A 121202-nucleotide genomic window follows, 5' to 3' on the forward strand; every position below is an offset into this window, starting at 1 on the left:
GAGATTAACTCTATAACAACTGGATCTTCAGATTCATTTTGACACTGTATTCTGGAAATGCTTACTGTACACCAACTACTGAAACTAGCTTCGTCTAGTATGTGTATATATATAAATGTATTTTTTGTTTTCATTTTGTTTTTTCTTTCTGCATATAACATAATAAAGATTTTATACTGGATAAAAAAAATGCCATTTACCATTACAACAAAAAAAAAAGTACAGTATTTCTGTATTTACAATTAGTGCACAAGACTGTAGTACAAGATATTCACTTTAATAGTCACAAAAACAGCACAAGAACATTCAAAACCAACAGTCTCTTGTAAATACACAACCTGACAAGGTTTTTTTTTCAACATTAAAACAACTTTTTCATTATAACATTTCCATATAGATATATTTCTATTGGTCAACATTGCATTCACACTGTTATTGTTTTATCACAAGAAGTCATTGATAGATTTGTATATATTCTATATGTTGCATTGATGAAAAATGTTTTCTTTTTTTCCGGACCTGTTAAATTCGGAATGCTTGAATGGTTTGTTACAGATCAGACAACAGTGAATAGGATCCGATTGACCCGTCTACTCACATACAACTATATTTATTTAAAAAAAAATCTCTTTATTAATACAGAAATCCATCTTACACTTGTAAACAGAACTTACAGAGAGAGGATTCTGCATGCAGACTTTGAGAGGATATCTACATGCAGTTTAGATCCCTCAAACGCTTTTGGTAGAAAATAAAAAAAAAGCTTACAAAAAATACCCTAAATGAACATATGCATGATCATACATTTTATATACAGTTCCACAGTTTCTCTGTACATATATTTTGGATGTTTCTCAGTGTTTTAACACAGCATATGGTGCTCGAATGCCTGTCGCATCAGAGTTTGGGGCAATTCTACTTTAATGAAGTCATTTTAAGACACGAAACAAAGAAAGTTATGAGGTATGTATCAGGCATCTGATGGATATGACCACCAAACCAAACTATAGCGTCTATATATATATATCTCTACTGTAGCTATTTATATTTAGTAGCAGAAAATGGAAAAACAATGGCAGTGGGGCAGTGGTTTGCAAACCTTTGGGGATCCATTAAATATGAATGAGAATATTGATCTTAACAGTCGATAGCAGTTTATTATTCACCGCCAACTGGTTTTTTGTCATAAGTTGCTAATACGTCCCAGTGACACAAAGTGCTTCACACGTACAGTGTAATGTGCTGTCAAATGTTAACAAAATATATGCTTTGAGATGAAATCTGCTCTCACACTCCAGATCCACTGGGGACAACTGATTGGATTCACATAAAAGATCCCAGGCTTCATTCTTCATTTCTACAAGTCACACAGTATGAATTTGGATAAGGCATGTACCTCATGCTATCTAATCTTAGTATAAAAATACAAAAGCTAATCTCATATAAAATATCTAGCTTATACTTGATAAATATTTACCGATTATCTGTCAGTAGCTTTTACTATTTAACTCTGAAGGTAATTATTTAGTTGTGCTGCAGATATTTTCTAGTTGAATTAAGTCTGCTAAGATTATTTTTAATTTTCTATTTTTCTATTTAAACCTGACCCAAACTACCGTATTTTTCGGACTATAGGTCGCACCTGAGTATAAGTCGTATCAGTCCAAAAATACGTCATGATGAGGAAAAAACATATAAGTCGCACTGGACTATAAATCGCATTTATTTAGAACCAAGAACCAAGAGAAAACATTACCGTCTCCAGCCGCGAGAGGGCGCTCTATGTCTTCAGTGTAGACTACAGGAGCACTGAGCAACATTAGAGCGCCCTCTGGCGGTTGTAGATGGTAATGTTTTCTCTTGGTTCATTTCTCTTGGTTCATGTCAAATTAATTTTGATAAAAAAGTCGCACCTGACTATAAGTCACAGGACCAGTCAAACTATGAAAAAAGTGTGATTTATAGTCCGGAAAATACGGTATATATATCAGCTACAAGGGCGAATCTCATAAAACCTGCCTGAAAAAAAAATTCCCAGTCATATGTCACCTCAAAATAAAAATAAAAACAAAGAATTTATAAATTATGTTTAGCTTACAAAGTCTATGCCAATTAAGCACAATTTCCACTCAATTCTCATCACTTCAATGCAATATAATTATAAAAATTGCTAATTGAATTAATAATAATAAACAAATATATTAGTGCTGTCAAACGATCAATAGCGATTAATCGCATCCAAAATAAAATATTTTGTTTACATAATACGTATATTGTGTATATTAACATGCTTAAATATATTTCTATATTCATATTATTATATTTTATATTATATATAAATATGTTCAATATATAAACATAAAATATTTTTCTTAAATATATGCATGCATATGTTTGTATACATAATAAAGATACACAGTATACACACATATATTAAGTAAACAAAAACTTTTATTTTGGATGTGATTAATCATTTGACAGCACTAATCTATACACACACACACACACACACACAAACATATATATTATATATTACATTTTGAAATGATATGTGATCTGTGCATGTTTTAATGAGATTCACCCTAGAATATTTTCAAATATATTGCCACAAGTTTGTTTACATAGGAGACTATAACCACTTATATATATATATATATATATATATATATATATATATATATATATATATATATATATATATATATATATATATATATATATATAAAAGCATATATAATTTAAATTGTTTATTCAGTGCACATAATCTGGAAGCTATTTGTATCCATCGGCCAGCTTTACTATGAAATTACAATTAGACTCGTACCTTCGTCAGAGCTCTTCAGTACTGAGGTGTTGTGCTTTAGCTGGGAGATGATTTAGGTTCAGAGGTCACCTGTTCCCCCTGGTTTCTAGGGTCATCGTCGCCATGAAGCGTTCACCTTAGACAGGATCAGATCTCAGGGTAAAGGGGGGCATGTAGGACCACTCAGGGCAGTACTTGGAGGCTGATAGTCAACATGCCGGTACAAAAAATGATTGAAGACAATCTGAGGCCATGAGGCAGAAAAGGAAATGTGAGTAAAAATATCTTTCCTTCATTCATAAATTCAGTGCAGGACCGTGGGACTGCAGGAATAGATAGGGCTAGACTTAACAATATATGTGTCAAAAATACAGGCGCTGGGCTCTTATAACCTCAGCATAATAAGACGAGGTCAGGAAAGGATGGACTTGGGATAAAATACAAGCAAGTTAGGACAGGTGAGTGGATAAGAGAAGAGAAAAGAAAGAATAATCAATGCATTGTCATTTCTAATGTGTCCTCTAAACATTTAGGAGAGAAACTAGTGCCTTTGCCTTTCTCCTTTTGTTAAACACATAATGTCCACCAGGAGACAGTCTTTCCTCAGTTACTGTGATAGTTAAAACAGCCATGGCTTTGAGATATTATCAATTCAAGGCTGCTAAATATCTCTTTAGCCAAAGAAAAGGACTAAAATCGAACATATTGGACTTTCAACTTTAAATATGCACAAAAACTAAATTCTAATTTAAATTCTTAAACTAGCTGCAAATGCAAAAGCACGCAAGCTATTCCTGTGACACTGTGCTGGATTGTATTTTACTCTGATAAAATAATTATTTGTCAGAAAAGTTTGGAATAAAGATGTCACAAGTTTTTAAAGTCTCTCATTTGATGAAAAATATCAACAAAACAAAAAAAAAAGTCAAATTCTGAAACATTATAATTTATAATAATTTAAAATAACTGTATTCTATTTGAATATTTTTTAAAATGTAATTTATTTCTGTGAAGTAAAGCTGAATTATACCTTCAGAATCCTTCAGAAATCCTTTAAATATACTGATTTGCTGCTCATGAAAAATGTATTATCAATAATGAATAACTGTTGGGGTAAATTAATCATTAAAATCATCAAAATTGACAGTGGCCATACAAAAATATCTGTTTGAAATAAATGTTCTTCTCTTGAACTTTCCATTCCAAGAAAAATGTGTCACTATATATATATATATATATATATATATATATATACACACACACAGTTTGGAAACATTACTATTTTTAATGTTTTTGAAATAAGTTTCTTCTGCTCATCAAGCCTGCATTTATTTGATCAAAAATACAGAAAAAAAATTTATATTGTGATATATTATTACAATTTAAAATAATTGTTTTTACATTTATTATACTTTAAATTATCATTTATTTCTGTGATGCAAAGCTGAATTTTTAGGATCATTATCACATGATCCTTTAGAAATCATTCTAATGATGATTCATTATCAAAGTTGGAAACAGTTCTGCTGCTTAATATTTTTTCAGAACATGTGATACTTTTTTAGGATACTTTGATGAATAAAGTAAAAAAAAAAGAAGAAGAAGCTATGTTTTTAAAATATAAATATTTTGTAATAATATACACTACTGGTCAGTAATTTGGGGTCAGGGTCAGGGTTAGGGGTTTTTTTTCTTTCTTTTTTTAAATAAAATCAATACTTTTATTCAGCAAGGATGTGTTAAATTGATAAAAAGTGATAGTAAAGAAAATATATTATTAAAATATATATTATTAGACTTTTTTTTTCTTTATAAATGCAGTTCTTTTTAACCTTTTATTCATCAAATATATTAGACAGCAGAACTGTTTCCAACACTCATAATAAATCAGAATATTAGAATGATTTCTAAATGATCATGTGATCGACTGATGTTACATGTGACACTGAAGACTGGAGGAATGATGCTGAAAATTCTGTTTTGCATCACAGGAATAAATTGTTTTTAAAAGTATATTCAAATAGAAAACTATTATTTTAAGCTGTAATAATATTTCACAATATTACTGTTTTTTCTGTATTTTTGATCAAATAAATGCAGGCTTGATGAGCAGAAGAAACTTCTTTCAAAAACATTAAAAATAGTAATGTTTCCAAACTTTTGGTCTGTACTGTATATATATGAATTTTCAGCATATATATATATATATATATATATAATAAGAACTTCAACATCAAATTCGAATGATTTCTCAAGGATTATGTGACACTGAAGACTGGAGTTATGATGCTGAAAATTCAGCTTTGATCACAGGAATACATATCCTACTGAAAATTGGATAATGATAATAATATTCCACAATAATACTATTTTAACAGTATTTTTATCAACAAAATGCAGCTTCGGTAAGCTTAGACTTCTTTCAAAAACACTTTTGAGTATGTAGATAAAGTATTGACTAAAAAATGAGCAAGCTAAGCTCAAAAGTGCACAACAGCAGCCGACTCCACTCAGAAAATCAGGCTGAATCATTTCCACACCTCACTGCTTCCCACAGCGCTCAGTTTGTTTGAGGACACTGAGAAAACACAGCGCTGCGAGCGTCTCCGCAAGCACGATTTCATTCACCTTATTAAACATCTACAGCAAAGTCCTCCAACACCCCTGGGACGCAAACAGAGGCCCAGAAAACGACACACTAACAGTTCCAACGTCTCTCACTCACGGCCAGCAAACAATTTGACCTCAGAATAAACAATCCCTTCAAACACTGCATCTTCACAGCCTTCTGTGTTTGCCCTCGCCGAGCCAAAACGGTCAGCAGAGCGGTCTGTTGTCCGATTCATGGCACAGACCTCCCATTAAGCCCGAGCGAAGACGCTCTTTCCAGGAGATGACGGCCTGCCGCACTCGGCGCTGTGCCAAATTAGCCAGATCTGTGCCTGGGAACAAAGCCGGAGCTGTTGGGCATTGACTGATGACTGGGAACTGTGTCCTGTTGTTGCTGAGAGCGCAGTGAAGCACACAGACGAGACTGATCTGCTGCCTGAGCGCGCACACAGTCGAGGGAAGATTAGAGGCCCTTCCAGAAGGGTATTAGAAGAAAACCAATGTGTACGTGCCTTTAGAGAACAGACTCTGGCTTTTACAGTACTGCTGTCTTTAGCTGCATCTTTAATCACTCACTAGCTGCAAACAAAACTCATTTTAATTAGTATATCTGGTTTAAAGCAAATACTAGCTAGTGCACACTTCCAGCTCACTTACAGATGAGATTTTACTGTAGCATTCAGTAGGATACACCTGCAAATGGCAATACTGTTCTATAGCAAACACTATTAAAATAATAAATGAAATAATAAATTTAAGTATTAAAATGGTTCAAACTAAAAATTGAGCCATTAAAGGCTGAAATAAAAAAATAGAAAAATAAACTAAAGTATTAAAGTGACTAAAACAAAATATAAAAATATAATTAAACCCATTAAAGGCTGAAATCAAATTTAAAAAGTTTAATAATAAATTGGAGTACTAAAATAAAAAATCAATTGTCCTTTTCAGGTGATCTGTTCCTTTAACTTGCTTGTCTGTAAAACATCTTATCTTGCAGTCATGTCACTGCCAATTAAAAGATTCAAGATTTTCATTTTGGAGACATTAATTTGCCCCTGGAGTGCATCAGACCGTCTGCAGCGGTCTGGGCTAACTCTGAGCTTATGCTGAGCTAATAGTCTGTCGATTAACCCTGCAGGACTGAGAGAGAGAGAGAGAGAGAGAGAGAGAGAGACCAAACCTCGCCATCTCATCTCTTCCTTTTCTCTGTCTTTCCACCCAGTTTTTCACTTCCCTCCCTCAGGGTTTGCACGCAATCTCTCTCCTCTCGTTCTTTCGGGTTGGAATCTGGGGAGCGCTGACTTTGCGAGTTGTTCTGATAGAGACTGTGCAACACTACAGGAACACCGCAGGCTTCCCTCTCCTCTTCACTCTTCTATACCTCTCCACCTGTCTTCTTACAGTCTTATAAGTGATTGAGAAGCAGTTTATAAGCTTAAAGTGAAATCAAAACTGACCTGATTTACTTTGAAAAACACATTTCTAGTCATTTTATCAATGATTTACTCATTTTGATTCAGCGGTTTCCTCATGGTTTGTGTGAAATATGCAAAAGTAAAATCAAAATTCACCCTATTTACTCTCCTAATACACATTCCTATTCATTTAATAGAAAAATTCAGCTGTTTTGTGTAAAATAAGCATAACATTTAATTAAAAATGACCTTTCATAATACTCATTCCTGGTTCTTTTGTCTGTGATTTAGTATGCATTACTCAAAAAAAATTTTATTTTACCCTTTTTCTGCTATAGAGCACCCACTTTTTACAATCCAATCAATTCCTATGCACAGAATCTCAACTGTCTTTCCCCATAACACTTGTCAGATTAAGAAAGTAAAATGAAAAAAAGAGTAATTTCATGTTCACTTCAACATGTCCTACAATAAGTCTCTTTTTCCAGGTTGGTAGCTGGCCAAACCTGACCGTGATCAAAGCACACGTCTCATCTCCAATTCCTTCTCTTTTCCAACCGATCTTTCAAAAGCTTCGACACTTTAAAGCAGTGACAATGTCAGAAAGTATCTGGGTCACGTATGCCATCTCACCTTGACCCGTCCTGTCATAAGCACAGCACAAAAGCTTCTTTCGGCTGGGATCTGACAGCTTGAGTACTCATCAAAATGTACTGCTTCAGAACAGTATAGTTACTTCGAAATTATAGACAAAGAATGAAAGAGACTTAAAGGAAAACTCAAAGATGGCACAAGGACCGATACATCAGTTTGCCGATTAGCTGGCTTCATTAGCTGACATTAGTCTTAATTAGTCTCTTAAATATTCAAGAACATTAAGGCCTGAAATATAATATACACTGAAGTTTAAACATTTTGGGGTCTCTTTTTTGAATGAAATTAATACTTTTATTCATCAAGGATGCATTAAATTGATCAAAAGTGACTGTAAAGACACTTATTATTTCATTAACGATTTCTAAGTCAAATAAATGCAGTTCTATTGAACTTTATATTCATAAAATCATCCTGAAAACAGAAACATATTACAGTTTCCACAAACATGCGAAGCAGCAAATTGTTTTCAACATTGATAATAATCAGAATTGCTTCTTGATCAGAAAATCAGCATATCAGAATGATTTCTGAAGATCATGTGACACTGAAGACTGGAGGAATGATGCTGAAAATTCAGCTTTGCATCACAGGAATAAATTACATTTTAGATCACATTCAAACAGAAAACAGCTAATTTAATTTCAAATAATATTTCACAATATAGAAAAATTTGGTGGTATATTTGATCAAAGAAATGCAGCCTTGGTGAGCCAAAGAGACTTTTCAAGCTAACCAACCCCAAAACTTTGAATGATGATAGTGTACTCTCTGTGAACACTGGCTTCTCATCTGTGGACGTATGCGTAAAAAAAATATTTCAGGCCTAAACGTCAACTTTTTCCTCCTAGAGTAGAAACAAGCTCCAAATCGAGAAAGAAATTAGGTGGCATTTTAATACACTATATTGTGCTGTTTTGGAAGAATAGTTCATGTGGCATGAAAGAGAAAAATACATAATCTGTGAGCATACAGGGAAATCTTGTGCATACTGAACCCCATCGCACAGTGGAAACCATAACATCTGTGCAGCAGCTGGGAGACGTGGCAGCTCACATGGCTGCAAGTGTTACAGTCACTGGAGTCGACGGATGAGTTTGCACTGAACGAGTGCCTCTTAGCGCAGAGCAGAGGTAAAGTCAGCGAGAGCGAGCGTCAGTCGGCCGATAGCAGGGCGCAGCTATTGTTAGAAGTGGAATACCTGCTGCTGACCCTGCTGGAGCTTTGGGAGTTCCTCCTGCTGTTTCCTGCTCCTGCGCTCCAGGCTGCTCTGCTGCAGGTGCCGCAGACGGGACGCCGCAGACGGCTGCACCAGTTTGGAGCCCGGAGGAGTGCCTACAGGCTGAGAACCAGAGAACAGACATGAATCAACAACAGCAGGCTGGGCTGCAACCTGACCGTGTTTGTTTAAGTCGTGGGACTGAGTCTGAATAATTCACGTTTGCTGGAAAGAGAGCGTCAAAATGAAAGCTCTGCTCCAAAACCCAGTGAGCTGAGCAGCATCTCTGTTCCTGATGAACATGAAGGCTTTTGCACACAATTTTCTGCAGAATTTGCGAGAGTTGCATTATGTTTTTGATTGCTTTAAGAAAACATGTCACTTTTAGATATCATAAACCTCCAATGTCTTGTCCCAACTTGTGAGCTGTTAGTGGAATGGAAGTCCATATTATATAAGATTATATAATAAAGCAATTAAGTAAATAATAAAATACAATTTCTATATATATTTTATATTAATAAATACACATTTATTAATAGTCATGATTAATAATAATAATAATGTCTTAATAATAATAATAATAATTATTATTATTATTATTATTATTATTATTATTAATTATTAACATTATATGTTAATAATGTGTTAATAATAATAATAATTATTATTATTATTATTATATTACTATTATTATTAAATTATTAACACATTATTATTATTATTATTATTATTATTATCAATAATCATGACTATTAATAAATGGTTGTTATTATTATATAACATTTTATTTGATTATTTACTTAATTGCTTTATTATGTAATCTTATATAATAAGAAATATTAAAATATAAAGTTACAATGTGAGAAAAATAACAATAACACAAATATTATTAACTGATAGCAAGAATTCATTTATTATTATTAATATTGACTGTTATAATTAGAATTATTTTCTTATTACTTGATTGCTTTATATATATATATATATATATATATTAATAAATTCAGTTACAATGTGAGGAATAACACTAATAATATAGCAGTAATAATTTATTAGTGATAATTTATATATTTTTATTAATAAAATTGATTGTTGTTGTTGTTATTAGTAGTAGTAGCCAGTATATTAATACTTAGTAATACTGTTTATTACTAAGTTGCTTTAATATTATGTTCTATACATTTAATAAGAAATATAAGAAGATTTAGTTACAATGTGTAATTCATTTATTATTATCAATATTGACTATTATTAGTATTATTATTAATTGCTTAATACTCAATTTCTTTTTTCAATATTATATTATATAATAAATAATAAAAATTTAGTTATCATGTGAGAAATAAACAGAATAATAATAAAGATAACTGGTAGTAATCATTTATTAATGTATTATTATTATTATTATTATTATTACATTATAATATTATTATAATAATTGAAACTTCATAATACTGCTTAATTGTTAGTTGCTTTATTATTATATAATATTATTTAACAAGAAACATAAAAACTATTATTTACAATGTGATAATAATATTTTATGTGTGCTAAATGTAATTATTATTATTATCATTAATAGTTTAAATATTTGTAACATTAGTAGTCATTTATTAATAGTATTTATTATTATTATTATTATTATAAAATTAATTATAATTATTATTATATAATACTTAATAGATAAATACGTAATTGATTTATGTAATATTATATGATACTATTAAATAAAGCAATTAAGAAAGCTTTAAAAAACACATAAACATTATGTTATTGTAAGCCAATGGGATATTTTCCCCAATTTTAATGGCAGCTGGGTTACAGTAATACAAAATCAAATACACATTTATTCAGCACTGGAAATCGAATGAAAATCAATCTGTCTAATTGAAATGACACCGTTTCATGTATATTTGTCTGTACTACACTGCATTATGCCGTTAGCTTAGCGTCATGATCCATTACAGTGCGGTCCAGTTGCTGCATATGTAGACAGAGACGCAGTTCACTAGTTTTTGGATCAGAGCCAAGAAACAGAAATAGAAACACTAATTGAATGAAAGAAAGAGACCGAGGGAATCTCTACAGATCAGCATGCAGCAGTAGTGTTGACTGACACCCTGCATGTGTGTGAGAAAAGCTGATATTAGCACTCTTTCACACTTCTTTCTCTGTGAGACATTAGTAGTACTTATCACAATACATCTCTGCAGGCTGACAAGATACACACACACACACACACACACACACATATATACAGACACAGGCTGTCCAGATATCTCAGATGATAACCACCAGTTTTCTGCTTCAGAAATTGAAATTCCTGAATTCACTGGTCAGTTTCGCTATAGTTTCCTGTAACGAATAGCATGTCGATACAGTAAACAGAACGAGTGAAAATGAGCCAAGTACATAGTTAAGAAGCACGTTGAGTATGGAAAAGCTGTCGAGACTGATGAGTGGGTAAAGTGAAGTCAGGAGTTCATTTAGACCGCAGTAGCTGACACGCTTTTTGCTTCGTCTGTTTGTTATTGGCTCTTGGAGGTTTTGCTTTAAAGACTTTAAGCTTGTTAAAATTGATTTGTTACCACAGTGTCACAACATTACTGTCACTGTGCAGAAGAGGCACAGACTGACATAACAAAAGATAGAGAAAGAGAGATGACCTTGACTGATATTACACGGTTTATTCCAACAACTTCGCTTCAAAAGAAAGCAAGTGAAAACTGAACGTGAAAAAATCTGATATAAAAAGACAGATATAATAATAAACTGAATGTACATTTTGCTGTTACATTAATGCCATTTTTTTTTAAAACATACTTAGCATTTTTGTGTTTTTGTCTTTGCTTGCTTTTAGGAAATGTGTGACTTTGCATACAAAATTATGAGCGATATCTCAAACTCTCAGTGTCTTGACCCTACCGGTTTTAAGTATGGAAGGTCATTTTCACCTAAGAGTGAAAAATATAAAACTAATCGTTAGAAAGTTCAAACTAAGACATTGTGAAACATAAAATTAAAAATAATAATACATAATAGAAAATAGAACATTTTATTGCTTAATATTCTATAACATTATTAATTAAAGCAATTAAGCGATAACTTTGCAATATTGAGAAAATGTTTTATTTAATAATATTTAATCATTTCATAATAGTGTTTATTTATAATATTCATATTTTTTATAATTACATTTTAAAATGATTATCTATATATCACAAATAAATTATAATTAATAATACTGTAAATATGATCATCATTATACAGTATTTAATGGCTCAATACTTAATAGTTTTAATAATATAATATAATACTAAACTAAATTAAATTACTAATATTCAATTTTATGTTTATTTAATAATAACAATATTAAGTAATATATATTGCATAATATTTAATTGCTTAATTCTTAATTGCTTCATTAACTATTATTTCAAATATAATATATTATTAAATTATATTATATAATACAAATCTTTTTTTTTAGAATCTAGAATATCTCTGAGGATCTCTAGAAAATCACAGAAATCAAGTCAAGAAACACTTAGAAAATGTTGGAAAGACATGTTTAGTTCCCAATGTGTTTTCATAGCCGGGTTTCAATACTAGACCTCAGTCAAGCCGTCTATAACATGCAGCAGCAGAGCTGGTTAAAGACTTGAAGACATGACAGATTAATAGGTTTTGTGTCAGAGTGTATTAGTAAGGTTCAGGAAAATCCTCAATGGCAGAGGTTATAAGGAGGCCTGAGAGGAAGGACTGGCAGTTAACACGTTACCTCTCTCCACAGAGAGTTGCTGATCCACTGGCCTGCCCTGTCAACACTGTTAGGAGTGACCTCAGCTGGGCTTTGGGCCTCAGCAGTGACCCTCAGTCTCGCTTGGGCTCTCTCAAACACCTGTCGTGTTGGTGTGTGTGCATAAATGCATTGACATGTTTAGGTTTGGAGGAAGATGAACAACACATTATTTCCAAATCTGCTGTATAAAAATTTTGACCAAGCTAAAACAAATGTTCTCTTGTCCATTTACTGAATAACAGACCAATCAGGAATGAGTTAATGTCCTTCAATGTCATCCTATATGTAGATACATGGTGATAAGAATAATATTTTTCATGCATCCGACCAGCTTTTTACCTCCAGCTCTGCCATTATCTTCTCATCTTCATCCCCATCTTCCTTCATCCCAGAAGCAGCGATGACCGGAGGTGTGGATGACGGTCGGGGCCCATCGGAGGTCGACGGACGTCTCAGTTTGACAGGAGGTGTCTGGGATTGAGTCGGTACTTCAGCCTCTTCTCTGTTCTCCACCTTCTCCAATTTCTACAAAAATAATATGTGTATGAAAGAGCAACCTAATAAACATCAGCAGGCACTGCAAGATATGAAGCACAAAAAATATTGAACAGCTGCAGCAATGGAAATATTGCTTTATTTTACAGTTAACAGCCAGTCAAATACAAAGTACATATTCATTATTATGTAACTGCTTATAACAAAAACATTTGAATTTGTCACTAAGCTACTACTCCTTGAAATGTAGTTCAATTATCACCAAACTGGTTCAGATGATAAGTTTCCCAAACAGAAATGACGGAACAGAGTTTTGATTTCCCTTTATGTTAACAACCTACGATTATGTAAATCTAATCATTTTGACAGAAAATTAGAATATATAGAAAAAATACATGATGTATCTTGGCCAAACTTCAATCTATCGAAATTAAAGTTGGCACACTTCATCAGCACTATTATCTGAGGGTGCATGCCAAATTTAGGAACAACACCAACTATAGAGCAGGAGATTAATGTTAAAAAGTTATGATGATGTGAGTCTAGTGATTTTTGACCCAAAATTAAAATGTATAGCTTTAACAGATGCTATATCTTGGCAAAACTTAAATCTATGATGAAGCGAGTCTAACAATTTTGAACCCAAAATTAAAATGTATAGTTGTAAAAGATGGTATATCTTGGCAAAACTTAAATCTATTGAAACAAAACTTGGTACACCTTATCAGCACCATGATCTGAGGGTACATGCCAAATTTGGGAATAGCACCAACTACAGGTCATGAGATTAGTGTTGAAAAGTTTTGATGATGTGAGTCTAATGATTTTGACCCAAAATTACAATATACAGAAGAGAATACAGTAGATGCTATATCGTGACAAATTTTTATCTATTGAAACCAAACTTGGCACACTTTATTAGCACTATGATCTGAGAGTACAAGCTAAATTTGGGAAAAGCGCCACCTACATGTCATGAGTCCTAAAATTAGCTAGTTTGGTTATAACTTTTGAAATGTCAGAAAATCTAATTTTTGTATCCCTTGGGTCATGCTGAATCCATTGATACTAATTTTGGTCCAGGATTGGACGAATGTTGACTGTGATCCATTTTGAAATTTATTGCAAACTATTCTTTTTGTTAAATACTTTAATGTATCCGCACAAGATTTGGTAAAGATAATCAACAGCATGCCCTTAACATGCCTTAAAAATGTAAAGACAGCATCACCTAACATTCAACAGATACATAAAAATGCTTAACTTTTGAAAACTGTGGTTACCTTCACACTCTTGTTTATGGCGATTACTTCTCCACTGCTGTTGGTTGTGAGCCCAAGGCCTGATGGGAAACTTCGTCGCGGAGGAGGAGGGGGTGGGGACTTGGACAGCTTCTCTGTACGATACCGTGGCACTGTCAACTCTCCTGAACAGTCAATAAAATCAATCAATAAACTTATTAATTTGTCTAATGATCAGTCAAGTCATAAAACAATATAGCTAACATCACAAGGCAGTTTCTGTAGTTCTTGGCGCAATGATAACGAAACCTCACCCGATCCCCTGCGTGGGATGCCGTCTTTGCTGGGTGGTTTCGGTGGGGTTTTGCTGGGCTGATGTTCAGGTGTTAAGCTAGGAGTGGAGGATGTTGAGCCGGGTGCTGGGAGCGAGGACAGCTGGGGTTTTGGCGGTACAGCCGGTTTGGTGATCTGCTTGGCGGCGAAGTCCAGATCTGGAATGGCCTTCATCAGCTCAGCTTGAGTTTCCTCCAGTAGACGATTGATGTCTTGAGCGCTGAACTGAGTCAAGCTGGCTCTCTTCTCCTCCCAGTCTCGCTCTGCAGCCTAAAGACACACACACACACACACACACACACACGTTATCACACAGAGGTTTCCAAACTTTAAATAAATCTAAACCAGGGATGTGATGCATGTTCTTAGAGTACCAGGTTTTGGAAAGAGGAAAAGGCTAAAGTTAGCCAAATAATTGAAACCTTATAAAACTGTAATAGCCTTCTGTAAAAATTCACATCTTTTCTGACATCCGTGAAAACACAAATATAAAAATGAAGTGTGTTCATTACCAGTCGGACCTCCACGGACACTCCTTTGTCAGATTCTCTGCGTGCGGGCAGATCTTCCAAGCCGGTCTTTATTGGACCTGTGGAGGTGCCGTCCAGTTCAGGCATGATGGGATCTGTCGCCCCGGCTCCTGCCAGCCAGTTACCCAGCGTGGTGCTGCCAGGAATACCACAGATGCTCATACTGGCACCAACAGTGGAGCCGAGCACGTTAGATAGACTAGTGGTGCCTCCTAAAATCAATAAATCAATGAATAAGTTATCCAGCATGCACAATAAATGTTCCCCAAAGCTTGTTGTAGTTACAGAAATAGTTCACCATTAAAATGTGCTGTAAATTTAGACCAGATTTGGAGAAATATAGCATTACATCACTTGCTCACCAGTGCAGTGAATGGGTGCCGTCAGAATGAGAGTCCAAACAGCTGTTAAAAACACAAACGTGCAGATTTTCTGTTCATAAGATGTTAACTGACGGACTGGAGTGGATTATTGTGATGTTTTTATCAGCTGTTTGGACTCTTATTTTGACGGCACCCATTCACTGCAGAGGATCCATTGGTGAGGAAGTGATGTAATGCAAAATTTCTCCAAATTTGTTCTGATGAAGAAACAAAGTCATCTATATCTTTGATGAACTGAGAGTGAGTTAATTTTCATTTTTAAGGTGAACTACCTTAAATAAATCAACACTGGTGTTTACCTATACTAGAAGCACTCGTCAGGCCAGGATTTGTGGTATTAGTGCCCAGGGAGGCAGAAAGAGTGGCAGTGGCTGATAAGGTGCCCCCGAGGTCGGGCAGATTTAGAGAAGGACTGTTGAGAATATCCAGATCAGAGCTCCTGCTGAAGTCGGCGTCACTCGCGCTGGAAACTGAACTACTGAAGTCATCGGGTGTCCTCCACACACCTTCTGATACCTGCCTGTACACAAACACACACTGAGGAATACTTCAGGCATGGCACTAGAGAACGCATCCGAACAGGAGAGAATGGTTACGTGTTTGTGTGCGTTACCTTCGTAGTAGAGCGAGCGTATTGGTGATGTTTCTGCAGCGCTTCAACAGAGCCTCCAGTCGGAGCGGTTCCTCTTTCAGAAACTTGACGGCTTCCACCTCCACCCTCAACACCACACGCATCTTACTTTGTAAAGTTGGGAACTGATCTAAACACATAAATTATAGAACATAATTCATAGAATTAGCTTACAGTTAAATTATAGAGATTTCCACATTTGCAGAACACTGCACAAAACAGCTTTACGCTATTTATGCACTGACCAAAGGTGCAACATCGCTAATGTGCAGTAATTACAGAGCAAGACCAATGCAGTCCAATTAAGAGCGAATGAGGCCTTTTTTAATTGAATTAAATTTATCTCACCTAACCAAAGCATGAGATGATTCTTTTTAGTGAATCAAAACATATAACACAACCAGTGTAATCCAACTCCTAGAAGAATGCTACTTATAAGCTGGCTCTTTTTAGTGAATCAAAAGCATACAGTGCAACTTGTATATATTTTAACTCCTGAATAACGTCTAAGGTTACGTATGTAACCCTGGTTCCTCGATGGAACGAGACGCTGCGTGTTTAACGCCAAAGCATTCTCGACTCAGCTCGAGTTCCTGAAGAGGAAATATAATTTATAAGATCTGGATCTTTTAGTAAATCAAAACCATTCAGCTCAACCAGTGTATTTCGACTGCTAAACGAATGACTCTTATGAGACAATTGTGTTATAAAAATATGTAGCACAATTTTGAGTCTTTAAACAAGATGGCTCTTATGAGTCTGTTCTTTTTAGTGAATTAAAAAACATACAGCACAAAATGTTTAGTCTGATTTATAAATGAATGACTTTTATGAGCCGGTTAAATTTAGTGAATCCAAAAAAACAAACAAAAAGACTTCCAGCACGATCAGTGAAGTCTGATTCCTGAACTAATGACTCTCGTAAGTTGCTTCTTTTTATTGAATCAAAAACACAAAGCACAAGTGTAGCCCGATGCCTGAAAGAATGAATCTTATGAGTCAGTTCTTTTTAACGAATCATAAACATGCAGCACAAGTTTAGTCATATTCTGGAATTAATGACGTTTATGAGATAGTTAATTTTAATGAATAAAAAAACACAGCACAATCAGTGAAGTGTGATTCCTGAACAAATGACTCTCGTAAATTGGTTCTTTTTAGTGAAGCAAAAACATATGGTTCGACTCATGAACAAATGACTCTTAGGAGTCGGCTCTTTTTAATGAATCAAAAACACACAGCACACACAAGTTTAGTCCTATTCCTGAATTAATGACTTTTAGAAGCCAGTTGATTTTAGTGAATCTTAAAACACACTGCACGTTCAGTGAGGTCTGATTCCTGTCGTTTTGTGAATCAAGAACATAAATCACACAACCAGTATAGTTCGACTCATGAAAAATTACTCTTAGGATTCAGCGCTGAAGAAACAACTCTTTTGAGTCAGTCCTTTTTAATGAATTAAAAACAGAGTACGGCCCAACCAGTGAAATCTGACTCTTTTGAACGAATGAGTTGTATGAGCCAGCCATTTATAGAGAATCACAAACAAACAAACAAACTTTTATCTGATGATGGCTTATTATTGTTTATTAATTTATAGCTATCCCTTAAAGTGTTAAAATAATCATTAATATTCAGAAGCATGAACAGATGTGTGCAGATTCTTTTTTTATCTATCACTCACTCTTGAGGTCAGTGACGGTCTCTCCAAGTCTCCTGAGCTCCAGACTCTTCTGTTCTATTTCCTGTTCGGTCACCAGGTGGTGGTTAAGCCCCGCCCCCATCCTCATCTCCTCCACCGAGCGCTCGAGATCGCTGGAAGCACAAGGAAACACATCACCTCCAACACAAACCATATGCAGCACTATTGTTCAGCATGTGTTCTCATTGAGAGGCGTAAGTGCTTTAGCTCACTGTAGTTGTTGTATAATAAGCTCTTCTTCATTAAGATAGCGTAGCCTCTCCTCCTCAACAAGAAGACGCTGCCGCTGTAATGGATCTTCTTGTGTGCGAGACGCCTCGATTAGACACATGCCCAAATCGGACTCCGTCTGCCTCAGTAACACCTGAACGGAGTCCTGATTCTGCAGCTGTGAGACACACAGAAATACAAACCTGGATATTTGAATACAATGCTGTTACTGAAAGAATAGATACATTAAAATGTGATTATGTTTTTCGTACAGCACACATTTCCCATGCAATTCGCTGTCATGCTCCAAAAACATAAAAATGTATTATGTATGTGTTATTTCCCTAGTCATCTGAAGCCATTTCATAGCTTTGTGTGAATAAACTGACTTATTTCTTTAAGGCATTATTTATAATCATTTTACCCCAATGAATATGTCAAAGTTAAAAGTTTTGCTATTCATCAAGCAATATTTTTTCATTCCCACATGTGCACAAGATTAAATACACAGCAAAAAAAAAATAAAAGTAATATAATTTATTTGTTATCTAAACCTTCCAGCTGAAATATAAAGTATCACCAGTTAACTGTTCCCAAAATGATACACACTGGTGCACATTAAGTTATAATAAATAAACAATATATCATATATATACAATTTAATATTATTTTAATAGAATCAAGAAGAATAAGAAGAAATATAACTTCATATTTATTATCTATAAATGATATATTTAATATACTATGTACGTTTTATATAATATACATTTTATATATTTTATAAATTAATATTCATATAAGTAATGTAACATTATTATAACGTCATATTATGAATTATATAATATATACATTTTATATATTTTATAAATTAATATTCATATAAGTAATGTAACATTATTATAATGTCATATTATGAATTAAAATACATAAATATTAAATATATATATATATATATATATATATATATATATATATATATATATATATATACACATTAAATAACAAATATCAAGTCAAGAATATTTTCATATAGAATAATTTATTAAACATATATATATATATATATATATATATACATAATTATTTATTTGAAATTTATAATAAATTAAACTATATGAAAATATATTCTCATATACATAATATGTCAGTGTAAATAAAATATATAATATATAATAATACCAATAATTATAAAATTAATGACATATTATCATTCTAATACTTCACTTATTAATATATATATATATATATATATATATATATATATATAAACAATATATATTTTATATTAATTTATTATAAATTTGAAATCAAACTTAATTTAGTAATATCTAAATAATTAAAATGAATAAGTACACAATCTAATGTCAGAGTTGATATACATCATAATATCTATCTCTGTTTTTATACAGTCTATGATCTATCTGCATAAATACACAGCAGTTTTTAGAACTTGCATGAGGCTTACACACACACACACACACACGCACAAACACAAACACACACACACACACACACACACACACACACCTGTAACTGGCGCAGTTGTGTGAGCTGTTTGCGCAGCTCAGCTGTGTGCTGCTGCAGGTCAGTCAGATGCAGATGCATTTGGAAACGGGACATTGCTATTGGCTGAGAGGCAGCAGTGGGCGGAGGCGGCATCAGGGCCAGAGGAGCAGAGGGTGATGACACTACCAATCCACAGGAGCAAACGTCATACATAAAACATTCAACTCATATAAAAACAGATGCAATTTCATTCAAATAGTCGAATCTGATTATCCATAAGTCTGTTAGTCATTCTGCTAATCTATTCAAATCTTTCTGAAAATGTCTCATTTCCATTTTAACCTCCAAAGAACAACAAAAGGCTTCTGATTCTGTCTTGATTTGTACATTGTGAGTCACACCCAAAAACAAGCCCAACACAACTCAGTACATCAACAGAACGTTGTATATTCATGCAACATACATTCAAAGTCAGATCCTTATGTTTTCATATACATTCACACCATTAGAGTCTCAGAAACAGACTCTGATGTACTTATTAGGTTCTGTTAGGAACTGGAAAAGGAAGACAAACAGTCTAGTACACTGACATTCAAGTGTTAGTGGGAATTTCCATACAACAAAAACATTCGGGAAGAATCTATAGGACAGACATATATATATATGTATCCAGTGTATATAAAAGCAAACTCCTCATTGGACTTATCGTGCACCATTTAACTCAGGATTTTGGCATTTATCAAAGCAAAGTGCTCTGTAATCTTCAATAATACATATCAAATTAATTAAATGTAAAAGTCAAAGGAGGTGAACACTTTTTATAGACACTGTATATACATAAACAGATGGTTTCCAAACTCCAGGATCTGCGATCCCTCAATACAAACATTCTGTACACACTCCTGACGCAAAATTGCAATGCACAAAATCTCAGTGCAACACAATCTGTAATGCAACACATGTAGGGGAAACCGAGAAAGTGACAGACAGCCAGACATAAAGTATTATACCTTTTTGTTTTCTAAACCTTCCAGCTGAAATATAAAATATCACCAGTTAACTGTCCCCAAAATAACACATACTAGTGCACAAGAAATTATAATAAATAAATAAATGAAAACACATATTATAAAATAATAATAATAATAATGTAAAATGTATTACTATAAATTAAATCAAATATAAATATATATTATTGAAAATAATAATATTATTATAAATTTTAATGCATGAATAATAAAAATAAATATTAAATTATAAATAAATAAAATAAATTATATATATATATATATATATATCCTTATTATAAATGATAATATGTTAGCAAAACAAAGCTAAAAATAATATACAATTTAAAAAATAACATCAAAATAATATGAATAATATATTAATCTATACAATAATATAAATACAATTAATAAGTAATATATTTAAAACAATAATTAAATATTATCATAATAAATGCATTAATAATATAAATCCTAAATAATGACTTTAAAAATAATATTATAACATGCGATTAATAAATTACAAATAACTATAAATTAAATTAATCAAAATAAAATATAATAATATAATAAATATCAAATAATAATAAATAATATATATAATGTATCGGTATCATAAATTATAACAAAATATCTAAAAACATTAAATATAATATAATATAATATAATATAATATAATATAATATAATATAATATAATATAATATAATATAATATAATAGTTTATTATTAACATGCACATCTTACATGAATTAGTGCATTAGCAAGAATTCTGTTCATGTTCATGTTACATTACTGACTCTCAAATCATGAAGTCAGTCATGGACTACAGCCGTAGAACACAAACACACATTAGCTAATGTAAACCAAACCAAATGAGCTTCACTTTAAGATCCTACTGCGGTAGGTCCTCGAGGACTTAGCCTGCCTGCTTCTATCATTTAGACAAACATCCTTCAGTGCGGCACACAGTCGTGTTATTATCACCATGCATCATTCACTCATTTAATGACCTGTTAATTGATACGCCTACTCTGCATCACTTAATTGTTCTTGTGAACATAATTAGTTTAGTAACAGCTATTCTAAAGCACAAACAGTTCAGGTTTGTTGGAACATCACCATCACCTCTGATTATTTTATTAACCTCTTGTATTAATATGTTCAAGAATTAATTTCATGGGCCTGTGATTAACTGTTTTCATTTTGATTGTGTTTGTTAGTATGGCAGTTTCTAAATAATGCGGACAAAACACAATTTGTCATAAATGTTTATTATGTATCTGTCAGAAAGGCTGGATTTAAAGCTAGACTAGGTTTTTAAATGTGACGATCTGTAGTGCATGTAATAAAATGTCTTAATATTTCCCAGAAATGCATAAGCTCCATTTAAACACACTTCAACCATATGGTACTCACTCTCTGGTGCAGAGCAGTCGCTCGCTGTTTCTGCTTTATCACTGCAAGACAAACACAAGAAACATGAAGGACAAACTCCATTTACATGCTAATATATGTTGCATGGATGTGCGTTATTAAAAATAACATTAAAATGAATGCTGAGAGATTTCAGGTTAAACAGTGATATTCAAGAGTATTGGAGTGAAGTTGAGATTTCTTACGGGCTGTCCGGTCCTCGGGTCAAAACACTCTGAACCAGTCCGGTTAGACTGGCTATCTGCTTCTCCATTGCCTCCATTCGCTCTCTAAAAACACAAGATACCATTAAACACATACAAACAGCACGCTCTCGCAAAACTTTAGTGTTCATCCCAAAAATGCAGAGAATGTGTACATTCTCTCATAATACTAAATAAAATATTATACATAATAAAAATTAGGACTGTCAAACAATAACCAAAATAAACATTTTTGTTTACATAATGAATGTGTGTGCATATATATATATATTATAAATATAAATTTTTATATATAAATAAGTATACAAAGTTTCTTAATATATTAATGTATATTTATTTATATATACATAATAAATATACACAGTACACACACATACGTTATGTAAACAAACTTTTGTTTTGGATGAGATTTTATTTTGGATTTGATTGTGATTAATCGCTTGACAGCCCTAAAATACACATTATTATAAATAATAATAAATAAACCATGTCAGATTTATTCACGATAAATTATTTTCAAATATATTCCATTAATACAGGATTAAAATAATAACGCTGTATTTCTTATAGATTATAATACTTATTTTATTTGATATTTGTTATTTAATATTAATATGTAAAAATAACATTTATAACAATATGTCTAAATTATAATTAACATTTAAAATATATAAATATTAAAATAATAATTATTATTACATATAATCTGAAATTTATTTGTGCATAAAAAGACTGTAAAAAAAAAAAAAGGTTTGGCTAAAAAACTTTGCATTCATTCACAAAATGTGTAAGTTTTCTCGTTAAAAATACTTTTAGTTTGGCGTTTTGCTCACAAATCTTTTACGATGGAAACAATATGCAATAGGAAGAAAAACTATATTTCAATGCTTTTGAGTTCTCTTGCAAAACTTTTGAGGTCCCCTGAAAAAACTGCATTTGTTCTCGTAACACTTTTGAAAAAAACACTATTTAACAGTAGCTATTGGCTTCCATAGTATGAAAAAAAATGGCTACCGTAATTTTTGGTTACCAACATTCTTTAAAATATTGTCTTTTGTGCTCCACAGAAGAAAGAAACAGGTTTGGAACAACGTGAGGGTGAGTAAATGATGACAGAATTTTCATTTTTGGATGAACTATCTCTTTAAGTAAAGAAAACCTGGACTCACCTGGTCTCTTCGTTACCAGGTAATGTTGAGCCGTACACTGGCATCGGCCCTCCATCTCCTCCGGGGCCCCCAAGCATGCATATCTGCTCCATAGGTGGTCCTCCTGGACGATTCTTGGGACTCTCTATGTACACAGTACCATCTTTCCGAAACCCATGTCTCCCAGGGGACCCTCGTCCCGGGTGGCTCCCATACGGATCCCTGCCATCAGACAGTTTTTGAGGCGAGGCTGGAGGTAAGCTGCGGAATCCCATCGTAGCATATGGATCTGCGTATATAGGACCGCCAGGTCTGTAGAGGGCACCCTCGAGCTCACATTGCAACGCTGCGGCGGGGTATCCACCAAGAGAGCGCACAGATCCCCGGCGGTACGCCAGAGCCTGCTGCGAAGCCACGCTGAACCGAGGATCCTGGACTAGCGAATAAGGGTCTGCGTATATCGCTTCGTTTTTTAGCAACACCATGCTCTTCGAGGATGATGCAATTTCCTCATCTGGTTTCACATCACGCCGTTCTAGAATGGCACTTGGGGAGGGGCAAAATGCCGGGTGGGTGTGACCAGACTGCTGGGGGGCGTGGCCTCCGGGATGGGCGTGGTGTTGTTGATAGGGGTGGTGCTGAGCCGATGGATGGGGTCCGGCGTAAGAGGAAGGACGCCCACCTGTGTAAGAAAGACGCGATTGAGAGCGTGACGGGGATCCAGAGGGAGAAGAGGAAGATGGGAGTGTGTTTAAACGCTGCGTGGGAGATGATTCCCTCGAGGTGTACACCAGCTCTCTCTAAAGGAGTTAAAGAGAAAGGGAAGAAGTTAAATGCACATGACATATGACAAGCAAGATTCATAGTATAATAACAGAACCACGCTATTTCATGTTTTCGGTCATTTACACAAACAATATAGATTTGAGGAAGGGATAGGATGTGTTCTTCATTAGTATTATCTAGTAGGTGAAACTATGCTGTCAAATGACAGAAAAACAAGGTAAAATTTCTTAAAGCCTGGAAATGGTTTAACTGTACACAACAATTTGTGTTGGTAAAAATTTTATGTTTTAGAAAAGACTCTTTTGCTCACCAAAGCTGCCTTTATTTACTGTATAAAAAATACAGTAAAAACTTAAATATTGTGAAAGATTATTACATTTTAACATGTTAACTGTTTTCTATATGAATATATTTAAAATGTAATTTATTCCTGTGACGCAAAAGCCATAGCTGTCAACCCTCCCGTTTTTTCCGGGTTTCTCACGTATTTTAGGTCTTTTCCCGCTGTCTTCCCGTTTTAGTATTTTCCCGTAAAATATCCCGTAATTTTACACTATGTGTTAACTCAGAACACGCATCTATCTGGGTCTGTGAAGTGGCTTGCACTTGGGTTGCTTGACCTCCAGTACAGCAGGTGGCAGTAGCTTAGGCTACCATCGAAGAATAAGACAGTTACAGCGGCGCCAGCGGGCGGGAGGAAGAGGGAAAAAGTAGCGGGAAGTGAACTTCGAGAGAGTAGATGAGTGTGATGTGCGATGATGGATTAGGACGCCGAATGCCAAAATCACTGAATTAATCACCAACCAAAATTATGCCGATATTTGAGTAAATGGGAGTCCACCTTCCACTACCTGACAAGCAGGCATGTAGGTCCAAATTATGCCTACTGCTAAATTTGTCGTTGTCAGGAAAAACGACGTTTCTCAGCACAAAATTATTATTAATATTAAATTATTATTAATATTACCTTGTTCATAAATAAATCACTTTTAACATATCAGTTGGTCTGTCATTCTTTAATATATATTGTGTAGTTATAAACTCTTTAGACTGTTAATGATTAGTGCTTTTTTTTTAAGTTTGTGGATAAGAATCGTGTAAAAAAAAAAAATCCCTTATTTTGGGGATGGATTCCGGGAAATGTCCCTTATTTTCAATGTTCAATGTTGACAGCTATGGCAAAAGCTGTATTTTCAGCATCATTACTCCAGTCTTCAGTGCGACATGAATATTCAGAAATCATTCAAATATGATGATTTTCTGCTCAAGAAACATTTACAAATGTTATTGTAAAGTAAAAAGCATGTTTTATCTTTGCATAAATTATAATTTATAGAGAAAAAGTATGAAACACTTTACAATTTATAGTGAATTCATGAACTACTGTGCAATTTAAAGTGATAAACCAGAGAGCATAATCCATTTGATTATTGTATTATTGTTATTATAAAATGTAAATAATTTATGAGTATTTATTTAAAATTGGAATAGTATTTTTTGTTATTAGTTACTGACAATGAGATGTTGTATTTGACATAAAATAGATGCTTGAATGTGTTACACACACAGCTATGTGTTGACTCACCCGCAGGTCTCCGTTGGCGATGTGTGTGTGGTGTACAGGGTGGGCCATGTGTTGAGCATTGTAGTGTGTGTCTCGTAGCGGAGCCTCTCTGCAGTAAATCTTGATGAGACACCGGTCGTGGATGTCACGAGGGTCCTCCAGCTCGTAGAAGATGTTGCGTGCCTCGTCTTTGATGAGCAGAGCCGTGCCGGGAGAACGCAGCGCGCCCATGGTCAGTTTCTGAGGGAACATGTGCACGATGAGGGCATGAAGCGTCTCCATGCTGGTCAGCTCATGAGTGATGTGCACCCGCCGCGTCTCGTCACCGAACTGCAAGAACAACACAGCTAGAAAGACATAAAAAAAATTATTCAGTTGATATTTGATATGCAATAAAACAGTAAAATGGTATGGAGTGATACAAACAGGGAAACATTCTCTTGCAGCTAAACAAAATATTGAACGCTGCTTGTCCAATCAAATCAGTGAACCAGAACTAACTGAATATAATTGATTTAGTCAGACTCAGTCTGAATGGTTGCGTAAGTGCTAAGAGTGTAAAAACATCCAGAACCCCAGCACATTTATTGAAATTAAGCTGCATAATTGAGTCATGCAGGGAAATAAATCTATATTTATGTATATGCTTCACTTACACTGCATTCAAAGTAGCTATTTTTATCAGTTCATGCACTCTCTGGGAATCAAGCCCATGACAATGACATTGCTGGCTCAGTAATGTAAGGTTTGAGCTACACAAATGTACAAAATGTAGATGCATTTCAATATGACACATTTCTATAAATATGTTTTCAGCAAAGATGCATTAAACTGATCAAAGGTGACAGTATGAATATTTATCATTCTAAAAAAAGAATTTTCTTTTTCAAATAAATGCCATTCTTCTGAAATATTGTATTCATCAAAGAATCCAGAAAAGCAAAGTTTCTACAAAATATTAATCAGAAATCAGTTTTCAACATTGATCATTATAATCAGGATATTAGAATGATTTCTGAAGGATCAAGTGACATTGAAGACTACAGTAATGATGCTTAAAATTTAGCTTTACATCAAAATTCCATTTTACAAAATATTCGGATAGAAAACTGTTATTTGAAATTAGAATATATTTCATAATATTTCAGTTTTTCTGGATTTTTGATTAAATAAATGCAGTCAAGGACAGCGTTCATGACTTCTTACAACCCTAAACTTTTGACTGGTACAACTTAACAAACAATAAAAAGGTATTTACTTAAGTATCAAGTATACTTACTAACAGTAAGTATACTAACAGTAAGTATTTAATTAATAGCTAATAGTAAGTATTTAAAAGTAAAGTACGCATTTACAAATTTTTTTTAACCCATTCAGTTTGGTAAATGGCAGAAATCAATGAACTGGCGCACGGAAGCTTGACTAACACTTAAAGCAGAATGAAAATGCCACAGAAGTGTTGATGTGTCTCACCTGGCGCTCTCAGTTTAGCCTGGCTGGGTGATCGTGCCAGTGGAAGACTCTGTCTGAGGATGTTAGAGCGACTGAAGCCCAGCGGGAGCTCAGCATCGGCCATGCTTTCCAAACTCTCCGCAGACGCATAACACACCCGCCCTCCAACCTGCTCGCCCAGTGACTGCTGCTGGAGCCCGGCAGCGCCGCGTGGAGTCCGCGCCTGCAGGAGACACACGGAGACAGACGGATCAGCGTGTGTGTGTGTGTGTGTGTGTGTGTGTGTGTGTGTGTGTGTGTGTGAGGGATCGAGGGAGGGAACGCTCTCTAATTACCCGTATTGCAGAAGTAGCCGTTTTGCAAGGGTAATGAAACCTCTGTGATGGGAAGGCAAAATAGCGCCTAGGGAAAATTAGGATGTGTGTGTGTGGGTCTCCAAAGTGGTGAAAGGAAACCCATGCAGACTAAAACATTCTCAAATCATGCTGATAACATGATCGTGTCAGCTCGACTGCTGCTTGTCGTTGAAGACAAATGAAGACAAACGACATCCTAACATTCATGTCGATCTTTCAATTTAGCTTTTAATTTACAGTGTTACAATATTGTTAACCAATTTAATGTCAGTATGGTTTTTGAATCATTTGAATCATTTTAGAATCGCAAATCATTTGAATCAGTTCGGGAGTTCGGAGCTGCTTCGCAGATCATTTGAATCAATTCGAGAGTTCGGATCGGGTTCGCGAATCATTGAGTCTGTTTGGGGATCGCAAATCATTTGGATCAATTCGGGAGGTCGGAGCGGCTTCGCGGATCATTTGAATCAATTCGAGAGTTCGTATAGGGTTCGCGAATCATTTGAATCAGTTCGGGAGTTAGTAGCGGGTTTGCGAATCATTTGAGTCAGTTCGGGAGTTCAAAGTGGGTTCGCGAATCATTTGAGTCAGTTCGGGAGTTCAAAGCGGGTTCGCGAATCAGTTGAGTCAGTTTGGGGATCGCGAATCATTTGAATCATTTCGGGGGTTCGTAGCGGGTTCGCGAATCATTTGAGTCAGTTCGGGAGTTCAAAGCGGATTCGCGAATCATTTGATTCAGTTTGGGGAATGCGAATCATTTGAATCAGATCGGGAGTTAGCAGCTGCTTCGCGAATCATTTGAGTCAGTTTAAAAAAAAAACATTTTCTTTTTTTACTATAATAGAGTATGGACACCTCTTTTGGGCCACTTAAAACACTGGACTTGACAACAACAAGGGAGTGTGCAAAGTGTGTATTTTTTGTGTAAATTTATTGTTACTGAGTTATATAAATACATTTATGTTTTAACTTTAGTTAATTTTTATATATTATGTATTCATTTTAATTTACAAATTTTAGTGATTGTTGTGTGGTTCTGTAATTTCTATCAGTTTTTCTTTTTTTAAGTTTTTATTCACCATATTTCAATAAAAAATTTGTAGCTAGCTGAAAAGCACTTTATGTTTTTATGTGTTTTTTATAATTATAAAAACCATTTAGTTTTTGATCTATATAATTTTTTATTCATTTGTATTTCAGTTCTAGCTATTTTATTACAATGAAAAATGTTGTAGCTGAGATCACATACTTCAATACTTTTTAATATTTTATTTTATTTTGGTTAAAATCAATTTTTTTATGTTTTTTTAGTTAATGATAATTCAGTTTTTTATTGGCCTAAAGTTGTTTTATTTGTTTGTTTTATAGATTTTTTATGAATTTGTATTGCAGTTTTAGTTATTTTACTACGTCACATTAATATTGAAAAATGTTTTTTTATTTTATTTAAGATGTGGTTTAACTTTTAGTTAACTATAATAACCCTAACACAAAAAAACAGTTTTTTTTTTTGTAATTTTTAATTTATATGAAATTTTAATAAAACTCGTAAGTTTTAGTTTCAGTTGTGTTCGTGCATCAAGTTAAACTTAACTATTTAACTATAATAACCCTGACACACACACACAGCTCTGTCAAGACAATAAAATGTTCATCTCATTAAATGGACAAGAAATGTCAATGTCGTTGAAAGTATTTGAGAGCATGCGCTCCTGACAAAAAACGAGATGGCTCTCCAGGTGCACAGTCATCTAGCATCTCTTAACCCATCATGACAGCCTGCATCTTCCATGAGTCTCCTCTGACTGGAGCGGTTTGTCGTGTGCGTCTCCAGCGACAGCTCCGTGTAGAGAGAACACCTCACACAGACAGCTACAGCTCTGGTGCGTCATACTGATCTGAGAGCTCCACTCTTCCTGGAAACACAGGTTCACAGATACAGTAGTGCCACTGGGAAGTTTAGGGAACTCAGTCCTTGTAATATTGATCCAGCTGTCATACAGATGCAGAATTCTTCGCCTCGGTCAAAGGCTGCTGATCGATTGATCATAGGAGGAAAATGTTAATCCAAGACTGACATCTTGGGCAATGTTACACAGCACTATTGAGACTTGATTTAAAGGAATAGTTCACCCCAAAATAAAATGTAATATTTATCTGCTTACTCCCAGGGCATCCACACACAAATAAATAAATAAAAAACCCTGAAGTAGTATAATGGTTTCCCCAAAAATACTAAGCAACGCATTGGTACTGTTTTCAACACTGAGCAGCAAGTCATCATGTTAGAATGATTTTTAAGGATCATGTGACACTGAAGCAATGATGCTGAAAATTCAGATTTGCATCACAGGAATAAATGTAAATTTAAGATATTTTAACTTGTAATAATATCCCATATTTTTACAGTGTTTTTGATTAAATAAATGCAGCCTTAGTGACCATAAGAGACTTTTTAGAGCATAAGAGAGATAAAAAAACAACAATCTTTAAACAGTTGTATATCTTACCAGTTAAAGCAACCCCGACTAACACTGGTTCCTTTGGAAAATATGTTATGGGATTTTTAGCTTTAACAGGATTGGACACTTGAGGACAGGAAACCATTTAGAGAAGAGGGATTCAGAGATCAACAGTGCAATCTGTCGAGCCTCGGCAACTGGCTCCTTGAGCGAGACACTTAACTCCAGGATGCTTCAGGGCAGAACTGTCCCAGCTATAAATGCATTTTTAATCGCCCAGTATGAAGTGTCTAAATGGCAACTAATTATAAATTACTGAATTTTTCACATAATCTATTCATTATTGATATCCATTATTAATATTCAGACCTAATATGCCCATGTGAGGAAATCCAACAGCGATGAATGTCCCTGTTTCTGCACATTGGATGGTTCTCTTGTAGTCCAGCGTGCCGCGAGCTCATCGGTAGACACGGGGCCAATTTCACCAAGGCGAGCCATGCGTTTCCACATGCCAGAAGCTGTCAAAGAGCTTCCAGTCTTGTTTAACCAGGCGGTTTTAGTTTCCTGTCTTTGCAAATGTCCCCGTTTTACAAAATGTTCATACTAATACATTGCAAAAAAAAAAAAAAAAAACACCTTACCAAAGCAAATGTGTAATGATTATTTTTACCAACAAAGGACACTGCGAGATAGGCGCCAATTCAGCTGTGAAGAACTGTGAGGGTAGCCAGTTTGATGGTTTCCCACGCAGCTGGGCTACTTTTGCACTGCTGACTCCTTTTTTAAATTTTTTTATTGATAGCGATTTTGATAATCGAATTTCCCCGAAACGTGATTGGACTATTTTTTTGTGGCAGGTGGGCCTGTTTTGGTAAAGTAGACCTGGCAACCCATGGAGCAGAGGACTACTATCATCAATTATCAAAAGACACGTTATTGGTTTCAAGTTTCAAGGTAATGTTCAATTAAAGTAACATTGTTTGTTTGTAGCATATAATGGATTGCTTTGCAAACAATTGTAAACGCTCTCTAAAGGTCCTGTCAGTGAGTAAATAAAACGTATTAATCAACTAAACAGTTACACTTACAACATCTACATTTGCAGAAAACATAAAAAAAGTTTTTCAACTCTGATCACCTTATTCTCCATCTGAAACATATCTTTCATCCGAAGGTTTGTACAGCACGCAAGAACAGAGCAGGCCGGAAGAAAAGCTGAGGGCAAGCTTCTTGCTCAAAAGGATCTCAGTAACAATTCAGGTTTGTCATGTTCAGCTCTCCAGGGGGTTAAAGAAGACGATTAAGGCCGCGCACAGCTTGACCAAATCAGCCTCGGGATGCTCCGTGGGGTTCTTCAACACCTGTCCTCTCTCTCTCCTGATCCTGCTGTGAAAGCTCTCAGCTCTGGAGGAGTTCCAGCACTGTCCCAGTGCCAAAGACAGGTGTCCTGAGCACCCCTAGGGGATACAGGCTGGTTGCTCTCACGTCTCACATCTTGAAGACCTGCAGAAGCCCCTCGATGACTCTGATGTCGTAGGCTGCATTTTCAATGGAGGTGAGTCATTGCACTGGAACCTTGTGTAGGAGTTTGTCTTGAAGGTGGATTTCCAGGAAATGCATGGAGGCTATAAATAAATGATTCACCTTAGAGTTTCCATAATAAATGCTTCTACGGAGCCGCTGGATTATCCCAGTGTGCACCTTCAGAACGCATTGAACGCCTTTAATGTTAAATGTTGCTCCCTGTGAGGCATTGTGCACAGGCAGCGTTTCACCATTCATACAGTAGACCATTAACAGCTAATGTATTCATACATTTCATTCAATTTTTGTCATGCATTCTTAGTTTGATTGCACTGTGTTGATGTATTGTGATGTTTTGCATATGAAGTTTTCTAAAAGGATCATTTAAGCCACACAGACATGCAGAAACACAGATAAACATGCATGCACAAACATCTGGAGAGGAAAAAACATCTTACCTTAAAACTCCAGTAATGTGGCTGCTATAAGAATAAGAGAGAGATAAAATGAGTTATGCAGGTTTAGATACATTTAAACACATATATTAGCATTCAAATGTTTGGGGTCAATATATGTATATATATTTGTTTTTTCTTTAAAGAAATTGATACTTTTATTGAGCAAGGATGCATTAAATTGATCCAAAAAGTGACAGTAAAGACATTTTTAATGCTGCAAAAGATTTCTATTTCAAATTAATTACAAACAGGGAAAAAGTATCATATGAGCATATTTAAAAGTCATGTGACACATAAGAGTATTCTAAATTGATCATATTAATATCGAACAATATTACTAAATAAATAAATAAAATGCAGCCTTGTTCAGCATAAGAGACTTATTAAAAAAATTATAACAACCCCCAAAAATCCGAACAGAAGTTATCACACCTATGGAGGAAAAAAGAAAGAAAAAAAATGGATATACTTGAACTCTATTCGGTAAATGACAGGTGCTTTTAAGCCAACAGAAAAGCATATCCTTAATCACATTTCACAGAAAATTAAGTTATTGTGTCAAAAAATCTGAGTCCATTGGCTTAACAAAGCATTTTTGTATAAAAGGTTAGGTTCAGGCTTTTAAGGCACCACAACATCAATTGTCTGATCTAAAAACCAATCATGTGAGCTTTAGAGATAACCAAGCAAATAGAAATAAAACCGTCAGCCGAACATACGGACTTAGATGCCACAATCTATTCAATCAACCATCACACACAGGATTGTAAGATATCATCGGCAGTGATAGGAAGGGCAAATCTCCGCTCCTTAGTAGATATCTTAATAGATTGGATGTTATGCAACCCTTGATACCTCCAGATACTGCCTGAGAAGTATTTCTTTGAGTTCTCATATTGGTAAATCTCAAAACACTGCCTACAAAATATTCTGCCCAGACATGTTCAGTAGTTCTTATTAAATGTTCAAACATGCCCTAAAATGCTGTCTACTGTAGGTAAGTAGCTCACTGTGTTTGGAGATACTATTTAGCTAATCACTAGGACCAGCAGGAGTGTGTGCGTCAGAGCACTTAATTCACACATCAGAACACACACACATACAGTAGCAGAAGGGATTTAGTTACAGTAACGTTAGTTCAGTACATGAAGAAGAACAGAGATGACCTGACCTGCATGACAAGCAATCCCACCTGCCTCTCATCGTACAGGCTTTCTCTCTGCCTCTCATTGTTTATGTCTCTCTCACACAGGCATCATTCTCTTGTGTGTGTTTCTTACACAAACACACACACACACACACACAAACTCAGACACTGCGGCAGGCCACACCTGCTTCCACACTTGCATGTCATACAACCACCTACACTGTTTCTATGACGACACAGACATCTACAACATCATTACAATTTAACATACATTAAATTCAACATGAAATCCAAATTGTCCCTATTCACTTTCATAAAACATTACTGATCTGTGAATAATTAATCTGTGCACATTATTCTAGATTTATATAAAAAAGCCTCAAAATATTAATAATAGTGTTTAATATTTAATATTTAAGTAAAAATAGAATTGCATATTTAAATTAAAATGGGTAGTCTTTGGATATGTTTATGAACTAACTGTACAGTAGGTAGTCAAAAGAAATTGAGAATGCATGGATGCCATGTTGTTAAAAAAAAAAAACTTAAATATTTTTATTTTTAAAGTATGTTAAGATACAGAAGTAAAATTATATGCAAATGCTCAAAAAACCTTTCCACTTTCCTTTAAAACACATTCCTGATTTTACTGTGAAGGATTCATGAGTGCGCATTATTCTAGATGGAAAAAATGTCAAAAAGCTTAAAAATTATAATAACAATTATTAAATTAAACAAACAACTAAATTACATTAAATTAAATACTTTATAAAACGAAATAAATGGTTACACCTTTACATTGAACTTGGAACTTATTGGAACTGTTTTAAACTATAAAATCAAATCAAATCAATTCATGAAACGGATGGAAAGATGTTACTTGCAAAAAATCCTGTTGAATACTCTTTTTTTATTCTGAAGTATGCCAAAATAAAGAAGTAAAACGGTACAGTATGTGAATGGTCATGCTTTCAGGTTGAGAGCATCCATATATTCAGTCCCACCATAATACATGTTGTTCACACACACACACACACACACTATTTGCACCTGAAGACATCCTCAATCATACATCAAGCTGTCAGGCGCTCTCTCAGTCTCTCTCTGCCTGTTCACGCTGGATTTCTCATGTCCTCAGACTGATGAAGGGATGAGACCATCACTGATTAATTAGTTCGATTGTCGGCTCGATTTCTCCTTCTAGTTCTCTGCTCCTCAGCTGCTGATTCTCCATCCATGGACTATAATAGCTTCCTTAGTTCGTCACTCCCTGAATCTTGAAGCTAACAGCTGACATGAAATCCCAGCAGACACACACACACTCCTGGTCTCATTGTGAACGTCACCATTCAGTGAATATTAATAGTCAGTATTGATATAGTAATTGAACACCTTTTAACATTAAACGTAAAAAGCAATAAAACCAATCAACAGCAGATTTTAAGATGATTACCATTGGGATACGTGGAAATACTTGACCTTCAGCCTCCACATCCCCGTAAAAATCCTCAAAAGTGTGGTTTTTGAGGAGGAAAACAACCCTTTAGAATCCACTGCAAACTCACATTGGGATTCATAATGCTCACATTGCAAGATCCAACCAGCTCCTGAAGAACAAATCCAAGTCCCACCCTACATTTCCTCCCGTTTCAGACACAGATACTGTACGTCACTTTATGGAAGTGAAACGGGAACGTCTCTGTCCTTCAGCGCTCTTCCTCGCTCTGGGTCTCAGTCCCCTGTATGCCAGCTAGCTATGTGAAATCACTGATTTCCCTACATGAGCTGGGTCGCCATGGTAACGGTAGACTCCCCTCGCTCTTTCTCATTCCAGTGGTGTTTGGAGACGACGGATGCAGCCAGACGGGCAAATACACAGCAAATACAAGGAGGAAGGAAGAGACTAAAGAGAACTGAGAGGACTGATCATGAGAGAGAGAGAAGGATGGCTAAAAGAAAAGAACAAATGACATTATAGATTTGCACATACCTGAAAATATAACCTAGATTTGTATTTAGAATTTTGGAGAAAGTCCGTTTGAAAGTTGCACAGTCATGATGTTAGACTGTTGTGGATGGTTGCCAGGGTGCCGCTATGTGGTTTCCAAGGTATTTTAGAATGTTTATCTCTAGACATTTAGCAGACGCTTTAATCCAAAATGACTTATAAATGAGGACAAAGGAAGCAATATAAATAACAAAAGAGAAATGATGTGCAAGTCTCAGTTAGCAGTAACTGTTCATGTTTAACTAAAACTAAAGGTGCGCAAATTTGACAATAAGCAAAATTTGTCAATTTTTTTTTTATTGTAATGTGGAACACCTATTGGAACGACAGTTTTGTCCGAAAATCTCGCCAAATAATGGTAAAGGGAAAGCACATCGAAACTATTAAAAACAATTTTGTTAATTGAAACATTCCTGAAATAAAATGTTAATATAAGACGAAAACTAAGTTACATTTTTAAAGATTGCTTTGGTAACTAACTGTAAGTTTATGTAATGACTTAAATAATGATTGGATTTTGTATGTGAAATTTCATTGAACATGAATAAAATACCGAACCTTAAAATTGTTTAAAACAATTTTGTAAAATTGAAATAAAGTTAAGCTATAAATATATCTATATTTAAATATAAATATTAGATGGTTTTATTTAAATGTTGCTTTGCACCTACATGTAAGTGAAATAATTACTAACAAAAACTGAAAATAAAATAATGTAAAACGATATTGAAATATTCTAAAGCAAATAATACAACTGACAAAAAGCACATACAATTATTAAAATTTACCTAAAACTGAAAATTTTAAATTAAAAGCTAATTCAAAAAATATTAGTAAAAATTGTAATAGTATATAATACTAAAGTAACACTGCTATGTGTGTGTGTGTGTGTGTGTGTGTGTGTGTGTGTATATATATATATATATATACCACACTCACTCTTTTTAAAAATTAAGAAGAAGATTGTTTCTACACCATTTTTTCCCAGTGAATACACACACACACACACACAATAACAATAGTGATGATTGACTTCTCAAGAGTTAGTAGAGAAGAATGACTGCAAAGAGGAGGAGGATGACGAAAGAGATAATTAGAGGTGCGAGGAAGTATGACAGACAGAGATAGGAACACAAAAACCATGACAGGCGGAAAAACACTAATCAAAGGCCTTTCCAATATTTAAACATAATAATGTAAGAACAGAAATATAGAACAGAACATTTATTCTAAGCTGGGTGGAATCAGTCAATCCTGCACCTCCCATACGATCACAGTGTGTTACCTGCTGCCGTGCACAGTTGGTGTTGACCAGCGTGGCGGCGTGCTGCGGAGGGTATTTGTTCCTCTGATGCTCCGTGTCTCCGCTCTTGTGGAGCTTGGCGTAGGCCTCCATGTCGGGGTTAGAGAGGCGGCGTGTGTTACTGCCCAGAGTGTGATAGCGGCGCTGATATTCGGCATCATCCCCACGCAACATCACAAGCTCTTTATCTTCTAGTTCTCCCTCGCTCCTTCTCCCTCACAAACCTGTGGAGAGGAGAAAGTGGATAGCAAAAGGTCAAGAGCTGGATATCTGTTATGTTGGATGAAGCAGTTCGATATGGTTCGAAAGATTAGTATTAGAGCTTCCTAAGTCCGTGTATTGTAAAATATGATGTCTAAAGTAACTGGATGGTATGTTATTGTCAATGTATTTTGTATTAGTGAATGTTTTTATGCTAATATTATTTGTGCTACAAATGAGGACTGGTTTCTCTGATGTGTTTCCAAGACTAATTTGATGATGTGTCCTAGTTTCGATGTTCTGGCTTACTGTATAGTTGTAAGTACACACTTTTCATAACCCACTTGGATTTAGAGATGTGTTGTTATTTTTTACTATGATTAAACTTTTACAAATAATTTTCAGTAATTGCAATAAAGCTGAAATAAAATGTTAAAAATTAAATAAAGCAATAATTAAATAAAATCATAATTTTAATTAAATTAAATATTAGAGTAAAATTTTTTAGCATAGAGCAACAAAACTATTTTTAATAATAAAAATAATAGTAATAAATAAATAAAAATAATTTAACCACAGGACTATGTAAACGTACTATAAAAAAAATTAAATAAAAAATCAAGTAACTGTGCATGCATAAGTGGTGCATGCATGGACATTATTATACGAAAAATAAAATCAATTAATGAAATGGCTTGGTAACTACCTGAAATAAAATAAGTTTAAATTAAAGTACTAAAAATAAATAAATAAAATACAAAAAACTGCTAAAACTAAAATAAAAATGAAAATGTATTTAAAATATAAATAAATACTATATTAGTATTATGTACAGACATTTATGGGTACAATCAGATTATTATTAAATTAAGTTTTAGAAAAGAAAATCTGCTGTGCATCTTGTCATGTAAGTATAAATCATAAATATAAATTATTTTTAGCATTTGCTAAGGTTTGAGGGTTCTTCGAATACTCCTATGTTGTTGCCAGGTAAGGGAAGAAAATCCACCCCCAAAAAGTCAAAAGGTTCCATCTTTGAAATCTCAAATATTATAATTGCTTCATGTCCATTCGTGTTGTAGCAGCATCATGTAGCAGAGTTTGAGCAAACCAGTAACCTGAAGAATGAGCAATAATAATAATATTCCTTCCATTAGTGAATATTAGTTATTATAGCTAAAATGTTAGAGAAAACTGACCCAGTAATATATGAAGCAACCGTGCAGTGACATTCACATAGAGTTAAACCCTGATTTTTTCACACAGCAGTGTACGATACAGTCATATCTCTCAAAACCAACGGGAGGGGAAACGGATGTGTTAAAGGAGGGAAGAGGAAATCAGGGATGAAGATAAGACGGCGAGATGGTGGGACGGAAATTGTCTGATGATGGGATAAAGGTTGAACATGATAAAACAGGCAGATGCCTGGCAACCGCGTGCTGATCGGAGAATTATGAGTCGTGTGTGTTTTGCTGGAGGAAATATAACACAGTGAGCTCTAGCACATGTCAGCCAACACTGAAGCTGTCTGACCTGTCAGACTGAGAAACACACAGCCATACATCCTCTGGACTCACACACAATAACATTATTATGCTGAGAATGATGTCATGCACACAGAAAAACATTATACAACCAAAGAGTCATGCATCTTGCTCATTCATTATCACACAGCTACAATATAAGTGCTAAAAAAAAAAAGGAAATCAGAACTACAAATTTATTTGCAATAATAATAAGTAATAATAAATCATTTTATTTGAACACCAAAGGACTATTTATTGCACTCTAATTAATAATAATAATAATAATAATAATAATAATAATAATAATAATAATAAATATAAATAAAGTTGTGCTGGGCAACAATTAATCACAATTTTTTGTTTATATAACATAAGTGTGTGTACTGTGTACATTTATTATACTATACTATATAATAAAGTATATGTATATATAAATTACACACACACACACACACACACATATATATATATATATATATATATATATATATATTAATAATAATAAAGGAACAAAAAAAGCCAGAAGTACTATAGTAACTAATACTTTTATCAATTAATTAATTAAAAGGCAATTAATAGAAAAAGTGAATACTATTAAAAATACATATATAAACTACTTACTAAATAACTAACTAAATAACCAAAAAATACTAAAACTAAAATAAACAAATAAATAAAATAAATATAAACAAACAATTAAATAAAAAAGAAAATAGCTTAAAACTAACCTATTAAAATTGTAATTAAACATTATTCAAACATATTCAATTAATAATAAATAAATACATAAAACTAAAATAAATAACCTACTAAATAAATAAAACAAAACAATTTAATAAATAATAAAAAAGGCTACCTAAATAAAAATATTATTAATAAATATTATAAAAAAGAAATAAAATATTACCTTCCCTTTTTGTCCCAGTTTGCAGCTTAAATTTTTTTAATAAAAAATAAATCTGGTCACAAAAACTGGCAACAAAACAGCTCAGAATCAGGGATAATAATTTTTTATTTATTTTATAGCTGTTGTGGAGACTCAATAACCACCGTGGAGCCCAAAATAGAGGCTCGAATTAAATATATTCACCCAAAACAACAAAACCCACAGAAGAAATGGCAGATCAAAGAAAAAACATTATATTATCATATATATTACTGCTAGGAGGAAATACAGATAGAGAGAGCGGTGGATTAATCCACAGATAGTCATATGCCTTCATATGCTGATCTACAACAAGAGCAATAAACCTCCTCTACACCAGAAGATGGACAAGTGGGCGGAGACTTCAACAATTGACCAATGAGAGCAATGAAATTCTATTTGAATATCATCATGGCCACAAGTTATAAGAAATTAATACACTAAAAAGCAAGTAGTCCTTACAACATGTGCACTATGTTCCAAGTCTTCTAAAGAGACGTGATGCCTAATAAAATCTGCAAATAACATCATGAAGTAGACAGCTTAAGTAGAAAAGTTAGCACTCAAAAATACACTTCCATCTCATTATATACGGCCTGATGCTGAGAGCACATTGAACTTTCTAGGGACACAAGTCATGTCTGTCAGTGTGTAAACAGTCTCAGCTGGGCTAACACACTTTTTCCCACCAGAAGGCAAGGACGGTGACAATAATGTGAGGTGAGCACACAAATACAACCAGACACAGCTCTACTTAACATTTAATGCTAATTACAGATCATTTATTCATTACGCGAGTTGCTCTGGAAGAAACCAACGACTGGGATGGAGTCAAATAAACAACACACCTGCTCTAGAGGACACTTACTCAGTATTATTAGGCAGTAAATGCTGCAGAAGTGTATAATACACAAGTACAATTAGAACTTAATTCTAGGCTAAATAAACTCGTTTTTTGTTCCCCTTGAAGAAAATGTGGTTCTTGCCTCTGGAAATCTCAAAGCCGGGGATTGCTTCTTGATTCCTTGAACTTTTAACCAGCTTTTTTGTTTTTCATTCCACTGCTTGCATCTTGTGTTTTTCAACGCAATATCATATTTCTTTGTGAGTGACGTGATTCATTTCTGCAGTAAATTACAATATCTAAATACAAATATTTGTTTAAGAGCAAACAATACATCAGGTTAAAGTTGAGTTCTACTTGCAGAAAATTATAGTTTTGCATCATTCTGAAGATAATGTGTGTGATGAATTGATTTTTTAAAATGTCTAAGACGCTTTGGAAAAAGTGCCTGGCAAATGCATGAATGTAAAGTATGAATCATGTCTGAAGCATAAACTGCAGGAAATTAGTTATTTTAGCATCGAGATACCGTTAAACAGCAGTTTTTATTAATATTCTGGAAAGGTTTTTATTTTTTGTTTTAGATAAAATATTTAGTCCTTTTGCTGCATTTTTGTCACTTTTATTAGTTTTTTTTAAATTGTAAATATGTCTATATATTTAATTTTAGTATATCAAGATAAACTAATTAAAAATATGTTGCCTTAACAACTAGCTAAAATTATTTTTATCTAAATTTTATTTCAGTTAAAGTAACTCTTTTTTTATTTTTTATAATAATTAAAAAAACTCCAAATATAAGCAATCGCAAAAGAGATACTTGCGATGTAATTGGGAAATAAATGCAATCAAATAATACATAAAGCAAGACATTTCTTACCAAGCTGTATTATAACTATAAAAAAAAAAAAAAAACCTGGAGTGACAGGAACAATTACACCTTGATGGCCTCCAGAACCCTCCATCAAAGCTGATGTATGTAATTTCTGTGCCACTGGCTGCACCTAACATAATGATAATAATTATTTCCAAACAGGCCTCCTACTGTATATCAGCCCTTGTGCCCTGCCAACATCTGCCAATGTTCAGATAAATATTATTATTGGTAGTCATACATTCACAGCAGTGGTAGAGACATGTTAAAAACAGGACAACATTTAAACTCATTCGAAGAATTCAAATATTTAAACATTAAATGGTTACACACTTTTAACCTTTAGGCTCATTTTAATACCAGTTGTGACAACCAATCAGCAGCTAGCAGAGCCCTCAAAGAACCAATCAGGGCTTGCAATTTTACATTTGCATTTAGCAGATAACATAACCAGAGCCACAATATTTGCATGGCTAATGACAGGTTTATTAGAAAGCTAGTTCTGTTCTCTCTTTGCTTATTCTCTGTCCTTGGTTAGAAAGAAACAGATGAGAGATAATGAAAGCAATAACGGAAAAAGTGAAGCACAGGTACGATTTTGGGGCTCATACAAAATGTTCCAAAATTTTAAAATGATTTATTCATTTATTATATACAACTAAATATATATATATATATATATATATATATATATATATATATATATATATATATATATATATATATATATATATATATATAAAATTAAAAACTAGTTTATATAAGTGGCATTTCAAATTAAGAAAACATTTATTTACGTAATATAAATGTCTTATTAATTTAACTTTAGGAAATTAAATAAACGGATAGAAAAATTAAATAAATATAAGAAATAAAATGATAATATAATAAAAAATAAATGTACAATAATATAATACTTTTGTATATAATCTGTTCATTGCATAAGTTAAAAATTGAAGAAATTAATTATTCAGACAAGTTGATTATTAATTTAACTCTTAAGAAATTATACAAATTAAAAAAAAATGAAAAAATAAATACAATAAATAAATGAATTGGGATAAAATATGATAATTTTGGAAATAATCTGTATGTTAAATTATTGGAATCAGTTTTTTTAGACAACTTGCTTATTCATTTAACTGTAGTAAAGTATACAAATTAATAAAAAAAATCTGTATAATGCATCTACTACAATTAAAGAAATCAATTTTGCTTATTTAATGGTGGGAAATTATATGAATGAATAAAAAAAAATATTATATAACATATTATTATTATATAATATAATAAATATAATATTTCTGGAAATAATCAGTCAGGGAAAAAAATAAGAAATCAAATATTTAGGCAACTTGCTTGTTAATTTAACTGAAGGAACGTATATAAACAAATTAAAAGTAAATATCTCAAATGTAATTATTAAAATATGAGAAAGATGATATTGTGTTTTGATTTCTTTACTAGTCCTGTTTCAGGCCTGATTGTAATCTTAGAGCATAGAATCCTTGACCTTATGGGGGCGTGTCCAGTGCTTCTGATTATGACATCACAACAGAGGTCATCACTCATGGTGACGGTGACCTCGCTGTTAAACACTGTCATGGACACTGTACACACCGTTTGTGTGCCATAGAGTGAGCAAACGAGCAATAGAAAGAAAGAAAGAAAGAGACAATAATAAGGATTATTCATGCTGAGTATAATAATATGATATCATAGTGCAGATCCATCATCTACAGGTGTTTAATAAAGCAGTCTGGACTGTGCTGGACTTCAATAAGCAGTCCAGCAGCTCACAGTAATAGAGAAGTTCATCTAAAGACCCCCTAACCAGAAAATGAAAATGAAAGAAAATCAGAGAACATGTGAGAAGCCTAACACTGTTTGACGGCAATTTACTGTGGTGTTATAACATCTGCACCCCAGTGTGTGTGTGTGTGTGTGTGTGTGTGTGTTTCACTACTCATTGCTGCGTGTGTGCACTTCACAAATTCAGAGTATGGGTCACTTTACCTGGTCACAAGTCACCTCCTTTCCTACTCTTCAAAGTCTGTGATTAGTAAAATGTTAAAATATTTAAAGAAGTATCTTCTGCTCACCAAAGCTGCATTTATTTGTTAGAATACAGTAAAAACAATAATACTGTGAAATATTATTGCAATTTAAAATAACTTATCTATTTGTATATATTTAAAAATCTGATTTATTCCAGTGATGCAAAGCTGAATTTTCAGCATCATTCCTCCAGTCTTCAGTGTCACACGATCTTTTAGAAATGCTGATTTGCTGCTCAGGAAACATTTCTGATTATGATCAATGCTGAAAACAGTAGTGCTGCTTCATATCTGTGACCCTAGACCACAAAACCAGTCATAAGGGTCATTTTTTGACAATATCTGGTCGAGATACAACTGTTTGGAAATCTAGAATCTGAGGGTTCAAAAAAAAAAAAAAAAATCTAAATACTGAGAAAATCGCTTTAAAAAATGTTTTTTGCAATGTATTCTACTAATCAAAAATTCAGTTTTTATATACTAAAACAAGACAAAAATAAGAAGAAAATCCCTCTTTGCAGTGCAGTTCACAAGTTCCTCACAGGAAATTAGGGCACAAGATATGCATGATCCCAAATTAAAGATACTGAAGTGATGATGTCATGGAGGAAATGAAGAAGCAATCATAACTTGAGGCTGATATCTCAGAGTATATGAAACACCTGCTGGAAGGTGAACGTCTGATTAGATATTAATCCAGCGGGACATAAACACACACTGTCTAAAGTGGAATAAAACTCCAACTCCTTTTGCTTGTTATCCAGCGCACAACTTATTACGCACACACCGAACAGGCATGTTGCTTTGGAAAAATAACGAGGAAACTATCTAATTATAAGTATGAGCATTAAATCATCGCGGCAACGGCTGAATGTTAATTAATTTTGCCATGAGGAGAAACCCGTATCACGAAAATCGTCAGCGGACCGAGTTTTAACACCAGTAGATTTAAACGAGGCACAAAATCTGACCCCTCGCCACTACGTTTTAATTAGCATCTCTCCCTCTGTCTCTCAGGAGTCTCTCGGCAGGGACAGGGTTCTGTTTAACCTTTGACCTTGCGACAGACCGCCCACAGGAGGCTCTAAACGGTTAGAGATTGAGGATTGATACTAATGTAGCCGTTCTCAGGGTCAGTCCCCTCGTGAGGAGCACCGCCGGGTGTCGGAGGACGTGTCTTAAATGAATAACCATTCTATCTGCATGGTTCATCAGCAGTAAAACATGCTACACTGACCTCAGTGTCATCTAGCGATAATGAAAAGCAGATTTAATGGCTGCTTGCAGCAACTGCAACACTTTTATTTGTAAGCATGCATGTAAAACCGTCTGCATGCATATGCACGTCAAAACCAACATATGCGTGAAAGAATAACAAACATGTCCAGAAGACAAAATCTGGATAAACATGCATGCACATTAACCTGAATCCAGCAATGCAGGATTGGCTGAAGGAAGACCGCATAGAGACCAGAGCTGGGTAGATTACTTTCTAATTGTAATCCATTACTGATTCCATATTACTTGACAAAAACTGTAGTTATTAATATAATACTTTACATTACACATATTAGGTAATATAATCAGACTACATTATGATTACTTTTGACCCAACTCATTTATCACATTGATTTAAATTAGAGCTGCTAAATGATTAATCATGATTAATCGTGATTAATCTTATCCAAAATAAACGTTTTTGTTTACATATATAAATACACACACATGCATGTATATATTTAAGATAAAAATGTTATGTTAGTTTTTATATTAAATATATTTATATATAATATATATTGTATGAATGTGAATGTATACTGTACATAATATTTTCAAAATATATACTGTATGAGTATATATATATATATATATATATATATATATATATATATATATATATATATATATATATACATAATAAATATACACAGCACACATACATGTATTATGTAAACAAAAACTTTTATTTTGGATGTTATTAATCGTGATTAATCACTTGACAGCACTAATTTAAATAGGACAATCGTTTTATCATATTGATATATAAATACAAAGAAAAAGAAAATATATTAAAAAGGTTACAAATATATAACAAAAAATGTGGGAATCCCTGCATATAAATAAGAAGTAACATGAATTTTACAATTGAATGTGTTTGAAAGACATAAGCTATGGTTAAATAACACACTGTATGAGAATTCAAATGAAGATGAATGTTTTTATCAGTAGCTGATGCAGTGTTGACATGTTAAGATAACACTTCTTAAAATTGAAATGAATTTTTTTGTAAATTCAGTGGTCAAATATTGAATAGCCTCTCAATTTCCTGTGTAATTAATTATAGCCACCTGACTGTAACTATAACATATCATATAATAATAACAGTGACTGGTCTTTGTCTAAATATCCACAAAACTGGAAGACTTTCTAATATAAGTATACAGTTATGATGAAATGATTAGTGCTGAACACAATACCTGAACACTCTCCGGCAATTTGTGCGGTGAGTGGATTCAAACTTAAATGCCTCTGATTGGCTGTTGCTCTCAAGAAATCAATAGATGATTGGCTGTGATTGGCTACACTGCTCAACGCTGCAAAACCACGTTTGAATAGAAATCAATCTCCAGAGCGCAAGTCATAATGCACTAGACAGTTTGCTAAATCTGCAATGAAATGCTTATTATTGCAGCTTTATCTGAGGGTGCTACTGATTGCTTAGCCCCCTCTAGAACCCCCTCTAGAACCAGGCCTGTCCTGTTTTTACATAACATCATTACTGTACATGTAACTCCCCAACACTGCTTATGATGTAGTTTTTTTTATGATTTAGTTGCAACACTCTGAATCGGTTTTTAGATGAATGATTCCACTGTTGGGAATGAAATCCAACTCAGCATAAAAATATCCAGCCAAATATCTCTATGAACATGAAATATCCTTACAAGTACTGGATAACTACGAGTATTCCTGATGGATCTTTGGACCACATTCTACAGTTCATTATAATTCACAATAGCCATGTCTCTTGCTCTAAAAGTGCTTTTTAGCAACTATTATATATTTAGCATTCCAGTTTTCTCATGATTAACAGAAAGATAATTAGCACTCAGAGCCATTGTCTGTCAATCTTGAAATTCAGAAATGCTTTTATGAAATTTTGGTCCAATTTGAATAATGTTAAAACCAAAAAAAGAGAAGAAAATGCAGCATTGTAACAGCTTAGTCTCTATTTCAGGAAAAAAAAAAAAAACACAAACTACAGGTCTGAAAACAGTCATAGACAGGCAGAGGTCAAGTAACTCATATAAAAGGCTACCAAATACAATTCATTTCTTTATACATGTTCAAAAAAATAATAAACTCAGCATGATGCAGCAGTCTTTGTGAAGAGTTATGAGGAGAAAAAAAACACACGTGGTTTGGATCTTTTGCCCAGAATTTCTTTCCTAAAAAATAATACAACAATTATTTCACAGATCAAGAGAACTCAGAGAAAAATCTAACCCAGTGATTATTATCCAAAGTTGTTCATAATGTCAATATTAAACCTTAAAAACATGATTTTGTTCTTTGTGGACTGACAATGACTGTCAAATCAGAGACATTTGCCACCTAACACTTGAAGACTTCAAATGCCAGTGCAACAACGCTAGTTATACTATTACTCACTCAAAAACACACTCCTATATTCTCATTTTACTAGACACAGAGAAACAGAGTGAAATCAGAGCAGCAGCCGTCCAACATCATATGAAAGTCTGAATGGCCACATCATCACGACATCAGAGCATTAAGAGATGTATTTTTCTGAGCATGTGTGTGTGAGGTATATGCAAGAGGTCTAGGCGTTTAAAAATACTTGCATGATTCCAGAGGCGTTTAACAGCCCGCGACTTTAAATATGTCCGGGAAAAGAGAGAATGAGAGAGAGAAAATGATGATGGAGAAGAGAAGCACGCAACCCACTTACTGTAGAGCAGCACCGCTGTAGGGGCCTTCAAAGGAAACTCTGCCCTGATATGAAAATCCATAATCCAAACAGTAATGAGAGAGAGAGAGAGAGACAGGGTGAAAATAAAAGAGAGCCGCTGTCTTCCTCTCCACACTGTCTTTTCTGACAAGAATGCAAAGCCTCGCGGGAGGAGAAACTGTCGTGTCAGATAATTGTCTGAACAAAACAAAATATTCAGAAAGAAGAAGTATGACGCTTGTGTAATATAAATATCCGACCGTCCTCTTTCATCAAGAATATCTAGTGCTGAGCTCCTAAGCATCAAATATTCTTCAATCTCCAGGTTCGTCATTTGAAGAAACTAATAACAGTAGTGAGTATTACATAGTTTTCTTTACTGGCCTAAGCTGTTCTGAGTGAATTTTAGCCTGTTGCTATTTGCAGTGGTGTTCAGTCAGCAACAGTTTAACAACTATTCATAACTAAAACTCCTATTTTACGAACCGAACCCTTAGTGAGTGACGGAATGATCTGAAACCCAAATGAAAGACTGTAAACACTCTCCTCCGTCTTGGCATCTCATCGCTTCATATTTGACTGCTTCACCAACAGCGTGACGTTTTAGCGTTTGAAGCGTTCAGCAGCAATAGCTCAGCGTGGGGCTGGATCTCCAGAGACGCAGGTATAAAGACGCTGGAGAGAATTGGCTTTATCTAGGAATAGATGCTGGGAGATTTGTTAAGGGGAACTGTGCTTTTATGAAATAAAGGAAATAAAGCTCAATAGCAGTTTAGATAGATAGATAGATAGATAGATAGATAGATAGATAGATAGATAGATAGATAGATAGATAGATAGATAGATAGATAGATAGATGTTGCACATGTGTAGTGCTGTACTGTACAGTGTATTGTATGATGTCACTGGTATGCAGTCATTCTGTTCTGTATTACTGTATTAATAGGCAGTATTGCAGCACTGTGTCTGTGTGCTGAGAGTCAATGCATCACTGTAATCCATCTATCCACGCCGCTGCACATGCGCCTGTCTTCCTAATCCATGCAGTCTACAGGGACCCACAGTAACAGAGCCTGTCTCTCTTCTCCTATCAGCCTCTTCCACCCCATCTCTCCTGACACTCATTTAGTCCTTAGCCGACTCCCTCCTCTTCCTTCCTCAGTAGTGAGTGAGTGAGTGAGCGGCTCTTTAATTCCTATCTCTTCAGCGGGACTCACGCGGTCACCTCAGCACCAGATAACACTGCAGAGAGCTCATCTGATGCTCGGTGTGTGTGTGTGTGTGTGTGTGTGTGTGGTTGGTATGTTCTGGATGGTATCTTGCAAATGTGCTAAATCAAGTGTGAAGCTTTACAGTGTGTGCATTAGCGAGAGAGAGAAAAGCTGTGGTCAGCAAGAGCAAAATTTAAGCATGTCAACCTAATAAAATCACTTACGGAGAGTGCTTTTTCCTGCGAGGTATTGTGTGAACGTGTGTGTTTTCTGCATGTTTAAATACACAGCTAACTGATCTTTTTAGAAAGCACTTCACTCTTTATCTCAGACCCATACACATTCTGCCAGCATGCCAGTCTTTTCTGAACACATACTGATGCAATCATGTCACGTTAGACAAAAGCATCAGCCAAACCATAAATGCATTCATCAAACATATACTGAAGACTAGAGATGGTAAACAACAAGGTTTCTAAATACAGATGAATGATATATGAATAAATATATAAATAGGAACAATGTACTTTTATTCAGCCACGATGCATTACATTGATCAAAAGTGACAATATTACAAAATATTTATATAAAAAAGTATGTTCTTAATGCACTTATCTCTGAATTAAAATACATTTTTGTCTTTAACTGTTGTAGGTTCCAAAATATTGTATTATATTATTTTATATTATATATCTAATAATTCTAATGAGGTTAATAATTATAATGACATTTGTTGTAGATCACACACTTTGCGTTAAACTGTGCTTACGCACTCATTGCACACTCTTAATAAATGAGGGCCCAGGTCTTTCTCTTTCTTATTCTGTCTTTCCACTTCTCTCTCTCTCTCTCTCTCTCTCTCTCTCTCAAACACAGTCAGTCTTACTCCTCTGGGTTCCTAAATCTACTTCCAGCATCAGTTTTTGAAGCTTCATTGACAGAGAGACAGATGTTCATGACATCCCTACAGCAATACATCCGCTTGCTCCTTATTCCTCTTTTTTGCTCCGTCATGCACACACAACTTTTCCTTCTCTCTTTATCTCAGACACCAAATGCACACCGTCCCATGGAGACACAGACGCTGTTGTGATGAGTGAAGCGTTACCATCAGACACGACACGACTCTCTGAGGTACGAGATGTACAATCATCAAACCGTACAAATCAAACAAGAAAACACTTGCTTGGAGCAGCGGGACGAGAACTACAAATATGTTCCCAAGATGTGATGGGCATACGTGTGAAAAGACACGGATGGAGCTGTAAAGACTTTAGGGAGTTTTATGCATTTAAGGATCTAATATTACAATCCAGACATGATGGCAGTCGACCAAGACTTCCATCATCACCTTCTGCCACATATCTGGATCTTAATGCTTTGTATTAGAAAATCGTAACGCTGAAACCGATTCTCATATCCCAATTTATCCTTCAAAAACAAGTAAGCCATTTGTAGGTTGGTTTTTCCAAACAGCTTGAACACTGTGACTTTCAGAAACCTATTTGGAAATAATCATTATTTTGCAATTCTTGCCTGCTAAGTAATGCCCACTGTAGCGCCCCTTGTGGCAACACTGAGAATGTAACATACTTATCTTGTTAAAGGGTTAGTTCACCCAAAAATGAAAATTATGTCATTAATAACTCACCCTTATGCTGTTCCAAACATGTAAGACCTCCTTTTATCTTCGGAACACAGTTTAAGATATTTTAGATTTAGTCCGAGAGCTCTCCGTCCCTCCATTGAAACTGTGTGTACGGTATACTGTCCATGTTCAGAAAGGTAAGAAAAACATCATCAAAGTAGTTCATGTGACATCAGAGGGTCCGTTAGAATTTTTTGAAGCATCGAAAATACATTTTGTTCCAAAAATGGCAAAAACGACGACTTTATTCAGCATTGTCTTCTCTTCCGTGTCTGTTGTGAGAGAGAGTTCAAATCAAAGCAGTCTGGATATCTGGTTCGCGAACGAATCATTCAGTTCACCAAATTGAACTGAATCATTTTAAATGGTTCGCATCTCTAATACGCATTAATCCACACATGACTTAAGCTGTTCACTTTTTGGCTGACACTCCCTCTGAGTTCAAACAAACCAATATCCCGGAGTAATGCATGCACTCAAACAGTACATTGACTGAACTGCTGTGATGAACACTGTGCCGAGCCAGATAACGAACAATAGACTGACTCGTTCACGAGTGAAGAACCGTTTCTGTCAGACACGTCCGATTCGAGAACCGAGGAGCTGATGATACTGCGCATGTGTGATTCAGCGGGAAACAGACACACAGAGCGTCTGAACTGAACTGATTCTTTTGGTGATTGATTCTGAACTGATTCTATGCTAGTGTTATGAGCGCGGGTAAACCGAAGGCTTGAATCAAGGACAATCATCTCAAATGACGCCATTATGTTGAGCGCAAAAGAACCAGTGAACCGTTTTCTTCAACTGCTTTATTCAATCAAACTGTCCGAAAGAACTACTGGTGATCCGAAAACCGATGCAACTGGTTCTTCACTCATGAATGAGTCAGTCTATTGTTCGTTATCTGGCTCGGCTCGGTGTCCATCTTCAGTTCTCTCTTCACAGCAGTTCAGTCAGTGTACTGTTTGAGTGCATGCATTACTTCGGGATATTGGTTTGTTTGAACTCAGAGGGAGTGTCAGCCAAAAAGTGAACAGCTTAAGTCATTTGTGGATTAATGCGTATTAGAGATGCGAACCTTTTAAAACGATTCAGTTCGATTTGGTGAACTGAATGATTCGTTCGAGAACCGGACATCCAGACTGCTTTGATTTGAACTCTCTCTCACAACAGACACGGAAGAGAAGACAATGCTGAATAAAGTCGTAATTTTAGCCATTTTTGGACCAAAATGTATTTTCGATGCTTCAAAAAATTCCAATTCCAAATTCCAATTCCTCTGATGTCACATGGACTACTTTGAGGATTTTTTTCTTACCTTTCTGAACATGGACAGTATACCGTACACACAGTTTCAATGGAGGGACTGAGAGCTCTCTGACTAAATCTAAAATATCTTAAACTGTGTTCCGAAGATAAAAGGAGGTCTTACATGTTTGTAACAGCATAAGGGTGAGTTATTAATGACATAATTTTATAATCATATATAATTTCATAATCATAAACTCATTTCCAGTCCGCCAAAAATGCGTTGTCATGTAAATGAATTGCCAAAATGCATACAAATGATCAGTTTTAGTTGAAAATTGTTTCTTGTAAAGACCTCCTGACTCACACTCAAATCGTTCCAAAACAAGGTATGACTTTAGTTCTTCTGTGGATCACAAAAGAAGATATTCTGAAAAGTGTCTAAGTGTTTCTGTCCATATAATGTTAGTGAAGGTTTTGAAACAATCTGAGGGTAAGTCATTTTTTTTGGGAGCGATCCAATATCATTCTGCACAGGAGCCTTGAAAGTCAAAATATGATCAGTTGGGCGTTCATGCAACCCAAATATTATTTGGCGATTCATTCATCATGGATTGATGGGTACATCAGCCCAGGCTTCTCTTCATCCATTCATCCCTTTCTCCACGCCTCACTCCTCACTCTACCTCCTCTGCTGTCACATCTCTTCCCTTCCCTGTTTTCTCAGTCCATTATATTCCTCCCTCACATCTCATGGATTAATCTTTTCTCTCAGTTGAAATTACTGCACACTTCCAGAGCTCTGCTCCCACCTCAAAAGCATTCAAGGTTCCTTCATCTTTCTGTCTCAAAATTGTTCCTCATTTTCCCGCAGAGGACAGACCTTTCCCTCTTGGATCCCTCTTTATTCTCGTCTGTCTCTCTAGTGGTCTAACTATCTGCAGTCCGTAAAATGATGGAGAGACAGTCGCCACATCCCATCGGTCCATGGCATTCACACTGACAGGAGTTCATGCAGCTCTCCATTAAGATGCATTAAAAGACATGCATCTGCCTGTCTCTCTCTCTCTCTCTGCCCCTCCGACTAGAACACTAGAACAAAAAGTGCCTCATGAATATTGATTTAAATGCAATCAAAACTGGAGCTTCAAGAACATGTGGCTGCAAAGCTCTGTGTTTGTCAGTGTGAAACAGAACAGTTTGTGGTTCCCCAATGGATCAATTTTGCATTCAAACTGCTTAATGACGGGAATAGACAGGATTCTTCAATCCTGGAGGATAACGGCACATACCTGCTGAGGCTGGTGCTGTCTCCTCTCCTCCCTTCTGCTCACCCACCCTCTCTTTATCTCTCAGCACTGTCTTATGCTGCCTCGTCCTCCTTCATTTCTCCTGTAACACCCATCCTGATCTCTCCCTCTCAGATCCGTGTCTTCACTGGGAATCGTCTGCTGGCCAGTGTGGTGTGCAACTGTGTGTGTGAACGTGTGTGTGTAGATCCGCATGGCACAAACCGAGCTCATCTGATTTTCATAAACCCCCCGCTCCACCAGGAGCCCCCCTCCTCCTCTTAAAGGTACAGTGACCCGATACGATACACATGGGCCCAGCAGGTTCTTGGATTGAACCATCATGAGGAAGAAAGGGGGAGAGTTGACGAGGGAAAAAGAGAGGGATAATTGCAGGATGGCAACACTACATTAACTGCAGAGGCTGATTTGCATTTACAGCTTTGGAAAAATTAAGCCAGAAGAGATCTGAAATAAAGATAATGAAGGTCATCTATAATCAATTAATAATGATGCACTGCACAAGAAGTAGTAACTGAAAACGTAATCATACTGTAATAAAACGCACTCTAGGAAAATGCATATAATAAAATATAACAATATATTTATAAAAATGAAATATTTATAAATAACAAATACCAAAGAATCTAAGCAAGTGTATATTTATAGAAAATATATTTCTTTTTAACTAATTTAAAATTTATGAAATCTTAACACATATTTAATAATATAAATTAAATATGATTTAAATATGCATACACACACACACACACACATACATATTTGTGTGTATATATATATATATATATATATATATATATATATATATATATATATATATATATATATATATATATACACACACACACACACACACACACACACAAATTCCACAGAACTTAAGCAAAATATATAGGTATTAAAACAATTTCTATCAAATATTTTATTTTGGAATAATTTTAAATATTAAAGGATTACATATAAATGCTATTAAAACAATTTAAAATACAATGTAAATATCACAACAAAATGTTTTTAAAAATTAAAATAAAAGGAAATAAAAGTTAATAATAAAGGTTGAAACACCCATTTTAAATTTGATTTGCTGTATTATGTTGGTCATCAAGTAAAAATGAACCGATCAGCAAAGGCACTTCGGACAGGACAGACTTTATTTTAGAAGGTAAAATAATGAATCATAAGATCTCAGAATTACTTGCACACTTATGCTTAAACTGCAACAATGAATCAAACTCCTGATCTTCTTCAAATGAAACTGATTTGAACCCAGTTGGAGCAGCTTCATGTGTTGTTCTGTGTCTCTGTGGCCTAGTTCCAGCAGAGCTACAGTCTGAGTGTGTTCACGTGTGTGTATGATAAATGTGTGTGGATTGGAAAGGTGGAGATGAAGCTTTTATGCATTCCTCATAAATAAGTTAGAGGGGTGACTGACTGGTTGAGTGTCTGCGGTAGGTCAGGTGGAGCTACGGCAAGGTGGTGAAGACAAAAAGGGAAACAAAAAACACAAGCCAAAACAACACTGAATTATATAATGACTTTGCTTAGAATGAACACTATAAAAAATATATATATAAATTAATAACTGAAATCCAAATCTAATCGTCTCCTTTATTTACCCTCAAAGTAAATATACCATTAATAAATACATAGCTGCAAAATAAATGTATGCCATTCATTTAGATCACCTTGAAATATTAAATTATATTATAATTATCTATTCTAATTAATTAAACATTAATATTATATATATATATATATATATATATTTTATATATATATATATATATATATATATATATATATATATATATATATATATATATATATATATATATATATATATATATATAAAATGCATTTATAATTAAGAAATCAAATAATTATAATTCGTCCCCTTGGAAGTTTTTGTGTTCCATAGACTTCTGTAGATAGACCCTTTTTGTTTTTTCAATAAAAAAATCCCTTAAAATAAAACATCACATAATGTAAATAAATTGTCACAGGATAAGAATATTTGAATAATTCAATTTTGACAAAAATGCCAGATAGAACCTTATAATTCCAAGGGGACGAATTAGTAATATTATTATTGAATTCTAAAAACAAATTAAATTATAATTATAATAAATCTCTCTCTCTCGCTCTCTCTCTCTCTCTCTCTCTCTATATATATATATATATACACACACACACACACACACACACACATACACACAATTATATGAAATTAAACAATTTTATCTATATTTTATAATATTATATTTAAATATAGTAGAAACATAATTTTCTGTAAAGTTGCTTTGTAACAATTTGTATAGTAAAAAGCGCTATACAAATAAACTTGAATTGAATATGTTAGCTAACATCCTTTTTTACTCTGTTGAAAACAGAACTCAGTCCATATTGATTCATTAGACTCTACAACTTCGCACTTTAATATTTATTATTGTCAGGATGAATGAAGCGTCTTTCCCTGACTCAGTGACTGATCACCGCCTCCTTTATTTACCCTTATAACACAGGATTAATGGATGATTTATCAACAGCTGCAGTGAGGTGATCACCGCACTTACATCTGAATAAATCACCATCTCATTCAATAATCGGATTCAAAGTGAGTCATGCAAATCAGTCACAGCATACAGTGTATACTACTGCCTGGACAGATGACCTCCCCTGAATATTACAGGAATAATCTCCATGGCAACAACACAGTGGAGACCTGACAACTGATGCACTGTGATGTCAAGTTAACTGAAGCATGCACACACACACACACACACAATCTGAAGGTTCGTCTCCAGAAACGGTCCTGCTGAGAGTCAAATACAGTTTAATGCAGAAAAACAACAAGCACACACGTGCGCGCGCACGCACACAGATTCAAACTTCTAAAACACAAACATTCCGTTTACTTAAAAACTTCAACTTGAGGCTTTGGTCAAAATTAAACCACATGCACACAACCAAGCACAACTGTTAACCAATGATAAAACAGTCAACTAAATACAAATATAAAATAATGCAAACATAAACTCTCAATTATCTTAAACTTCAATATTATGAAAAAACACCCTTAAATTAAACAATGTTGAACAAAAAATACAATTATTATGAATAATAATAATAATAAATCTGCTACATTGAAATCGCCTCCTTCTGCAACTTCATATATGCATTAATGTATCCCTGCATGACTATTGCTTAGTGAAGAATTCCTGAGCAGTACCGCATTCAAAGCACCAGTGCGCCACCTAGTGTTGAAGGAAGGAATAGCAGGAAGTTCCCCCACGATTGTGCACTTTCCGGTTTAGAAACATTCCCGGATAGAAGCATGTTGAATACAAATGGCTTTAAACAAGCAGTCCATAAACAATTAGAGTATTTTTTAAATAGTAAAGAGCTCTACAGTGTGCTAGAGGTATATAAAATATAAATAACATTTCTATGTACAGAAATGAAGTCTTTTTTGGGGTTACTGAAAACAATGAACGTCCTGACATCCACTGCGAGTCGTAAAATGAAAACTTTCATGGTCTGTAGACTGGTGCTGGGTCATTTAGATGCTAGTTTTGAGGAAGAGGTCAAAGGTGAAGGTTTAGAGTGCAATGCAAGTGCAGGGGTGTTTGAGACACACAGGTAAGATGCCGCGGTTGATCTGGTGAAACTCCACCAGCTGCAGCAGATCTGTGAACAGTGTGACACCATCGTCCATAGTGTAGTACTGTTTATCTCCTTGCTCCAACTACAGAGAGAAAGAGAGGTCCAGATGAGACTGTCTCGTGTAAGGCCTGATGTAAAACACACACACAATAAGAAAGAAAGACTTACGGGAATGATGAGGTAGTGATGGGTCTTCAGTTTATAACACAAGGACAACACAAAGCACTGCGCGTGAAGCTGACTGTCACGGATCAAAAACATCCTGCAGACAGGAGAAAACTATATAAACACAACTGTACACGGCAGGTGTATATGATAATCACATAACCTGGAGATTCTTACCCATCCACCTGGCCCTGCTCCTCCAATAGCCTTTGAGCTTCAGCTCGAGACACGCCCCCATGGAACCACGGCTGGACCTGATGAACCGCTGCAGACACACACACACACACACACACACACACACACACACACACAGAAAGCTTTTAGTAATGAGAGATTCTTTCTTGATGATGACAATATATTTTATTGAGGTGAGCCTCACCGGTCTGTGACCCGTGACTGCTAGTGGGTAAACTGTGACGTAATGCTTCTCTCTTCTGAAACACAAAAACATCACATTAAAGAAACATCTACACAGCTCAGGTAATGATTTTATCAACCTTTTTTTATGTGTTGTAAAAATAATTTATTAATAATAATTTCATAATAATAACTAACTAATAAAGAATGTATATAATATTTATAATATTACATCTATTGATCTATATCTATATCTCATATAATATATATATACATATATATATATATATATAGAGAGAGAGAGAGAGAGAGAGAGAGAGAGAGAGAGAGAGAGAGAGAGAGAGAGAGATTTTTTTTTACTTATTTTTTCAAGGATGTATCAAATTGTTTAAAAGTGACAAAATATTTATATTATAACTAAATGCTGTTCTTTTAAACTTTGTTCATTAAACAGTCCTGAACATTTTTCCACAAAAATATATGAAGTATTTTTAACATTTTAAAATATTCTTTATTTATTTATTTAAATATATTATTATTTTTAAACTGCAATATTATTTCACAATATTACTGCTTTTACAGTATTTTTGATTATATAGATGCAGCCTTGGTGAGCAGAACAGTCTTTTCTAAAAACATGAAATTATTTAAGGAAAGTCTGAACAACACATGTGTCTGTAGCATTAATTCTTTTCAAAAATTAATTTAATAGTTTCTCTTGAGCACACACACACACACACACACACACACACACACACACCCTCCAGTTGAGTCCTTCCTCGTGCTCTGCATTCTGGGCCTCATGTGGATTCTGAATCACTCGACCACCGCTCTTCCCTGAAAAATCCATGGCCACCATCGACTCGTCCCGGTCTGTGTACTGAAGATGACACGTGTGTGTGTGAGAAACTCAGTGAAGAACTTACATTAACAGTCTGCTCCCCACACAAAGCCAACCTAGGTCTGCAGAACATGGTGCACAAGTTGTAAAGACTCTTTTTTTTTTTCTTTTTAAAGCTTCGTAGAAGTTTCCTGTACCTTGGAGTCTGGTCGTGATGGTTTGTGAAGTCTGGTGCTGGACTGGGACAGCTGGTAATTACACTGGAGCTGCTTCCCATGCTAAAACATACACACACTGCAGGTTTCAGATGGATCTAGCTTTTTTAGTGAGTCCTTGTCCTTGTGTTTGTGTGTGTGTCCATGTACCTTAAACAATCTGAAAGCCGTGATCCAGCATGTACGACTCTGCTCACTGTCAGCACACATCAGCTTCAAATTCTGACAGCGAAACCTGTCTTTTGAGGCCTACCGTACACATACAAACACACATTCATGTTCATCCAACTGTCTACATGAGGAAATACCATAGACTTCTAATACTGTTATGTGAAGCAAATTAACATTATTATAGACCAACTCTAACCCTAAAAGTAATCCTACTGCATTCTTAATGTCAACAAACTGCTTTATGAATTGCTTTTATACATTTTCACTAAAATTGTAACAAATAGTAGAAAAATAGTTTGTCAAATAAAATACAGCTAAAAAAAAATATATAGCACTAATAATATATATTAAAGACAAACTAATTTGAAATGTTGCTCTGGCAATTAATTGAAAAATTATTGACAACATTTATTGACAAAATTAATTTGAGAAAAAAAAAAATCACTAAAACAAAAAAAGGCAATTATAATTAAATATTTACAAATAAATAAATAAATAAATAAATAAATAAAATAATAATAAAAGCAAAAAAAAAAAAAAACTAATTTAAAATAAAAATATTAACCCAAAAAAATTAAATACATATTAATTCAAAATATGTATAAGTACTATACGCTGATGATACACAGGGCGAATTTTTGAACAATGTTGCTGGGCAACTTTGATTAATGTTGCCGTCAACAGGCAACCAGGCGAGACACAGATCTCACGACTGATCTAGAGTATCAAGACAGAAATTTGTTACCCATTCTCATTGGGAAAGTGCCCAAGCAACATTCCTAAAAAAAAAAAAGTTACCAGGCAAAATTGCTCAAGAAGTTGCCCCATGTATGACCAGCCTAATAGTATAAAATACTCTGATACTCTGTTCCTATTGGCTACCTTAATGCAGAAGACATGCTCTCCTGGAGCCCCGTAAAGTTTACGGCCATTGAATACTGTGAACACATTCAGATCTTCCAGATCTCCAACAAACTGCAGGTGCCAAGGTTCCTACAAACATTCATACGCATCCAGATTTTATATGCATGTTTATGTGTACATACACACTTTACACGTTGTGGGTGTGAGTGAATGTGTTTTTGTCTTTGTGTGTGGCACCTTTGATTGTCCTTTGTTAGAGCAGTACAATCCAGAGCGTCGTAAAACAAAATAGAGTTTCTTCCAGGACTTTTTACCTCCCTCTCTCACATGGAGCAAGCCTTGAATCTCTGGACAGGAGCCGCTCTTCACCATATTCTACACGGCAGACATGTACTAGTGTGATGAAGACAATAAAATTGCCATTTTTCTGTTTTTAGAGCTGTAGATCAACATACCTGCACCAGCTCTGATGATGTCATGCCTTTAGTGACATCAGCGCTGTCAGAGATCATGTGCTCCGGGAAAAATAACTGCATAACGTAACAAAATAGAAGTAAAAATGTCTACGTTTGGTAGTTTCACAAGACTTAAGTTCACATTTCTTTACAAATACAAATGTGTTTTCATACCACAGGCTTTTTGAAGAACTCGTACTTGGCGTAGTTTTTACGAAAGATCAGCTTTGTGTCGCTCTCTACTGGCCAGGATGACTGAACCTGCACCACAAGCTCATGGTCTTCCAGACAGCGCTCTGAAAAGAAAAAAACCCGCTAAGTTTGACTGCAAATGCTATTCCTCATACAGCACTAACCTTCTGTTTTTAAACTAAATAGTTCCTAAAGGATGACCTGATTTAAGCTTAGATTAAGAAGAAACATATGGTTCATTTTAAAAATGAATCAATAAATTCCTTACTTTAATTTAAAACATTTTATTAAAGTTTAGCTAAATTAAAAAATACATGTACTAAAATTTCACAAATTGAAAAACTGGATTTTTAAATTAAAATAAATACAATTTTATAAATTAAATATAAAAAAATTATTTATCATTTAAATTAAATTTTTTAATTAAATTTAACATTCTCTAGGTTTAGTAAAGCAACTATTTTAAAGAAATGTTGCTGCATACTTTTTATTAATTAAACGGTCGTCCTCTCCAGCACCTGTCGAAAGCACAACTAAAGCTACTGTAAAAGCCTGTAAAACACGTTGGTTGTGTTCATTTCAAGGCTATTTTCCACAACACCCCATGCATGATCGAATAATCACTTATTATAAAAGCACGTGGCATGCCAGCATTTGTCTTAGCATTATTTCTATGCAAACAAGGGAATTCAGTGGATTTTGTCCAAACAATGAGACATGAATGTGCGATTATACTATTGATTGGTCAAAAGCAAAAACCCTAGATAGCACATCTATGTTTTACAGTGCAAAATCAAGTGCATGCAAACATCTAAGTGAATGCAAAGCAGCAACCCACTGTTTTCCAATACAAATCTTATTACTATCAGACTTCCTTTGTGGGTGAAGTATGTGATTTTACATCACATTATGAAAGTACTTTCATTAATAAGGTACATTACGGAAGATGTAACTCAAAGGAGAGTATTAGAAGTGTATCAGTAATTGCATTATATCATTTTAGTACAATAACACCAAGTCTTACCCAGGCCTAAAGCAGAATGATGTTCAATGAGAGCCCAGCTTTCCTCATCCGTACAGTGTGCATTCTGCGCTAACATTTTACAGACATCATGCGCCGTCGTCCCAGACGTCACCAAAACCGACCGACTGTGTGTAGCATCCCCAAAAACCCGAAGCACCTTCGAAAATAAACAAGAATCGGTTTGTAAATCATTCAGAAATTAAGATGCACGCAAATGCATTAGACCTTTCATGCTTGTTTTGATAAAGGTCATGAACTTTTCTCAGTGCCAAAGAATGTGCTTGTGTTGTTCATGTTTATTTACAAGTCTATGAACTGACAGCCTGTGATGTGTTTGTGTACATGCACGCTTGTTTTTCCCCTGAGGATCATAACTGCTGTGAATTCACTGTGCCACAGGCAACTATCTATCATTTGTGTCAGAACTTATAACATCCAGGCCGCTTACGTGTGTGCTGCTGTTAGAGGGGGGATTCCTCCCGCCGAGGGATCCGGTCAGCACCGGGAACGGAGTCGGGCTGCAGAGCTCCGGAAACGGATTGGGAATCAAAGGTGCAGATGAAGCTCGAAACTCCCTTTTAGTCGGAATGATAAAATCACAAGACAAGGAAGAATAAGAACGTGTCAACATGTTTTGTTTCCGTAATCTTTGACATATTTCTGACTGAAACAGGATATTTAACAAGAATAATGTGAGGCAGGATTTGATGAACATTTGCTAAAATTGATCAAATGAACACTAAAGATTTTTTATAACATGCATTAATAAATAAACCATCGCAATAAGACCACCCCAACTTAACTTGGGACAGCTCTATAGTAAAATAAAAACTAAATAATATAATAAATTATGCATTTAAAATACAAATAACATCTTTAAATATCAATTATATGTTATGACATCTGAAGCCGCTTATACACTATTACTATAGTTTAAAATAACATTAAATAAAACATTTTAAATTGAATTAAAATTATACATTTAAAACATAATTTAAAAAAATATATAAATAACATTTTAACTCAACTTGCAACTGTCAAAAGCTGTTTGTACAATATTGTTATTGTTCTAAAAAAGATTCATACTGAATGAAAGAAATGTAAATATAAATAACTTCTTCAAATATAAACAACATCTTAAGTATCTTTACTAAGAACTGTCTGAAGCTGTTTATACACTTAGTATAGTTTAAAATAAAAGAAAAAAAATACTAATGGAATTGAAATTATATATTTAAAATATAATAACATCTTTAAACTCAAATTGCAAGCTGTCTGAAGCTGTGTATACAATATTGCTATTGTTTAAACAATAATAATACTGAATGAAAAAAAATATTTAAGATATAAATAACATCTTTAAATTCAACTTGGAACTCTTGGAAGCCATTTACTCACAGTTGCTATGGTTTAAAATAAAATGTAACAAAACAAAATAAATGATTAAGAATTAGATTTCAAGAAATAAAATGATGTATATAAAATATAAATTAAAAACAATTACATATTTAAAAACAACTTGGAACTTTGAAGCTGGTTATACACTATTGCTATAGTTTAAAATAAAATATAAGTTAATTTATGTTAAAGAATTAAAGCGTTATTCTTTTTTTTTTTTTTGTATAGCAGGCCAGTTTTGAATTTTCAAGCACAGTCAAGCAATACAATAAGCACCAAGTGCCATGCGTTACCTGTGGGTGTTTCTGATGCTCAGAGGGATGGATCGAGGTGTTGACATCCGAAGGTTTTGGGAAGCTGGAGAACATTTCACAGAAACAGAATCTCTTCTGGAGACGGTCTCAATCATCGACCTCCTAAACACTTCCACCTCCATCACTGCCGAGAGACACGAGACGAATGCTCCGTTTAGAAAAGTCAGGCGTAAAAAATGATTTGACCACTTCCAGGTGTGACTCACATATCAAACTGTTTGCTACTCCAGTCTACGCCATCCACGTGTCACAACAATATTCAAAATTTCCTGTTTTCCTTCCTTTGTACAAACAGCTTCCCTTCCCAAGAATAGATTTTACTCAACACGCCAGAACCTGATTTTCAGCCAAGAACAAAAAAAAACAATGACGTGTGCCAAATCGGTGTGAGCAAGGCTTTCAGTCACAGCTTTGGTTATGAATCTTTTATTTGCTGTTGCTAAAGGAAACAGAACTGTTGACTAGACACTCATATGTTGACTGTGTCTGATCGCACAAAGAAAGAACTTGTGAACCAGGAAGCTGGCAGTGAAACTTAACCGTTCACCTCTTAAACCAACAAACACACAGCAAGTGATAAACAAATGCATGTCAACACTTTTCAGCAAGTCTGTCTGTCTGCTAAACACAGAGAGTGCTCTCGGGTTGGAAAGCAATCAACTAATCATACTTCCTAATATTTATGAAAGTACACAAACAAATAACACACAGTTCCTTTCTTTTCTGTACCTTAAACACTACCTTGTACCTGTCAAATAAAAAACGTGATGTCACTCTCCGCAAATAAAGCTCTATTGTCCCTGTACAAGGCTGTGGGCTCTACTTACATCAAATAACAAAGAGGGTAAACCACAGAGACCACAAAGAGAAAATGCATTTGTGGGTTTCTCCTAAAACATGCATCAAGAAACGGCGAGTTCAGAGAGCCTACAGGTTAAACCAAAAGTGATGACAGTCACACATGTTGCAGAAATGAAAGTGCAAGCAGTTGTGCACCTGTTTGTTTGTTCTGCTGTGATGTTGTTTCATCACCGATGTTTAAAAAAAAAAAGTGTAGTTTAATAAAGCATCGACAAACTATGTAAACAACTGACTTTTATCAAATGAAAGTACATGCAAACATAAATAGTTTAAATATTTTTAATATGTAATAAAGCAGCTGTTGAGTCTAACGTTACTGAAAAAAACAATACTCAATATTTTAGAGCAGTTTTACCCAACTTTCTTTCTTTTTGTTCCCCTTGGGTTACGGTTTAAGAAATAGCTCTCCATTAAATTCTAATTACTCCGAGATTTATGCACCCACCAAGTCATACTAGGTGTATATGACTACAATCAGGGTTATATTTAAAAAGAAAAGAAAAAAAGATAAAAAGATAGCCCTGGCTCTTCTGGCTTTATAATGGCAGTGAATGGTGGTAGAGACCCCCAGAGCTGTGAGGAGTAGATTTTATGATGAATGGATGCACTTTTTTGGCTTCTCAACACCCATTCACTGCCATTATAAAGCTTGGAAGAGCAAGGACATTTTTTAATATAACTCTGATTGTATTCGTCTGAAAATAGAAAGTCATATACACCTAGGATGCTTGAGGGTGAGTAAATCAGGGGGTGATTTTCATTTTTGAGTGAACTATCCCTTTTAAAATCATGCTGGATATTATTCAACACTAACTCACTAATATTAAACAAAAAAGACCAATTAGCAAATATAAGCGTGTAACAAGATACATCTAAGCCTACACAAATTTATAAAGCTTGTACACACTATTGTTTTACATTTGTTTGTTTGTTTCTTTACAATAATGACATTGAACACATTTAATAATTTTACAGATTTACAGATTTGTACAGATGATGCTCATAAACAGACATTTATGCCTATTTTACTAACTGAAAACACCATTAGAGAGTGCATTGCGTAATTTGGACATCAGTTTGACACTGTAATTATTGTTTTTGATCACAAATAACCCTATCATTCAGTACTCTATGGCATGCCATATCAAAGTTTTGTTGTACCTGTCATTTTTGTGAAGCGTATTATAGTTGTGTAGTTCAAACTCATTAAACAAAACATAAAAGCATATTCCTTGACACTAACCTTTAGGACACAGTGTATTAAGAGCTCAGGATCAATTTAGATCATGAATCTGAGTCTCTTACAGTAGACAGTTTAGCTTATGTTCAACTAATATGTTAACATTTTAGAGTTTAATTTAAGTCATACAGTTAAAAACGTGTAAATAACTCACCTGTATGTAAATCCGTCCACTTGCTGTTGTTGTCTGGTTTGATATATAGTGACGCAGTCTTAAGTTTGAGCGCTTGTTAAGTGTTTCATCCAGTTCAGGCGGCATGAGTAACTAACATCGTCTTTACTTCAGCCGAGTTTCGTTTGAAACACCTGACGCGTGGGCGGAGCTCGTGCACGCGCAGGTGCAGAAGGACAGCGAGGTACACTCCTACAGTTTACAGACAGGCAGCTCAAGTATTCATGCTGGTTTTTCTACAACAGCCCATGTGCTTCTAGTCGTACGTAACAGACTGCTTAAAGGTCATATATTCGAGCTTCAGTTGACTGTGTTGAAACTTTTTAAAGGGACAGTTCACCCCAAAATGATCATTGTGTCATAATTCCCTAGTGCTTTAAGTAGGCCGGTACGCACCGGTACTCAGTACCGCCACTTCCAAATATAGATCTTGAGCGTACCACCACCTCAGTGCGCCCAGAACTTAGCATACCGGTATGTTCATTTGGAAGTCTGTTTTAATAGAGGTTTTAATCCTGCCGCATTTCAGAGCGCCCTTCACAATGCACGCTTCCTAATTCTTCCTAGCTCGGAGTATGGAGCGTGAATCATTTGAGTCAGTTCGAGAAATCAGAGCGGGTTCGCGAATCATTTGAGTCAGTTCGAGAAATCGTAGCGGGTTCGCGAATCATTTGTGTCAGTTTGGGAGTTCGGAGCGGGTTCGCGAATCATTTGAGTCAGTTTGAGGATCGCGAATTATTTGAATCAGTTTGGGAGTTCGGAGCGTGATTCATTTGAATGTTCGGGAGTTCGGAGCTGGTTCGCGAATCATTTGAGTCAGTTTGGATGTTTGAATGCAGTACTGCAGTAGCTCTTTCTAAGGGTATTTTTTCAAAATCCTTTTTGCACATTTTATTTATATTCAATAGTTCTTTCTAGCTCAAGCAAATCCACAAATTAATAAAATGATTTATTATTAAGGTTGCCTGTTGACTGCTGTATATAAAAGCCCTTCAATATAGTTGTTACCTCAGGGGATGAGGGTAATCATCAAAAAAAAAGAAAAGAAAATATATATATTTTTTTGGCTATAATAGAGTACCGGCACCTCTTTTGGCCCACTTAAAGCACTGCCTCACTCTCAGGTCGTTCCAATGTTGTTTTGGACTCCATTGACATTTGCATGGACGAAAACAAATATTCTTTCAAATATGAACGACTTCAAGGGTTTTAAATTATGACAAAATTATTTGGGGAAACTATCCCTTTTAAGTTGTCTAGTAGACAAGAAGAAATTAAGTCAAATTAATAGGCTACTAATTATATTTCAGCATGCCTGTTGTCAACTTTAGACAACTTTTCACAATATGTGAAATGTTGCAAAACAGTTTTCAAGATTACCTTCACTTACCTTTAGAATCTGACACTTTACCCCACAGCTGGAAGTTTTCAGGGAAAAAAAAAAATTTCATAGATGATTTGTAATCAACTAATTTTTTTCTCTCTAACTAATGTTTCTAAATCAAATCTATAAAGAAAATTTATTTTGAAATTGCAAAATGAATTCCTTCCTCTGCCTCTCTCCATCACAGGTATGGTGGGTTTACCAGATTAAGGAGGAACTCTTCTGTTATTCCGTTCCTTTATAAACATTTACCATCATATATTTCCCAGCAAAATATTTTTAAGTCACTTTAGCTATCTGTGGATAATAACGATTACAGCTTTACTAATTGCATTAACACATGCAGGTTTAAGTATTTTGGTGAAACAATGGCACATTTTTCATTTTTTACATTTATAATAAGAAATATTACTTGATAAGCAAAATAGCATGTTATAATGATTTCTGAAGGATTCTCCAGGACACAAGAAATGAACATAAAGAAAAAGGTAATATATGATGTTTTTAATTCAAATCAAATCCAACAATTTGGTGGTAGGGGGAATGTTCAGCAGTCTGTGATTGTGCTTGGGGTGTGTGTGGCGGCTGGAAACAGGTAGTGTACAGCAGGAAACCAGAGATCTGCCCACGACTTCACTACCCGGAAAACAAATTAAAACATGGAGCTGAAGAGCTGAAAATAAAACAGCCTGATTTTCAAATGACTCAAAAGAACAATCAAGGATAGTGGTGCATCGGGGGGGAATCTGAGCGAATCCATCCTGACCTGATACAGGTTACAACACAGTTTTTCCTAAAGATACAGGGCAGGTTTTTAGACTCAATTTAAAATGCTGTATGGAAAGTGTATGGGTTGTATAATCAGCAGGCCTGTAAAACTGGGATACTATGTTATTGCAGGTTTATTATGACAACCATGGTTCTTTCTTCGCCATTTGAAAATTATGCGTGGTGCAGTATGGAGCAAAAAAAAAAAAAAAAAAAAAAAAGTAAGGTTTGTGATGTGGAATGATAAGAGGAGATGTATGTGTATAAAAGGCACGCCAGGGTCATTCCCAAACCAAGCAAACAGACAGAAGCCTTCATACACACATGGACACACAGAAACGATACATTCTTGCTAACGTGCATAATAAAGATAAACTATGCACACATGCACACACAAACACAGTCTGAATCAGCAATGCCCAAACCTAAACGAAAGAGGAGAACATGGGTTACTGAGTTCAGTCAAAGTCTGGGTCAGTACTGTAGCTGTGTGTGTCTCGCTCTCTCAGACACACGCACACGTCACACACACCTACACATTCGTACGTCAACACACACACACAGATTTGGAGGTGGTAGATGAGCTCATTTCTGATTTTTTAGCTGATTGGAGAGCCAGTCCAGCCCCTCGTAGAGCCCGTCTCCACTGGTGGCGCAGGTGGCCTGGATGTACCAGTTACGATGACGGAGGGCATGAAGGCCCAGTTTGTCTGTGAGCTCAGCTGCGTTCATGGCATTGGGAAGGTCCTGTGATGAACAAGAGACAATCACGTAAAATCATTGTGAAACGTCATTCACAATCTATTTTACTTGTGTAACATGACATCTTCAAGTGACACAGGATAGAAGTAAAAAAAGAAGTTAAACTCTTCTGTGTAACGCACACTCAGATTTTACATTAAATATTAGTTTTAACCTCAAGCATTAATAGTACAATGTTTTTTTTCCCACCCTTAAAAATTAATATATTTATTAGGTTGCTTAGGTTTGCAAAAATCCACCAATATTTTTTGATATAGTAAGTGACAGTAATGAATCATCAGTTATCACAAAACAATTCAGTAAACAAATGTATTTTAGAAAATACATATTTCAACCAGTGATACAGCAATGAAAACTTTTTGTTGAAATGAAAACATTGTAATAGTCATATCAACGCATTTGTAAATGAAATATATTTTAACATCACTTGAATTGTGTGAGAGAAAAATGATATATTATTTTAAATTATATATATATATATATATATATATATATATATATATATATATATATATATATATATATATATATATATATATATATATATATATATACACACACATATATATATATATATATAAATATTTCTGCTGATTGGTCAGCTGAAGATCAAACCGTGCCATCATCAGTTCTTTCATGGTTCCACACGGCTAAATATTAGTCCTCCACTCTTGCAGGTGTACAGATTCTTAATGCGTTTATTGCAAATACATTTCATCTTTTTCTCATCAAACAACCAGATTAATGAATAGCTCAACAAAGAGTCTTGACAGGGCTTTCTTCTGTGTAGATATAAGTACTATGACGTGCATCAGCTGAGCATGTATTATATGAAGGCTGTCATAGCCAGCCCTGCTCGCCCAGTAAGTTTGTTTGTTTAATTATTTTTCATATAATTCATTTTAAATAAAACATTTTAAACACCAATACAAAAAAGAAAAAATTAAGTTAAAAATGACAGCAAAATGTCATGCCTTTAAAACAATAAAAGTTCTACTTTAGTGTGTCTTGGTCTCATTGAGCACAGAATGCACAAGTACACACAGCGAATACTTGACGCATCTACTTTTAAAAGTCTACATTTAGATTATTTGACGTTAAATGCATCATGTAAGTCACTTTGGAATAAATCACAGCATGTACTCTCTGGCACATTGAGAACACATTGAGTGTAGCTGCAATTAACGCATTAAGAATCCGTACACCTGCAGCAGCGGAGGACAATTATTCTACCGCACGGAAATGCAAAAGAACTCATGACGGCACGTTTTTATTTTCAGCTGACCAAACAGAAGAAAGGGCCTTTTAATTCCCGCCCACGTGTGAAAATAGAATATTCAAGCTGTGTATACATTTTTCGACTCCTGAACGAAAAATAAAAAATTAAGCTAAATTCGTGTTTTCCATTTCTTGGGGGGGGCGGGGGTGGTTTGGTTAGAACACAAAAGGAGCGGTTTTCAAATTTTTGCTACTTTCAATATTAAATAAAAACAAACGAGTGAACGAATGATACACAGATTATTAATGCACAGCCTAGACACTTATGCATGTTTAAAATTACCTGGCTTTAAGCCTTTTCCCACATCTAGAAAAATCTATCTAAATTTACTTTATAAATAGGTAAACTTGTTCCAAAAAATGTTAAGAATAGTGTCAGCTGACTGACTTCAGCATGATAATGCGCATTTTTCCCACCAAAACTTCAGAGTGTCAGCTACTGTTTTACCCATTTCTAGTGGAAAAAGTCAGGTATTAATTTATTGCTTTATTAATGCAGTTCAGCAGATCTGGATCTCTGAGGGTTAACCTGTGTCTAATGTGGTCTGGGTCATATAACCTTCATGCTTTTTTTCTTAAGATGAGAATGTCATTCAACCTATCAATGTTGGCATCTGTCTAAAACCAATTCAATTTGTGCCAAAATACTGCAAACCACCAGTGGCCACGGGAAACATTTTTCTTCTCCATTTTAAAGCTAATAAATCAATTTATCTGAGTTTCTTCTATAATTTGCATTTAACATTAGAAAGATAAGTGATGCTCACCTGTTTATTTGCAAAAACGAGAAGGACAGCATCACGCAACTCGTCTTCGGCTAACATTCTCGTCAGCTCCTCTCTGGCTTCATTAACTCGTTCCCTGTCATTACTATCCACTACAAAGATCAGACCTGGCACCAGGAATAACAGGAAAATCATTAATCATTCCATTTGCACAACAAATCATACATCCTGATAGTTTTTGGCTCTCATACCTTGAGTGTTCTGGAAGTAGTGCCTCCAAAGTGGTCTGATTTTGTCTTGGCCACCAACATCCCAAACTGTGAAACTGATATTCTTATACTCTACCGTCTCTACATTAAAACCTGCAGCACACAAAGGATACAACAGGGGAAAACAACTTTAAAGCCTGGGCATTAAAGACACAAATCCAACATATATACAACAAAGCACAGTAGATAGTCTGAACAAAAGACTTTTGTGCACTGTCAAGGTCAAACCACAAGATGACATAAAATGTGTGTTCAAGATAGCATATCACTGACAAAAACAAATAAAAGATGAGGTCTTCAGCCGTACCGATAGTGGGAATGGTGGTGACTATTTCTCCCAGCTTGAGTTTGTACAGGATGGTGGTTTTACCGGCGGCATCAAGACCGACCATGAGAATTCTCATCTCCTTCTTCCCAAATAAACCCTTAAACAGGTTCGCAAAGACATTCCCCATGCTTTACACTGCAAAAATAAGATTTCAACATATATTAGCAATTAAAAAGGAGGTTATACAGCACAGAAACTACATTCATGTTAGTGCATTCACTTTAATTCAAAAGTCCCATTTAATGCTGGGTTAGAACACAAGACACTGTAATTGATTCAGCTTTTTTGTCATTGCAGCACATGTAAGGCACAAGGCAACGAAATGCAGTAATGACAATGCAATCTCTTTAAATATCCAAAGTCATACATTTTCATGAAATTTCACAGGAGAATAAAATGGTCTGATTGTACATGAACGATATAACTTTTTATTTTATTTAATAAAGGACAAACGTCGTCATGATCGGTGTTGGATACTAGGATAGACACTTAAAAATAAATGTAATGTCATGTAAACTAGTGTTTGTAAATAAAGGTCTAATAAAAATAGACAAGTACTACCAGACTGGCAGGGAGCTCACATTTAATCCAAAGTTTAATTAAATTACTACACCACATAAAAGTAAGATTAACGTTAATTTGATCATTTTCAAGATAAATTTGAATGGGTAACTATATAACGTCACTTCTGTCATAATAGTAGCAGGATAGCTAGCTTTGTCTACCACGGACGAAATTATGCTTTCCAGCCATTTTTAAGTACTAATACATATTATTTGAAGAGTGTAAGTGTAAGGCTCTGTTTTTCCCAAAGAAATTCATTTTATGAACCAATCATCTTTAGCAAATTACGTTAGCCGACTAAAGTTAGCTACACACAAGCTAAGAGCAGCCAGCTGGCACTTAAAATGACGGATTTTTCCATTTGAAGAAGGTTTAATTAATGACTAAGTATCTTGACGCTATCGGCGACGCGTGAGAATGTTTATTATAAAGGGGAAGGAAATAAAATTACCTCTAAACAGGGAATTCTCGAGCTTTCTGATTCCACTGCTTTAGCGCACCGCTGTCAATGCAAAATGGCGTATATTGCAACTCAACGCACCGGCTTGACAAGACCCGCCCATCACAAACAACGGCCCAATCGGATTAGGAGAACAATACATAATCCTGCCTTCACTGAGTGAGGTCCAATCAGAATGATCGACAGATCCGGCTGGATTTGGGAAATGAGGAAGTAACGACTTCCGATTTATTGCAGTGACTGTACACGCCTTAGTAAACGTTGCACAGCATTGAAATAGCGCCCCGTTTCTTTTTAAAGTATACTCTGAAAGCTTACAGTACTCACAGCTTCCTACAACTATGACGCAAGGTATAATTAGTTTGATTCCTAAGCCCAAGAAAGATTTATTGCTTATTGATAATTGGAGACCCATTCGTTTGTTAAATAATGATTATAAAATATTTGCTCAGGTATTTGCCCAAATATTCAAATTAGTATTAGATTCCATTATCGATGAAAATCAATCTGGGTTTATGAGAAACCGTCATATATGTAACAACATTAGACTTATTTTTGATCTTATTGATTATTCTGACCTTATAAATGATGATAGCTTTATACTTTTTTTTTTTTTTTTTTTCAAAGCCTTTGATTCTGTTGAGCATCCTTTTATTTTCTACTGTTTAGAACACTTTGGGTTTGGGGCTTATTTCTGTAATGCTATGAAAACTCTTTATGCGGGGGGAAATTGTTCTGTGAAATTAAAGAATGGTGCTACTCAAAGATTTAATTTGGAAAGAGGAGTTAGGCAAGGCTGCCCAGCCTCTGTTTACCTCTTTCTCATTGTTGCTCAGGTGTTTTGTCACTTTATTAAATCATCCAATTTAAAAGGAATTCAAGTTGAAAAGAGAAGTGTCCTGATAAGTCAGTTGGCTCTTTTCCTGAAAAATGTTGATCAAATTCAGTCAGCGGTCAAGATCATTGAAGTTTTTTCCAGTAACTCAGGGCTTTGTCTTAATTTACAAAAATGGGAACTATTTGCTTTAAAAAGTTGCCATTACAGAAATATATGTAATATCCCTGTAAAGGATTCTCCAACTTATTTGGGTATGGTTATTACTAAAAATGAGCAGGAGAGAATGTCACAAAATTTCGACCCAGTGATTAAAAAAAGTAAAGAACAGATTTAATATTTGGTTGCAGAGGGACTTGTCTCTCAAAGGTCGTGTTCTGCTGGCTAAAGCGGAAGGTATTTCTAGGCTTACTTATATAGCTTCCTCAATACACTCAGATAATAAAACAAATAAGATAATTGATCAAATTATGCTGAATTTTTTGTGGAAAAACCGTATACACTATATTTTTGAAAACTTGGTTTGATGAGGGCATTCTTGTGGTTGGTCAGTTGTTGAATTATCAGGGGTATTTAATGACTTATGATGAGTTTCTTTCATACTTCAACCTCCCTGTTTCCCCTAAAGAATTTGCCTCTGTAATTGGTGCTTTCTCTTTGGGTGTTGTCTCTCTATGTAGAGGTATTTCATACTCTAAACGTGTGTCTTTATTGCATCTAACTGATCAATTTGTGGTAAAGTTTGTTTTTCGACAAGCAAAAATAATAAGGCTATACGTTCCCTTTTTCAAAAAGAACTTGTCAGTAAACCACATGTCATTTCCTATTGGTCAAGGTTTATTGGAACTATTAATTGGAATAAGGTCTGGTTGTTACCTAATAAATATATTCTTACAAATAAGGTCAAGGAAATTTCATTCAAGATACTGCATAAATTTTACCCAGCTAAACATTTTCTATCCAAATTTAACAAAGATATTGATGTAAATTGTTCATTTTGTTTTTTGCAGCCAGAAACTGTACCTCATATTTTCTGGCACTGTCAATATACCGAAAGGCTGTGGTTGGAAGTTTATAAATAACAAATTAGATTGTAATTTTCTTTTGTTATACGAACATGTAATATTTGTTTTTTTACAATATGAAAAGAGTATGGAAAAAGAAGTGTATATTATAAATCTTTTGATTATTTTAGTTAAGTTTCATATTCACAGGTGCAAATTTACTAATCTGAAACCTTTTTTTTCTGTGGTATTGAAAGATTTAGAAAATTATATGGTTTCCATTAAGGACAGTACAAACAAAAAAGCTGTTAAAACCATGTATTTGTTGAATAATTTTAAGATTTTGTGAAATGTCAAAGCCTTTGATTCTCTGTTTGGTCTATTTAGTTTTATTTCTATAAAATTTTTGTATTTTACATTTGTGTATCTTTAACCCTGGCATTTTATTTTATTTTCTATTTTTATTCTTTTTTTGTGTGTGTGTGTTCATTTTCTGTAATTGTTATTCATGCAATAAAAAAAAAAAGCAAAAAAAAAAAAAAAGCATTGAAATAGAATTTGTTTTCATGCACAAATTATAATCATGTATTTTATATAAAAGTATTTATATAGTGTATATTATGTATAGCACTGAAGCTAAACAGTGTTGTCTTCTTAACAAAACTATCAACAGTGTACAAAGTAAACCGTAGAATTTTAAACATTATGATTAAGCTTAAAAAAACTGAGAGAATTTTGAAAATGTTTAAATTCAATCAAAAACAAGTTACTACACAAATGAATGAAGTGAACGTCATAAAGCTTGAAAATAATGGAATGGGATGCATAAAGCTCAGTTCTTTTTGTTTTGCAATGGTCACTTTTGCTAGAGCGCCACAGTTGAGCAGGTATCTGTATGTTCATCATATTCTTGCAGCTCCAGTTTTCCGTCTCTGATCCTCCAATCCCAGCTGGGACTGCCGTCAGGAGCGGGAACACACTGCAACCACATGCCTGACTCGAACACTTCTGTTTCCGGAGACACCAGACGCCCGTCTAGGGTGGCCAAACTGAAGGTCTTCAAAGATATCTGTGATAAAGTAGTAATCCACTGTTTAATCCTTGCTTACCGGAATCTTACTTAAATATAATTATGAATTCTCACCTGTTCGCTGATTCTCACAGCTATGTGTCCGATTTTCACCTGTGGCCTCTCTCTGATTTTTAAACTCTCTCCGCTTACATCTTCAACTCATATATCCACGCCAAGTCCTCCACACATACACAAATAAATACTCACAAACACATACATAAGCACCTGAAATGATGAAACTTTCCTTCAAAGTAGCAAGACGGCGTCTGATCAGTGTTCACTGACCAATCCACATTGAAACTTTGACCATCTGAGGTACTACAGGAGGAAAAGACCCCCGAGCTTAAATCATCAGAGTCCTGTAACAAGAACATTGGGTTATAATTTGATGTTTTGGCACAATAACCTTCATAAAACTCATGATTCTGTCTGCAGGTTTACCTCAGCACTAAGACCTTGCTCAGAATCACAGCGGATGGTGCAAGTGAAAGGTTGCAGTCCATGAGAATCAGGTAAACTTGTTCCTTTTTGTTCTGTGGAGAGAGAGAAAAAAATGCATAAAAAGTACTTCATTCACAAAACTCTGTATCAAAACATTTGAGCTACTACATTTGCTGTCTGATGCATTTTTTTTAATGTTTGAGATACTGTATGCTGCAAAGAAGTATTTAAATCACGAGCAAAATCTTGTGAAGTTAAGAACCTGTTAAGTACCTAACCCTAAACGTACTCTGTTCCTTATCCACAGAATCAGATTGGTAAATGTCAAACGGTCGAAATAAAGGTTTCAAAAGGGAGTTTTCACAGCATTGCCAATGAAGAACCATTTTAGCTTCCAAAAAAAAACTTTAACCGAACAGTTCTTTTCATTAGTGGTGAAGAAAAATAATAATAATAATCTTTTGACAAAATAAAGAACTTTTGTAGAATTAAAATGTTCTATGGATGTTTATGAACTCATAGAACCTGTATTTCTAAGTGTTTTTGATCAAGGATGTTGATACATGAACATATCTGACATGGCAAAATCATGGTCCAAGATAACATTATTTACATATCACTGGTGATGTATGATGGATTTCTCCAATCATTTCATTTGCTTAAACCCCGCCCCTTAACAATCTAATGAATTCATTTTTACTGCCACGCCCCGATCTTGTTATCCAATCAAAAACTAATGCATAAACCAAATCCCGCCCTAACTTTTTTTTTTTTCAATGTTTCATTTGGATGCACATCAGGAAGACAGGGTTTGCAGTGATGCCATAGATCCAACCATTTTTGGAACCTTTTAGAGAAACATTCCTAAAATATATTTTTTTCTAGGTGTGTAGAACTTTTTCCTGCTATGAAGACAGACAAGAAAATCCACATTCTATTTGCTCTTTATTTTAGTGCATAGAAGAAATAAATCAAATACGAAATGGACAGATATTTAGGTTGCATCAAATCAATCACACACACACAACAAACAACAACTCACCACTCTCCCTCAGCATGACCGACTCCTCTTCAGACTCCGAACAGCTGTCTTGGCTCTGCAGTTGAGCTTCTTTTGGACAATAAAGTGTCTGGAGCTTTAGAAACGGCTCCCACTCCTGCGCCCAGTCGCTGCCAAGCTCTCGAAGACTCTCCAAATCACTCTCCACCTCTTCATCATCCACAATGCTTCGGATTTCTCCATCCCAGCTATCTGATTCCTCTAAAAAACTTCTGTCATATTCACCTCATCCCCTAAACACAACTTTTTTTTTGATTAAATGATCAGTTTTGCTTTCTTCCACCTCTGTTTGATCTGTCACATCATTGATCTGCGATGTGTCTTCATCTGTCTCCATGTGCTCACCCAGTGGATTGTGGTTGCTGAGAGGTCTTTTGGGAAGCCAGGAATTTCTGTGATGGATGGTGTCTTGTGCAAGTCCACATTCAGACATTCCTCGAATGCAGATGCTGAAAGCTGTTTAGCTGATTCCTCAGGACCAGAGAGCCCACATACTAAATATGCATCAAATTAAGAGTTTGGGGTCAGTAAGAATCAATAAATATCTTGTTCAGCAAGGATACATTAAGTTGATCAAAAGTGACAGTAAATTCATTATACTGTTGCAAATGATTTCTAATCAAACTGTTATATCGAACTTTCTATATTTCAAAGAATTCTGGACAAAACGGATCACGGTTTCCAAAGAATATTAAGCAGCACAACTATTTTCAATATTAATAATTAGAAAAAAAAATCCTAAGAAGCAAATCAGTAGAATGATTTCTGAAGGATCATGTGACACTGAAGACTGGAGTAATGATGCTGAAAATTCAGCTTTGACCTCAGGAATAAATTACATTTTAAACTCTAATCTTTTTACCCTGTATTAATATTTCATAGTTTTTTAACTGTATTTTTTATCAAATGCAGCCTTGCTGAGCATATATATATATAATATATATATATAAATAAAATAAAAAAACAGTTGGCACCTGTTCTGAGTGCTTTCACAGTCTTTTGCAGTAATTCCGATGCCGAATGTCTCTCTCTCGGCTCTTTAACCAGTCCCCCTTTGATGACATCACAGGTCAGCAGGTCACAGTCAGGTGGAATCTCCCATAAAGGAGGCGGCTCACTCACCATCTGACAGTCAGAACACATTACAGAAGAGTCAAAAGCAGATCTATTTCTAAAATAGTCCTCATACAGAATGAGAAGATGTGGTAAACCGATTTGCTTTATTCAACATCTGGAAGATTAGGCCCTTTTTTCAGGACATGCTTCACAACTCCTTGAATGTTAACTTCTGACTGATAGTGGATCTGAAGCGACGCACACTGACTGCATGCTCACTTCACCTTCAGATAGAGAGGATGAGGGTAGTATCGTGTCCAGGGCTGGTGTCCGTTGAGCATGTGCAGTTACATACAGCAGCTGCTCCAGACGTCCACTTTATCAGAGCGAGGATCACCCCTCGCCACCTCCGGCGGCATACGAGACTGGGTGCCATGCAGAATGTTCCCTGCACACACCACACACTCCCTCATAAGTCCCGCTTCATAGTGGACATACATGTTGGTGTGTGTGTGTGTGTATTCACCTCTGAAGGTTTTTGTGCTGTATCCATCTTGATTGAGAGTTTCAAATAGTCCAAAATCACAGAGGAAAGACGCATGTGGCATGTACATATTGTAGCAGTTTGGACATAGATTTTTAGTTCTTGATTGAATTGTGATCTTAATCTCATGTTTAAAGGTGTGAAATTTGGTAGATCAGAACTGTTTTGAAATTTTGTTAAAACTGGGTCACAGAGTGAAGGATCCATTGATAATAATCTTATGGTTACAATCAACAGTGAATAAATAATTGATAATAAATAAATGGCTGATTTTAGAATTCTTAAAAAATATATGTAAAAATTTCAAATGATGTTTTATTTTTCTGGTAACTTTTTTATTTCAAACATATGTTAAATATACTATATGTTTGGTCTAAATTAAAAATACAAAATTAAAAACTAAAATCGATCAGCTAAAATGCTTAAATTGATAAGTTCAGTACATTTATACATTAAATAAAACTATAAAATTAAGATTATCTTAAAAATTAAGTAAGTATCATATAAAGGTTACCTAAATGTAAAAATATGGTAAATGAGCATGAACAATTAAATATACAATATCAGGCAATACCTTATTATTTGGCCCAATTTATATACATATATATGTATATCTTGTCAATTGTCAACCTGCATTAATGACTTTAGTCACACACCTGTTTAGGGTGGAACAGAAACCCCTCGTTTACGTTCATTTCCTCTGTGTCTTTCTCTTGCATCACTTCTTTAACCATCTCACAGAAAAGCTCAGAGAAATGTCGGCGGTCCATTTGAGTCACGACACCCCACGGTTCACCTGTATCCCGTCTGGAGCAAATAGAGCTGGAATCGCGCACAGTGTCTCTGCAAACTACATCCCAGCAGTCAAAGCAGCCCTCAAATCCTGGCACAAACACTTCAGGCCATCCGTCTGGGCATTTATTATCACCGAGAGCCTCTGAACGACAGCCGTCTGAATCCCAGCCGCTGGTTCTTCTGTCTGTGGTACAGTGAGAGTCCCATGATCACTCAGAGCCCCACTCAGCTTCGGCTGGACTGTAACCCTGCTCGGTTTCTGCTCCATCCCCTCTCCTTTCCCAGTCTCTAAAATACAAGTCAAGTCAAATTCAAGGTCGTCTAAAGCGTTCAATCTGGACCCTGCAGTCGCCGCTGTAGAGTGTGCAGACATGTATTACTCCAAATCTGAGTCTTCAGACACTTCCTCAAAGCTGTTGCAGACAGATTCAGGGTCTCGTTCAGTTTTGACAAAGGGATTGTGGGTATTACAGTCTCCTGGAGTAGTGACCTCCAGCTTGTGAAGGCAGATACAGGAAACACCAGCATCTTGAGGACATTTCCACAGATGGAGATCTGCTGAGGTCGGGATGAGAACACGGCTTGATCTTTGGAGCATCTTGAGGAGCCGTTTGTCTTCTGGTCTGAAACCACTGGAGAATTTCTTCTTATTCCTGCTCTGTCTTTTCTACACGTCTTCTTTGTTTTCCTCGTGTCTGTAATCTCTGTTCGCTGTTTCCTGTGACGTTTTCTGAAGCGGCAAGCAGTAGATTTCTTCTCTCTTTCTGCATCTGACCTATGAATTACCATAGTAAACAAAGCAGTTTAATGGATCAATTAATTCATAAACTTTTATGTAAATAAGTAAATGGAAAGAATCACGATGTGCAAACCTGCTGCTGATGCACGACTGGATGTTGCTGTCTTCTTTACTTGTAAAGCCAGACGTTTGATATTCTTCACCTCAAAAAACATGTAAAACATCACTTAAAACAGAAATATTAACACATTATCAAAATCTACAAGCTGCAATGTCTTCTCTATCTATATCTTCCTTTAAACAATGCACATTCTCTCATAAAAAAAATGTCATTAACTGAAAAAAAAAGTTTAAATAAATAAAGGTTAAGATTAATTTAAGATTATTAAATATGCTACCCTGGCAACTAAGTGAAATAAAATAAGTTGTTTTTTAAAAAATGTATAAGATTATAAACTTAAAGTTTTAGAAAATTTTAAAATAAAATAATAATAAAAATGGCAAAATCACATAAAAAATATTCAAACTTGAAAATTAAATTAAACTAAAAATATAAAAATTATCATAATAAAACAAACTTATAAGTTCAAACTGTTGTTTTAAAGTGAATAAATACATTTTTAAAGTACTAAAATTACAACTAAAAGTTAAACTGAAAAAAGTGCAAAATGATAAAGGCATGTAACAAAATTACTCAAATTTAAATTCTTTTTTGGATAATAAAAAAAATATATATATAAAAATATAAAAAATAGAAATAATACATATTAATATTAATAATAGAAATATAAATAACATCTAATAAAAATGATAAAAGCGCATTAAAAAATTACTCAAATTTTAACTGAAATTAAAGTGAAAACTGAGCACCAAAAAATTATAATTAAAATGGAACATTTAAAAAAAATTGAATCCCAATCCCACGAAATACCCTTGTTACGAAATGCTGACCTGATGAACCTGTAACATCAAGAAATTTTAATCTCCATAAACACCCATAGCCAACTAAATGATTCTTGTTAGAAAGTTCCTGCAAGAACCACTGAAGAGCTGCAGATCCCTCGCTCTCTTGAACTCGTTAACCTCTCAAGCAGCTGTCCTCTCTCACCCTTCGACACGATGATGTCAGCTGATGATGATGATGATATTGCAGTGTCTTCTGCATCTGCTCTTGGCTGGAGATCAGGCTCCTCTACACACTCTGTGTCTGACGCTGAGGTCCGATCGTTCAGGTCAGTCAGTGTGGACACCGCAGTAAGCCTGCTGGAGTCAGTCATGGTCGGTATGGCCATTCCTCTGTCCCTCAGCTGAAAACATCAACAGAAATGCCGCTCAGTAAGAGAACTGGGGCAGATCTCAAGCTTTTGAGGTGAGAGAAACCTCATTTACACACATTGTGAGATGGTGTGTGTTGACTGGAGAGCAGTTGCTGAGGTGTATTAATAGCAGTGACATTTTGGCTCGTTTGAAGCTGGTTGTCTCCCGCTTCCCTTCAGCTGTCCCGCTCTCTCCCTTTCACACTTTCTCACAGCGGATCGTTTGTCAGAGTTCAACATTATTGCAATTTTTGTCACTCTTTTGTCACACATTTTGATTTCCACTGAGTGTTTGCGGTGGTTAAACTTTCAGGAAGTGACCTCAATATAACCACAGATGCTCAGACTGCCTTCATTACACACATCATTCACACTCACTCAACACACTCAGGACAGATATGCAACTATTGACACAAAGGTTTGGGATTGGTAAGATTTTATTTTAGTTTAAGTTTACTATCTTATTCATTTATTTTAGTTTAGAAAGAAAGAATGATATATATATATATATATATATATATATATATATATATATATATATTCATTCAGTAAGAATGATTTACGCTGTTCAAATGTGAATTAAAAATAAAAATATAAAATTAATTCATAAGCTAAATAGGTACTAAAAAATAAAACGGCACATATTTACTAAAACTTTCTAAAATGACATGCTGAATTTATAAAAAAAAAAACTAACTCAAAATAATAAATAATTTTATATGAATATAATATATAGAAATGTATTTTTACAACATACTCACTTTAGTTCACCTTACACCAGTGCACTAAAGCTGTTCTGGTCAGGTGTTGTGAAAGTTGTGACACAAAATGTCAACATACCACAAGAAACACCAAAGACGGGCTTCTGGAAATCTGCAAACTTTCTCTAAAGCAATCTTGTTTTCTTCCTGGAGTCGAACACACTCGGCTGATGTTGATATTTTAAGCTCCTGTGTGGTTTCAGCTGAATGGAAACAGTGTTTCAGCCGGTCTGAGTGAGACTCAAACACATGCAGAAGACAAGCTGTGAAACATGACTCCATCACGCAGCAGCCATCTGGAATATCTGCGTCAGCCTCTCGCATTGCTCCATGCATTTACAGGATTACTTAAAAACATTTATCTCTTTAGAATCTTTTCTCATTTTTATTTGGTTTACCATTTAAAATTCAATGGCATTGCTGAGATGTATCTGCACCATGGAAACCAGACAGAGTTTAATCAAAACAGTCTAATGAGACATGAATGAGTCAATGTGCCATTTATTTCAAAAGTATTTAATGTCAGTGTTTAATTAACCAACAATAAACAAATCCACTTCAAAAAAACAAAACTGGTCACAGGTAAATCAACAAGATTCGTTTCACCCTTCAGTAAATATTAAAATGATAAAAATAAACAAAACAAAAAGCACCAACAGCAATTGAGGATGACACTTTAATATGAAGGCTTAGAAGCAATGGAAAAAGCAAACAAAGTTGAATGAACCCTTCATGCAACAGCCTCCAAGTAAATTATAGACGTAGAGGGTTGGCGAGATCCATTAATTCATTGTTCCAATCAGGTTTAGAGTATGAACAAACACTGAAAATAAAGGGTCACATTTATTTTGTGGTTCAGCTGTAGATTTAGTTCAATGGAGATACATTCGGTTTTGAATCTCAGTAGCATTTCTCACTTATGGGTTGTTTGTGTCATTATAATCACTGTAATGCAATTTAAAATAGCAAATAAACATCTTACTAACATTTATGATATTATAATGTGTCATTTAGCCTCCAATTATCACTTACGTTTTGGGCAAATCACTTCTAAAGTCTCTCAGTGTATCCTGCCTAAATATAAGATTCAGCACATTTTTATTCCAGTAAAAACACTAAACAAAAAAAAAACAAGCTAGATTCATAGTCCCCTGTCTAGAGATTGACTCTTAGAAACAATGCTTTATGCAACATGTAGCGAGTCGGAGCGCTAGAGTGTGTGCGTTTATGTATGTAGATTTGTATTATGGGAATGTAGCTCAGTGTCAGTTTGTGATTCTTCATTTAAAGAGCATTTTCCCACCACATGGATGTGGAGGCTTTAGTGCAGCCTTGGACTTCTGGGTCACATTTGTATCCCACAGGGCAACAGTGCTTCATGTCTTCACAGCAGACTGCCTACGAATAAAAAGAGAGCAACAATCGGTTTAGGGTTTGCATGTTTTAGTCAAAACGTATCAGTAGTAATGATTTTACATATAATTGTATGCAGTATTCTGTAAACACAAATAAATAGTGGAAAATTCAGCAAAAAAAAAAACAAACAAAAAACAACAACAAAAAAAACGTTATTTGTTAAATTTATGCAAACAAGTCAATGAATACACAGAAACAATCAGTAAACACAAGAAGAAAAAAAAAAAAGTTTGTTTTTTTTCCCCAGTGAAAGTGATACTTCCTTTAGCAGGCACCACTAATAATAAAGCAGAGATTAGAAAGAGAAAAATAAAAATCACCCAAATATCTCTAAGTGGCAGCTCTGATTTCTGTTACCTCTTTATATGGGCAGCAGGCCCATGTGGAGTCTGGTAGTCTACAGCAGCTCTGTGTCTTTGAGCAGCGTGTGGATGCATCACACAGCACCTCCTCTTCTGAACGCGTGTCAGTGTGTGTCTGAGGAACACTGTGCGAACCGGACGCTTTTACACAGGTCCCAAATTCGAGGTCGCAGGTATAGCCCTGTGGACAGCAGTGCTCGTGATCCTCACAACACACCGCCTGCAGACAGACAACACACACCCCGAGCGACTCAAAACACATTCAGAAAAACCATCCACAAGAACAGAGCGGACACGTAACTGCATTAAATAAATAAAAAAGACTCACCTTGACAAGAGGGCAACAGCCCCACTGCCCTGTGGGTAATTTACAACAGGTAGAACCAGATGCACAGCTGGTCGTCGAGTCGCACTTCACATCTTCAGCTCCAAACGTCACCTCGGACCCCTTCAGGACCCTGGCCTCTTGTTTTGTGAACCAAGGGATCTCATGGTAGACTTTAGAGCAAGACGTTTTCTTCTCATTGCATGTGTAGCCTTTAGGACAGCAGTGATCTCCATCCTTACAACACACCGCCTTCAAAGAGAGGATAGGACAGAGCGTGAGAACTGCATTCATAATGGAGCACTATAGACGCCCTACTACTGCTTTGCATGTAAAACAATACTCAATAGGCACCAAAAATGGGAATGTGCTACATTGTTACACATTTTATTCAGCAGTTATCATAGGATTAAGATACACTTATAAAATAAAAACAATCCAGTTTTACCAATAAGCATGTTTATGTTAAAATGAGAAAAAGAAAAAAAATGTACTTGTGGCAGAGGGCAGCAGCCCCATTTTCCAGATGAGAGTCTGCAGCAGGTGGAACCATCAGGGCATGAAGACGTCTCATCACATTTCTGAATGGATGAAGCTATTGGAAAGCTGGACACCTTTGCCATCCAGGGTACAGACACTGAAAGGTCAGCAGGGTCATCACAGGTGCCCGCTGCGAGGTTACACACTGTGTCTTCTGGACAGCAGTGGGTATGGTCCTCACAACACACCGCCTGGAGAGGAGGACAACATTACTCCAAACATTATTTTAAGGTTTCCCTCCTACAATAAATGGAAGATTTGAGCTAAAGAATGTTTGTTGGGGGCTGGGTCTTCACATGCATTAATGACACTGGGCCACAATCAACCCGAAACGGTTTTAAAATAAAGCTGACAGCTTGAATACCTTTGGTAAAGGGCAGCAAGCCCAGGTGCCATCTTGTCTTTTACAGCAGGTGGTACCACTGGCGCACGCTACCGTTTCATTACAGGGAACTACCGTTTCTGCAGACAGAAAGAGCAATAAAAAGAGGGGAGTAATGCATATTCTATGTTTTGAACCAAGCAAAACTTTACATTTCAACACAGATGATGGATGCCATATTATGGTTGGCGCTTTAATTGCACAAAGATAAAAACAAATGGGTGTTGTTTACCTTTCTGCTTCAGGGAACTGGCTGGGATCTTAGTGGCCATTTTTACCATGGCGCCATTGGCTGACACACACGTACTATGAGCAAGGTCACAAGTTGTGGCCTCTGGGCAGCAGTGCACATGATCAGAACAACACACAGCCTAAAGTAAAAAAAATAAATTGGTTTTAAATTCACTCTTACAGTGAGTAAAATGCATGCAAACCACAGGGTAACCATAAGACACAAACCTACAGAAAAATGATTAAAAATATACATGTATGAAGCACCTTTGGCATCGGGCAGCATCCGTAACTTCCGGTATCTAGTTTACAGCATGTGGTATCATCCGGACATGTGGAAATCTCATCTGGACAGATCACTGCCCACATAAACAAACAGAACCCACAGGTGTCAGTTTCAACAAAGAAACTTTGTGAATAATGAATGGAAGAAGTCAATAATACATAAAGTAGGGCTCATGGATCAAAACTTACAATCTCTAATATGACTGGAGTCTTTAGGTGGAGATACTGCAATTACATAAATACAACAGCAAATCAAAATGATTTCTGAAGGATCACGTGACACTGAAGACTGGAGTAATGATGCTGAAAATTCAGCTTTGCATCACAGGAATAAGTTACACTTAATCTATTCAAATAGAATATGGTTCTTCCAAATTGCAATAATTACACAATATTACTGTATCAAATAAATGCAGCCTCTGTGAGCAAGAGAGACTTGACAATTAAAAACATTACAAAACCTTACCAACAAACTTTTAAAAGTTCCCATATGGAAGACAATGTGCATTATAAAGAATAACGCAAACTGTGAAACGGTCTTACCTGCTTTCCTCTCTGATGGTGTCCTGCGACGGGCAGCGAACTTCCTCCAGAGTGGGGAGGGTCCGTATGTTGCAGACACACACTTTGAATGGATGAGGTCACATGTAGTTCCCTGAGGACAGCAGTGTTGCTTATCTTCACAGCACACGGCCTAAACACACGAAGAAAGAAAGACGAGTGTAAACACTACCATGCACATGTAACAACGTTTATGTTCAAACAGGTTAGATACAGTACATCCTTCAAAGGACAGCAGCCCCAGCTCCCATCAGGCATCTGGCAGCAGGTGGTGTCATCGGGACACTCAGAGAACTGATCTGGACAAATTACTGCTTGCTAAAAAAAAAAAAAAAAAAAAAAAAAAAAGGGGAAGATTGTTGCAATGCTGAATATTTGATCTAGGCTTATCTGGATTTGTGGCTGTGCAGTTATGCGTGTTACCTGCTTTGTGGCGACTTTTTCAACCCAGTCTAAAACGTGTGTCTTGTTCACACACTTGGAGTGTACCAAGTCGCACAGAGTGCCCTGATAACAGCAATGCAAGTGATCGGAGCAGCACTCTGCCTGCAAACACACATACAAACAGGAGTCATTAGAAATGAACAAGCACTGTGTTTAAAGAGCTTAGAGGAACAGTTCAGTAAAAAATAATTAATAAATTATTTTTTCATTGTAAAAATAATTCACAATATTTCCGTTTTTAATCGTATATTTAAAGAAATGCAGCCTTGTTGCACAATCTCTCTTACGTTGGGTAGTGGGCAGCAGCCGTATCCTCCTGATGGCATTTGACAACAGGTGTTTCCATCTTCACACATCCCTCCATCAGGACAAATCAGAGCACCACACACATTCAGACACCCACATAAAAACACGAGGACAACCGCAAGCACCTGAAAAACAAGTAATGGGTGTGAACTGAACTGGTTGTTTGACGGTTTTCATTTGCTGTGATCAAAAGATACAGCCGTATAGTAGCAAAGAACTTCAGAAGCCCAAGCTACAACGGTTTGCAAACACTTTAAATATATATATAATATAAATCTGTTTAAGTTATGATACATGGAGATCACGGAGGAATGTCTGGTAGAACTGGATGAAAATGGAATTTCCCTTGCTTTTTGTAAAACATTGTCTACTTCTGTGTGTCTTAGTCTGTTGACCTGCAGACATAAATGGATTGCAGCATTTGAACAAAAAGTTTCTTCAAAAGATGCACATTTCTGAACATGTCAATTTATTGAGCAATTCAAAAATAAACACTGCTGACAATCTCATGATATATTGAACTCAAGCCTGTTTGATGAACAACTGCTTCAGCAGAATTTTGACTTGAAGAACGGGGTTAACATGGTAAAAGCACTGTTTGATTTCATATATTGTTTGCAGTGCAGGCTTGTATCACAAGTGAAGAAATAATCAGCAAACTACTCACCATTCTGTGTGTGATTGTTGATCCACAAAACTAACGCTTTAAATTTCCAGCTGCAAACCCATGAAAGACTTTCTGGAGCTGTAAAAGCAAAAAAAAAAAAAAAAAAAAAAAATATAATAATAAATATATATATATATAAAAAGCAACACTAGTTGATCACATTTATTCTTATTTTATAAAACCTGACAAATGTAGATCCACGAATGTCTTGTAATCGTGCAAAGCTTCGTTTTGTGTTAAATAAACAGTTAATATAGGCAGGAAGTCTGTTTTCTTTTTATCGATGATTGAAACCGCTTCTTGTTAATCAGATTTCTGTCATGTAACGTTTCCGACGGAAGCGCGTGACCGAAACCCTAAACAAAGACCTGTTTTATTACAAACAGGATGACATTAGTATAAAGAGAAAGAACTTACCGTGTTTTCACGATACCAGTGAAGATATCAGAGTAAAACTGGAACCGGTGAAGTGGATATATAACACTGCCCTCTGCTTCGACTTTTATTTGTCTGGCATTTTATCACGTGACCTGAGCGAGTCATGTGACACTCAATGAATCAGGCTTGTTTGTTTTCCTTTTTATTATTATTATTATTATTAAACATATTAACTTGAACGCCAACAGAGATGTTAATTGAGTCTAAAATGACAAATAGTTATGAAACAATAAATATGAAGAAAAAATTAAAACGTAAAATATATTTCTAACCTGAATATATAACTAATGAAATATTCGAAAATGATAAAATTAATAACAATATTATGCTCTAACCTGATGTCAGTTTTTACATGTATACACAGAACTGCACTACAGTTTAAAATCATTTATATAAAAAATGGTTTGGAGCCATACTATTTTATTTAATGTATGTTTATCTTTTCTATTAATTTTAATAAACCCAGGATGTCTGATGTTGGCTGGTTCAGAAAAGTAACCACTGAAAACTAACATTATTCAGTAAATATTGTTCACAAAAACTGTCAAGACATGCCCAAAAACAACATAAACAAACTGTATTTATGTATTAGCCTGCAGATCACGTGTAAAAATTATATGTTACGAATAATAATAGCAGATAACATTTTTGGTGTGTTTTGATTATTTCAAAATTGATAATGATGATTTCAAATTCACGCGTGATCAGAATACACAGTGTAATCCTTTAATAAAAGTCTTTCTTCAGCACAACAGAAAATTTGACAATTGAGCTGCAATGCACAGAGTTAAAGGAAAACTTTTTGTACACAAATTAAAAGTCAAAGCAGAAAACGTAACAGTTCGTAACCGTACATTTACAGGTTTTGTAAAGGGAAATCCTGTTTTTTTTCTCCATGGTTTTGCTCCAGGATTTGGTTTGTTCTTGTCAGATGGGAATGCTTTGATCTTTTCCCCCTGAAAACAGTCGTCTCCTCCCCATTCTCTCCTTCTTCTTGCTCCAGTCTTCCTCTCTTCACGAAGTGCTGGATCCTGGACTCCAAACTCTGGCACCGCGGCCGGTCCAGAAGAGGCTGGTACTTCTTCTGCCTGGAGCCCTCCATGAGCCAGCACTGCAGAGACGTCATCTCTAAGAAAACAAACAAAGACAGTTTTACAGTAGTTTCTATGTGCTACTTTTTAGATAAACATCAGGCAGTGTGTTAGCATCTCATTTCAGACAATTTAGAAGTAGTTTCAGTATGAACACACACCTGTGGTTGTTTTCTGAAGGCCTTGGATCATGCCGAGCAGAACCTGGGTTTTCACTGCGTTCTGAACCCAGTGCTGGTGCAGAGAGTTCAGGACGTGGTTCTCCTCCTCCGGTTCATTCCTCCAATCCACACACTCGAAGTGACAGTCATACAACACCAAAGGGTAATCCACCGCCATACTATAAAACACAGACAGCTAGGATTAACACTTACTAATTTAGTCAAGAAAATAAGTACGTTTCTATAATTCTGAAGTCTAACGGAGCACTTAGCAGCTTCAAGTGGAATCCAGGATTAGAGAAGGAAAAACTGAAATAAAACTCACCTGTATTGAGGTTTCCTTGGGTTTTTCTCCACATCCAGCAGCTGCTCAATGATTTCTGGAGCTTCGAGTTTCTGTCCGATGAGCAGCAGCAAAGCCATCATGCAGCGAACCTGGAACAGCAAAGTTAGTGGTTACGTTTAGAATGCAGTACTAGCTACTACTGCTAAACACTTTATTTGTTTTAAATGGCAAGTTCACCTTGCTAACTTCAACAAAATATAAACAATGGTCCTTAGCTTGCCGAGACAGTTTCGACAAGATTATTGACTACTACTGAAGACATCATTTCAACTGATTTATAAATATCAACTGTTTTGACTGTACCTAATAATATTTGAAAATGTATTTTAATCTATGGTCACGCCTGCGTTCTGTTAAAAAATAACTATTAGAATCAAAATAATTACATTTATTAAATAGTTTTATGTTCAGGCTTTAAGGTTTTATTAATTTACTTGACTCTTCCAAGGAATTTTTATTATAGCTAACTATAACTACAACCAGGACAAAGCATTTCGGTTAAATTATATGTAAACTGAAATAAAATAAAATACTTATTTTATGTCAGCGAGTTGCTAAGCAGATATTTCTCATTTTTATTTAGTTTTGCTTAATGTATATAAAAAAACTGAAATATATAATTAAAAGGGTATACTTATTACTTATTATAACTTATTAAGAAACAAAACCGGTAGGTTTCATTTACAGTATTAACATTAATTAACTTTATAAGTTAACATAAACTAACAATGAAAAATACTTCAACAGCATTTATTAAATTTAGACCATGTTAGGTTCAATATCTACTAATACATTATTAAAATTCAGAACTATATTTAATAACATTAGTCAATGCACTGTGTGAACTAACATGAACAAACTATTTCATTTTTACTGACATTTACGAAGATTAATAAATGCTGTAAAAATGTCACTCACTGTTAGTTCATGTTAGCTAATATTAACAAATGAAACCTTTTTGTAAAGTGTTACTACAACGCCAAAGAAGCCTAAATGAATAAAACATTAAATATTAATATAATAACTCTGAAAATGGAAAATATTAAATATAACATATTCAAACCATTAATAAAAACTCTAATAGTATCTCAATGATACGTCAATACTGTTTCCAGTTTAAATACTTAAACTTAGAACCCGAGACAGTGGGATTTCTAGTTCTTCAAAGGAAAAAACTTCTTAAATCTTAAATTTCTAGTAGTTTTGGCTCATTCTAAAGCTTGTTTTGTCTAATTTTATATAATAAGCCCTCTGAACGCCTCCAGTTTGAGACGAGGTCCTCACCTGGTGATAGAGGAAAGCAAGACCTTTGACCTGGAAGAAATAGAGTTGGTGTGGGTCATTAGGGCAGGTGGGGTTAAGTTGGGCCGGCTGGATGGATGCAGACAAGATGGTCCTTTGAAACTGCAAGACTCCATTACCTACATCCATCTTACAGATGTTCCTGAAATCATGTGTTCCCTCATACCTGCAACCCCAGAGGAACAGAAGTATCCACTCAACTTAGAATGAAATGTTGTACATTATTCTTTAAGCAGACAGTATGTGTTGATGTTGTGATCTACTGACCGTTTAGCAGCCTCTGCCATGAGATCCACGTCTAAGTTTCCACGAGGGAAGTAGTATCTGTATGTTCTGGACTGGCAGTCGAAGCGTGCACTGAAGCCAGTTTCTACAGGAGCCCACTGCAGGATCCTAATGTCCTGAGGCAGGACTCTATTTAATATCTTCACGTAAGGTAATTCTTCTGCAGAACCCTTGCCTTTGACCTCCACTCCAGCTGGGACAGTCACACCTAAACCTCCTCCATACTGTGTTGAACGCAGATCAATGGATATGACCTGGAGAAGAGAGTAAATATCAGGAATGCAAATGTATGACTATTTAGATCACAAAAAAAAAAAACAGCACAAATGTAATGCCAAAATACAGGCTAATTCTTATCATTATTAGTAACATATACACAATTCATCTTATACTTTTAGTTATAATCTAATTATCCTTTATTATTGTGTCAAATAACTGAAAATGTGTTTATATATTTGTGAATATCAAAAATCGATGACTTTACAAATTATGAAAACATGTATGACTGTTCAAATCACAAAAAAGCTTAGTATTACAACTTATTAAATATTATTATATTTTTTATTAAAATATTTAGAATTCTGAATAAATTCTGAATAAAATATTTATGAATGTATCAAATTAAATGATTGAAAATTGGTTCTAAATGTTAGTTGTAAGATGCAAAAGTAAATTCTAATGCTGTAAAATATCATTGATTACTTTTCTATTTTCCATTATTGTGGGAATGCTTGGAAATGTCATAACTCACAAAATTCGGTAAATGCAGATCACAGTACCTGAGAGAAAGCACTGACTCCTTTATCTGTGCGGCCGCAGCGGTGATAGTTGGAGGTCTGTCGGTCCTGGATCAGTTTGGTCTTCAGCAGTGCCTCAAAAAGCCGGGCTTCGACAGTGTTGTCTGTGTTTTCCTGGACAGCGAAACCCTGATATTCCCAGCCGAGGTATGCCAGCCGCAGTGCCACATGTCTGCGAGGATGGACAGAGAAGTCAAAGTGCCTCTCTGCTCCTCGTTTCTTCTGTTTGGATCTGTTCTCCTCACCTTCCTGATGTTTCAAGCTCTCTGTCTGGTGACTGGTTGATGTTTCAGTCCTCTCCTCTCTCTTAGCTCCATCTCTCTCCACTTTCAGCTGAGCTTTCAGTCTTTCCACCTCCTCTTCCAGAGCTTTCACACGAGCCAGCAGAACTTCTTCTGACATGGCTATAACAAACACAGATCTGTGAAACAAATAACAGAGAGGGCCATATAACAGCTTCGCATTATAAACAAATACGTGTGTGTGTGTATGAATGCAGTTCTTGCACACTTTAACTCTAAACAGAGATTTGTGCAATACAAATCATTTTTTCATAATAATAGCTCCATAGTTCTCCTGTAGACTAGAGGTGTTTAGTGTGCAAATTAGCACGTGTTTGCTTCCTATCAGCTTTCTGTGCTTCTTAATCATTTAATAAAACATAGCTTATAAAACTACAAACATATTTTAATTTAACTATACTCACATCCTTCCCGAAGCTGCATTAAAATGCGAAATGATCAATTCTGAACAGTAACTTTTAAACGCAACACAATGTATTGGCTTCCGTGAGGCCACCCTTCAAAATAAAAGTCCTAACATATTTACAATGACTCGAAGCGCTGATTATTATTCTCCATTATTTAAAATAAACAAACAATAAAAAAAGTCATAAATAGTAATGCATGAATGTTAATGTAAAATTAAATTATTGTAATTTTGTTGTTGTTGATTTAACCGTTTATTAAATAATTTAAATGTTATTATACATAATAATAAATATTAATATTAATAATAATAATTTTTCATTAAGATTAGATTTTTTTATTATGTATTATATATTGCATTTATTTTAAATATGTGCCAATCAGAGTGGGTAAACTTGTCACAGTCGCCTATGGCTTTCTTACTACTTTTTTAAAGATGTTTGATTTATTGTAATAAAAAATGCATACAACCCACTTGAACTGGAAAGTGTCCTCTCTTTGATGACAGTTTTACATTTCCTCATAATTTTCTTCCTGAAAAACAGTGCGGTTATGTTTAATCTGCAGATAGCAGTTGTTTATATCATTATATAGATATTACACATCGAATAGAATGGGATCATGTGATGAATACAACCAAGTTTCCCCCTTGTCTTTCAAACTCGAGCCCTAATTGGCTAAAGCTCCTCAAAGGCCCTTCAGACTGTCTCGTAATTGGTCACCTGCTTTTCCATTGACACACATTACTTCCTGCTCACGCGAAGAAAATCAATAGTAGAAAAGTTGATATTTTTTAACTTTACATTTGGAGCACCGATGCCGCTCACGTCACAGATGTCAAAATGATACATTGTATCCGCAGCGCGCTTCTCGCGCTTTTATTTGTTACACTCTTGCAGTCGGTCTGCAGCGACTTTCAGACTCTCGCGCATCTGAGAGCGAAAGCCAGCGAAAAAACTCAGTCCAGAGCTGTGGTGGATCTGCTCAGGCGACTGCTGGGAAACAGATCTCGGGATTTCATCGTGTCAGTCAACCGGACTCTGTCTAATGACACTCTAGACGTGTGTGAGCTGCGATCCGCGAAGAACAACAAGATCCTGGCGGTGGGCAGCACGGGGGTCGCGGTGGCCACCGGTATATACAACTATCTCAAATACTTCTGCAACTGTCATGTGTCCTGGTCTGGAGATCAGTTAAATATCCCCCGACCCCTGCCTGCTCTCACCGGCGTCCTGCGCATCAATACACCGCACAGGTAAACAGCCTTATAACAATTTAATTCAGCAAAACACTTTTATTCATTGATACTGTTTGACATTTTCAGTGATTAGAGTCAATAAATCGTAAGTAAAACCTATAGACTTATAATCCTTGAAAGATTCTTATGAATATTTGAAAGTTTCAAAACATAAAACATAAAAAATATTTTTGTTTAGCAACTTAAATGTTATAAGTCACTATCCCATTGGTAAATTACATGATAGATTGCAAGCATAAAGCAATGCAAAATTATGTTCATTACGTTCATCTTACATTTTTAAATGATACAACTTGTTTTAGAATGTTCAGAGAAGTATTATTTACATTATTTTTGCAAAATGAAAATAGAATGTTCCCTTAAAGTGATAGTTAACCCACTATCCACCCTCGTGTCATTCCAAAACCACAAGACCTTCAGAAAACAAATTGAGATTTTTTTGATGAAATCCCAGAGCTCTCTGACCCTCCATAGACAGCAACCTAAGTGCAATGTTTCCATTTATATAAATAAATAGATACATTTTTCCATTTGAAATATTTTATCAAAAAAACAAATTGAGATATTTTTGATGAAATCCCAGAGCGCTCTGACCCTCCATAGACCGCAACCTAAATGCAATGTTTTCATTTATATAAATAAATAGATAAATGTTTCCATTTAAAATATTTTTTCAAATGTTTTAATTTAATTTAAGAAATGATCAGTTACTGAAAAATCTGCACTGGCCAACCACAATTAATATACTGTGTATTAAGTAAAATAATTTCAAAACAGACTTGCATTTTATGTCTCTTAGCGCAGATATAAAACAAAATACTATAAACTAGTATCACTAGTTTTCTCAGTGTGATTAAGTTGAACTGTTTTTATGTGTTTTGTTGAGATGAGAGCAACTATAATCATCATTTTAACATGACAAATGCACACTTTAGTGGCTGTCTAGATAAGATTGTCTCTGTCTTTTCCTTTCATTTAATATTTCTTATGTTTCTGCATGCAACTCATCATTCTGTGAGCCATTGTTTTGGGTTTTTTCTGCATGTTCTTGTGTAGCTCCAATCATGAGAGCGTGTTGTGTGTGATTTGAAAGACAATGAAAAAAGCAGCATTGCTGATAATCACCAATATTAATGTGGATGTTTTGTTGTAGCCAGACATTTTTTGGTTGTTTTGTTGCGTGTTGGTCTTATTAGTTCTGCATGAGCTGGCCTGTACTATGTCACTGTCAGAGATGCCGGTGGACGGTGAATTCCAAACAATGTAAACATGATGTTATGAATGAGGTCATGCTCATTACAGCTCCAAAACAGAAAATAGTATTCATTGCCAAGTGTGTCACATGTTGGAGATGTGGTGGTTAATGTGTGGAGGACCTACTGCAGCAAATTAATTTAATTTGGTGTTTGTGTAACTCTAGGTTCAGGTACTATCAGAACGTGTGTACCCAGAGCTACTCCTCCGTGTGGTGGGATTGGCCCAGATGGCAAAGGGAGATTGATTGGATGGCACTGAATGGCATAAATCTTCCTCTGGCGTTCACTGGACAGGAGGTGATATGGCAGGAGGTGAGAGGATTTCTTTAAAAATGGCTGGTCACATATAATTGAAGATTTGCAAGTGTATGTTGTGTTTTATGCTTGTTTTCTTTTCCTGATGTACTGTAGGTTTATCTGTCTCTCGGTCTGAACCAGACCGAGCTGGATCACTTCTTCACAGGTCCGGCTTTCCTAGCGTGGAACCGCATGGGAAACCTGTTTCAGTGGGGAGGACCGCTTCCTCCGTCTTGGCATGTCAAACAGCTCTACCTGCAGGTATTGAACAGTCTTTTGATAAAATGAAATTCCTGAAAAAAATTAATCGTAGAAATTTGGTATTTTCTTGCCAAGTGGTCAGAGTTAGGATTTTTTCCCTTTTTTTTTCTTTTATTTCTAAGAACAATCTTGAACATACATCACAAAAAAAATATTCTGTATGACAAACAATATACAAAATTAATATATAAAGAAGAAAGTAAATTGTTGTTAATAATAATTATAGTAACTTTCTTTTTATCATATTCAAATGTAAAAATGGATCGTTACTGGACTAATATAGCCCAAAGTGATCATAGAGGATTTTAACCTGGCAAGTGATAAAACCGGCAAAGGGAGAGATATGAGTCATATGTGAAGGTCAGAATATTATAGGTGAGAATCTAAAATATCTAAGCCACATCTAGAGAACATCACAGAGACTTTGGCATACTTTGGCAGAGTCATGCTCAGAAAACTTAACAACTGCATAGTATCATGTTCCAGTCACCCACAATAGAAAGAGCGGAAATGCTATTACCAGAAAATAAAAAAATCTAGTTGTACATAGTCATGCGTTAAAATGTTCTTGCTAAAAACTATTAATTTTTTTTTGCCATTTATTCCTCCAGTTTAAAATCCTGGACCGCATGAGATCTTTTGGGATGATACCTGTATTGCCTGCTTTTTCAGGAATCGTACCTGAAGGTATTACCAGGTAATATTTCTCAAATGTGTCTTCCATTTAACATAGATGTAAAATGTGAAATCATGAAAGTAGTGTTGGTTATCAAGTACATTTTTATGGCTTTTAAATTTCCTTATTATTTAAAGGGATACTTCCACCCCAAAATGAAAATGTATTCATTAATCATTTACCCCCAGGTCTTTCCAAATACATAAAAGCTTGTTCGTCTTCGGAACACAGTTTAAGATATTTTGAATGAAACCTGGGAGGCTTGTGACTGTCCCATAGTCTGCCAAGTAAAATAAACTTTCAAGGTCCAGAAAAATATGAAAGAAGTCATCAGAATAGTCCATCTGCCATCAGTGGTTCAACCGTAACGTTATGAAGTGACAAGAATATTTTTTGTCCACAAATAAAAATAAAATAAAAAAGACTTTATTCAACAGTTTGTCTCCTCGTCGTCTCAGTGTAGTGCCATTTTGGAGAACCTCTGAACACAAGCAGCATATCTTCTGTGTCAGCTGCACTGCACAGATGCACCGTTTAATTCAAATCAAAGTGTAAATACACTTAGAAAACATATCCTTTCTGCTGACAGAATAGCCTACGCAGTTTGCATTCAGTGGATATTCTCCAAAACGGTGCTACGGTGATGTGCAGAGAAATAGAGACAAATTGAATAAAGTCATTATTTTTGTTTTATTCAAGTACAAAAAGTATTCTCATTGCTTCGTAACGTTATGGTTAAACCACTTATGGCAGATGGATTATTCTGATGATGTCTTTCATACTTTTCTAGACCTTGACAGTGGTATTTACATTGCAGTCTATGGGACAGTAACAAGTCTTCTGGGTTTCATTTAAAATATCTTAAATTGTGTTGGCACAAAGACAAACAAGCTTTTATGTGATTGGAACAACATGGGGGGTAAGTGATTCATGACAACGTTTTAACTTTGGGGTTGAGTAACCCTTTAAGGCCAGTGCAATGAAAATTTGCAAATAACATACAATTTCTATTTGTATTAATTATTTGAGAGTGAAGACAGGAATAATCCCATTTAACAATGCCTTTTTAGGTTGTTCCCCCAAGCAAATGTGACAAAGCTGAACCCCTGGAGCCATTTTAACTGCACCTACTCCTGCGCCTATGTGCTTGACCCACGCGACCCACTCTTCCAGCGAATAGGATCCCTCTTTTTGACCCAAGTCATTAAGGAGTTCGGAACAGACCACATTTACAACACAGACACCTTTAATGAAATGGCCCCAGCATCTTCGGATCCCACTTACCTGGCGTCTCTCAGCCGTGCTGTTTTTAATACTATGACTTCAGGTAACTATGCCTTTGTTACCCCTTTTTATTTGGTCCGGGAATTAACTATGATATTGTCCTAGATGTTGAAGTTGCTCATGTTTCTTCTGGGATTGCATTTGGTTTAGTTTTAAAACCCACAATTGACCCGCTTATTTTCTGGGGCACAGTTGGGGGTGGGATGAAGCATGGTGTCCTCACAACTGCTCACACAGATGCGTTGTGGTCTCATATTCTCTCCCTTTACTCTCTCTCTCTGGCAGTGGACCCTCAAGCAATTTGGCTGATGCAAGGCTGGTTATTTATCAGCGACCCTTCATTCTGGAAACCAGACCAGGTCAAGGCCCTGTTACACGGCGTCCCCCTGGGGCGCATGATTGTCCTGGATCTCTTTGCTGAATCCATGCCTGTCTACTCTTCAACAAACTCCTTCTACGGCCAGCCATTTATCTGGTGCATGCTGCACAACTTTGGAGGGAACAGTGGACTGTTTGGAACAGTGGAGAGCATAAATTCCGGCCCCTTTGATGCCATCCGCTTTCCGAATTCAACCCTAGTGGGATTGGGTTTGACCCCCGAAGGCATCGAACAGAATCCAGTCATTTACGAACTTATGAGTGAACTGGCCTGGCGCAAAGAACCCGTCAACCTTTCCAAGTGGGTTTCGCTGTACGCCTTGCGGCGCTATGGAAGTATGAATGAGAATCTGACGGTGGCCTGGCAGCTCTTGTTTCATAGTGTGTACAACTGCACTCTTCCGCAATACAAGAACCACAACCGTAGTCCATTGGTACATCGGCCGTCCCTGCACATGCAAACGGACATTTGGTATGAACCAGCTGACTTCTACAAGGCGTGGAAGCTTCTGTTCCAAGCCGCGCCAGCGTTAGTGACTCTGGAAACCTTCAGGTACGATCTTGTGGACGTGACACGTCAAGCGCTTCAGCTTCTTACAACTGAGTTCTACAAGGATATACGGAATGCTTTCCAGGTAAATCCAAACTTAACGGTTATATCAGTGATCTAGTGAACCGGGCTAGGGGTGGGCAATAAGACCAAAATCTTTTATCATAACATGAGTAGCCTAATTTTATTGCACCGTTAGCGATGCATATAATGATATTGTTATTTTTGCTTCAAATAAGGTCTTTATGATATGAAATTTCTACATTTTTAAAACTCGTGAGAAAAAAATATGCAATATAGATGTGTGCATGTGCAGTAAACCCTGGTAGGATAAAATATCAGGACTCCCACCCCTGTGCATTTGTGTTCATCCTGGGTCACATACATGCACAGTGTGCATGATAGAAAACTGACTCTGCATTTTACCAATATACTGTTATATGTTGATAATTTTCTTATTAATTTGGTTCTATTGTTCGACGCTTGTGTCTATGTGCATCACAGGAAGACTCTTTTAATTGCAAGTTATTTAATTGCAGCTTTAAATGTATGATTACATACTCACAGTTGTTTATATCCAAGTTCAAGTAGCTTTCAGATTCATGGGAATCACACCACAGTCCCATTGCAACCAAACTCGAGACCAGTTCCTACAGCTAGTCTTGGATTTGGTATCGTGGTACATTGTATTATCACATTTCCAAGCGAACTGTGCTCTGTTTCGAACTAAATCACTGGTGTGAAAGACCCTGCCTTAATGACAATCTTGTTTTATGGGAAAATAAATGTCCATTGTCAATAGTTTACCAAAACAGCTTTTTGTTAGTTAACACAGTTGTTCCCGACCTTTGTCCTGGGGGACCCCAAAGCTGCATGTTTTGCATGTCTCCTTAATCAAACACACCTGATTCAGCCCATCAGCTCATTAGTACAGAGTCCAAGACCTGAAATTTGTGTGTCAGAAAAAGGAGACATCCGAAACTTGTAGTTTTGGGGTGCCTCTAGGACCAGGGTTGGGAACCACTGAGTTAAAACACCAAATTCTCATGACCAACTTGAACCCATTGCGAAATTTGCTTGGGGAAATCTTTTGCCCTCATGCAAAATTCCCCAAATTATTGATTCCTATTACAATGATTGGATTTCGCCCATTAATAAAAGGTGACTACACCTTTTATTGTTTACAAAATTACAGGTTTGAAATATTAATTTATTTGTATGATTCCCAGGCTCAAAAGCTTCCTGACCTCCTAACCGCTGGTGGCGTGCTTGTCTACGATCTCTTACCTGAACTGGACCACCTCCTTTCCAGCAACGAACACTTCCTTTTGGGAGTCTGGCTTGAACAGGCTCAGGCTCAGGGTGTGGATGAGCACGAGGCACAGCTGTATGATATAAACGCACGAAATCAGATCACCCTTTGGGGACCCGATGGCGAAATCTTGGACTATGCCAGCAAGGAGTGGGGCGGTCTAGTGGAAGACTATTATTTACAGCGCTGGGGCTTGTTTGTTAACACACTAGTGGAGTGTCTCGACAGAGGAAGACCCTTCAAACAAGACATCTTCAACCAGGCCGTGTTCCAGGTTGAGAAAGGGTTTGTCTACAACCAGAGGAAATATCCCTCCAAACCACTAGGGGACACATATGAGATTGCACTACGGATCTTCCTCAAATACTACCCATATGCTCTGAAAAGGCTAAAATGAAGGGAACTTGTTTCATCCATCTTGCATAAATTGTTTAACACGGTGGTCGACAATGGTCAAAAAACAGTTTGCATTTTATCTTCTCACTTTTCTTTTAAAATAATTGCCAAACTATCACGAGAGACTACTTGCAGAAACCTCTAAATGGTATATATGTCATGTACTGAGGTTTACTGCATTACGAATACGTTTTTGTGAAATGCAAAGTGTTTTAAGAATTGAAGCCTGAAACAACTTAAGTGCAAGTAAAATAAATGCAAGTATGGGATCTAGCAAGTTTCAAAAATGTAAGGACACTTTACATTCTCAGTAAGGGTTGTGATGGCAAGCATTAGCAATGGCAGGAAAACACTTCAGGAAAATCTTGCTGAGAAAATGCAATTATATGGCCCCCTTGGTATTAATGATCTTGTAATGAGTTTTCCAAGTTCTTTATGCATTTTATCATGTTTCTGCTGATGTTCCAGGTTTTTATGTATGTCAGATATACTGTATATACTTAATCTATTTTTCCATCCCTAAAGTGTGTGAAATGTAAAAATGTTGATGCAGCACAAAGACATTGTTTTACCATTGTCCCAGTCTAGATCTGTTGGACAAAACACTGCTGCTGAGATTTCAGAACGTTATCTTTTTTGTGTTTTTTCATTTACAAACTGAATGCAAAAATATCTTTGAAATGATCCTGTGAATTACTGTACTAAGATTGAGTAGTTTAACTTGTTTTTTGAGCTTATGGAATTCGTTTAGTCAGATTTTCAGTCTACAGTTTCTTGTATAGTTAACCAGCACAAACAAAAATGATAGTCACTAAGACCTTGTAAAACAAAAGTTGCTGAAATTAAAAAGTTATTTTTTGTATTTTTGTCAGATAAAAGCTGTGCTTTTCATACTTGTTTAATTATCCCAATTAGAATTTAACCTGAAAAGTGGGTTTATTTCAGGAGTAAAAAAAAAATTATGCTGATAAAGCATACATTTCATTATATCTGGTACAGAAATACCAATACAATATTATGCAGTTATGTAGCCTTATGTTGTTGTTTTTTAACTGTAGGCACAATACAAGAGACACTAATGTAAAATGTGTAAAAATATGCTCATCATCGCAAAGATACTCAATTATTAAATAACATAAATCATTTACAATGATAAGTTTACAATGTTCGTGTTTGGCGACATAAGTTAACAGGGACGGAGGAATTGAAAGCAGCTATAAACTACATTTCCCATGATTCCTTAAGGCAGGAACTCAAGCTATCAGCCAATCATCAGTCAGTATTCCAGCACATGGCCGTCTAGGTCAACCGGACATGAGTTCGCGCTGCTAAGCAAAACATTAGTCTATTATATAGTTATTATGACGAGGCTTGATACCAAACGGTGGTCTTCTGCAATATTATTTCACATTTAGCATTTCTAATCACCTTAATCGTCAGAATATCCTCAGGTAGGTTTGGCTGAAGTAGTCTGGCGTCACGGTTTCTGTGACTTCTTGCGCTTAATTCCAGCTGTGGCACGATCCGACGCAGATTCGTCATTTCTGTAAACATGTTTTATATGTATGGAGCTGCATAAATGATGTGTCATTTTTAGATTTGCTGTCAAACGATTAATCGCATTCGAGATACGTAATGTATGTATGTGTGTGTAATGTGTATATGTATTATGTATATATTAATACCCACATGCATGTATATATATCTAAGGAAAATGTTATGTTTATATATATATATATATATATATATATATATATATATATATACATATATATATATATATATATACACACACACACGTATATTTTCTAAACCGAAACTTTTTATTTTGGATGTGATTAATCACCATTAATCGCTTGACAGCACTAATCTGTATTATATCTTTCAGCACCTCAGGCTCAGATCATAAAGTCACCATCAGCTGTCCATCATGTCCATGTTCAGCACCGGTATCCTGGTGCTTACGTCTCCGTTACACGTCCTCCCTTTCCGCATCGCTCCTGTCCTCACCTCTGCCGCCCAGGTGGTCGAGCGCACACTTTACATCCATCTCCACCCCGGCCTCAACCTGGGCACAGGTGGGCAGGTGCGGCCCGCCTACATCCCGCCTGTGGTGGATCTCTGCGCTCTAATCTCTCGTCTTTACAGCAATGCCGCTGACATATGTGGGCACCTTGACGTCAGAGTGCTGCTCAGTAACGTCCGCACCCAATCTGCGGCATTGAACGGAAACAACGGTCCTTTTGCCACCCCACAGACATTGTCCCACTCACCAGAAGTACTGCTCACAGACTTCCCCATCCAGGATTCAGGCCAGTCCTCACTGGTCACCCAGTGCTTGCAGAAGTACGCTGGTCACTGCTACGTCTGCAAGCCGAGTCTCTCATCTGTGCTTTTGAACCCACGAATAGCTGAGTTTGAGGAAGATAGAAGAGATGCACAGTTAAAACCTTTAGAGACGTTCAGTGATGTGGTGGTTGGCGGCACCTTTGACCGTCTGCATGGTGCACACAAGACCCTGCTGAATATTTCCTGTCTGATGGCCAACAGACGCTTTGTCATTGGTGTGTGTGACCAGGAACTATTAAAAAGTAAGTGGAGACCCTCTAGAAATCTTTAAAGGAGCAGTTTGGCAAAAAAATGTCAATTTGGTCATCCAAGATGTAGATGCTTCTGTTTATTTACTGAAACAGATTTGGAGATATGTTGCATTACATTACTTGCTCACCAATGGATGCTCTTTAGTGAATGGGTGCCGTCAGAATAAGAGTCCAAACAGCTGATAAAAACATCAAAATAATCCACGCTACTCCAGTGCATCTTGAGAAAAGGAAAGATGCATGTTTGTAAGAAACAATCCATCATTAAGACATTTTGCTTTTCCTGGAGAAAGCAGTATTATGGATTATGAACTCGTATTTTAGCCAGAAGTTAAAAACGTCTTGATGATAGATTTGATTCTTACAAGCCTGCAGCTTTTCATTCTCAAGATGTTAACTGATGGACTGGAGTGGTGTGGATTACTTGTGGATTATTGTGATGTTTTTATCAGCTGTTTGGACTCTCATTCTGACGGCACCCATTCACTGCAGAGGATCCATTGGTGAGAAAGTGATGAAATGCTACACTTCCCCAAATCTGTTCAAAGAAACTCTAATAAGGCTTTTTTTTCTACTTGGTTATTTGGTATCTGAACGAGGTAAAGTTCTGAGATGTTTTGCCACCATTGTTATCAAGAGATAACCCACTTAAAAATGTGAAAATACCGTTTGGCCCGGGAAAAATTTCTAATTTTGTAGTGATTTCTTAAATGTGTCCTGCTTGTTGTAAAGATAAGGTCTTGAAGGAGTTGATAGAGCCGTACGATCAGCGTGTGCAGAAGCTCCAGGACTTTCTGAACGATATAAAACCATCACTCAAGTACGAAATCGTTCCTCTCTCTGACCCCTTCGGCCCCTCCATAAGCGACCCTGAGCTGCAGTGCATTGTGGTCAGCGAGGAGACAAGGAAAGGGGGTGAAGCTGTCAACAGGAAGCGTGTGGAAAATGTGAGAATGTTATTGGTTATGATCCCGTGCCTATAAATGTTTATCGTTAGACCAGAGAACCACAAACTGAACATTTCAAATAAATGCTGTTCTTCTGAACTTTTTTTTTCCTGACGTTTTCTGTGCAGGGATTGGCTGAACTGGTTCTGTATGAGATCCAGCTGTTGAAAGACGCCCATCGTGCTGACATCGAGGAGGAGAAGATCAGTTCCTCCAGCCTGAGAACAAGACTGCTGGGAACGCTGCTCAAACCTCCATCCGTACGAAAATCCTGCTCACATGTTCATATTCACTAGCACAGTTCCACAATCACACAATGCACTACATCTATTGATCAGTATAGTGTGCATTAGTACATAACTGTTATATTTATGCATTTAATAACATTATTGGAATATTTTACTATGTATTATTGGATGTGGGGAATAGTGTTTTTATTCAGAATGAATTGTTACCTAGATGAAGTCTCAGGAAATTCTGCTGGATTTTGTACAAAAACCTTTTGTTAAACAAAAAGACTGAAAGACGTTACTCTGTCTCCTCCGTATCCGAGTCTCCAGACGTTAAATTAAAGAGTCGTGGCATTGTGACTGCTGTGTAATTTAATGAAGGCCATTTAGTCATGTGCATGTTGATCATGTGATGCATGATTCAACTCAGCTGCTGTTGCGTTCTCTATTGACTTTATATATTTATTCATATAAAGTACCATTCATCGTATGATCTTTTAAATGTTTTAAAGAAGTATTTTCTGCTCACCAAGGCTATGTTTGTTTGTTCAAAATACAATAAAAACAGTAATGTTGTGAAATATTATTATTGTTTAATATAACTGTTTCCTAATTGAATACGTTAAAATATAATTTATTCCTGTGATATTAAGCTGAATTTTCAGCATCATTACTCCAGTCTTCAGTGTCACATGATCCTTCAGAAATCATTCTAATATGCTGATCTGCTGCTCGAGAAACATTTTGCGTTATTCTCATATATTTGTGGAAATCTTACAGACCCCAAACTTTAAAATCTTATAAATAATGCTAATTTTTTTATCATGTGATGTTATAAAGTCTAACTTGATGTAGTTTCACCAAAGAATTAAGTTACTGATTATTACTTTGATTTCGTCCACATCAAGGTAAAGCTGTCAGTATTGGTTTAATCTGCTGTTCTTGTGTTTGCAGCCGCAGCCGCATCTTCCTCTGGACCCGTATGTGATTGGTCTGACGGGCGGCAGCGGGTCTGGGAAGAGCTCTATAGCACACAGACTGGAAGCTCTCGGCGCTGTGAGGATTGACTGCGATCAGCTCGGTCACGAGGCTTACCTGCCGGGAACATCCGCTTATCATAAGATCGTCCAGGAGTTCGGCCCAGGTATGGAGAGGACACTGAACGGAATTCTGCAGTGTTTCCCTAAACTGTTTGTTAAAAGTGCTTTTGTCTTCTGATCTCTTGCCGTCAGATATTCTTAAAGAGGACAAGAGCATTAACAGACGAGTACTGGGTGGGAAAGTGTTCGGAAACCAGGTAACTTAAATCAGCAGGTGACTATAATTGAATTGGGAACGCTTGATTCAATCCTGTTCGTATTGTATTTGTGTGTTTTTGTTTTCCAGGAGCGTCTGAAAGCTCTGACAGATATCGTGTGGCCGGAGATTGCTCTGCTGGTGAAGAAGAGAATAGATCAAGCAAAAGAACAGGGTGAAGCATTAATCACTTCTCGCTGAGCTTTTTCAGTTTTGGCTGTGATTCATTCTCTCTTCCTGCTTTCAGGTAAGCGTGTCTGTGTGGTGGACGCGGCCGTGTTGCTCGAGGCGGGATGGACATATCTGGTGCATGAGGTTTGGGTGGCCACCATCCCAGAAGAAGAGGTACTAAAGTTTTAATACAGACACACAGGGAATCAGATCACGTCAGATCCTTCTAAGATCCCGATTTGCTGCTCAATAAACATTTCATATCAGTGTCGACAATTATTTTTGTTAAAAAAAGTGATGTATATTTTTTAAATGAAGCTCATGTATTTAAAACATTGTCACTTTTGAGCAATTTAAGGCGTGTTTACTAAATAAGTATTAATGTATTTAAATATATAGATTTACTTTCTATTCATGCATTTAAGTGAACAATTTGACTAGTAGTCAAAGACTTGTGCACCCCACTGTTAGTAGCAGTATTAGGATATTCTAGACGTTAACTCTCTCTCGGTCTCAGGCAGTGAAGCGTATAGTCCAGCGTGACGGTGTGAAGGAGGAAGATGCCTTGAGGAGACTGAAGAGCCAGTGGCCGAATGCAAAGCTGATAGAACATGCTAACGTAGTGCTGTGCACACTGTGGGAACCTGACGTTACTCAGAGACAGGTACACACACACGATCAGGAATGGGCTTTATTAATCTCAAAACATGTGGCTAATCATTGATGCATGTGTGTTTTCTCAGGTGTTGAAAGCCTGGACTCTATTACAGCAGCGGATTCAGAAGAGACAAGAAACAACCAGATCTTCATTATGAATACAACCGGACCTCAGCATTTCCAGAATTTAGTGACATTTATGTACTTTTGTAAACCACTTTCAGTAGAAAAGGCTTTGATCTTGATCGTAGTGTAGATTCTGCTTATTCTGAACGAGAGATGTTATTAATCTATACTGTCTCTCCTGAAGACCAAAGACTACAATGAATGTCAGATTGACCCATAATAGACAAACTGGTCAGTTATCGAATGCAAATTTAGAAAATGACTTTTGATGTAATTGTGATCAATTGTTTGAAATTACTAATTTAAAAACAATGTTAATTTCATAAAACTTTAATAAACTTAATCTTTATATACACACACACAAACACGTTCAACAAATTAAACCGTCATAAATGAAGCAGAATCAAACCATGCCCAGGTTCTGTAGAAAAACGCAAAGTTCACAGTCTCGCTTAGTAAATGATGGCTAAAACTTTACATCATGCAAGATTATAGAAATTGAACTTGAAACTAATATGACTGATTTAAATAATAGAACAATTCAGAAATTGTGAATTACAACAAAATTACTATGTGGATGGTTTGAAAGGGATTCAGCATCATTTTTACAAATGGTTCCTAAAGTTAAAATCCGGTTTTCTTTAAGCTTAAGATTGTATATTTGGTGTTCTAGAGTTTCACGGTGAGTCTGGCAGAGCACAGCGCCTGTCCCAAACTGTTGGACGCACAGCATTTGTAGATCCCAGAATCCCCTGGTTGTACTTGAGCAAGGGTGAGTGTGCAAGCACCGTTCTGATCATAATTCATCTGAACTCGTCCGTGTTTCTCCAGCGGCGCTTCCTCAAACAGCCAAAGCACTTCAGGGTCAGGATATCCTGCAAGCAGAAGTCATTTCAGTGAATTATGGTCCAATCGTGAACTTCTTGAAAACATGCTCATGTTTTGATGCGGTAGTTTAATTCCCAGCATCCACCAAACCCAGACTCGCCCATCAGACTGACACGGGTACCTTGTATTGTACAAGTCAGGTGCGCAGTGGCTCCACAGCTCTCCGTGAGGTCATGCAGGGCTTGACGGAAACGTGGTTCACTCCACAACTGTTTTTCCAGTGATGCCACAGCTTGTTTGGCTTCATTCCCCAGAGCATTTACTGAAAATAGAGTTACAGATAACTGAATCATCCTAAGGAAGTTGTAGGGAAAAGTCACTTTTGTGCCACAAGCCAAATATAAATGCAAAAGTAATATATAGTGGTTTTGAACACTTCATTTGTTGTGCGTCTTACCATCTACAGAAATTGGAGACAGCGGTCCATCAGATTTGCTGCAGTGAGACATCCTTGTGAGTGCAAGCAGGGCTTTACCGGTTTTCTGCACGATAGAACAGACATGTACGTGATTTGCAGTTTACCAAAGACGTTCATCTGTGAAAGCAGTCAAGCATCTTTATACTAAACTTATTACTAATTTCCATACCTTCCATTTCTGTCGGGCCAGGTATCTTCTCATCTTCTGTTTATTTAGGGATTTGGTTAATCTGGCGTTTGCATCATCAAATAAGGCTATCCAGGGATGAGCTAATGCTTTCTCACAGGATAATCTTGTTCTAGGGGAGTAGAAATAAAAAAAGAAAATTCTACATATAGAATATGCTGCTTTAATAACTTGCAGGCTACTTCCATTTTGCATGACTGTGGACTGAAAATGGTCAATTCAAAACAAGACTCCAATGAACAGATTACAAATAAATTACAGCTAACTATTCGAAAAACAAAAGTTAGTTGATATTGAATTAAGTTTCAGGTTCTTGAAAGGTCATCTAAAACGGAAATTCAATAGCACACTTAGTTTAGTTTATCAGATTATTGAATACGATTAGACCATTAGCATCTCGCTCAAATAGGACCAGAGAGTTTCTATAGTTTTCTTATTTAAAACTCGACTCTTCTGTAGTGGAGAAGGAGGCATAGTTTACGGAAGGATGACGAACAGAATATGGAAATGACAATGTTGCACACTCCTGTACAGTAGGTGTCGGTATGCACCCAAGTTGATTTCAAGCTGTCATTTACCAAGAGAAGACCTTCCACTAGTTTATATGTAGTTGCAGAAAACCTGCAGATTATTTGGTGGCTGGATTTACCCGTGTGTGTGTGACTAGACATGGTTATGTGCGTTGTAAAGGGCTGTGATAGTAAGTCTAAGGTGTACTCTACAATCATGTTTCATAGAATTCCAACAAAAAAAAGGGAACAAAAGAACAGATGGCTGTCTGTTCTGAACATAGATCTCAAAACACCGGTAGAATCGATCAAGAAATGGCGTGTTTGCTCAGAGCATTTTGGACCAGAAGACTATTTGGAACACACTGACGTTTTTAACCGTGCCACGGTGCGGCGTCTGAAAGACACGGCCATCCCAACCATCTTCAGAGGACAGACAGGACATGCAGCATCACCCATGACTGTAAGTGTAACATTAGTATTTTTAGTTGGCTTGAACGACCAGATTGGAGAGAAGAAAAAAAAAACCTGTTGTCGTTAGCTTCCTGTGAAATGCAATCACTGAAGGCGAGGTTTGCTCGACCATTTGGCTTAAACCAGGGTTGCCAATTTTTAAGTTAAACTCTGAGTGAAATTGTTTTTTTTTTGGGTGGAATGGCATTTTCAATATCAACGCGTTTACTGTACTTAAAGGGGGATAAAAAAATATTTTGTTGAATGCCTTTTTAGTAACATTTAAACTGGGTTTAATTAAATATTTGTTTGCATTTTGTATACTTATACAAGCATCATTAAATAAAATAATAACTTGCTAAAAAATCTAAAGTTTAATCACGTCTAAATATAAACACACACACACACACCTAAGGTACCTAGGCATGACCTGCAATATAATAGATACAATTTCCAAATTATTTCTTTCCCTGAGCACAAAATGATTTTAATTTGCCTCTTTGCATTGGAATTTAAAACCATTTCTCTATTTTAACCTTAAATACTACACTAGTTGTAATAAAAATACTAGAAAAAATATATTTTAAGTCATTAATGGACCATAGTTTTTGCACAAAGTATTAGTACCAAAATATCTCCTTAAAATATTAACTATTACTGAAATAAAATCTAGGACATTTAATAAAGAGTTAAGCTGTATGGTCCATTATAAGCTAAAGGGGTTAAATGCAAGAAAACCACATTAAATGTTGTCTCTCCATCACGCTCCAGAATAAAATGATACTGTAAGTGTCATTGACAATCAATGCATAACATGCTGTAATGTTACCAAAAATTGCTGCAAATTCCTGTAAAGTGAGTGCTACTTAAACCCATTCAGATGTATTGTCAACGATGGTTTGTTTGGAGAGCTCCATGAACCACGTCAAAGTCCCTTTAAGGCAAGTCATGTCACTCGGTAGCCATCTTTGAATTGCCTCTTGGCATGTAAGTGCAGCTCCTATCTCTTTGAATGGGGAAACATTAAATTCTCCAAAACTGTTCACTAAGCTTTCGATTAAATGTCATTTGAAACCACCAATGAAATCTTTGACCACGTGATCACATGGCTACGCCGGAAAGTTTGTCACAATTATTTCTCTCAACGGCTCGGTCTTTAACTGAAGCACTACATTTTACCATTTACGTCACATTAAGTGCACCAAACCAGTATGTTTTAGTGTATTTTTACAATTTAAAAGCAGAGAATGCTTCATATCAAAAGCAGGAGTTTCCAATTTGCCGCGAGATTTACATGGGCAGCGTGAGACGAAGCCTGCTATGTGAATTATACCAAGATAAGTTACGGATCATTTGCAGAATATAGTAGAACATGCATGATGTGACCATGCTAATTGAGTACCATTCCTTCATTCACCTCTTATCCTTCCTCAGTAGGCCGCTGATGAAATCTTTGGCCTCATCAGTGATATCCTCAAAACTCTCAGGATTAAACTCCCAGTGCGCTGCAGTAACCAGAGCTAATGTTTCTGCATCGTTGTTTCCCTGGAATGGGGACTCACCACTCAGCCTGGGAAACAGTGAAAAAAAATACATTGAGCAAACACACACACGTTGAGATGGCATCTATAAACCGCTTTACTCCGAGCTCTTACAGGATGTAGCAGATGATGCCGATGCTCCACATGTCGGTGGCCAGATCTACAGGCTCATAATTGACAACCTCCGGGGCCACAAACTCTGGAGTCCCATGTAAGACCATCAGACGTTTACCAGGCTCTAAAAAAAATAAAAAAATAAAGGTCTGACATATACACGTATACATGCACGTATACACGCACACACACACACGTGCTGTGCATTAAGTCACCCATATAAAAAGAGTTTTATATTTGAAACTGGACAGTTTCAGTGTTAATTTTTCTAAAGTTAAACCAATGCACAACTAAATATGCACAATTGTAGCAGGTTTTTGACCAGATAATCAGATAATACATATGCAAATATGCACTTACTACCAGAGTTTGATCAACATTTCTGTATGAATCCATGTAAAGGCAGTTCAGAGAATTTGTTTAGGGACAGACTGGTGTGTAAATTTATTAACGCCAAGGTACCAAACAAAACACAGAATATATCATTGCATACAAAGGGGTGACATTACATGCAAAGTGCCATTTATGCAATTTTTTTTAACAAATAGATTACAAAAGACAATAAATTAACTTTTAAAAGCATTAAGATTCTTGGAAGGTTAAATAAACAAGTCAACATTTGAAGGGGATCTAACCTAACCCAAATGTGTTTTTGTCTTGGAGCAACTTGGATTAACTTTTGTAAATTCATTTTGTATATTGAAGCCAAACAGTACACCCTTTAAAAACCCAAGAACCACTGGAGGACATTGTGATTAATAACATTAGAAAATTTAATTCAAAATAGTGTGCGCGCGAGGACAATCCAGAAGATATGCGGTTTCATTAGGGTCACCATAAAAAGAACCGCTTGTATCCATGTCCGATTTAAACCCTTTCAAAAACCCTTAGTCTATACAACAAACTTTAGATATTTCACATTTTTAAAGACCAGCAGACATACCACTAGTGTTAGAAAGAATACGTTTTTTTTTTCCTAGATTGATAAACCATTTGTTTTCTGTGGTGTGACGAGATCAGAACACGTTTAATATTGCTTTACAAAGCCTATTTATTCTACAGAGTCCATGACATCACATGATCAAACGCTGCTTGCTCATTGGCTGACGCTGCAACTAGCCTTAAACTCAAATCAAAAATAGCATTTGAGGTATATAGACCGTATAAAACATTTAAAGTGATTTACAAAAAGCGCTGGCCCTCACTCCAGTACAGTAGATGGCGGAAACGCACCTTAAAATGTTTTAGATGCCACTAACTTCACACACGAGAGCGGATTCTGGAAGTGCTACGCTGGTTGTTTACAGCAGGCATGCTTTATGCAAGTTTCTTGCGTTCCTTTTTACATTTAGCTTTGGATCCTGGAAGTAATTTTAGTTTTCAAATTAGATTAACAATAACTATGTATATTGCATTACGAAATAGTGTAATTTATAACAGATGGGTTGTTTTAGGAGACTGTGAGTGATACGTCACTGATCAGCCAAGACTTCTATTCAGAAGAGTCGGAGGAAATGGATCACTGTTATGCATTAACCGCAGACACACTACAAACTCTGCCGAGGAAGCGAAAGAAGTCCGATGTTAAGAAAAGAGAAAGAGACAGACTGAGACAGAAGAACAGAGTAAACATCGGCGTGGCCTATTCCAGATGGAAAGCGCTGAAAGTGGAGAAAGGCATGAAGAACGACGCGGAGGTTGCTTGTTACCTGCTGGACAGGTAAAGAGTTTTATGCACGTTTCTAGCACTACGTGCATCTCGCGGAAGTAGCCTACATTGATTTTAGCCGGAGCTACTTCTCTCGTTGATGTCTGTGACTAATCACGGAGACACTGTGCTACTCCGCAGCGGTTTACAATAAATCAATGACATTCAATAAAAAAAAAATTATAAAAAAAAAAAAAAATATCCAGAGAGACTGAGAACTGCAGTCAGGAATCAGGAGAGAACGATGTCACTCTAACCGTCCCAAATGCGTCATCTTTCTTTATTGAATGTCATGAAACACTATCGTGGAGTTTATTTAGCAAGTAGGAATGCAAAAAAAAAAAAAAAAAAAAAAAAAAAAAAAAATTCCTATATAAATTTGTGGTACTCTCCCATTCACTGCTCTTAGTAACCTTGATTTTGCTTTGTTTCGCACAAGATCTGTGTTGGCTTTTGCTTGAATATGCTTGTCACCTGACCAATGTTTGTTCATTTGCAATCTAATTGTTGTTTCAGCTATAAAAGACACATTGGCTTCCATGCTTCATCAGCACGTAAACACGTTGTTTCATTTGATAACCCCCTTTTATTGAGCCCTATAATTTCCTAGTCTATTCATAGGTACAATATAGTAGTTAGAATATATTAGTTACTTGGAGTGTCGTGTTTTTGGGATGGAAGGGATGACTTGAAGGATAACATCCGGCTGACGGAGTAAAGCAGATCAGAAAAGTCGAGGAACTGTTGGGTAGGGTTATGGGCATTTGTTTTAGTGCTTTCAAACATCAATATCATGTGGCAAAAATCGCTCAGCTGTGCGTCTTCATAAAGTAGATAAACTGAAATTTAATTTCCTTGGAAAAATTTCCTTCAATAAGCTGTGTCACTGTGTTTTATAATGGTGGCTATTGGGAATTGCATTGTGTATAAATAAGTTTAGCCTAATTTGCATGTTTATTGCAACTTTTGTTTACACCTTTGTTTATTTAGGGTGTGTGGCGGGCATCTTTTACAAGACAAATCTAGTGGGTCTTTGAGAAAGAGAGCAAGACCCCAGAAATCAACATATGTATCTGTGCCACGGACTGAGGTACGTACATTCAGGTAAGTTGGGACACTTTTTACCATTAAGAAATGGAAAGGGTCCCAATTATCCTGAAATAAGCTGCAGAAACTAATACTACACTAGCACAATTGATTGGTTTGTTGGGTCAGCCAACATATGCCAAAGATTACTTGCATGTATTTTTGTTTGTTTTTTTACAGTAACTCTAGTCAACCTGTTAGATTTTAAATGCATTTGGTTTACACTGCATCGGATTCAACGAACTAATCTCAAACATACATTTTTCATAGAGGATTCTGAGGGATTCACCTCCGCCCAGTTGGGACACCCAGTCAGACACTGAATCCATGCCTAGTCCAGACCCCCAGTCCACAAACGTTGAGGTCCTTGGGATCTGCTATGACCTCCCTCCCCTTTGGCCATATCAACCAGTAAGTGCTCACATATCAGGCAAGTTTCTCCACCATTACAGTGCGTTCCAGTGCAGTACTTTTTTTTTAAATCATAGTTTTCTCCTCACAAATTATTCTGCAAAATTTAAACTCCAATTGTAACTCTTCAGAATTTCTGTAGTTATTTTCAGCCATACACCAGCCATTTTAGAGTCCATAAACTCATTGTAAAATTTATTTTTATTATTTTTGCCAGAAATTCAACTAAGACTTAATAACAATACGGTCATTTTGGTAAAATCTTGTTAATTAAATTAAAGCCAATTTATCTCATTTGACTTTAATTAGGAATTCATTTGAATTGCAAACATTGATTCAAAACTGAAATTAACAGGCCAATTAGATGAAGCACATACAAGTGAAAAAAAAAAAAAAAAAAAAACACATGCAACACCTTTGACTGCTCATAATCGAAAATTGATGTCGAGTATCAACAATATGCACAAATGTATTCGGCATTATAACTTCATGCGTCACCATTTTCTCCCTTGTAGGAGAAACAAGTACAGCCTGAACAACTAATAGAGGATGGATATGACCCAGATGTCAGGATGGGTTACACAGAGGAACAAAACAGTACGATGGAGCATAGTTCATCTTCAAGCACTACAGAGGAAGACAGCACAGAGCACTACGAGGAAAGAAAGGTTGGTCAAAATGGACAGTTGAGTACAGATCTGACCCATTGGAATTAGTGCGAGCTGGACACTTGTCAGCCACCTTTCCTTCAATATTCACTCCAAATCATCCGGGGTAATTAATGAAAACTACTAATTTAACAAGCCTTTAGATCAAAAGTTTTTTAGGATCAGTGCCCAGTTGCATAAAGCACCTGAACCGGTTAACAGTTGGTTCCACTTATTGAGCATAAAAGTGAAAGTGTCATTTCCAACTTAAACCATCCACAGACGTAACGTTGGTCTCTTTTTAAAGCAGACACTTAGCAGTTATAGAACCAAAAAAAAAAAAATTATGGAAGTTGGTTTCTGACAATATAACTTATGAAATATATAGGTTACAAAATATTTTTTTACTCAAACTAGAAAATAAAGACCAAAATTCTGAACAAGTCATGTTCCAAATTTGAGGTTGATGTTTAAAAAAAAAAAAAAAAAAAAAGTGCTTTGTGAGATTGTTTGGTCGTAGTACCAAGCTCTTCCACTAGATGACCATCAAACCCCATTAGGAACCATTTAAGGGCTCCTTCATTTCCATAAATGTTTTTCCATGCTTTTCTCAATAACTTATGAAGTAGAAGTCAATCAGAAGTATTTAGGGTCAGTATGGCACTATTTTACTTCAGAGCAACCTAAAAAAAAAAAAACCCACAGACACTTTGGCCTTTTCCACCCTGAAAAAGATACAATGGATGTTATCTTTTGAACATGCTCCATGAAAATGAAAGATTGTTACAGATATTTCATCATTATTTCAAAGTAATGGTCAGAACACACTGTGACTCAGTACTCTTCTTGCATATTAATAAGATTACAGTTGCGCTGTAAAAAAATCCATCACCAAATATCACAACTACGTTCTTTAAGCTTTCCAATGATATGCAGTTTGTCAAGAATACTTAATATCGGAGTCTGAATCTAATTTAAAACATGTAATGGCAAGTGGACCCACCAGTGGTTTTCTCTTAAGAAGGAGACTTAAGGCGTGATTTCCCCTTACCTAAGGGAATGACTTCAGGGTGTTAAAAAAAAAATATGAAAAGACCAGACGAGAGGGAAACTCGAATCGATAATTCATTCAAGACTGGAAATTCTGGAAAATCAATTACTCGCCCTCATTACATCCTCAAACTCAAACTCCTCTGACCTTTCATTATTTCGGTCCATGTAGGTGTTTTCAGGTACTAGTGTGAATAAATATTTCGGTGCAAAGAGACAAGCGAGTATGCATGACGTTTTATTCGTATCCAAAACGATGTAAACATTAAAGCGCTAAACTCATGCAAGGTGCGTTTTATTCATCCTCAAAGCCACACTGAAAGTCCAAACCGGATTCATAGAAGTAGCCTTTTATAAACTGAATAAAAAGGAGAAATGTTAACGAATTCAAGATTTGCAACATATGGCTGTTTCAAGTCATCTCCAGGTAATAAAGAAAAATGCAGGAATACAGTATTATGGAATATAAACTTCCTCGAGTGTGGCACTCCTTTTTTGATCCAATAATGTGGTGCATGTAATTTGATCAATGTTTATATGTGAATAAATTCATAAGAGATGTTTAACAAAGCGGCCGATCATGACTTGTAGTAGACTTGTGTGTAACCCTTAAGATGGCATTTTCCAACCCTTGTCATCCTTTGGAAAAATGACATTTAAGGGGCTTCATGCAACACTTAATGGGTTTTAAGAGAACGTTTCAACTAAAGAAACTCTTAAGTAACATTTGTGGAATATTTTATGCAATGCCCTTAAGTGTTAAGGAAACTAAAGGGCGATCTCATGGGAAAATAACAATTAAGGTGCTTAATGCAACCGGGCCCAGCCATTCAGTCAAAAGAGTCTAAACTGCTCACTGGTTGTTTTCTGCTTTGTAGGATGAACTCGCAGAGACTGCCCTGCGATTGGAGGAACGTTTAATCACCATGAGATCTTTGTCTGATGCCGCATCTGATTGCATTTCAATGACAAGAGGAATAGTAGATCAGAAGGACAGAAAATGGGCGGTCAACAAATCCAGTTTGACAGGACTGTTCAGAACTTGCCATCAGTGTGGAGAACCGGTTCTGAAATTTAAAACATTAACATCCGGGAGTCTGATTCGGATTCAGTGGGAATGCTCAAAGGGACATCTCATGTGGCTCTTTCCCAACCACAACCCAACATAACACACACCGAAACCAGACGGGGATGAATGTGCATCTATATTTATTCGATTGTGTATCTATATTTATTAAAACGTGAATATAAAAGAAATAAAAGTTTCTACTTTGGAATTACAAAAATGTAGGATTTTTTTTTGTGTGTGCTTTGACTCAATGTTTGACTGCCACAGAGAAAAAAAAAAAAAAAAAAAAAACACAACCCCAAGAACCTTAAAATGGATCACTCACCCAGTTTGCAGGCTAATCCAAAGTCGATGATCTTGATGAGCGATCCAGCGCTGTTCACACAGACGATGTTCTCCGGCTTCAGGTCGAGGTGGAGGATGTTTTTGCTTTGGATATACTGGATTCCTTCCAGGATCTGACGCATGTAGTTCACAACGTTGGGTTCTGTGTGCTCGAAATTCTCATCTACTATCCGTTCAAACAACTCACCACCTGCAATACTGCAATGAGACAATTACGGGTTAGAAATGCATGTCGGTTTCATTTGTATACGAAAGGTTCGATTTCAAATCTTAAAGTTTCCAAAAAAAAAAAAAAAACCTTCTCGTTAGACCACCTTTTAAAACAAATTTTAAATTCCAAAACTAAAAAAAAAAAAAAAATGCACGAATTTGAGCATTAAACGCACTTTTTAAATATTGAATAAGAAAAAAAAATTCAGGTCTGATATAACCTTTAAAAGATAGTTAAAATGAATGTTAATGGATAAGAAAAATGAATGTGCAACAACTCCATAGAACGCCTTCAAATAGTTAATGTAGTTTGTGTGCATCTATTAGAAAGCCATTTCATGAATCACTTTTAAAGATGAATTGGATTAAATCTCTACTCACTATTCCAGAATCATGACGATCTCAGACGGAGTGTCGTAGGCTGCGAGACACTGCACCAGCTTCGGGTGTCGTAGTTCATTCATCAGTTTGATTTCTTGACGTGCTGCCTTTTTATCTCTGGAGACACGGGCCCGGTAGAACTTCCCAGCATACACCTGACCCGTGTGCTTATGGGTCATCCTGTACACCTCCCCAAACTTCCCCCTGTGGAGATTAAGATGACCGTCAAGATAAATAGTTTTAGACTCGATTTATGAGATGGCTGATACTCACACTCCCAGTTTTTCATGGACATGATAATGATCCCGGACTTTGTGTGTGGTGTCAGGCACAACCTCCACATACGAGGTCACTTCCTGTTGGGTCTCACCTGAAATGTTAATCTTGCTTTAGTCTCTTGCTTGAGCATCACGGACTTCAAAAAGAAACACCAGCACATAAAATTCACACATTCTAAAAAATAAAGTAATATTTATTTATTTTAAACCAATATAAATCTACTACATGCATTCAAAAAATGTGAAATTTGATCATTTTCTTATAGAATGAATGTTTTTTTTTTCATTTGAATATACATTTACACTTAAATTATAATGTTTACATTCAATTCTAAATTAGTACAAAATGTTTATACATTTAAAAGATTAGCATTTTTAAATTGTTTCCAATTACTACATTTACTTTTTTTTTTTATGTAAAAATTTAAGATTGAGGAGTTCATTATACATTTAAACTATTTACATGTTTAACAAATTTGCTCTCATATTGCATGCATACATAATTTGCATACTGTACGCTACAGAAACTAGCATGGTAAATTAGTGGTTTAAAGTGATAGTTCACCCAAAATTGAACTTCATGTCGTTCCAAACCTGTATGAGTTGCTTTATGTTGAAGATAAAAGATGACATTTTGAAGATTTCTGGTAATCAAACAGATGGTGGTCCCATTGACTTCCATTCCTACTATGGAAGTTAATGGGAGCCACCAACTGTTTCATTAACAAAATATCTTTTTATGTCCAACATAAGCAACTTTTTGGAGGTTTGGAATGACATAAGTGTGAGTAAATGAGGTGAACTCTCTCTTTAGAAGTTGGGCATCGGTCTACCTGCAGTGTTCATCTCGATGCAGTCCGACTCCTCACTGGGATCGCTGACTCCCGCTGTGTTACAGGCTCTTACTCTGAAGCGATACTGTCCCTGCGGGTCGAGACCGGAGCAGACCCGATACGAGGTGTTCAGACACTGGTTAGTGAGTTCAGCCCAGTCGCCGGGCTCGGTTTGGTCCAGCCTCTGAAACTCCACCACGTATCCTGTGATTGCAGAACCTCCGTCAAAACACGGTCCAGACCAGGACAGAACCAGAGATGAGCGGGTCAGCTGAGACACGAACGGACTCGAGGATGGAGGGTCTGGACGATCTGGGGAGATGTAGAAAGTGAGTGTGAAGCAAGGTTATTGGGAAGAGAAATAGACATACACACACAAAAAAATTGATAAAAAAAAAAAAACTTTAGATGAAAATAAGTTTAAATACTAAATTACAAAAACGAATTAAAAAAAAAAAACACTTCTAAAAGTAACACTTCTAAAATGCTACAAGAACTTTAAATTTCTATTTTTAATAAAAAATATAAAGCCATTTTTTAAAGAAAATAGAAGCACAATTTTTGAAACTTAAAAACTGAAAGTACACAAAAGCTTCTTAAAAATGAAAAGCTAAATAGAAACACTACAAATGGCATGCTAATTGCAAGGTGAATAAAAAAAGCTAAAAAAAAAAAATTAAGTACATATCTAAATCTGAAAATGTAAAAATACACACACACACACACACACACACGTTATTTCTCCCTAAAAAACCCCCCAAAAAAACACATGAAAACAATTCAAAATATTAAACCGCACATACATAATATTAAACCAACATGGGAGATAAAAAAGGCTATTTGAATACTGGTTGTCATGCCATCACCATAAATACAGATTAATTTCAGATCTTACCAATGACACGGAGGCTTATGGTCTGGTGAGCTGTGCCTCCTCGGTTCTGAACGAACAGGGAATAACTTCCTTCATCTACAGGGAGAACATCAGAGAGAACCAGGGTGCTGCTGCTGCTGGTGTTCCTCACATACACTCGCGGTCCTTCTACCACAACCTAATGACAATATATACACACTAAAAATAAGTTTTCCTCCCCAATTCACTTAATTTTTGCACAATGAATCCACCGGTTTATGTCTTATCATACTAACTAAAGACACGTTCCACTAAGGCTTCACAGACTGCTCAGACCTTTTCCGTGTCATGAATCCAGCAGGAAGCCACAGGCCCAGAGCTTCTGAAACGACAGTGCAGTCGAGCGGTTCCTCCAACACCAACCACAACCTGCTGCTGGGGATCCAAAAACTCAGCTACAGCACCTAGAGAACAGAGAGAGTCTACTTACTGACACACAGACTGAAGGAGTCAGGTTTCTGCAATGTTCAATTAAGTGTGGCATATAATTGGCTAGTAGACAAAGAATGCTTGTGTGATTGGCTACGGGCATAATGAGATGTATGAATTGAATTTATAGAAATCGGTTTCCAATCCCACATTCTGCCCTTCACAGACATTTAAATGTGATATAAACACAGCTCAGCCTTTAAAATAGTGCATTTGTATTAAAAAAGGCATCAGAAGTATATACATTTAAGACATTCCTATAAATAAATCACAGTTGTTAAGTATTACATAGTAAAGTGTTTCATAATTAGTCTATCAATGCTAGTGTATGTGTGTCAGTAGTTTGTAAGATAGATACCTGGTCTCCTCTTTTCTGTCTCCTCTTTTGTGTTTCTAGGAGATTTTCTTCTTGTGTCAGCCAATTCTGTTTGAAAATAATTTAATAATGTGTTATTTTGATTGCACAAATATCGCAACACATCTGGTAAAATATAGTTATGGATTCACTTTCTGTGTATGCACAATCACACTAATCATTAGCGATGGTAAAGACATTTATATTGTTCCCATTTAAAATAAATTCTGTTCTTTTAAAATTTCCCCACTGATAATAATCAGAAATGTTTCTTGAGCAGCAAATCGGCATATCAGAATGATTTCTGAAGATCATGTGACACTGAAGACTGGAGGAATGATGCTGAAAATTCAGCTTTGACCACAGAAATACGTTACATTTTGACAAATTCAAATTCTTTTAAATTCTAATAATATTTCACAATATTTACTCTAGTTTAGATTTTTTTTAAATCGGCCTTGTTGACCAGGAGAGACTTGAGAAACATCTTGACCAGGAAGCACTTCCTAAATAGCTCTTTAAAAAGTTTAAAGATGATTCATCTGTGCGAATTATCACAGTGTAATGTGTGAAGGTAGAAACATCTGACCTGATTTCTCTGATTTCAGACAGCTCATCTCTCTGTTCCCCGGCTTGGTTCCATTCTCTGATCTCCTCGGCACATTCAGCGCTGCTGAAGGCTTTAGGTCAAACCTGAATGTTGAAATGTAGGTCTTCTTTTGACCCTTTTCAATAGAGGCCATTATTATACTGTGACAAGTTCCAAACTGTTTGTCTCTTCCTCTTCTCAACCTCTTTCAGGTTTGCATGTCTCTGTCCATTATTTCTCTCACTGCTCCGTTTGGCAGCATTCTCGTTCTACTTCATGCCACAGGAAACAACAGAAGTTATCAGGTCGATCATTTAAATGGTTTGAGGGGGAAAGGTATGAGCTAATCTCGCAGAGATGAAGTGGGCGGGGCTTCCATTCAATCGCTGTCAAAATCCACAACAACAAAGAAATCGTAAACACAGTTTCCCTGAAATGTGCATAAATGCATTGGTCTCACAGAGAGAAAACGCTGTAGACTGAAACATTTCAACTGACAACTACAACTCTTTTCTCGGCTTGTGGGTGTGACATATATATGTGACATTACAAATCTGGATGAACCTGTCGGGCTGCTTGGGGTTTTCTTGGTTACTTTAGCCTGATTTGAACCTTTCTGAGCATATTTAATCTATACATTGTATATGTAGTTTGCATTTCATTACCACTGATCAGGAAGAAGCAGCGTATGCATATATAATGCTTCATTCAAAATGTAAATGTCTTTAAGTATCTTTGTGTTGTATAAAATGTGTGAAGTTGTAAAATTTGTCATTAATTTAAGTTCAATATAGTTCACAGCTGGATATTTTGTAGGTTAAATTAACTTTTTAATTATTGCACAGATATTATAACTCTAGAGTCTATTATGTTTAATCTAAATACCAATTTATATTAAATATTTATTCTAAAATGTCTTTGGGTGTATGATAATACATATGAAACCATACAGTAAGAGTATATAGAGCTGTAAAACGAATGTGGACGTTTCGGTTTGTCTATGGGAGCAAAAAATTATTTGTGTTATTTGAGTGAGGCAATGTAAAATTCTAAGTATTTCTAAGAAGCACATAACAACATAAACAGAGTAATTAAAGGTGATAATAGCTGAAATATGCAGTTTTATAGTGTGAAGATGAGACTAGTTGTAATCTGATTACACACAAACACACTGTCCTGCTACTAGTAATTTTTGTCATGGGAAAATATCACACATCTGCAGTTACAAAATTGACTGTACACGTTCTCAGGCATGCATGCATTTTAGAGGAATGGGGAGAAAGCAGAAATTGCAGTTGCACTTACGCACACAACTTGTCCCTACAAGCCCTAAAACAATGTTTTAGAAGTTTTTTTTTATGGAAATAGTCTTTGGGGCATAACAGTTTATATGCAAATACATCAACAATATCTCATAAATTCAAGACAACACTTTATGCTGTAGTTTTATGTTGGTCTAACTACAGTAATAGTAAAGAACAAGGTTAAAGGTTAAATGCAGATGCATCACACCTACTTTTCTATCTATTGTTTCTAAAACTTCTGACATGAAGGATGTTATAGTTCATGTCGACAGAAGTAAAAAAAAAAAAAAATGCTCTGTTTTTGTTTATATGCTCTCCAGTTGCAGAGCTGGGAATGACAGATTCTCTCTCAGGAGATACAGCAAACAAAATCACAACCACAATTTATTATGATATAAATTATTATTAATTATAGAAACTTGAATAAGTATAAAATTGCAAATCATAATTTCATAATGAAGTACAGAAATAATTTTAGATGTGAATTACAACTGACCAGTGTTATGTGGATTGTCACTGAACGTTCGACAACGCCTCCTCCTGGTTTCACCAGATCCCTCTCTCCTGTGTATCAGGACTGTTTTTCCCATTATCCGCCTCTGCTCATTATCTCCTGATTAATCTCATCATTGCATTATTATAACCTGTGTACCCTCAGCTCTCCTTTATCTGGACTGCTCTGCTCATTGTTCTTTTGTGAAGTCTTGATTTACCCAAACTCTGTCTCTAGCTTATCACTCGTGTTTGCTCTTGTGATTTTGACTTGGACATTGATCTCGTTTTTGAGCCTCAGCTGCCAGCCCCTTACCCAGGCCTGTTTGACTTAC

The 121202-nt window shown here is 35.7% G+C and overlaps 11 protein-coding genes and 1 long non-coding RNA gene across 20 annotated transcripts in view; 4 read left to right on the plus strand and 8 right to left on the minus strand.

Moving 5' to 3' along the window:
* fmnl1b (formin-like 1b) overlaps nt 1–174 on the plus strand; it is a 21831-nt gene extending 21657 nt beyond the window's left edge. The window contains exon 27 of the mRNA XM_052595548.1: nt 1–174. This exon is cut by the window's left edge and continues 865 nt beyond it. The gene's annotated coding sequence lies outside the window, so the exon portion shown is untranslated.
* Nucleotides 175–8355: 8181 nt separating this feature from the next.
* Nucleotides 8356–52445, minus strand: srcin1b (SRC kinase signaling inhibitor 1b). 3 transcript variants are annotated; one of them, XM_052596039.1, is made up of 19 exons: nt 52206–52445; nt 36383–36624; nt 31943–31966; nt 27161–27362; nt 25709–26034; nt 23359–24137; nt 22172–22255; nt 21969–22009; nt 19565–19725; nt 18040–18215; nt 17810–17940; nt 16105–16252; nt 15791–16011; nt 15091–15320; nt 14560–14848; nt 14288–14430; nt 12849–13034; nt 12489–12608; nt 8356–8827 (listed from the first exon to the last, which is right to left on the minus strand). In XM_052596039.1, the coding sequence occupies exons 2-19, from the start codon at nt 36572–36574 to the stop codon at nt 8672–8674; spliced, it is 3609 nt and encodes a 1202-aa protein (XP_052451999.1). In that variant the 5' UTR covers nt 36575–36624; nt 52206–52445; the 3' UTR covers nt 8356–8671. The 3 variants fall into 3 exon arrangements, with proteins under 3 accessions (XP_052451999.1, XP_052452001.1, XP_052452000.1); XM_052596041.1 differs by lacking the exon at nt 12489–12608 and having other exon boundaries at nt 52206–52443; XM_052596040.1 differs by lacking the exon at nt 52206–52445 and having other exon boundaries at nt 36383–36627.
* Nucleotides 52446–54648: 2203 nt separating this feature from the next.
* On the minus strand, nt 54649–64549 carry LOC128013226 (growth factor receptor-bound protein 7). The gene is made up of 15 exons (XM_052596043.1): nt 64138–64549; nt 61862–62006; nt 60619–60745; nt 60171–60327; nt 59129–59250; nt 58955–59029; nt 58737–58874; nt 58518–58628; nt 57615–57713; nt 57447–57527; nt 57169–57288; nt 56431–56485; nt 56229–56316; nt 56055–56148; nt 54649–55968 (listed from the first exon to the last, which is right to left on the minus strand). Exons 2-15 carry the CDS (start codon nt 62002–62004, stop codon nt 55822–55824), a joined length of 1557 nt encoding a protein of 518 aa, XP_052452003.1. The 5' UTR covers nt 62005–62006; nt 64138–64549; the 3' UTR covers nt 54649–55821.
* Nucleotides 64550–66028: 1479 nt separating this feature from the next.
* LOC128013227 (ADP-ribosylation factor 1) lies at nt 66029–70828 on the minus strand. Its single transcript, XM_052596044.1, has 5 exons — nt 70685–70828; nt 69649–69804; nt 69324–69434; nt 69115–69239; nt 66029–67054 (listed from the first exon to the last, which is right to left on the minus strand). The coding sequence occupies exons 2-5, from the start codon at nt 69794–69796 to the stop codon at nt 66893–66895; spliced, it is 546 nt and encodes a 181-aa protein (XP_052452004.1). The 5' UTR covers nt 69797–69804; nt 70685–70828; the 3' UTR covers nt 66029–66892.
* Nucleotides 70829–73149: 2321 nt separating this feature from the next.
* LOC128013474 (uncharacterized) lies at nt 73150–76227 on the minus strand. 4 transcript variants are annotated; one of them, XR_008183320.1, is made up of 6 exons: nt 76080–76227; nt 75088–75599; nt 74046–74137; nt 73890–73963; nt 73716–73783; nt 73150–73601 (listed from the first exon to the last, which is right to left on the minus strand). It is a non-coding gene; the product is annotated as an uncharacterized LOC128013474 (long non-coding RNA). The 4 variants fall into 4 exon arrangements; XR_008183321.1 differs by having other exon boundaries at nt 73677–73783; XR_008183319.1 differs by having other exon boundaries at nt 73716–73963.
* Nucleotides 76228–77220: 993 nt separating this feature from the next.
* LOC128013492 (uncharacterized) lies at nt 77221–79746 on the minus strand. The gene is made up of 3 exons (XM_052596526.1): nt 79348–79746; nt 78373–78442; nt 77221–78275 (listed from the first exon to the last, which is right to left on the minus strand). The coding sequence occupies exons 1-3, from the start codon at nt 79529–79531 to the stop codon at nt 77831–77833; spliced, it is 699 nt and encodes a 232-aa protein (XP_052452486.1). The 5' UTR covers nt 79532–79746; the 3' UTR covers nt 77221–77830.
* A 1055-nt stretch (nt 79747–80801) lies between these two features.
* Nucleotides 80802–86389, minus strand: grnb (granulin b). The gene is made up of 14 exons (XM_052596061.1): nt 86253–86389; nt 85836–85913; nt 85150–85293; nt 84842–84964; nt 84638–84736; nt 84401–84551; nt 84047–84082; nt 83840–83931; nt 83574–83712; nt 83324–83421; nt 82914–83150; nt 82423–82671; nt 82090–82314; nt 80802–81714 (listed from the first exon to the last, which is right to left on the minus strand). The coding sequence occupies exons 2-14, from the start codon at nt 85836–85838 to the stop codon at nt 81601–81603; spliced, it is 1710 nt and encodes a 569-aa protein (XP_052452021.1). The 5' UTR covers nt 85839–85913; nt 86253–86389; the 3' UTR covers nt 80802–81600.
* A 596-nt stretch (nt 86390–86985) lies between these two features.
* Nucleotides 86986–91567, minus strand: pus3 (pseudouridylate synthase 3). Of its 3 annotated transcripts, none has more exons than XM_052596065.1 (7): nt 91438–91567; nt 90238–90676; nt 89441–89712; nt 89156–89339; nt 87851–87960; nt 87526–87704; nt 86986–87401 (listed from the first exon to the last, which is right to left on the minus strand). In XM_052596065.1, exons 2-7 carry the CDS (start codon nt 90655–90657, stop codon nt 87130–87132), a joined length of 1437 nt encoding a protein of 478 aa, XP_052452025.1. In that variant the 5' UTR covers nt 90658–90676; nt 91438–91567; the 3' UTR covers nt 86986–87129. The 3 variants fall into 3 exon arrangements, with proteins under 3 accessions (XP_052452025.1, XP_052452023.1, XP_052452022.1); XM_052596063.1 differs by lacking the exon at nt 91438–91567 and adding an exon at nt 90962–91068; XM_052596062.1 differs by lacking the exon at nt 91438–91567 and adding an exon at nt 90962–91053 and having other exon boundaries at nt 90238–90659.
* A 122-nt stretch (nt 91568–91689) lies between these two features.
* Nucleotides 91690–99508, plus strand: naglu (N-acetylglucosaminidase, alpha). Its single transcript, XM_052596060.1, has 7 exons — nt 91690–92217; nt 93641–93788; nt 93888–94034; nt 94646–94731; nt 95781–96037; nt 96280–97007; nt 98152–99508. The coding sequence occupies exons 1-7, from the start codon at nt 91805–91807 to the stop codon at nt 98629–98631; spliced, it is 2259 nt and encodes a 752-aa protein (XP_052452020.1). The 5' UTR covers nt 91690–91804; the 3' UTR covers nt 98632–99508.
* Nucleotides 99509–99905: 397 nt separating this feature from the next.
* coasy (CoA synthase) lies at nt 99906–105012 on the plus strand. Its single transcript, XM_052596081.1, has 10 exons — nt 99906–100081; nt 100519–101221; nt 101963–102177; nt 102306–102437; nt 103362–103551; nt 103640–103704; nt 103794–103878; nt 103951–104048; nt 104392–104538; nt 104618–105012. The coding sequence occupies exons 2-10, from the start codon at nt 100561–100563 to the stop codon at nt 104687–104689; spliced, it is 1665 nt and encodes a 554-aa protein (XP_052452041.1). The 5' UTR covers nt 99906–100081; nt 100519–100560; the 3' UTR covers nt 104690–105012.
* On the minus strand, nt 104972–119452 carry LOC128013246 (myosin light chain kinase, smooth muscle-like). The gene is made up of 14 exons (XM_052596079.1): nt 119072–119452; nt 118486–118551; nt 117975–118102; nt 117681–117837; nt 116786–117097; nt 115948–116044; nt 115675–115878; nt 115064–115281; nt 108768–108891; nt 108530–108682; nt 106133–106262; nt 105943–106027; nt 105667–105807; nt 104972–105532 (listed from the first exon to the last, which is right to left on the minus strand). Exons 1-14 carry the CDS (start codon nt 119223–119225, stop codon nt 105327–105329), a joined length of 2175 nt encoding a protein of 724 aa, XP_052452039.1. The 5' UTR covers nt 119226–119452; the 3' UTR covers nt 104972–105326.
* si:ch211-40k21.5 (uncharacterized protein LOC100332117 homolog) lies at nt 109949–114955 on the plus strand. Of its 2 annotated transcripts, XM_052596086.1 has the most exons (6): nt 109949–110134; nt 110222–110487; nt 111466–111579; nt 111834–111972; nt 112488–112640; nt 114548–114955. In XM_052596086.1, exons 2-6 carry the CDS (start codon nt 110282–110284, stop codon nt 114836–114838), a joined length of 903 nt encoding a protein of 300 aa, XP_052452046.1. In that variant the 5' UTR covers nt 109949–110134; nt 110222–110281; the 3' UTR covers nt 114839–114955. The 2 variants fall into 2 exon arrangements, with proteins under 2 accessions (XP_052452046.1, XP_052452047.1); XM_052596087.1 differs by having other exon boundaries at nt 109966–110487; nt 111466–111565; nt 111832–111972.
* Nucleotides 119453–121202: the final 1750 nt, after the last annotated feature.

This window comes from Carassius gibelio, chromosome B24, assembly GCF_023724105.1.
Source record: "Carassius gibelio isolate Cgi1373 ecotype wild population from Czech Republic chromosome B24, carGib1.2-hapl.c, whole genome shotgun sequence".
In the NCBI taxonomy this organism is placed as follows: domain Eukaryota; kingdom Metazoa; phylum Chordata; class Actinopteri; order Cypriniformes; family Cyprinidae; genus Carassius; species Carassius gibelio.

Coding starts and splice junctions, on each gene's coding strand:
- grnb (XM_052596061.1), bottom strand. Junction 84,737..84,841: donor AAAAAGTCGCCACAAAGCAG/GTAACACGCATA, acceptor TTTTTTTTTTAG/CAAGCAGTAATTTGTCCAGA. Junction 83,932..84,046: donor CTCCAGTCATATTAGAGATT/GTAAGTTTTGAT, acceptor TTATGTGGGCAG/TGATCTGTCCAGATGAGATT.
- LOC128013227 (XM_052596044.1), bottom strand. CDS start 69,796: ATGGGGAATGTCTTTGCGAACCTGTTTAAGGGTTTATTTGGGAAGAAG. Junction 69,240..69,323: donor CTACTTCCAGAACACTCAAG/GTATGAGAGCCA, acceptor TCCTGGTGCCAG/GTCTGATCTTTGTAGTGGAT. Junction 67,055..69,114: donor TCGTTTTTGCAAATAAACAG/GTGAGCATCACT, acceptor TGTTCATCACAG/GACCTTCCCAATGCCATGAA.
- LOC128013246 (XM_052596079.1), bottom strand. CDS start 119,225: ATGGCCTCTATTGAAAAGGGTCAAAAGAAGACCTACATTTCAACATTC. Junction 117,098..117,680: donor CATAAGCCTCCGTGTCATTG/GTAAGATCTGAA, acceptor ACATCTCCCCAG/ATCGTCCAGACCCTCCATCC. Junction 115,879..115,947: donor GTCCATGAAAAACTGGGAGT/GTGAGTATCAGC, acceptor TAATCTCCACAG/GGGGAAGTTTGGGGAGGTGT.
- LOC128013226 (XM_052596043.1), bottom strand. CDS start 62,004: ATGGAGGTGGAAGTGTTTAGGAGGTCGATGATTGAGACCGTCTCCAGA. Junction 57,528..57,614: donor CGGCTTTCAGATTGTTTAAG/GTACATGGACAC, acceptor TGTATGTTTTAG/CATGGGAAGCAGCTCCAGTG. Junction 57,289..57,446: donor CATCACGACCAGACTCCAAG/GTACAGGAAACT, acceptor TGTCATCTTCAG/TACACAGACCGGGACGAGTC.
- pus3 (XM_052596062.1), bottom strand. Junction 89,713..90,237: donor GAGTCAGTGCTTTCTCTCAG/GTACTGTGATCT, acceptor TCTCTTCTCCAG/GTCATATCCATTGATCTGCG. Junction 87,705..87,850: donor CCAAGGAAACCTCAATACAG/GTGAGTTTTATT, acceptor TGTGTTTTATAG/TATGGCGGTGGATTACCCTT.
- LOC128013492 (XM_052596526.1), bottom strand. CDS start 79,531: ATGGCCATACCGACCATGACTGACTCCAGCAGGCTTACTGCGGTGTCC. Junction 78,443..79,347: donor TGACATCATCGTGTCGAAGG/GTGAGAGAGGAC, acceptor ATGTTTTTTGAG/GTGAAGAATATCAAACGTCT. Junction 78,276..78,372: donor CAGTCGTGCATCAGCAGCAG/GTTTGCACATCG, acceptor GGTAATTCATAG/GTCAGATGCAGAAAGAGAGA.
- naglu (XM_052596060.1), top strand. CDS start 91,805: ATGATACATTGTATCCGCAGCGCGCTTCTCGCGCTTTTATTTGTTACA. Junction 92,218..93,640: donor CGCATCAATACACCGCACAG/GTAAACAGCCTT, acceptor GTGTAACTCTAG/GTTCAGGTACTATCAGAACG. Junction 94,035..94,645: donor TCAAACAGCTCTACCTGCAG/GTATTGAACAGT, acceptor TTATTCCTCCAG/TTTAAAATCCTGGACCGCAT.
- coasy (XM_052596081.1), top strand. CDS start 100,561: ATGTCCATGTTCAGCACCGGTATCCTGGTGCTTACGTCTCCGTTACAC. Junction 103,552..103,639: donor CGTCCAGGAGTTCGGCCCAG/GTATGGAGAGGA, acceptor TCTTGCCGTCAG/ATATTCTTAAAGAGGACAAG. Junction 103,705..103,793: donor GGAAAGTGTTCGGAAACCAG/GTAACTTAAATC, acceptor TTTGTTTTCCAG/GAGCGTCTGAAAGCTCTGAC.
- si:ch211-40k21.5 (XM_052596086.1), top strand. CDS start 110,282: ATGGATCACTGTTATGCATTAACCGCAGACACACTACAAACTCTGCCG. Junction 110,488..111,465: donor GCTTGTTACCTGCTGGACAG/GTAAAGAGTTTT, acceptor TTGTTTATTTAG/GGTGTGTGGCGGGCATCTTT. Junction 111,580..111,833: donor ACTGAGGTACGTACATTCAG/GTAAGTTGGGAC, acceptor TTTTTCATAGAG/GATTCTGAGGGATTCACCTC.
- srcin1b (XM_052596039.1), bottom strand. CDS start 36,574: ATGTTGCGTGGGGATGATGCCGAATATCAGCGCCGCTATCACACTCTG. Junction 31,967..36,382: donor CCAACTGTGCACGGCAGCAG/GTAACACACTGT, acceptor TTATTCTTATAG/CAGCCACATTACTGGAGTTT. Junction 16,012..16,104: donor ACGCTCGCTCTACTACGAAG/GTAACGCACACA, acceptor GTTTGTGTACAG/GCAGGTATCAGAAGGTGTGT.